The 144,179-nt window shown below is 42.9% G+C and overlaps 1 protein-coding gene across 4 annotated transcripts; it reads right to left on the bottom strand.

Moving 5' to 3' along the window:
• Positions 1-59,314: 59,314 nt before the first annotated feature.
• Positions 59,315-142,346, bottom strand: TMEM200A (transmembrane protein 200A). 4 transcript variants are annotated; one of them, XM_073337292.1, is made up of 3 exons: positions 142,068-142,346; positions 141,116-141,533; positions 59,315-62,490 (listed from the first exon to the last, which is right to left on the bottom strand). In XM_073337292.1, exon 3 carries the CDS (start codon positions 62,472-62,474, stop codon positions 60,999-61,001), a length of 1,476 nt encoding a protein of 491 aa, XP_073193393.1. In that variant the 5' UTR covers positions 62,475-62,490; positions 141,116-141,533; positions 142,068-142,346; the 3' UTR covers positions 59,315-60,998. The 4 variants fall into 4 exon arrangements, with proteins under 4 accessions (XP_073193393.1, XP_073193395.1, XP_073193396.1 ...); XM_073337294.1 differs by having other exon boundaries at positions 59,315-62,485; XM_073337295.1 differs by lacking the exon at positions 141,116-141,533.
• Between the last annotated feature and the right edge of the window lie 1,833 nt (positions 142,347-144,179).

The following is a 144,179-nucleotide window of genomic DNA, read 5'->3' as shown; positions in this document are numbered from 1 at the left end:
AGGGCTGGTTGAAAGTCACAGTATGGTGCTTTGAAAGGAAAGGAAATTGCTCTTATTTTTGTTAGTATGTATTCTGAAGCTTATATGATCCAAATAATTTTCTGTGAAGTCTGTAAACTGTGAAATGCTTTAAATTGCAATTGGCATTTTCAACTCTAGCTCTGTTAAAAGGTGACTATTTGTGCTCAAACTTGCACTGATTGCATATGGGGTGGGAAAGGAGGGGGGAGCCTACATTTTGCTATTTAATAGCTTGATTAAAATGTTCTATGTTTCAACATTAAGCACCCAATCCTGCAGACATCTAGCACTCAGTTATTATTGTGATAAGCACAGCATAAGAACCCTTATAGACTAGCATAGGAATGCTTATACTTTACTACCATGAGTAGTCTTATTGAAATCAATTAAACTATTCATAACAGCAAAGCTAAGCATGTGCCTAAGTGTTTGTCAGATCAAGTCTGTAGTTTGATTGTTAAACCAGTAATGAAATAGGATATGAATGCGTTTGCAACACTTGGCTACTTCTGGTGTGTCAGATGGTATCACTTTTTCAGCATACTGGCCAAAATCAGAAATAGGCTCAAAAATTGTGTTTGACTCCCTGAGTCAAAAGCCTATTTATATCAAATCATACAGTACTGCTTTGCACTTGTGAGGAACACATCCAAGGATTCCTAAAGAATGATATAAAGATTAATGAAATAAGCGTCAAAACATTAACAGGAGGTACTACAAAAAAGTAACATTGTCCACATTTTATCAAAGAGGGGAGAGAGAAGGTAAGTTCAAAATTGTCTAAAGGGTACATTAATTTGGACAGTGAACTTGAAATGCTCAAGGCCTGATTTTCAGGGGGATGACACCTATAGCTCCCATTGATTTCAATCAGATTGTTTGTGATTTGTCGCTGGAAATTTGAGGCAGAATTGAGAATAGACTTCTTGAACAGAATCTCTTGACTTCTAGTATTTTGTGTAGAAGCCTATAAATGATTTATTATATTTAAAATGACTAAGAAAAAGTAATACTTCACAATTACAAGTTAATAAACAATGTACCTAATTCTGTTAGACTCTGCTGCATGCTTTGAGTTCTCACTGAAGCACTTGAATTAACTAAAAATGTTCAAATACAGCCTCAGATTTAGAGCAAAGTATCGGCTAATTATGCTAGTGTTAAATCAGAGTAATTCCACTGAAGTGAATGGAATGACACTGGTATAAAACTGGAATATGTGAGAAGAGAATCTGCACCTAATTATCTGCAAAGCTGCCCTCCCATATCGGCATGTATGTTCCACTGCCGGCTGTGCAGAACAACCGCTGTGTTAGTGAAAGGGATGAATACAGCAGGAATCTGGTACCCAACATAACAATGTTCAGAGAATAACCAATATGTTTGGATTATATGCTCTTTTATTGGGAAAGGATATGATACAGCTCTTAGTTTCCAGCACAATCAATCATTTTATTGCTTGATGAATCCCTTGGGAATTAGGTGTAAGAATCAAATCAAAAAGTTAGGCCCAGATACTCAAAGTTCTTTAGGCACCTACATCTATTGCTATCAGTGGGAGTCAGGCACCTAAATACTTTTAATTATCTGGACCTTAGTAAAATTTTGGCAGAAGAATAAACCACTCTCACTTCTTCCTCAGAGAATCCTGCATTTGAATTGAGCTGAATTAGAAAATTAATGTGCAGAAAAAAGGTACAAAGTAAGGACCTCGTCTTACACCCCTTACTCAGGTAAGTATTAATTTATTCATAGGTAAGTTTTCCAGTGTAAGATTTTAGCCTATTAGAATGATAAAACTATCCTAAAGCTGTTGTTCACAGTCCTTATTTGAGAAAATAAGAACTGAATGTAACTGATATAGCTATTTTGGTATTAAGAGGATCAAGGCCCATTTTGGGAAATATTTCATATCTCTAACATGGAGTTGCCACTTTGAAACTTATATATGGTAGAATACGTGAAAAAATTCACACCAATGACAAATTCAATGAAAATCAAATTTTATGCTAGTTTCATGAAAATAATAAAATTATTACTTCTCTAGCACCTTCTATCCAAGTGCTTTAGAAATAGTGATTAACTGGTGCCACATAAGTATTATTTATCAGAGGGGTAGCTGTGTTGGTCTGTATCCACAAAAACAATGAGGAGTCCAGTGGCACCTTTAAAGACTAACGAATAAATCTGTTAGTCTTTAAGGTGCCACCGGACTCCTCGTTGTTTTTATAAGTAGTATTATCCACTTTTTACTAAGCCAATGACATAATGAAAGTCAAGAACAGAATCCACACCTTTCTTTTTCTAGTCCTGTGCTAGTTCCTAGACAATGCAAGTTTCTTTCTGACAGCATCCACGACAAATGGGATTTTTGTCTCTGTTCTGATTTTCCACAACATGGCTTTTGTGAAGATGGTAAAATTTCACCTTGGGCAAAAACTTGGAAACTTTTGGATTTGTTCCCATCCAGAATGTTTCCATTATTTTGTCATACAAACAGTGTTTCTCACAGAAGGCAAAAATTCGTTTTTCACCAGTTCATGTGTTCTCCAAAGCAGTGCTACTCAAATTTGTGGTCCGTGGACGAGTGCCAGTCCGCAAGTCATCGGCTGCCGGTCTGCGCACACACTGGAAAAAAAAATTGCCGGTCCCCCACATCAGATAGGCTTTAGAGCAGTGCTTCTCAAGCTGAAATATTTCAGTGGTTGTTTTGCATGGCTCTTCATACAGTGGATGAGTAATTCATGCTTTTATAGTATTTTTCTTTCAGGAAATTACCTACCATTCCTATAAAGTATCCACTTTATCCGTGTTTTTATAGCTCAAATGCCATGGCCATATATGTTGTTTTTTCTTCTGCTAGCAAGAAATAGAATAAAAGCAGATAGTAGGCATTTCCCTCTGGGACCCAACACCTAATGAATAAGAGAAAATACTTGTGAGATACAGATTCCTTTTTCTTCACTAAGATGTTAAATGACATTATATTGGATCATGATTAAATCAGCAAAGGATGATATCTTTGGAACACCCATTGTACGTCATACTGGTATTAATCATCTCCAAGGTGATCTCAGTTACTATGGAAACTATGATGTTTGTTTGTGTTCCTAGCACTGGCTGGTCTCCGAAGTTTGGCAGTCTCCACATAGTGATACAGCTGATTAGAAATGGTAAGTCTCTGTCATGAATTTTTCATTGCTGCTGTCAGGGTGAATCCATCCTTGACAAGAATAATTACTAATTAATAAATACTATTCTGTGTTGAGATGGGAAAGGTTCTCTGTGCTAAACCTGCCTTTTTATAGCCAGGCTCCTCAAACTCCTTCAGGGTTTGTTTTTTTTTAAGCGAAAAACACCATCTTTAACTAAACTTACTTTGTGAAGATATATAAACCCTTTGCAACCCATTTTTCTAGTGACTTTTAGAACTCTTTCTGTAATACGAAAGGATATTCTTCTGGAACGGAAGCTTAACTCGACTCTTTCCCCTCATATTTCATTCATTGCTGTTCTCCAGCTTCCCAAGAAAACTGTATGAATAAAAGACTGTGCTATGGTGGGACTTAAGGCCCTGACTGCATCACAAATAAAACCAACTCAGGGCATCCGTTATGACACAGCTGTCCAATAACCCAGCTACCGCATGGTTAAAATGTGTAGAGTGGATGGGACCTGGCCACATCTTCAGGCATCCATGGGTTTAAATCTTGAACCGTCTGTGTCTGTACTTACGTCCCATGATTCAGTTATATTTGTATCATAGATGAGTCCTGTCAGTGCTCTCAATGGGCTCATTCGCTTTGTGTTGTCAGTCAAGCCCCATTTACAATGAAAGTGTCTGTGGCGCTTTAAAACGAATGAAATCCAATTCTGACTAGTGACAGGTTTTATCCACATATTTCTGAGGGGCGAGGGGAAGCATCTATCACTTACCATAACCAATAGAAACACTATGTAATTTGCTTTAATGAAAAAAAGCAAAGCAGCACACAATAGGTGAAGTTTTACTATTAAATAATATTCTACAAAAACTGAATGAGCTATTGAGAACAAATCTTTTTCAGAGTTGGCAAGTGGCTAGAGTGCACTTCATTTTCCTGTTTAAAAGGCATTTCTTTGGTTTGTGCAGATAGCTCCTTCAGTTTCCTTTTTGGCAGGAGAGAGAAGGACAAAGCTGATACGGCGTGGCAGGTCAGTTCAGTATGGATCAGCATCTAAAATCTGGATATTTATCTGAAGCTTATATAAGCCTTGCATCCACCTTTTATTATTTTGTAGGATTTATACTATGTGAGGCCCCCATCATAATCAGGGCTTGCCTGTCCTAGGTGTCATACAAATTCATATAAAGGCATGTATAAAACCTCGGCCCAGAAGAGGTTGCAATCATCTCACATCCCTTCACTGCTCCTAAAAGACCCTTCTCTGTCGATTCTTCCCCTTCCTTTTCTATAGAAGGCCTGTCCCATCCATCACTCCCACCTCCACCCCTTAGCCCACGCTCGTGTATCATGACTGGAGCCCAGATTTTGCAAGGAAGTCAACAGTTCTCCTCATGGGCTCTGGTGTCTACCCACGTTGAACTCTTTGCAAAATAGGGCCCTGGTGATCAGATATCATAAGGGAATTGGAAACCATATGAGAATGAGGGAAGGAAGAATAGGAGGAGGCTGCAAAACATATGGGAAAGGAGAGTGAAAGAACAAGCTAGAAGATAATAATTGGACTAAAGGAGAAGTAGAATTTTTTTGTCTGGACTCTGTTGTTAAAGGATCATTTTAACTAAAATAAATATTCAGCTCCTCTGCAGCCCTAACTAATTCAGATAAGTTTGCTCCTCCATTGTAAACAGTGCTCACTTACGAAATGGTACCTGAACAAAAATGTAAGGAAAAAACCTTTGTAATAAAAAGGAGCTAAACTGACTAAAGTAAAAGCAGGTAAATATTTAATTAGAGAGAACTGGAGGATGTTTTGAAAGCACCCATATTAACATTGAAATAAAAACACATACAGCAGTGCCAGAAACATGGTGGTGATTAGCAAATGCAGGTGACTTATACAGTTTGACAGTTTGACCGTGTGCTTGATTAGTTGTTTGAAAAGTGTGAATTGGGAGTGCTTTATTCCAGGTGAGCCTTGGGTGGGCCTGACTGTTACAAAAAGCCAGTCAGCTGCAAACCAGAGGCTAACAGAGGGAGTTTGTCTGGGAGTTTGCCCGGGGAGAGCCCACTGAGGCTTACATTTTGCCGGCTTCTCTGAGTAGTTACTACAACTCTTGAGGAAGCTCGTAGAAGGAAAGTAATATGGATGGGGAGCGTTCAGCTGTTGTGACCTGCACTGGACGTGCCATGTTTGTCTTTCTTCCACAGGGCAGAAGCAATTTTGTCTGTACAAAGTGCAAGCTGGTCTCCATATTGGAAGAGAAGGTTCAAGGTCTGGAGAAACAAGTATCAACCCTGTGTTACATAAGAGAAACTGAAGATTTCCTGGACAGACGTCAGGATATGCTTCTATGGGCACAATGTTCTGAAGATTCAGAGCAGGCTGCACAGTGGGGACAGGAGGACGGTGAAGAAATTTGGCAGCATGTGACCTCCAGAAGAAGAAAGGGGACCGCCCATGTACCAGCAGTGCAGATACAGGTAAGCAACCATTTTCATGTTCTCGCCACTAATGCCGAGAGTGGACTAGATAATACATCTTAGGGAAGGGAACAGAAGGAGATTCTGCTGATTGGAAGGCATGAGATGCACTGTCCTAGGGATGGGGGGTCCACGACCACCGCTCCCAAGAGGAGGAGGTGGGTGGTGGTGGTCAGGGACTCTCTTGTCAGGGGGACTGAGTCATCTATCTGCCGCCCCGACCAGGAAAACAGAGAAGTCTGCTGCTTGCCAGGAGCTAGGATTCACGATGTGACGGAGAGACTGCCGAGACTCATCAAGCCCTCGGATCGCTACCCCTTCCTGCTTCTCCACGTGGGCACCAATGATACTGCCAAGAATGACCTTGAGTGGATCACTGCGGACTATGTGGCTCTGGGAAGAAGGATAAAGGAGTTTGAGGCGCTAGTGGTGTTCTCATCCGTCCTCCCCGTGGAAGGAAAAGGCCTGGGTAGAGACCATCGAATCATGGAAGTCAACGAATGGCTACGCAGGTGGTGTCGGAGAGAAGGCGTTGGGTTCTTTGACCATGGGATGGTGTTCCAAGAAGGAGGAGTGCTAGGCAGAGACAGGCTCCACCTAACAAAGAGAGGGAAGAGCATCTTCGCAAGCAGGCTGGCTAACCTAGTGAGGAGGGCTTTAAGCTAGGTTCACCGGGGGAAGGAGACTAAAGCCCTGAGGTAAGTGGGGATGTGGGATACCGGGAGGAAGCACGAGCAGGAGAGCACGAGAGGGGAGGGCTCCTGCCTCATACTAAGAAAGCAGGACAAACAGCAGGTTATCTCAAGTGCCTATACACAAATGCAAGAAGCCTGGGAAACAAGCAGGGAGAACTGGAAGTCCTGGCACAGTCAAGGAACTATGATGTGATTGGAATAACAGAGACTTGGTGGGGTAACTCACATGACTGGAGTACTGTCATGGATGGATATAAACTGTTCAGGAAGCACAGGCAGGAAAGAAAAGGTGGGGAAGTTGCATTGTATGTAAGAGAGCAGTATGACTGCTCAGAGCTCTGGTATGAAACTGCAGAAAAACCTGAGTGTCTCTGGATTACATTTAGAAGCGTGAGCAACAAGGGTGATGTCATGGTGGGAGTCTGCTATAGACCACCGGATCAGGGGGATGAGGTGGACGAGGCTTTCTTCCGGCAACTAACGGAAGTTACTAGATCACAGGCTCTGGTTCTTATGGGAGACTTCACAAACAAGGTCACCTCCTCCCCATACTATGAAGAAAGAAGTGGTTCGGGACTGTTTAAAAAAGCTGGACCAGCCCAAGTCCATGGGGCCAGATGCGCTGCAGAGCCATTGGCATTATCTTTGAAAACTCTTGGCGATCGTGGGAGGTCCCAGACTACTGGAAAAAGGCTAATGTAGTGCCCATCTTTAAAAAAGGGAAGAAGGAGGATCCGGGAAACTACAGGCCAGTCAGCCTCACCTCAGTCCCTGGAAAAATCATGGAGCAGGTCCTCAAGGAATCAATTCTGAAGCACTTAGAGGAGAGGAAAGTGATCAGGAATAGTCAGCATGGATTCACCAAGGGCAAGTCATGCCTGACTAATCTAATTGCTGTCTATGACGAGATAACGGGCTCTGTGGATGAGGGGAAAGCAGTGGATGTGTTGTTCCTTGACTTTAGCAAAGCTTTTGGCATGGTCTCCCACACTATTCTTGCCAGCAAGTGAAAGAAGTATGGGCTGGATGAATGGACTATAAGGTGGATAGAAAGCTGGCTAGATTGTTGGGCTCAACGGGTAGTGATCAATGGATCCATGTCTAGTTGGCAGCCAGTATCAAGTGGAGTGCCCCAAGGGTTGGTCCTGCGGCTGGTTTTGTTCAATATCTTCATAAATGATCTGGAGGATGGTGTGGACTGCACCCTTCAGCAAGTTTGCAGATGACACTAAATTGGGAGGAGAGGTAGATACGCTGGAGGGTAGGGATAGGATACAGAGGGACCTAGACAAATTAGAGGATTGGGTCAAAAGAAATCTGATGAGGGTCAACAAGGAAGGACGGAAGAATCCCATGCACTGCTGCAGACTAGGGACCAAGTGCTAGGGAGCAGTTCTGCAGAAAAGGACCAAGGAGTTACAGTGGACGAGAAGCTGGATATGAGTCAACAGCGTGCCCTTGTTGCCAAGAAGGCTAATGGCATTTTGGGCTGTATAAGTAGGAGTATTGCCAGCAGATTGAGGGATGTGATCATTCCCCTCTATTCAGCATTGGTGAGGCCTCATCTGTAGTACTGTGTCCAGTTTTGGGCCTCACATACAAGAAGGATGTGGAAAAATTGGAAAGAGTCCAGCAGGGGGCAACCAAAATTATTAGGGGGCTGGAGCACGTGACTTATGAGGAGAAGCTGAGGGGACTGGAATTATTTAGTCTGCAGAAGAGAAGAATGAGAGGGGGATTTGATAGCTGCTTTCGACTACCTGAAAGGGGGTTCCAAAGAGGAATGATCTAGACCGTTCTTAGTGGTACCCGATGACAGAACAAGGAGTAATGGTCTCAAGTTGCAGTGGGAGAGGTTTAGGTTGGATATTAGGAAAAACTTTCCCACTAGGAGGGTGGTGAAGCACTGGAATGGGTTACCTAGGGAGGTGATGGAATCTCCTTCCTTAGGGGTTTGAAGGTCAGGCTTGACAAAGCCCTGGCTGGGATGATTTAGTTGGGGATTGGCCCTGCTTTGAGCAGGGGGTTGGACTAGATGACCTCCTGAGGTCCCTTCCAACCCTGATGTTCTATGATTCTATGATCTCCTACCAAAAAGAGATGAAGTTCTGGAATTTCTAAATACAGCAAAATATAGTAGTCCTTCAGATTTATTAGCAGATGAAGATGATCTCAGTCATCAGCCTAAAACAACACTTGGATCATAGAGGATATGTCTACACTGCAGTAAAAAAAAAATCTGTGACAGTGAGTCTCAGCATCTGGGTCAGCTGATTTGGGCTCCCAGGGCTTGGGCGGTGGTGCTAAAATTAGCCGTGTAGATGTTCGGACTCGGGCTGGAGCCCAGGGTCTGAGAACCTGCGAGGGGGGAGCATTTTACAGAGCAGGCTCCAGCCAGCCTGACAGCAGCTATACTGCTATTTTGAGCCCCACAGCCCAGCCTGACAAGCCTTAGTCAGCTGATCCGGGCTTTGGGACGTTGCCATGGGTCTTTTATGTAGACATACCTGTAGAGGCCTTTTCAAATTCAACATCATGCCACCTGGCTTATGCCACTGAAATAATTCAGTCTTGCTGGGACCTGGGACCTTTGCATCTGAAAACATGAGCCCCTGCTGCTAAACAACCAGGTCCATGAGTTCACAGGCAGTAGTGAACTAAGCCCTTTATGTGGGGTCTAGCTAGTACAGGCACAAAGGACAATGAGCCACGCTATGAGCATGAGTTACACCATGCTGCACAAGCCTACCTGCAGAATTTCTTCTTCAGTAGCTCAGGTTTTTTAGCATATAGTTACCACAAACAAAGAAATCTGAAACCACCAAATTCATATCTGTCTCATGAACTCAGATCTAAAATCCCAGGATCACTGCAAGCTGGAACACTAGATATGGTCGTCACAGCTTTTCCCTAGAAATAAAGTAGGTGAGGGGTTTATTTTTCTGTTTAAATGCTATGTAAAGGATTGTTTAAGAGCAAAGAAACATAAGGGGGAAATACAGCTTTAGTCACATTTTTCTTAAATGTTTTTATATTGTTGCATGAAACTTTATTAATAGTATTGTTTGCAGATCAGACATCTAGGATCAAAGTAAGGTTGTGCAACACTAATACAATTAAAATAGTATTTACAAAGTCCATGACAAAGGCTCCTAGGTGCTATGGTAATACAAATAATAAACAATAATAATAAAGAACTTGTGCCTGTAAATCAAGTTTCCAGTGTGTGTGTGTGTGTGACTCACAGCTAATTACTTTTGCTTTCATTTACTTATGACCAGATCTTGCAGGGGAAGTCCTCTTGATACAAAGGCTATAAAACTGAAGTAACAGTAGCTGTGGAAGTACATACTGATCCCTATTGGATGGCAGGGGTATTGATCCAGATCATGTGACTGGGGCCAGGAAATAAAAGCCAGTTTCTTACTGGCACTCCATTTGCATCAGATACGTATTATGGGCTTTGCTGTTTGTTTCTATGTAATAGTCACAGCAAAGACCGTTGCAGACAAAAGGTAGTCTTTCATAATTACAATCTTCCCCTTTTTTTCTTTCACGTTAAAATAGACTTTGTATCCAAACAGGCCTGATTTAATCTTCATTCCATGGTTGTGTGGATTAGTATCATTCCAAAAAGCAAGAGCAGTATGGGCAGCGCACAAGCCAACATTCCTAGTCTATTCTTAACTAATTAAATATTCATCCACTTTATATTCTTGTATACTGTATGTGAATCAAATATATATAATTTAAATTAAGCCTTTCAACATGCTTAATTTAGAAGCAAAAGGCATCTTCATATTCAGTCAAATGAACTTTTCAGTACCAGTTCAGTCCATCTCTAACTGTATGCATCAAAGATATGCCAAAGGTTTACATCAGTATTGCAATGTGGTTTATAGTTGCTTTAAATTTAGATACAGTATGTGAGTCACACATGTATATTTTATCAAGTCAGAATTAATTAATCCTTAGTCACACTGAGTATGCCATAAATCAAAGCAACAGTTAAAAGAAAATACTCATTATCAAGATGTTATACGAAAATGCCACACAAGAAGAATTAGGAATTTGGGTTACTTGCTCAGACTGCCGTTTTATATATGTGTTCAGGAAAATACTCAGAGATTCAGAACTCATTTAAGAGGATATCCTTCCTCATCAAAAATGAGAGAGAGTATTACATGAATAATGATGAGATGGAAATTAGCATTTGTTTCTTAAAGGAGTACTAACTCTCTGTCTATTTTAGGGATGGTTACCGAAGAAAGAAGGCTCTCCTATTCAAGTATTTAACAAAATCAAGGTGGTCTGCTTCTTTAGTGCCAGATTCTGGCACCCTTACTCTTGTGGAGTAATAGCTAACTACTATAAGATACTACTTTATGTATGGTTGGCAGAAACAGGTCTCTAATTTATTTCAGTTTTATTTAGTACTTGTGAAAGATGCCGGATGATAGATCAATTTTCAGTGCAGTCATAGCTTCCAGACACTGTCTTGTCAATCTGCTTCAACCATGAGAGAACAACCCTAAAGATAAGAGTGCAGTTCAGATTCTATACTCATTCACTTTTAATTCTTTATGTTGGGAATTTTGCAGAGATACTGAACTGGTCTGCCAATTCATTTCACATAGGCTCTAGTGACAAAGTCATACTGGACAGCCACCAGAGAGTGGTCCTGTTGGGTTCCAGGAAGTGGGCGGGCCACCAGAGCGTGGCGGAAGACAAGTATTTTAGCCTCAGAATGCTAAAGGCCCTTTTTCTATGAGCTGAAAAAGTTACATCATGTCACCTAGGGACACCTGAGTCCAATTAAGGGATGCCAGTGGCCTTTAAAAACGCCTCTTCTGATTGGAGAGGTGAAAGACAAACTGCAGAAGGGTTAATGGCAGCAGGGAGAAGAGGCTTCTCCTGGGTGAAAGCCTGCTCTCTTCCCTATAGAGGAAACAACCGAGCTAATGGATAGTTTGGGGAAAGCCTGGCACCCAGCAGCCAGCATAATAAGATAACACCCAGAGAGGGGGCAGGGAAAGGTATTCCCTTGTTGCGTTAAAAGTTTCTTTTTTTATTTTTTTTTATTTGGCTGAAGAGTACTGCTTGGGCCTCCCCCAAGACCCTCCTTGTAAATATTGGAAAATAAAACCCAAGCGATGAATAAAAATGCTCTGGAGTGCGACCAATTTCCCCCATCCTCCCAACCCATCGCCACAGGGGAAAACACTGAGTCAAGCGAGGCAAAGAAGTGCCTTGCCACATACCATCTAGGATTCTGTAGCTATTGGATGGTAGTAACTAGGGCTGGTTGATTGCTGCCAAACCACTATTTACAACCATTCATTTGAAATTTAATTGGGTTTTTTTTTTTGACTGCAGATATTTGTGAAAATAGGGTTTTGATCTTATAAATGTTTGGAAATGTTTATTCTTCATAGAAATATCAGTGTCTCCATGTAGAGAAGGATATTTGTGGATTAACAAGAGTATTTATTATTTGCTTTTATTGTTCTCCTGCTTAGAAAGTTTCAGCCCTCTAATCTGGGGGGGAAACACCACCATTATTAGATTAGGGTTGGGATTTTTAAAGGAGCCTGATGAGTTAGGTTCCCAGATTCTCCTGATGTTCAGTTAACTTCCTTGGGCTCTTTTGAAAATCTCAGTTTAGGTGAACAATCACACGCCACAAATGATGAATAATAACTAGTGAATAATAAAAGTGAACAGTTTGCAGACATTCCATAGGCTGAAAATTGTTCAATCAAACTATTTGGTAAATACTTAAAAATATCAAATGCATGAGTGGAAAGTAGGATGAATTCACAAACATTCAATGAACAGGAAGAAAAGACCTAATTTCACACTGGATATTATTCAGAATTAATTTGACCAACTTTAGTAATAACATGGGCACAATTGATCCATTCACACCATTACGTGACAGGTGAAGGTCTCTGTATTCCATTGCTAGTCCCCTGACACTGCACGTTTGTATGATGTTTGTTTTACTTTTTCACTGGTCCTCCTTTTTTTGTATAATGGTCCTTTCCGAATCTTTCAGTTGTGTTTTGTACTCACATGAATGTTGTGTATGACTCACTGGCAGTCCTGAAAAATACTGGTAAATATGTACATGTCGAGGCGATCACAGCTGGAGGAGGTTAAGGTTAATACTAGGTTAGCCATAGTCAGTTGTTGAGATTGTAAGCAGAAGAAAGGTGATTTTCTGCATTACGAAGGCAGGAGATCTGCTCTGGACTGTACTTGTGGAACAGAGCTTTGGTTTCTGATACAGGCAGTCTGCCCCACAACAAGAAATGGGTTTTAAGGCTGAAGTTGGAAAACTTAGTGGACGTGAAGTGGAATATTGTTTGAAACATACCAGGCAGCCTAGGGATAGCAACTGTTTGTACGTGTGTTTCATCTATTTTTAATAGCTAGAAGAGCTGTCACTGGGACAAAAACAACATGAGATTTGCTATCCTTGTAGTGTTTCCATCATCCAGGAGCTGAAGTAACATATATGCTGATCTTTTCATATGTCTCTGTGTTGAAGAAAAAGAAGAAATGAAAATTTAACCCCAAGTAAATAGTAGTATTTGGAAGAGAAAATTGAAATATTAAATCCCAGATATCCATCTGCCATTTTATATTCTTTTTCTGGGCAAACAGACATCATTCAGTTATGTGGGCAGTTCCTGAAAATATATTGGAATACACTTCAGCCTTATAAAGGCAAAGAATAAAAGGAAAGACAGCTCCCTACTTTACCTGGTGTGGGATGCTCACACTAGAATGTGTCTAATGAGGGTCTGACTTTTGATGTGGTTCACTTGACAGACAGTTCTTGCAGGCAGTTTGTGGTAATATGGAGCTAAGGGAGTAGTTATTTCAAACTGTACAATACATCTATGAATGGATAGATTAAAGATTTAGCTAGCCTTAGGCACAGCATGAAATTACATCCTCCTCCTCTTCCTCCACCTTTTCGAGAGAAATAGACATGGTCTGTTTGTGAGACCTGCTTTGGAGCATTTATTTTTAAAGGATGCAAAATGTTACATTTTGGACATATCAACGTTGATTATCACCATTTACCTTAACTCTTGGTCTTACTGTACTTATTGAAGATCCACAGCCCAATAGTTGTCATATATAACATTTGCAATACCTTAAATCTGTATATTTCTGCTGTAATATTATAAATGACTGTATCTTGGAGGTTTCAGAGTATACCATAATATCAATGGAGAGCTCTGCTTTCAGAGGCCTGGTCTATGAGTTTGTTGGATTTAGCAGCGTTAAATCCAAATTAACCTGCACCCATCCACACAACAAAGCCATTTTTTTGACATAAAGGGCTCTTAAAACTGATTTCTGTACTCCTCCCCAACAAGAGGATTAGCACTGAAATCAACATCGCCTTTTCGAATTAGGGTTAGTGGGGATACAATTCGAAGGTATTGGCCTCCGGGAACTATCCCACAGTGCACCATTGTGACCACTCTGGACAGCACTCTGAACTAGGATGCACTGGCCAGGTGTACAGGAAAAGCCCCGGGAACTTTTGAATCTCATTTCCTGTTTGGCCAGGCGAGCTCATCAGCACAGGTGACCATACAGTCCCAGAATCAAAAAAGAGCTCCAGCATGGACCGAACAGGAGGTACTGGATCTGATCACTGTATTAGGAGAGGAATCCATGCTATCAGAACTACATTCCAAAAGATGAAATGCCAAAACATTTCAAAAAATCTCAGAGGCCATGAGGGACAGAGGCTACATCAGGGAGGCAACACAGTGCCGCATGAAACTTCAGGAGCTCAGACAAGCGTACCAGAAAACCAAAGAATCAAACGGATGCTCCAGGACAGAGGCCCAGACATGCCGCTTCTATGCTGAGCTGCATGCAAATCTAGGGGGGGGGCCGCCACCACTACCCCACCCCTGTCTGTGGACTCCAATGATGGGGTACTCTCCACCATGGCTGAGGATTTTGCATTTGGGGAAGATGAGGAGGAGGACGAGTTTGGGGAGAGCACACAGCACACCATTCTCCCCAACAGCCAGGATCTTCTTATCACCCTGACTGAAATACCCTCCCAACCCAGCGAAACCAGAGAAGGGACCTCTGGTGAGTGTACTTTTTAAAATATAATACATGTTATAAAAGCAAGCATTTTTTAATGATTAAATAGCCCTGAGGACTTGGGTTGCATTCGTGGCCAGTACTGCTACTGGAAAAGTCTGTTAATGTGTCTGGGGATGGAACAGAAATCCTCCAGGGACATCTCCATGAAGCTCTCCTTGAGGTACTCTAAAAGCCTTTGCAGACCGTTTCTGGGGAGAGCAGCCTTATTCCGTCCTCCATGGTAGGACACTTTACCATGTCATGATAGTAGCAAGTAATCTGGTATCGTTGCATGACAAAGCCTGGCAGCGTATGGTCCTGATGTTTGCTGGCATTCAAGCAACATCCGTTCTTTATCTCTCTGTGTTATCCTTAGGAGAGTGATATCATTCATGGTAACCTGGTTGAAATAGGGGAATTTGATTAAGGGGACATTCAGAGGTGCCCGTTCCTGCTGGGCTGTTTGCCTGTGGCTGAAAAGAAATCCTCCTTGCAGTTAGCCACAACGTGCGGGGGGGCCATTGGCACTGAGCTGTTCGTGTTTGGCTAGCAGGGATCTTCCCTGATACCAGCCAGGAGGTGGGGGGTGGGGAAAAGCTATCATCCCAGAGAATTGGATGGAGGAGGGGGTTAGTTTGGTTTCTGCTGCTGCACGTTAACAGGAAAACTGCAGCACTAAATGGCCAACTCAGTGGGCTTTGTTTGGTATGGGAAAGAAGGGGGCTGCTGTTATGAAGGTTGCAGAAGCCGAAAGACTATGGCTTACCATGGCCACCTGCAAGTCGAATTCTGTTGCCCGGTCCTGCATGTGTGATCTCTAACACCAAAGCCACAGGCACTCAATATAAGATGCAAAATGCGACCTTGTACCAAAATCACATGTGCTATGTAAAATGTATCTTTTTAAATGCTTTCACTCCCTTTTTTTCCTCCAGCAGCTGCAAATGTTTCAAGCCTCCCTCCTCCATCCCAAAGGCTATCTCAGATAAGGTGGCAAAAAAAAAGTATGCGCGATTAAATGTTCTCTGAGCTCATGCAGTCGTCCAGCACTGACAGAGCTCAGCAGAATGTGCGGAGGGACACAATAGCAGAGTACAGGAAAGTGGCCGATGAACATGAGGAGAGGTGGCAGCAGAAAGATCAGAGGAGGCTTGAGGCAACACTGGGGCTAATGCGGGATCAAACGGACATGCTCCAGCGTCTGGTGGAGGTTCATGAATGGCAGCAGGATCACAGACTGCCACTGCAGCCCCTGTTTAACCACCCTCCCTCCTCCCCAAGTTCCATCGCTTCCTCACCCAGATGCCCAAGAATGCAGGGTGGGAGGCTCCGGGCACCCAGCCACTCCACCCCAGTGGACAGCCCAAGCAACAAAAGGCTGGCATTCAACAAGTTTTAAAGTGGCCTTTTCCTTCCCTCCTACCCTCTTCCCACACCCAACCCGGGCTACCTTGTGAGTTATCTCCCTATTTTTATAATCAATTAATAAAGAATACATGTTTTTTAAATAATAGTGACTTTATTTCCTTTGCAAGCAAGCTGTGATCGAAGGGAGGAGGGTGAGTGGCTTACAGGGAATTTAGAGGCAACCAAGGGGGCAGGTTTTCATCAAGGAGAAACAAACAGAAGTGTCACACAGTACCCTGGCCAGTCATGAAACGGGTTTTCAAAGCTTCTCTGGTGCGCACTGCTTCCTGCTGTGCTCTTCTAACTGCCCTGGTGTCTGGCTGCGTGTATTCAGTGGCCAGGCGACTTGCAGCAACCTCCCACCCCACCATAAATGTCTCCCCCTTACTCTCACAGAGATTGTGGAGCACACAGCAAGCAGCAATAATAATGGGAATATTGGTTTCACTGAGGTCTGAGCGAGTCATTAAACTGTGCCAGCGACCCTTTAAACGTCCAAATGCGCACTCTACCACCATTCTGCACTTGCTCAGCCTATAGCTGAACAGCTCCTGACTACTGTCCAGGGTGCCTGTGTACTGTTTCATGAGCCAGGGCATTAAGGGATAGGCTGGGTCCCCAAGGATAACTGTAGGCATTTCAACATCCCCAACAGTTATTTTCTGGTCTGGGAAGTAAATCTCTTCCTGCAGCTGTTTAAACAGACCAGAGTTCCTGAAGACGCGAGCATCATGAACCTTTCCAGGCCATCCAATGTTGATGTTGGTGACACGTCCCTTGTGATCCACCAGTGCTTGCAGCACCATTGAAAAGTGCCCTTTGCGGTTTATGTACTGGCTGCCCTGGTGGTCCGGTCCCAAGATAGGGATATGGGTTCTGTCTATAGCCCCACCACAGTTAGGGAATCCCATTGCAGCAAAGCCATCTAGTATGACCTGAACATTTCCCAGAGTCACTTCCTTTGATAGCAGCAGCTCAATGATTGCATTGGCTACTTACATCACAGCAAACCCCACAGAAGATTTGCCCACTCCAAACTGATTACCGACTGACCAGTAACTGTCTGGCGTTGCAAGCTTCCACAGGGCTATTGCCACTCACTTGTGAACTGTGAGGGCTGCTCTCATCTTGGTATTCTTGCGCTTCATGGCAGGGGAAAGCAAGTCACAAAGATCCATGAAAGTGCCCTTATGCATACGAAAGTTTCGGAGCCATTGGGAATCATCCCAGACCTGCAACACTATGTGGTCCCACCACTCTGTGCTTGTTTCCCGGGCCCAGAATCAGCATTCCACGGCATGAGCCTGCCCCATTAACACCGTAATCGCCAAATTACAGGGGAACGCGGTTTTAGAGAAAAGTGTGTTCATGTCCTCATCACTGCGCTGCTGTCGCCTCCTTGTCTGGTTTTTCAGGTGCTGGTTCTGCATACACTGCACGATAATGCGCGAGTGTTTACAATGGTCATAACTGCTGTGGTGAGCTGAATGGGGTCCATGCTTGCTGTGCTATGGCATCTGCTCCTGCTCGCGCAATCCAGGGAAAAGGGCGTGAAACGATTGTTTGCCGTTGCTCTGGCGAAGGGAGGGGCGACTGACAACATGGCTTACAGAGTTGTCTTACAGAGAATTAAAATCAACAAAGGGGGTGGCTTTGTGAGAAACAGAATGGCCCAGAGTATAGCAACAGTATTATGTGGCTATATAGTATGCCCCCACGCTCATACATTAGATCAACCAGTGTGATACCAGTGCTAACATATTGTGTTATCTCTGCTGGGGGGACAGACTTCAGAAATGCTTCCACAATGCTGTCCTCCATTAATGCCTGCAGTGCTTTATGTGGAGATGGGAGATTGAGCTCTGCTTTGGACTAGCTGCTTTAAAAATACTGGCTGTGGGCAATTCATGTTAATTAGCTTTCAGAGGTGTCAGTGGGATCTGTTGATTCAAGGAGAAATGACAAACCCCATGGACATGCATGTCAAGGCAAGTGACCCAAAGAGCTGAATTCATACTGACATACTCTTTGCTACCCTTACGGCTGGGTGGTGAAGGGATACCCAGTATTTGTGAAGACTTGGGACCTGATTCTCATTTGCTCAAAGGTCCCTTTACACTGCAATTTATTCCTACTGTATGGCTCCTTTAAACAGACAGAGCAGGGTAAAGGGGCCTCAGTGTAAAGCCCTACACTACCAATTAACTGGAAGGAATATAATGTGTGATGATAATGACATCACAATAATTCAATGAATCATCCAGAGAACTTAAATAATGGCTTGCTTTTTCTTTTGATTGGCTTTCCTATTACTAGATGATCTAGACTCTGTTTTCTGTCCAGACCTTCTCACTAGTAATTAGAGGGTGGAAATAGCTGTCAAAAGTGAATATTTTTTCTACAGTCCTCAAACAGAAATAGGTAATGGGTAATTAGGGCTGGCATTTCTAATTACAACTCCAATTATATAAAACCTTTTTGCCCCAAACAGCACGAAACAATTCCTACTGCTTAATAGAAGTAAAGTTCTTATCAATCAACATTCTAGTGTAATATTCATTCATTTATGTAAAGGTCAAACACTACATATTACCCACTACCAGCTATTACCCACATGTAGCTTAAGTGGCAAAATCCATCCAGCATTATATGCTCCTGCCAGCTTTTTTTAAATCACTGCCTCAGCATGATGTATGCTTTTTGAATAAGACTGTTATGTGCAATAAACTAATATCAGAAGCAACAGGTTCTGGTGTGTTTTACACTGCCTGTATTAGTCACCCATGCAGCCCTCCATGTTCCATATCGTTTTATTATTATTTCCGTATCTTAAGCTTGGAAAACCATTTCTAGCTAATAATCCTCCCAGTCAAATATCATGGACTCTTACCCACTCCGACATGAAGTCATTCAAATGGAACATAAAGGAGAGGACCAAAACCAATCACCAAAATAGAGTGGAGTCCCCAGGACATGTAAAATGGAGTAATTGTTACTGCTCCTACAGATTTTTCCCATCTCCTCTTGATGCACTAGAAATTTGCCACATTGCACTTTACCTCCCATGCTGACTAGCCAGCTGAAGAAACCTGCAGCCCCATGTGACAGCCTGACCCAATATATGGCAAACAGCATCACAACAGGCTCAATCAAAAGTTTGATCAGGAGAAAAAGAATCTTTAAGAATGCATATGAGACGGCAAAAGGAGTAGCCAAACTTCCCCTGCCAGCATGATTTTCCATCTGCAGAAAACACAAAATAGCTAGCAAAAAGAAACCTCTCTTTAAAATACCACAGATGCTCAGATTGTGTCAGGTCCAGTGGAGATGAGCAAGGAGTCTTTCACTCCTATACACAGTGCAGCTGGGAAACATAAAGTATTGCATAAAGCTAGCACTTGCTTTTGGTGTGAGCATCCCCAAAAGATATGAGATGAGACCATCCTCTTGTCTCACTGTTTGTACCAACCAGTGGATCTGGACAAGACTGGAGGCGAGGACATGTTTACATCCTGCAAAAAAGATGGTAGAGCTCCCCCTATGGTGTTCACTCCCCGGGAGAGTAAGGCAGCATTCTGGTTAAGTGAGCCAGAAAGCCCCTTGGGGCTCCCACTGCAACAAGGCATTTCCACGCTACTGCAGAGCTTTGCCTCTAAGGAAAGATCTTCACTCACATTCTGCTTGGTAGAGTGCAGCTGCTCCTTAACAGCTTCCACAGCAATCAGGTTTCACTGCTGGGTGGTGGACAATGGATGCTGTCCTTACCCTCCAGTTTCTGACTGAGCTTCACTGAGAATTTAACCACCCAATTCACATGGCATACATCAACATCAAAGTGGGTTTTGATTCAGTTGTCAGGTCAGCACTCTGGCTCACACTGAGTGGAGTTGGTGTCCCAGATGTTCAGGTTCCTGAAGCTACGGTCTTCCAGACAGCGCCGGTTCTGTTAAGTCCAGTATTGCCAATGCCAAGGATGCCAAAATTATCAGTCAGGTCCTAAAAATCATGAGTGTCTTAAAAAAATCATGAAAAGAAAAGGAGTACTTGTGGCACCTCAGAGACTAACAAATCCCTGCCCTCCCCCAGCCTTATCTTCTGTTTTCTGAGTCTTTAGGTTATGTTCAGGCAGTGGTGCTGGAACAGTTTTTATAGCGGGGTGCTTAAGGCAGAAACCATGTATTTGGGTTGTTATTACTACCTCAAGCCAGAGGGTGCAGCAGCACCCCTAGTTCCAGCACCCCTATGTGTGCAGGTCATGTTTTCAAGCTTTTCTGTGCAACCATGAGGGCTAAGAACTTACTCTCCTCCCTCCTCCCAATGACTGGAGCTGGGCCTTTAACAAAAACACCAAATATTGCGACACTTGCCATAAAGTCATGAGAGTTGGCAACACTGTAATGGTGGGTATTTATTCTGCTCCTCCTACCATTCCAGACTCAGCTGCCCCCTCCAGTGTCGCTCAGCATGCTGTAGTCCAAGTCTCTTCCCAGATGAACAATGCAATTCACATCTCTAATGTAGCCTATTCTATTTTATTTTAAGTGAATTTAGTAATGTTGTATTACACCACTGTGGATTCAGCTTTTGTGACTACAGTTTCAAGATCAAGAGAGTGAAAGTCACCTCGGCTACCTGCTTCAGAGTTAGGGCATTGCTACACTTGCAGGTGTAGAGCGCTTTGAGTTAAACCCGCCTTCGGAGAGCTCAGCAGGGAAAGCACTGCAGTCTATCCACACTGACAGGAACAAGCAGACTGACGTGGCCACATTTGTGGCACTTGCAGTGGCATTGAGAGCGGTGCATTATGGGCAGCTATACCACAGAGCACCTCTTCCCATTCTGGAGCTGTGGCTTGTGGGAAGGGGGTGGGGGGTGCAGGATATTCTGTGTCCTGTCCCAATGCCCTGTGATGCATCGGTTTGCATCCCAGCAATCCCTGTGCTTCCGTCCCCACATTTGGCGCCATCTTTCAACGTTTTTTTGTACTGCTCACTCTGTCTTCCCTTTCAATCTGTGGGAATGGACCCCGAACTGCTGAGGAGTATGCTGACGAGTCTCGCCAGCACATCACGTTTTGCAGTCACATTATTCCTTATGATCCAAAGTGACAGAACTCAATGATATTGACTCGAGTAATGCATATGACACGAATTTGCTTGTGGCATTCACGGACATGCTCACCACCATGGAACGCCACTTTTGGGCTCGGGAAACACGCACTGAGTGGTGAGATCACATCATCATGCAAGTCTGGGATGACGAGCAGTGGCTGCAGAACTTTCTGATGAGAAAAGCCACTTTCACGGGACTGTGTAAGGAGCTCGCCCCCCCACCCTGAGGCACAAGGACATCAGATTGAAAGCTGCCCTGACGTTGGAGAAGTGGGTGGCTTTTGCAATCTGGAAGCTGGCAACTCCAGACAGCTACCGATTGGTCGCTAACCAGCGTAGAGTGGGAAAGTCAACTGTTGGAATCGTGTTGATGCAAGTTTTCAGGGCCATTAATCGCATCCTGCTCAGAAGAACTGTGACTCTAGGTAACGTGCGTGACATTGTGGCTGGCTTTGTACAAATGGGTTTCCCTAACTGCGGAGGAGTGATAGATGGCACACACATTCCAATTCTGGCACCAGCCCACCTAGTCTCTGAGTACATTAATCGGAAGGGATATTTCTCTATGGTTCTCCAGGTGCTTGTGGATCACCGTGGGCGTTTCAATGACATTATCGCAGGCTGGCCCGGAAAGGTGCATGACACACGCATCTTTTGGAACACTGACCTGTTCAGGAAGCTGCAAGCCAGGACTTTTTTCCCAGACCAGAAGATCACTGTAGGGGAACTCGATATGCCCACTGTGATCCTTGGAGAATATCCGCTTACTCTTTAATGCCGTGGCTCATGAAACCCTACACAGGGAGCCTTGACAGCAGCAAGGAGCAGTTCAACAACAGGCTGAGTCAGTGCAGAATGACTGTGGAGTGGGCTTTTGGCCGTTTAAAGGGCCGTTGGTGCTCTCTGTATGGGAAGCTGGACCTGGCCCATGACAGCATCCCTGCGATTATATCCACGTGCTGTACCCTCCATAACATTTGTGAAGGGAAGGGTGAACGATTCAGTCAGGCATGGAACTCAGCGGTTCAACACCTGGAGACTGAATTTGAACAGCCAGAGAACAGGACTATTAGAGGGGCCCAGCACGGTGCTGCAAGGATTAGGGATGCCTTGAGGGAGCAATTTGAGGCTGAAAGCCAACAGTAATGTCTGGTGTCCTCACGGGAGTGAAGTGCAGTGGTTCCAATGTTAGTAGGAATCTGTGTTTGCTACGCTGACTTGCAGTGTCTGTTTCTTTCCTGGGCTAAGGTATCTTTTACTTTATGCAATAATAAAGAATGTTTTCAAAGCCAAAAAATCCATTTATTGAAAAGAAACACAACTACCTGGGAAACAGAAGGGGCAAGGGGGTGGGGTGGGGAATGGTACAATCACAGATTTGCGTATGTCCTGTTATCATACTCAGCCTTCCTGTCTGGAGTGCTGTGCAATGGGTGCTGCAGTTTAGGATGGTTATACTGCATGGTGATGGGGGGTGAGTGCAGTGGGTAAGGGTTGTAGTTTTCAGGTCTGGGTGGTGAAGCTACAGGTATTGGAGGCAGCTGGTGGTAGTAAGAACCCGGATGTTGGGGAAAGTGGGTTGGAGGTGACACGGGGGCACAAGGGAAAGAGTTTTGGGACAAGGGCTGGGGCGCGGGGGGGCGGGCGGTAGTGCTCTGCCTGCATGGCTATGAGCGCCTGAATCGAGTCTGCGTGGCGATCCATTATGCTTATCAGCCGATCCGTGCTTTGCTGCTAGAGCACCGCGCTTTTGTGCCAGTGCTCCTCATTCTGCTGGCAGATCCTCCTTTCGCTGTCCCGCCACTCCTGCACTTTTCGATTTTCATTACTTGACTGCTGCATTACTTCATGCAACATGTCTTCCTTGCTTCTGCGTGGCCTCTTTCTGATTCTTTGGAGTCTTTTGGCCGGTGATAACACGGACAGCTGAGATCTCAAGGTTGCATCTGTGAAGGCAAAATGTAACACTTAACAGAGGCAGCATTATTCACACCAGACAGAGCAATGGTTCCCCTGTACTTAAGGGCAAGCACAGTCTACACAATAGCATAATTTCCCCGTCACAAAGTGAGTGCACATAACCCATGGGAGCCCCAAAATGGTGAGTAAGCACAGGGTGAAGCGTGACTGATTGTTTCACGGCTGTACTGTTCTCTGGGTTTCTGTGCCTTGGGAAGAGCCAACAGCAGCAGGAGGCCCCTATACTGAACACTGTCCCCACATTTTCCACAGGAGTTCGTCCTGGAAGATATCTCGCTGCTGAGGGTGACCTGGGAAGCAAGGGAGGGTCTTCTACTGCAATGCGGTTTCTGCCCTGGCCCATATGCATCTTGCCTTTCTGCAGCAATGGTCCCCCTGCCCCTCACGCACAGTGGCATGGACAAGTTAGCCTGCATGGGATAAGGACCACAGTGGCTCTCCCAAGAAACCTGCGCAAGCGCATTGCCCAAGTTCTGAATGAGACCTTTGAAGAGATCACTGAGGCCGATTACCGCGATGTGAGAGAGCACATCAATGCCCTATTCTGCATCTAGGCATGCGTGCAGCCCTAACCCCCCTCGCCCCAAGAGCCCGCACCAAATAGCTTCCTTCCCAAAATAAAAGCCGCTTACCGGGAACCTCCTCTGGTGTTTGTCTTTCCCCAAGCACTGGCCGCCGTGACTGGCTACCTTCCTCCTGGCTTGAAAACAGCTCCTGGCTGCATGCATCTAAGAATTCCGGGGTGTCTTCCTCCACCTCAGCACCCTCGCTCCCGCTTTGCTCCTCCTCCTGCCTTATTGCACTGGGCTCTGAAGTGTCCATGGTGGTCCTCGGAATGGAGGTGGGGTTGCCCCCAAGTATCGCATCCAGCTCTTTGTAGAAATGGCAGGTTGCAGGGGCAGCACCGGAGCGGCTGTTTGCCTCACGGGCTTTGAGGTCGGCATTCCGCAGCTCCTTCACTTTAACCCTGCACTGTAGTGCGTCCCAATGATGGCCCCTTTCCATCATGTCCCTTGGCATCTTCCCAAAGGTATCGTAATTCCTACGGCTGGAGCACAGCTGGGACAGGACAGTTTCCTCCCCTCAAACGCTGATGAGATCCAGCAACTTGCCATTGCTCCATACTGGGGATTGCCTGGTGCATGGAGGCATGGTCACCTGGAAAGATTCGCTGAGAGCACTCCATGCCTGGTTGAGCAAACAGGAAGGGGATTTTCAAAATTCCCAGAGAATTTAAAGGGCGGGTCTGACGGTTGGTCACCTGAAAGCAGGGCAGTAGAGTTCAAAGTGATGACCAGAGTGGCTAGGACAGGCATTGTGGGGCACTTCTGGAGGCCGATTGGAGCACACTAACAGACCAGGGCATCCACACTGGCGCCGCAGCACTCCAGTGAGGGCGCACAAAACGTTATTCCACTCACCGAGGTGGAGTACCAGGAGTGCTCTAGCCGCTGAGTCAGAGTGCTCGAAGTGCCTTGCCAGTGTGGACGGGTAGTGAGCTAGTGCACCGGGGGCTCCTTTAATGTACTCTAACTCGCAAGTGTAGCCAAGCCCTTCGAGTTTCTAGGAACACATAAAGACCAAGGATAGTGACCACATATACATTCGCATGTACAAGGTCTAGTTTGGTTTACAAGATTTATTAAAGGTTTAATTAGGATTATGATTACCCAAGCATATAGAAGTCCTATAAAGACTTATGCACAAGTTACAAATGTAGTCATACTCACATCCTTAACGATATTCTTCGGGTTTGATGGATGTTTTGCAAATTGATCATCAGTAGAGAGATGGTTCCTGCTGGAGTTTTCCCATAGGAAACTCATTTTACCCAGTCTGGGAACCCTCTTTTATCTTGTGATTCTGACTACACCTTACACTCTGCGCATGTGTATGTGTTAGAAAAATGTGACTATCAGGTATCTTATAGTCAAAATTACTCTTGCGGTTAATATTTTGCAATACCACCCATTGGTACATCTTTTCCCATAATCTTGTAGCATTGGGTCATTCTTTGGTCGGGACTTATGTCAAGTCTTTCTTAAGCCAATGGCCTAGTATGGCTACACTGACATCTTACAGGCCTCAGCCTGTGGGCCTTTCATTTTAGCCCTTCTTAGACTCTTACGAGTGGGGGATCTTATTGCGTCTGACTACTGATCAGTCTTATAATCCTACAATTTACATCTATTTAGCATATATGACATAGCATGTCAGTTAATCATAACATTACACAACACAGAATAAATAGTGATAAAATGAAGTAATTGGCTACACTAAGGTGCTGGATGCCTGGGGTCTGAATCTTCCCTGTACCTCTATTCAGGGAGCCAATACACACTCCTCACTGGAAAACCAGTGCCCTGAAAGCCTGTCTGATTTCTCAGCAACCTACTCTTGTTAGCCGGCTGGCCAGCTCCTGCCCTGCCCCCCACCCCAGCTAAGCCCTTTTCTAGCCCTGCAGTCTCCAAGCTCTGTGCAGGAAACATCACTGCTGTTTGTCTCTGTCACTGTGGGGGAGGGTTCATCTCCCCTGCCATTCAGCAGCAGGCTTTCCCTCCATTTTCTGCTCAGCCCAGGGACCCCAGCTATTCCTAAGGAAAGTAGAACCCTTGTTTTCTCAGGCCTTTAGATGGGTTCATCTCTCCCCTGCCCTGCACCTTTCTGGCAGTTTTCCCTTCAGTTTTTTTTAGCATTGCTCTCTCCCTCTCACACAGCAGGTAGATCTCTGCAGCACTCTCCAGGGCCAGCCTGCCTGCAACAGGGCTCCTCTCAGCTCTGTCCTTAGTTCCCCCCTCTTATTGCATCACCAGGATCACATTGAGACATTTATAGGACAGTGCACATTAGAATGTGCAGAGGTATGGAGAAAAAACAACAAAGAGAGGATAGGTCCTGCTGGAGTTGTGGTTCTCCGATTTCTTTAAACTGTTTTTGTAAGCAGCCTACCATTCATGAGGGGAAAGAAAGGCAAGGAGCTGCTGGGCTGGTTCCTTCAATTGCTGGTTTCTTAAGGATCTGAAACCAAACTCAGTCTCCAGCCTCTTCTGATTTCAAAGTAATGGAGTAATCACAAAAATGTATGATTTTGAATGGTCTCACTTTAAGATTTTTGTAACTTTTCATTTTCTTGCTATTTTTTCCAGGTGAAGAGAAAGCAACATCCCACCACGGTCACAAGCTGCAATGCTGCGAAACCGGAGAGTGACTCTAACACAGTGCTCTCCCCATCCCCTTAGGTTGGCTTTTTAGGAGTTGTGGACACACTCCAGGCATTCCGATAAATTTTCCTTGTTTTGTTCCGTCTGATCTTTGTTGTGGTTCTCAATTATTATTGAACAATTAAAGTTCGGGCAGGATGGGGCAGTGGCTACGCGCGTCCAATATGCTCCCCTGTATCATGGGAGCTGTGAGGAGATGTCTTTGAGGCCATGCTCTGGTACTGAACAATAGTTTTTTATTTTTTCAAACACCATGAAGGTAGACTGAGCCAGTCAGGTCACTGAAGAGGAATCCAAGTGAATCAGTTTTCCTTTCACATGCAATTTTTAAACCAAACAAAAAGAAAACTATTGAAAAATAAATAATGAGTCTTTGTTTTTAATTCACAGGCTAACAATGCCCTGTTTTTTGCGCACATGTGACTAATTCCTGTGACAGCTCAGAAATAGACTTTTTAACAGGTTGGTTTAGTTTGGTTTGTGGTTACTTTGGTATTTACACAGTATTCACAGTAACACAATTCTGTGATCCAAAAGTATACACTACGTAGTTCAGCTTTTTCCAGGTAATTATCTTGGCAGCGATGCTGCTTCTGTTGTTTATTCTGCTAAAGATAAAAATAGTCCTATATTTGGCACTTTAGTGTTTTAATAAACTGTGAAAAAATGGAAAGGGGTTTAGATATACAAGGGTTTATTTCATTTCCCATAGGTGTGCAGAGTAGCGTCAGCTGTGTGCCTCATTTATGGAGACTCTAGCAGTAGCGGTGGAATGAGGTGAAAGGCAGTGAAATCAGCTATTCTCTGTAATTAAAAGATGAGGAGGATCCTGAGAAAAACAAGCCAGCTAGGTGGGAGAAAGCAAAAAGATAACAACTGGTTCTGTTCATATGGTGAGGAGGATGGGATGGGGGTGTGGGGAATGTAAGAATGAGGATTGAGAGACATGGAAGAAGATGATAGGGAAATTGATAGGAAGAGGGTAAGAAAATAATTGTGGAAGTCCCATTGCCCAAATAAGTTCAAGAGGGAGTGTAGAATGCACAATACCATAGGGGACAATTTTTCCTTACCTGGAGGGTGCCCCTTCCAGTGTTTTCATTGTAATGGCACTGTCTCTGTTATCATTATCATGACTCAACTTGTTGCGGTTCAATGACAAGACAGGACAAAGCTTTAAGCAAGCAAGCAAGCTGGTCTGCAGACGGGCTTCTGCCTGTCAGCTTTTCCACCCTCTCTTTTATTTCTCTCCCCCCTGTGCATTACATACTCCGACCGCAAAAGGCATCAACAAAGGAAACAATATGACTTTGATTAATATTCTTATTTACCAGCCTCTATCTACTACAGTCCTTGTTCTCAGGCCTTGAGCCCAGTCCAAGGAAGCTTCCCACGGTTCATGTCCTCTGGGCGACTTCCCATGATCCATGTCCTTGGACAGAGCAGTGTGTGCACTGCTCCTACACAACACCCAGGGTGTGCCCTGAATGTTTTGAGGTGCATGAACTCTACATGAACCCTTCATCCCCTCCTTTTTTGTTTATTTGTGCTCGGCCATCTTATGGCAGCCATCAATTTGCTTTTGCAAGTGATTTAACTCCCGGACAGACAAGGACATAACTCGGGGAGCCTGCCAGGGTAGGTCTCTACAAAGCCTTAACAAAGAGGGAATACATTGTACACAGCAGCAGCAAAAAATAAGCCCAACAATCACAAATACAGCATAACCGAAGAATTGTCGCAGCCATCCTAGAGAGGGCAGCCAACCTGTAAGCCAATTCCAAAAGCCCTCAGACCCCAGATCTTGGCGTATGTGTGCCATAAGATTGGCCAATTTGGCCAGTCTAGTTTCTATGGAATGACTATTATCAGTTAAATTAAAACAACACATATGCTGAAACGTGGAACAGCCTAAATGATGTTTCAAGAGCAGAAAATCAATGGCTGCTCTGGTATCCAAAATTGCATCCCTTAATTCGTGTTGCTCTGTGTTAAGTAGGGCAATTGCCTGGGATGTAGTATTAATTGCCTTTGCCGCAAAACACGCCAGGGCATTTAAAGTTTTTGCTGTATAAGTGGCAAGCCCGGGGACCCCAACAATAGAGGCCTCTAAGGCGGTATACTCAGAGCGGCTGAGAAGATTGACATCTGCGACACAATCTTCTGAAAGGGGTGTACTTCTTTTACTGCGCTTTTGGCCGGCAAAAGGCAAAATGAGTGTCATTCTACTGAGGCAACAAAGGGTGCCATCGCTTAAATTTGCGGGAATATAACTAAAGGAACGTGAGCCACAGGTAAAAAAACACCCTGATGGTAGGATGATATGGCCATAATTGTACGAAATATTCACGGCGTGGGAACAATTTAAAAAAGGTTGAGAAATTTGCCGACAGCTTAAGGGCACCTTTGTACTAGTGCAATTGACCACACGCGCACGGGTGACATTGTTGGCCCCGGCCGGATACGGCGTGTGGAGGGATACGGCCGTTTGAGGCAAAGAATAGTTGGCTGGGCCCCAATTAGCCATGCCAGAGTACTGGGAAGAGAGATTCGCGTAAGCAGCGAGCATCGTCTCATTCCCTATTTCCTCAGGATGATGACATACTGGAATAAGGCATGTACCTAACAGTTCTCCGGCTGCTACAGAATCAGATAAACAAAAGTGGGTAACATTTGCTATTGAAGCCAATCTTTCCCATAGGTTATATGTCATTTGGGCCCGTAACGGAGGAAGCGCTCCCGAGCCAACCCCTACAGGAAATAGCAGGCACAAAAGGCATACAATTAATACAGAATTAGCAGTAATTTGGGCAAGAATTGCCACAAACAGAGTCTCAGGAGTCTCTGGCTGTTGGTTTGCTGCCAGTCTTCGTTGAGCCGTGGCGACCAATGCTTTTACTGCTCCCCATGTCATGGGCTGGCTTGGGACGCTACACCTCCTCCGTTTCCGTCCCGCCGTTGTCGACCTGGGAGGCACCGCATTCTCCTCCAAGGTCAGCTGAAACTCCAGTATGGGGTTCGATAGCCCCTGGTGCCACGCCATGCTGTTTCAGTGCTGGTCGCACACACCGGGCCGGAACCCACAATGGTCTTGCAGGGAGAGACACAGCAGCATATCCCCGCCCCCAAGTAATTAAAGGTACTGGGCCCAACCATTGCGGATCGGGCAGCTGACACTAATAGACACGTGGTCTTTCCAGTACCTCGGATTTGTGAAAATCCCGATCCGCGGGGGTCTGCTGATCTGCGTTCAGCGTTAAATTATTTAAAGTAAACAAAAGGATATGCAATTGTTGCTGAATGTCTCCTAAGGTTCGGAGACGCAGCTCCCCTTGTTTTAATTGTTTGTCAAGCAAGGTTTTTAGCGTGTGATTTGCATGTTCAACAATGGCTTGGCCCATGGAATTATAAGGGATCCCGTGTTTGAGACGGACGTCCCATTGGGCACAAAAGGAGGAAAGGGCTGTGGAGCAATAGGCTGGGGCATTATCTGTTTTTATCTGGCTCGGGCGACCCATAACAGCAAAACAGGCTAGCAAGTGCTGAATAACTTTGGGAGTGGCAAGGAGAACCAACCGCAGGGGACGAACTTCAGTGAGTCTATCCACAAACTGCTGACTCAACGCTGCATTGATCTGTTGAATGCAGGCAATGTGTTCCTCAGTGATGGCAATAACTGCGCCCGGTGCCCGAGCTCCACGTAGGAGCTCGAACAACGGCTGCTGCATCGATGTGGGGAGACGAAAGTAGGGTCGAATCCAATTTAAATGACCCAGAATCTGTTGTAATTTAACAAGGGTTAGGGGTTGGGGTAGGACCACTTCCGGGCAAACAGGGGCAGCATAGGTTTGTAAAACCTTATGCCCGAGGTACTGGTAGGGATAAGAGCGTTGGATTTTTTCGGGTGCCACTAACAGGCCATTTTGGCCGAGAATCTGGGACAAATATTCAAGCTGTTGTGCCGTGACCTGGGGACCGCTAAGCAAAATGTCATCCATATAATGGTAGACCTTTAGTGTGGGGTATCGGGCATGAAAAGGGGCGAGGGCCCGATCCACAAAAAGTTGACACAAGGTTGGACTATTTTGCATTCCCTGGGGCAAGTCTTTCCACTGATACCTTTGAGAGGGTCGCTGATTATTATATTCCGGCACTGTAAACGCGAATTTTTCGCGATCTTGTGGGCAAAGGGGGATGGTGAAGAAACAATCTTTCAAATCTAACACACAAAGCTGATCGGTTTGAGGTATTAAATTCGGGTTTGGCAACCCAAACTGCAAGGGGCCCATGGGTTGGATGCGTTTATTTATTTCCTTTAAATCATGTAACAGCCGCCATGCACCAGATTTTTTCTTAATAACGAACACCGGGGTGTTCCAAGGACTAGTGGAGCTCTCCAAGCGCTGTGCATGCAAATGTTGGTGCACAAGCGAATGAAGCGCTTTCAGCTGTTCTAGAGGGAGGGGCCACTGGTCAATCCACACGGGCTCTAAGGATTGCCACACCAATAGTAATGTGGAGGGCAAGGTGGGTGAGGGAGGGTTTTGGGCCATTATATATTAATATCGAGGGTGGTGCTTTGCAAGTAAGTCACGGCCCCAAATATTGAGGTGGACAGGGAGCACAAAAGGGCGGATCATAGCAAGGGCACGGCCTCCTGGTTTAGAGGCCATGACCCAAGACAAACTTTGGCGCCCGGGTTTGCTACCCCTGATCCCCCACAACTCTTTAGAAAGAACTGTTGGCCAACTACCCGGCCACTCCGGATCACGAATCACCGTAACGTCAGCTCCAGTGTCCACCAGCCCTGTAAAAGAAACATTATTTAAGAGAAGTGTTAACTGAGGTTTCGAGGGGCGGACCGACATTGCTAGAGCAACAAACAGAGAGGACGTGTTGTGAGACGGCAACTGAGACAGCGTTGATCCAAAGCTGCCTCCGCCCCTGGCTCGATCCTCTGCGGCTGGCACCTGATAGGGGACTAAAATCAATTGAGCAATTGACCGTCCACGCGGGAGCGACTGCGGAAGATGGGTCCACACCTGAACCTTAATAACGCCGGTGTAGTCAGCGTCAATGACCCCTGGGATGACAAAAAAACCCTGTTTCCCAGCGTGTGAGCGAGGGAGAACCAGACCAACAAATCCGGCAGGGAGAGGTCCCATCACCTATGTAGGTATGGCGCAAACCTCCCCCAGCAACCGAAAATCAGCATCCTTCTGCATAATCAAATCAAGCCCTGCACTTCTGGCAGTTGCCGCCCTCATGGAGTCTATGGATTTTAAGGCAGAGGGACAGTCATCTGAGTGGGAAACACCCCCGTTTGGCCCTGGGTTCGGGGGGGACCCGTCGTGCGGTTTCCTGACCCGCTACGACACTGATTAGCCCAGTGATAGCCCTTCCGACACTTGGGGCATTTCTTTGAGGGGCGAGCGGGCGCCGTCGAGGAGCAGCACTCCCGCTGAAAGTAACCCTCCTTACCACAGCGGTAACAACGCTTCCCCTCCTTCCCGCTTTTTCGCAGGGCGGCGGCTAGAACTCCAGCTTTATGTGCTTGGGTTCCGATGTTTTGGCACGCCTGCAGCATGTCTGACAGCTCTAGAATTCCAGAGGCTTGTGCCGCCTGGAGAGCACGTCGGCAATCCTCGTTCGCATTTTCAACCGCCATTTTTAACAGGATCTCCTGAGCTGCTGCCTCCTGCAATCTGTTGGTAAAATCCATAAAGGACCCTGATGCACCCTAACGGATACTGGCAAAACTTTTAGTAAGCTTGCCTGAATCCGGGACCTTCCGGAAAGCATGCTGGGCGCAGGTGGAAATAATGGGGAAGACGGCCTGCATCTGAACGGTAGCAAACTGGCCTTCCCCTGCCAAGTGCTCATAAATGACACCTTGCTCTCTATATACCTGGGCTTGGTGTTCCGCTATCTGCCGATACTCACTAAGCCAAATAACATACTGACTGGGTGTCAGCATCATGCGCAACAGCGCTTTCCAGTCTTCAGGGACCAGGGTGTACCCAGTACCTAGCCCTTCAATGAGACCACGTACATACGTACTAGTCAGGCCGAACTCGCGAATCGCTTTCTTTACCTCTCGGATCACCGAGTAAGGCAAACTGACCCAGTTTGCAAGCTGGTTGCCCTGGCCATCATCCTGCCAGGTCACCGGACAAACTGAGACCAGATCAGCCAGCTCCTCTGCTGTAATATCTGAGCGAGTCTTCGCTGTGTGAACCATTTGTTGCACCAGCGAAAGCCTCTGAACAGACACGGACGACCCCCCGGGGGGCCCCGGAGCATGGGGCCCCACGAGGGGATGGCGATCACACACCGGTTCCGGTGGGGAAGACAGGGGAGGCGGTGGTAACTGGGGTGCTGGGGGCGAAGCAGGGGGAGGGATGGCTGCAGGAGCGGACGGGGGTGGCGAGATCGGCAACCCCTCTATTGGCGCGGGAGAGGATCTTTCTGAGGCGACACGCTGTACTGCATCGCGGCAGAGGTGCCAGGCATGTAAAGCCTGCACGGGCGCCCGAGGCTCTTTGTGCAGTGTCTGGCCCAACCGCTCCCAGTCCGCTAGCTTAAGGGTTCCGGCTTCAGGGTACCACAGGCATTGGGCACTCACCTCCTGTAGCAGGAGAGTGAGTTCTCGAGTGGGGCAGTCATGCTGAGCCTTACGCAGCAAATACTGTAGCTCACTGCGGTGTTGCACTTGCAAAGCAGAGAGGGAGCTTCCCATATTTACCACAATGAAAAATACTCACCGGGATCCGCAAAGCGGATGAGTGACGCGTCTGAAACCCTTGCCGGGTGAGGTGAGTGCTGAGGGCCCCACGTTTGGGCGCCAGTTGTTGCGGTTCAATGACAAGACAGGACAAAGCTTTAAGCAAGCAAGCAGGCTGGTCTGCCGATGAGCTTCTGCCTGTCAGCTTTTCCACCCTCTCTTTTATTTCTCTCCCCCCTGCGCATTACATACTCCGACCGCAAAAGGCATCAACAAAGGAAATAATATGACTTTGATTAATATTCTTATTTATCAGCCTCTATCTACTACAGTCCTTGTTCTCAGGCCTTGAGCCCAGTCCAAGGAAGCTTCCCACGGTTTATGTCCTCTGGGCGACTTCCCATGATCCATGTCCTTTGACGGAGCAGTGTGTGCCCTGAATGTTTCCAGGTGCATGAACTCTACATGAACCCTTCACTCAACTTACTTCTCAGTGAGTCTTTTCCTCTTTGGAATGAATGACTTGCAGTATTCACTGCTTCCATTGAAACTGGGCACATTTTGCGGGGACGTCTAAATGGACAGGTTTGGGAGAGAGAACCAATTCTAAAAGAGCAGTAGTAGGTGCAAGGAGTTGGCTAAGGGGAGAATAAAATGGACAGCTGGGCAGGGTTGTTTCCTCACCTGCCTGTCTGCTAAAATCTGACTACCTTGAACTCCCACTGATATAAGTTTGGCATTACACTAGTTAAATTACTACTATTTCTACATATGCATATACTGTGGATGTTCATATACTTTTCAACATCTTATTTATGTTGCTTGGAGCAAGCAAATGTTGTTTTCCTTTTAGATAATATTACAGCAGTTATATGTCCTTTGTCAGCATTACTTTGTAGGAGAGAAAACAGATGGTTCATACTGAAAAAGGCAAATAGAGGAGACTGTATTCTATCATTTAAGATAATGCCTCCAGGCTTGAGTTACACAGGGATCTCAAAGGACCTGTGGTAAATTGAGGCATATCCTTCTATCCAAAAATAAATGCAGTAATAGAAACAAGTTTAAAGAGAAATTGGGCAGGATGGTACAAGGGACTGATTTTTATTGTTCTTTATATTTCAGTAGTACACAGAGGACCCCAATCAGAGCAAGAGCCACGTTATATAAAGCCTAGAAGATCCTTACCCTTTTTCAATGTTCAGATGTAATTTTGACTACCATTATCTAAAAGTTGTTACCATTTCAAAACAATTCAGTAGTCTATGTGAAATAAGATTGTTGCAGTCTCATTGCTAATGGCCAGGGCTCTTCATCGCCAAACTGACTTCTGGCATTAATTTGGTACCCTTTTTTGTTAATGTCAGGGAGGCATAGGAATGACTGAGCATGGAGAACCAGCTCCCTTTATAGCTGTAGGAGGTTTTCCCTCTAAAACGGGGTTGAGGCATATTTATGGGATGGTTGAGGGGAGCCTGCACTTCTGTGGAGTCAAGCTGTCATTCTAACACCTTTGACCAGCACTTAAGTTACCTAAAGATAAATACAGTTCAGTCTACTATGTAGCAAAATGTTGGCCAAGGTGAATTTCTTCAACAGCTTTCTGATCTATAAATAGCAAAAGTAAGATAATCCTCATTTCAAACTTGTCCATATAATTTATTGTTTCTTTAATGGGACATGCATTCAGTTCCTTCAGCTGTGATTTTTGTGTGTCTTTCCCCCTCTCTGTCCAAAGTATTCAGCATGTATTCGGGATTGTGATTTTTTGACAAGACATTGAAGAGTCCTTCAAAGTCTATTCCATTCAATTTCTACATGTTCTTTGACGGGACTTAATCAGAACAAAAATAATATTAAAAATATAGGCGTTTATTGGTTGTCTCCTTCATGACATCATTGTTCCTGCATCCTTGAAAAGAATAAGGAAGGTGCTGGACCTGGTTTAAGAAAAAGGGCGGTAAGGGGAGAAAGTTGAAAGTTCTAACTTTGCCCTGTGTGCCTGTGGGGTTTGCTTATTTATTTAATTTTGAAATTCAATTGAAATTTTTCATTAGAAAACTTCTGCTCTGCTCTAGTAGATACCAGTTTTCACATAGGGAGAAATTAATCAGTGGTACAGCAGGTTATGGCACCTAGCCCTATCTCACCATATAAGCCATGTTGGCTGGCTGAGTCCTTGTAAAGGGATGGCCCTGCAACCCCTGTGTGTTCAGGCAGTGGTCTTTGGCACAGAAAATCACTTCATGGGTGGAGTAAGAAGAAGTCATGGATCTGTATGTATGCAGATCCTTTGGCTCCAGTGTGGAGGGGCTGGGCAATTTAAAGAGTATAAGAGGTTGTGGGATTCCTGGCTATGACTCGGGAATGTGAATTAACCCTCATTACAGCACTTCATCAGATCCTGAATACTTGGGCTTTGTGAATTTACTTCTAGTAGTCACGCTGGAGGAAATTTGCAATGAAAACTTCACATACATCTAAATATCTAAATTTAAGAGTAGTTGCAATTTGCTTAGCTCAGTGAAACACACAGGAACGTGTTTTCCCAAATTCAGCTTTTCAGCAACAGTAAAGGCTCCTATACTTTGATGTCATAGAACCTATGAAACATTTCTTATTGGCTTATTTGCAATGAGGGTGATAACTTTTTCTCTGTGTGATGTTTTTTTAATCTTTAGATCTCATTGGAAAGTGTAGAGTATGTGTAGCACTCAAATGATTATTTTTGTACGGTCATTCCAATCCTTATGTTGCTAACTACTGCTTTATTTTAAGTGTAATATAAGCTCACTTAACTGTACATTGAACTACCACAGTGCAAAATGTCTGCAGCTATATAAGACTTTCTTTTCATATTCTCCTCCTCTTAGCAGATGGCCAAAGGCTAATATTAGCATATCTTTTGAGGCATATGTGTGGTTTTGTTTTTGCTTCATTTTTTAAATGATCATATGACTTTCTAATGCTAAAGGAGGGAGAAAAAAGTGTGTCTGGTAACACAGAAAGCATCCCATTTGCTGATTATGTTAATGAGAGAATTTGCTTTTCTGGGAAATGGAAAATCCTTCAAGAAAATTGCATTAGCAGGTAAGAGCTGATTTGCCTCGCTGTGAAAGGAAAAAAAGACTGTTGATTAGCAGATGTCTTGCATATATAAGGGGGAGCGGGGGAATATAGCACAAGAATGCAGATAACTTGATTCTAAGTTAAAGGTTATCTGCTTTTTACAGTAAGTGAATTACTATTTAGTTATTTAAATGACCAAGTTAGTTATCTGGTTTGTGTGTGAGTCATTAAGATTGAGGGTGATTCTAAATCTTATTAAATTAGTTTCTAATAATACATATACTAATTTTTAGAAAGCTTCAAGTTCACAACAGATGCCAAATTACAAATTAACAAATTTTTTTTTTTCTAATTTAATTCATCCACTCTATTGTAGCTTCATTTCAGTCTATACAACAGAGAGGTGAAATCCTTATGTTGTTTTATTCACCAATGACACTTTCACAGAATCACTGAACCATAGGAATGGAAGGGACCATAAGATGTCATCTAGTCCAGCCCCTTGTGCTAAGGCAGGACCGGGTGTCATCACCTGACACGTGTTCTTTATAAAAAAAAAAAATGGTGGGGATTCTGCAACCTCCCTTGGAAGTCTATTCCGGTGCTTAACTACCCTTATATCTAGAAAACATTTCCTAATATCTAACCTAAATCTCCCTTGCTGCAGATTACTTCTTGTCCTACCTTCAGAGGACATGGAGAACAATTGATCACCATCCTCTTTAGAACAGCCAGTAACATAGTTGAAGACTATTATCAGGTCCACCTTCCTGTCCTCTTTTCTCAAGGCTAAACATGCCCAGGTGTTTTGTTTTTTTTAAACCTTTCCTCATAGGTCAGGTTTTCTACTCCTTTTATTATTTTTGCAGTGCTCCTCTGGACTCTCTCCAATTTGTCCACATATTTCTTACAGTGTGGCACCCAGAACTGAACACTGAGGCCTCATCAGAGCTGAGTAGAGTGGGACAATTTCCTCCTGGGTCTTACATAGTACACTCCTGTTAATACTCCCCAGAATATCATTAGCCTTTTTCACTACTGCATCATGTTATTTATTGATTTTATATACTGTTGGTATTGTTTTCCCTGTACAGTTATTTCTGTTTTGCTCTCCTGCTGGCCTGTGTGTAGCTGCTCTTACATTATCTTGATGAGATTCTGAGGGGCAGAAGAGAAGCTTGAACCATAGGAATGGAAGGGACCATAAGATGTCATCTAGTCCAGCCCCTTGTGCTAAGGCAGGACCGGGTGTCATCACCTGACACGTGTTCTTTATAAAAAAAAAAAATGGTGGGGATTCTGCAACCTCCCTTGGAAGTCTATTCCGGTGCTTAACTACCCTTATATCTAGAAAACATTTCCTAATATCTAACCTAAATCTCCCTTGCTGCAGATTACTTCTTGTCCTACCTTCAGAGGACATGGAGAACAATTGATCACCATCCTCTTTAGAACAGCCAGTAACATAGTTGAAGACTATTATCAGGTCCACCTTCCTGTCCTCTTTTCTCAAGGCTAAACATGCCCAGGTGTTTTGTTTTTTTTAAACCTTTCCTCATAGGTCAGGTTTTCTACTCCTTTTATTATTTTTGCAGTGCTCCTCTGGACTCTCTCCAATTTGTCCACATATTTCTTACAGTGTGGCACCCAGAACTGAACACTGAGGCCTCATCAGAGCTGAGTAGAGTGGGACAATTTCCTCCTGGGTCTTACATAGTACACTCCTGTTAATACTCCCCAGAATATCATTAGCCTTTTTCACTACTGCATCATGTTATTTATTGATTTTATATACTGTTGGTATTGTTTTCCCTGTACAGTTATTTCTGTTTTGCTCTCCTGCTGGCCTGTGTGTAGCTGCTCTTACATTATCTTGATGAGATTCTGAGGGGCAGAAGAGAAGCTTGAACACAGGAGCCAGCATTCAGGCTACTCTTTATCCTTTCTCTGAATTCATACCATCAAAATGCTCAGAAATAGTTTCTTTTTCATGCCTTCACCTCTGATGCCTTGATCCAGTACTTCCATGCAGAGATGGATTCTCAGAGCCTCAACAACTGGCATCACAAGATAGGCACCGGTTTCTTCAGCTTCTGTTAGACTTTAACGCCTCAAAAGATTTGAGAATTCATGTCACAGTCTCTGCTAGCCTTCACTGTATTTGAGTCAGCACACAAGTTTTACTTCTTGAGGCCAAAAGTGAGTGTCATCTGTTCTCTGGTTTCTCAGCATAAAATATGGAGTTATCATGTTGCTACATTATGGGACAGATATTTGCTAATGGAGGCCAATTTTTGCTGATAGTCTAACTCAGAAACAGCAGTGGAAAAAATGCTTAAAATTGACAGGCAACTTCTGGCCTTTTTGCACAGATTGAAAGAGAGATTGATCTCAATCTCAGAGTCTAGTGAAGTATCTCCCCTTTATATTTAATAATGTTCTCCAGCAAAGATAAAATTAGAACACATCTTTTTTTTTTTTTAAATTTGAGTGAATGATTTAATGCTGAAGGAAATGTGGGTAGTTCCACTCCCTGAGTAAAGGGTGTCTGCTCAAATAAATTGGTTAGTCTCTAAGGTGCCTCAAGTACTCCTTTTCTTTTTGAGAATACAGACTAACACGGCTGCTACTCTGAAACCTGTGAGAATGGAGTAGTAGTTAGAGTAATCCCCACCCCCCCATAATGTCATGTAAATTAGTTTCCATCCTCCAGGAACAAACTGAGGAAAATTGCCTTACAAAACACAATTCTTCAATGCTAGCATAACACCCCACCACCACCCACACACACACCATCCAGGAGCATCAGAAAGGGAGCTGCAGGGGTATCCTCCCTGGAAAAAACACGCATGACAGAAGATGGGTTTCCCCAAACTTGCTCCAGGGCATAGCTGCATGGGTGGTGGGCTAGGCTTCTCATGCCACGCAATCCTTTGTTGGGCTGCTATTGACCAGGCATATCAGAGCTGTGGGTCTTGGCCTTAATCGATTGAAGTAGCTATTCTGTTTTACTTTGCTGCCTTCCCAGATGGCTCCTGACACTAGTTCTACCTCCAAAGTGAATCAGTTAGCCTGGGGAGGGATTCAGGTGCTGTACCTTAGCCCCCTGTAATGGCTTTTTCAGGGTCCTTATAATATTAGGAAGTTTGATGGTCCATTAGCATTTTATAAGGCTAACCAAAAATAAACAAAAAGGGAAACCATGAGAAGTGAAAAACATGCATATTATCTGCAAGGTGCCAACTCACATGGTTTAGAGATACATGGATTTTGGGCATCCAGCAGTTTGCATTCTTATTCCAACAAACCTACCATATCTGCAAAATTGGACTGGAAATCCTAGGAGAACAAATTCTCTCTCAAGACTTCAGGTATTTTCAGTATGGGTCCTAATGCTGACTGGATCATAGAAATTCAAGGACAGATGAAAAGGGGAAAAAATAATTTTTCAAAATCTCAAACACTAAGCTCAACTTTGATTTTCAAAATGGGTAAGGGTAAGTCTTAACTGGCTTGCTCACCTTTCGTTTTTACTAACGTGACATATAAAGATTTTTAAGAGAGGATTATAGAGGGAAATACAGCTACACAGTGGCAATTCCCAGTGGGAAGCATCACTTTTCTTGATTGTTTACAAAAGCTCTGAAGTCACCAGAAAGCAATTGCATTGTTGGCTTTATTTTGATTAAATATATTTATTGCTGACATTGCAAGCCACTGCACAACATACAGGCAGAAGAGGAAAACCCTAACTGGAACTCTCTTGGCAGTATGCTTTATTGTAGGTCAAGACCGTAGTCTCTCACAGGCAAATGACATAAACTTTCTGTGACTGGCTAAATCCACCCCCACACCACCAACCCTGTCTTTATGTAATAAGTCTAAAACCAAATACAAACATTCTGTATCTCCTACCTATTGTAAAGTCTTCTGTCCACATAAGTTTTCCAGCTGGGCCTGTCTTGTGCTTTGAATGAGTCAAGTCCTTGCTTGTATGTGGATGTGAATTATCAGGTATTTGGAGGAGTTCATGTCCTCCAAATTTCATTTATTGGTTGTGTGCTGACTGTCATGGTTACAGGACTAGCTATATCTTTGTCCTCTCTCTGGTCCCTCAGAATGTGCCCCCCCCCCCACAAGTGTTAGGCCTCACCTTCTCCTGGCTGGAATCTCATGATCTTCCTGTGCTTACACTGTCCTGCCTAAAACCCAGTCTATCATCTGAGCTTTTCCAGCAGGACCAACTGAGTTCAGCACTGAAATTTTCCCTTTGGGAGTTTCTGACCTGTGGATAACACAGGTGACCAGACAGCTGTCTCAAAACAAAGAATGGTTAATCTTAGTAGCAGGAATAAAGCATAACATAAGAGAAAAAGGAATTTAACACACTAAAGGTCTATATATGCATGACGATCTTACCTATATTCCAAGGCAGGCCTATCTTACCCCAGATCCCCAACCTCTAGTGTCTGGTTGTCAGTCTAATCTCTGCCTCAGTCTCCCTCCCTGTCCTTCAGGAACTCCATTTTTAAAACCAGTTGAAGGTCTTTATTCTGTCTTGTCTTTTCAGTTCGGTTAAACCACTTCCAGGAGCTCAGCAAGGCATCAGAGGTGCATTTCAAAGTAGATGGCTGTGCATTGTCTCTTATCCCTTGAATTGTTTGAGAGGAGATGAGACTATCAGGATCCAACCTCCCCCACCCCTCCCACAACCACCACCCTGCCTTCCTGGAAGCATATCCTGACAAACTTGCTGGTGAATTAACTCAGTTTATACCTACAACACAATATCCAGTAGTCACAAGTTATTATAGATGAACCCCATGTCCTTCACATTGACTGTACCAAGTTGGGACAAGATGAGGGGAATAGAACCCCTCATATCCCTGCAGGGGCACAAAATAGTGGTTCTCCAAGCACTTGGCCACCAACGGTACCAAGGCCATCATACCCTGAAGAGCTCTCGCAGGCTTGAGGAGCTCCTCATTAATTGGAAGGGCTACCCTCCCAGGAACAGAGGGCTGGAGAACATCCATGAATTTATGGGTATTCTCCTGGAGAAACTCCACTTGAATACCAAGGGACAAGACAACCCAGCATAAAAGGTCCTGGTATGCCTTGAAGGATGAACCAGGCAGCATCACATCATCTGGGGACAAGGACGAAACTGTTGGCTGAGCCAGAGATGGGTCCTGCTTCTGAGGTAGCGACTCTAAACAGGGAAACACCAGAGGCTCCACAGGAAGGGGAACGCTGGGTGTCTGGACTTGCAGCCAATCTGCAGCCACCAATGCTACATGAGCAGAAGACCTCCATTTTGACTTGGACAATGAGTGAGACCTCTGGAAATGAGAAGCTTCCTATTGAGCCCAAGGGGGCCATTGGCATGGGTAAACACATTTGTGGCCAGTAGGGGCCGGGCAAGGAGCCTCCATCCCAGCCTACGGGTGCATGCCAACCCTCGTAGCCATGCTGGTCAACTGGTGGCCTTCAGACCTCCTCTTGCAAAGTGAGGTGTGAGGATGAGGAGCCCAACTCTGAAACAGACAAGTCCCAGGACCTCGGGGACATGAGGGGAGAAACACTATTGGGAGCCATCCAGTGATCCAACTCATCTGTGGCCCAGAACAAGGTCAGAACCAGTGCTCCCAATGTCGTTGGCACCACCTGTGCCAAAAATGTCATTGCCACAGGCAAGGTTGGTTCTGGTACAAACAGTGGCATTGGAGCACCTGAGTGTATCGAAGTTGAGGGTGGTGACAATCTCTACAGCACCATCTGTGGCATTGATTGCATTGGTGCTGAGGAAGGGCCTGGAACCAAAGAACCTTGTACCATCTCTGGGGCTGAGCCAATACCAACCAGTAGGAGAGGTGCTTTATGGTACATTGCTGAAGGACCCAAGAGTTCAGTGGCATGCTCCAACTGGAGGCGCCATTGTGGACACCAGTCTCATGAAGTCCTGGACCAGTGGCAAAGCCAGGACCAAAAGGTCTTCCACAGCCAGGTAAGTTGATGTCACAGACATTGTCGGTAAGGGCATCATTCCCCTCAGTACTGGACTCAACATATGCTGGAATTGGAATTGACAATATGGAGTGTCTGTCCTCCCTACCCTGTACTGAAGGAGGGTCAGAAGTACCCATGCCATCCTGCACACTAGAGACAGTCCCATGCCAGGTCACGCTCTTCTTAGGGGAGACAGAAGAGCTGCCCCAGGACCTGGAGCACTCATAATTTGTCTTACCAGTCTTCTTTGGCACTGAGAACAGGAGGACTCCCATGCCTCTTTGGAGAGGCGCCTGCCCACAGTGGGAGGCAGCAGCACTTTGGGAGCCGGAGGGCGATCCGTGGCCTTCGGAAACCCTGTTCAAGCAAGGGCTGCTGAAAGCAGAGGTCCCGTGCCACCTGCGTCCTCTCCTTGAATGGTCTTCAGATCAAACAGTGCTCTTTACGATGGGCCTCACCAAGGCAGAGCAAGCACCTCATGTGGGGATCGCTGTTGAGAATCACCCCTCCTCACGAATCCCAGGGAGAGCACTACCACTACCGGTATAGTATACGCCCACAACTTTTGCACTAACACTAACTAAGCTAACTAGTAACTGTGTACAATGAATTAATCTAAGAGGATAAATTGTGAGGTTGTGAAAACAACCACCCTGCAGAGCTCTGACACCAGCGGAGAGAAGCAACTGAGGGGGGTCAGCGCGACACTGCCTCATATAGCCGGGGAGGGGCACGACCACCACCCTTCTATGAGTACTACCAGGCAAAAGTCTCTGGCTTCAGCGTACGCACACACCTACTTGGAATACATTTCCCCTAGTCCTGTTTCTATTCCACTAATAGCTGCTGTTTAACATCCTCCTGAGGTACTAAAGTTAGACATTGTTAAATCATCAGGTCCAGCTAACCTGCATCCAAGTGTGTCAAAAGCGATGGCTGTGAAGCTCTCCGCACTGTTAATGTGGAGTTTTCACTAAGTATTGGCGCACTGGGAAAACTTAAGAATGAAGGAAAGCTAAAGTTGTGCCAGTTTTTAAAAGGGTAAACCAGATGACCCAGCTAATTATAGGCCTGGCAGCCTGACATTGATCCCAGGCAAGAAAGTGGAGCAGATGGAACCAGACTCAATTAACAAAGAACTAAAATAGGGTAATGTAATTTAATGCAAATCAATGGAAAATATAGCTGTGACGGGTTGAACCTCTTGGGAAGCCATCTGACGTGCTGAGATACCACTGAGTCTACCTGTTCTGACAGCTTGGGTGCCCTTTAACCTGTCTTGCTAAGCCAGGGTCTTAAAACCTCCTCTAACACACAGACACACACAGTCAGCTGCAGATCAGCTCTGGGAAGACTCAGCTTAAGGGACTTGCTCCAGCACTCAGATGTCCACCTCCTTTGGAGTGCAGACCCAAAGGTATATTATGAAATCTGCCCCCTCAGTGTGGAGAGAGGAGTGCACACTTCTTACCCCCCAAGTTAGAAATTACAGAAACTGGGTTTAATAACAAACAAAACAAATTTTATTAACTATAAAAAGCAAATTTTAAGTGGTAAAAGGGATAACAGAACAAAGCAGATTACTACGCAAATGAAATCAAACATACAAACTAAGCTAGTTTCACTAAAGAAATTGGTTACAAACAATATTTCTCACCCTAGATATTGTTGCAGGCAGGTTGCAAAGTTTCTGTGGTTCAGAGTTCCAGTTATATTCCTTTTCAGACTAGACCCCTGTCTCAGTCTGGACTCCCCCCTTGCCTTCCTTTTTGCAGTCTTTCTTCTTGGGTAGATAGGCCATGGAGAGGAAGAGTCCTGTTTGCCTTCCTCCCCCCCCCCCTTAAATAGGATTTACATAACGTGGGAATCCTTTGTTTCCCAAACTTGACACCTCTTTCCTTCCAGTGGAAAGTTACAAGAAGTCCCAGGTAATGTTTAGTATCAGGTTACAAGACCTGACTCTGTAGGATCATAAGAGTCCATGAGTCAGTGGCAGTATGGAGATTCCACAGGAAGGCCAAGCTTTTCACAGTCTATTGTCCTCGCTGATGGGCCATCCGCCCTGTCTGGCTTTTTCATTGTTGTACCTATAGTGTTACCAGTGGGTGTCACCCAAAGTAGCATAGTTGAAATACAGATACATAGTCAGGTTTCAGAGTAGCAGCCCTGTTAGTCTGTATTCGCAAAAAGAACAGGAGTACTAGTGGCACCTTAGAGACTAACAAATTTATTTCACCATAAGCTTTCGTGAGCTACAGCTCACTTCATCGGATGCAAGTGAGCTGTAGCTCACAAAAGCTTATGCTCAAATAAATTTGTTAGTCTCTAAGGTGCCACAAGTACTCCTTTTCTTTTTGTGAGATACATAGTCAATATTCCTAACTTCAGATACAGAAATGATACAGGCATACAAATTGGATAAACACATTCAGTAAATCATAACATTTCCAATGATATCTCACACAAGCCATTTGCATGAAGTATATCTCAGTTATGTCATTCATATCATAAGCATATTTTCATAAAGAATATGGAATGACATGTCATAATAACCTGTCAAACTAAATTGAAGTCTAAAATCTTTTTTTATGAGATTACAAGTTTGGTTACTAAAAATAATAGTTTTGATGTAATATACTTAGACTTCTGTAAGGCATTTGACTTGATGCTGCATGACATTTTGATTAAAAAACTAAAACAAGATAAAATTAACATGGCACACATTAAGTAGATTAAAAACTGGTTAACTGATAGGTCTCCAATTGTAACTGTAAATGGGCAATTGTCATCGAATGGGCATGTTTCCAGATGCATCCCCAGGTGTTGGCCCTATGCTATTTAACGTTTTTATCAGTGACCTGGAAGAAAACATAAAATCATCACTGATAAAGTTTGGAGATAAGACAAAATTTGGAGCAGTGATAAATAGTGAAGAGGACAGGTCACTAATTCAGAGCGCTCTGGATCACTTGGTAAACTGGACACAAGCAAATGACTATATGTTTTAATATGGCTAAATATAAATGTATACCTCTACAAACATAGACCATACTTACAGGATAGGGGGCTCTATCATGGGAAGCAGTGACTTCGAAAAAGGTTAGGGGATTGTGTGGATAATCATCCGAATATGAGCGCCCATGTGACTGTGGCCAAAAATGCTAATGTGATCACAGGATGCATAAACAAGGAAATCTCAACTAGGAGTAGTTATTTTACCTCAATATTTGGCACAGGAGTAACCTCTGCTGGAATACTGTGTCCAGTTCTGGTGCCACAGTTCAAGAAGAATGTTGATAAATTGGAGAGGGTTCAGAGAAGAAGAATTAGAGGATTAGCAAACATACCTTTTAGTGATGGAGTCAAAAAGGTTAATCAAGCTTAACAAAGTGAAGATTAATTAGTATAAGTATCTACATGGGGAACAAATATTTAATAATGGGCTCCTCAATCTAGCAGAGAAAGGTATAACACAATCCAGTGGCTGGAAATTGAAGCTACGCAAATTTGTACTGGAAATAAGGTGTACATTTTTGACTGCTAGAGTATTAACCATTGGCACAATTTACCAAGGGTGGTGGATGATCTCCATCATTTTTAAATAACTTCAGGTTACAAGGCCTATTGACTTCAAACTGCAAACTCTGATGGATAGTGTCCCAGTTCCCAAGGTAACTGCATCTCTGGCATCTTCGTGACCTTCTTGAGAGCACTCTGCTTAGTTGTCTAGCATCTAGCTGTTACCCTTCTTGGGGCAGAGTCCCACAACTCTCGCTGTCTAGATCTTGGCCTCAGACGCCTCCAATCTACTGTAATTATCTCAGCAAGTCTGACTTTAGTTCAGCTCAGAAGCAATGTCAGGATTAACCAGTGACCAACCAACTTTCATAATGTAAAGTGCTATTTATTCAGAGCAAAAGCATCACAGAGAAAACATAATAAAAATAAAAAGCTTTTCTGCATCTTTAGCTTAGTAGTCAATCACCCATCTCCTGTCAAACTTCTTATTAGAAAAAAAAATATGTAAAATCTGAAATGCTATCATTTAGGAAACTAATTAAAGAAACAAGTACAAAACATCCATTTTAGCAATTTGACTATAAAAGAAGAAGAAAGTAAAGAACTAACAACATGTAAATAAAATACCTTAGTTTAAATTTTAAAAAATCAATTTAACTTAGAGAAAATCATTATTTAAATAAAAAACATTATTAATGTAAACAATTATTTTTATGTAAAGCTATACATGAAAGTGATGAAATGCAGTGATGAGACATTGTACATTAATTCCATACAGCAACTGTCATAAGCCCCATTAGATGAAGCGAAATATGAATACCAGCTGCTTAGAACACAGTGAATGAATGCCACTGAATCTACAAGAGACCAAAAGTGAATTTCTGAATTTCAGCACGGAGATAAAATTCAGAATCAACTTGGTATGAAACCCATTCTTAATCTGATTGTGAAACATCCTTCCTCAAGTTAATTTTTAAGGTTGTCGTGTTTTTTCTGAGGAACACAAAAGTTCGTTCAAAAGTCACTGGGCCAGAAATATCTCAGATTTGTTCCTTAGGTGGACATCCAAGATAATCTTTGCTGAGAACAGGGAAGAGACCACCATTTCTGTGTTAAATTACAAAAGGTACAGATTAACAAATTGTAGTTTAATGGGATTCTACCATACCTTTTAAAATTTCTGAACACTTGATGTACTTTACTCAACCTAGACCTACAATAGGTTTAGAGAATAATTCCTTTTTCATTCTTTTAAAAGTTGTAAGTCTAAAACCTTTTCCAGTCCACAAAAAGAACAAATGAAGCACACTGGTAAACCAGAGATCATATAATCTACTCATACTACTTCAAAGTGCTTCCTGTCTATTAAAATGACAATGAGCTCTCTACACGAAAAAGTGTTTAATTATGTCCTACTCTGTGAGATTCAGAATCTGAATGCTGTTTATATTCTTTTACTCATATATTTTAATGTGACATATGGAGAGCCTTGAAAGTCATGTGAACGTAATAAGAGTAATAAAAAGAAACTATTAAAAGGTATCCCTAAAAGTTAGAATAGAACATGTCAAAAATTAAATTATTTCTGAAAAATGTAAGGACATGCATATTGGAAGGAATCATTTGAAGTACTCCTACACTGTAGTAGGTTGTAAACTAATTGTAACCACTCAAAAAGTGACCTGTGTGTCACAGAGGGCAGTTCACTGAAAAACTTTTCTATGCACAGGAGCAAACAAAAGGATGTTTTTGTGCCTTAAGAAAGGGATATAGATTAATACTGGAAATAGTATATTGCTACAGAAATCAACAGGATACTCTCACCTTGAATATAATGTTTATAATATAATATAATCACTTTGTCTTCAGAGGCATAGTGTAGAAATTGAAAAGGTCTTGAGTAGGGCAAGGAAAATGATTAGAGGCACAGACAGACTTTCATATGCAGGAAGATTTAAAAGATAAGAAAGAACTGATCAGAAAGGAGATGAATAAGAGGGGACTTGACAGAGACTTATAAAATAAATGACTGTTATAATGAATGTGAATCAGGTGCTCCTGCTATCTCTCTCTTAAAACCAAAATGATGGGAGGTTCCAGTGAAAATGAGAGAGAGCCAATTTAAAACTGTTAAAAGGAAACACATTTGTACAACTCATAATTAACCTGCAGAATTCTGCAAAAAACAACATCAGTGAGGTGGAGAGCTTAGTAACGAAAAAATAGATATTTTCATGAATACAGTCATCTGCAATTACATTAGTTGGGACAAAAGTTGATAAAGGATAGCAACCTTTATGCCTGAGCATATAAGTCTGTCACTAACTACTTATCTTATGAAAAAAAACCACCTTCCTTATAGGCACTTTATGGTGGTTTTACACTGTCCTATAAAACATCTGCTATGAATTAGTGTCAAATGCAAGATATTAGACTAGATGGACAGTTGATCTGTTCCAGTTTCAACAAAACATAATGGTTCAAATATAAAAATATTTGCAGTCTAGTTTCCATTCCCTCCCGACTAAGGCACCTAATCCCGCAAACACCTTACTCTTACAAGTAATCCCATTAAAATCGGGGATTCTGTGTGTGAATATGAATTACTTATGAGAGGCTATTTTGCAGTTTCAAGTCCAAAAATTCAAATTACAGCCACTCCCAGTAGGTGCACATGTTTAACACTAATGAAAGATTTGAAATGGGTGAACTGAAAGTTAAATGTGATTTTAGATAAATTAGCTGGAATTAGTTTGAATTCTCTGTAACAAAGAATATGAGCTTATTCTACAAAAGATAAGGAGTCTATTGACCAGAATGTTCCTAAACCACACATCCATTTGCACTTTTCCCACCAAACAAGAGTCATGTTAAAAAAGACCCTTTTCTGTTCTGAACAGTGTAACGTTTTGTGGGAAACTGGAAAAGAGAAACAAATAGAGCGGAGAGGATGGACGTAGAAGGCTCCTGGAAAAAGACAGAGAGAGACTCCTAGAAGCAGGAGAAACAGAGAGACAAACTGAAAGGAAATAGAATGTGAGGTTGAAAATAACAGGAGTAAGTCTGGCAACTCTACTAGCCAGAGTGTAACTACAAAGTTTATTCAGGGAGAAAGCTAGGCTGGAACTTAAAAGTACTTCTCAGACTTTGTTCACCAGAGCTTGAGAGCTGATAACGTAGTACTGTAGTGAGAGGCAGTATTACCCCTAGGTCACAGAAAGGCCCTCTGCGCCTTAAAAGCCACTGTAGCCTGCAGGAGAAAAGGTTAACACTTTTAAGTGTTAATATATTGCTTAAGTAATATATTAAGAAATTTTTGCCTAGCTTGAGCCAGTTATTTTCGTAAGTGACAATAAATGCTGTTAACTGAATGTAATGTGCATAAGCTGAATTTTGATTTTGTAGTGTAGTATATAAGCTACAAAGTTACACTGTGTTTATGATTTCTTCCTTTTAATAGGTGGCAATAATAGCAGAATTTAGTTTAGTACATGGGTGGAGTCCTGCATCCTCTGTCCTGAGCTATATCAAATATGAATTAGTTTGGGCTTTTTCTGTAGAAAAAGTCAGCTTTCTGATAAAACTTTTCAGAAGTTTAAGACTTTCTTTACCTTGTGTTTCCAGTGACTAGTACAACTATTTGTGAGTAAATTCTACAGTATCAGTCTCTAAATTCAAATTTCCAAGTACCAGCTGTTCTACAATTTAGAAAGGACCACTACTCTTCCATAAAATGGTGCTCAAAAGCCAGATTTTTAGGCTAAGACATAATTTAACTAATCAAGAAAGATCATGTCATCCATTTTTAAATAGTCTTTTCAGTCTTTATAAATACAATTATACAATTAAAAGGGGTACAGGTGGCAGATTTTCCTAGATCTAGCCCAGGTATGAACATAGTTCATATTACACACAAAAACTATGTTAAAATAATTTTATGCAGTGGTGTTGTAGACACGTTGTTCCCAGAATATTAGAGAGAGAGAGAGAGGTGGGTAAGGTTATATCTTTTATTGGACCAACTTCTGTTGGTGAGAAAGACAAGCTTTTGGGATTACACAGAGCTCTTCTTCAGGTCTGAGGAAAAGCTAGGATGTTAAAATAATGTAATGTAAGTTTGCAAAATCAAGAACACAAAATTAGGAAATGCCAGATTTACAATTCCCATGCAACCTTAATTCTGCCCCCGGGTATATCCATCATGTGCACTGAATGGGGTCATTGGGAAAAAACAGTGATGTGATCATATAATTAAATATTGTATCATAATGCATACACACCAGGAGGCTGAATTAAGGTTCACATTCCTAACTTTTGAGTGCTTGACTTTGCAACCTAAACAAAATTCTTGTAATATAGTGTAACATTCTGTACACCTTTTTTTCTTCCTCAAAGAAAAAAGTCGGGGAGGGGTTTTCATTAAATGGGTCATTGTGACCATGTTCTAAGTCTGGTTATTTATAGAATGGACGCATCCTGGCCCAACTCTGTTGCAGCCTCCCACACAAACACTACAGCCCGCTGGTCCTGTCGCTCCATGATGTCCTGCCAATATGTTCCTGAGGAATGCAGGTGAGAGAAGAGAAATTATGATTTTTAACAGTTGGTCTCAGCAAAATCTGAAGAGAATTTCATAGGACATAGCCAGAGCGATTCCCCCTACAAAATATCAAAGGCCTGCTGCAACTAAGAGAGATGTGAGAGCTTCTCAAAGAAAAGGTCCCAAGCATTCTTATAATGGAAAGTATTATGCAACCTAAAATAGGGGTGTTGTGGGCAAGTATAGTCTGTCACACCACCTCCCTGGGGTGGTAGCGTTATGGCCCTGTGGCCAAGTCCAAGAGACTGCTCCTCCTCTCAGGGTGGGATACCATAATGGTTAGAGTCGGGGAGCTGTCCTTAGGTTCAGGACTGTCTGGCCATGCCACCAGAGTAAATGGGACCACCCTTCAAAAGAGGGCGGTACAACCTAATGGCCAGAGTTAATGGGGCTATACTTCTGTGCAGGGCGGCGTGGCCTAGTGGCCAGAGTCAATGGGGCTGCCCCTCTGTGCGGGGCAGCGGGGCCTGGAGGTCAGAGTCTGTAGGACAGTCCCTCTGTGCGGGGTGGTGTGGCCTAGTGGGACCACCCCTCTTTGCAGGTCAGCATGGCCTAGCGGTTAGGCAGGGGGTTGGTCACCACCCAAGGGTAGGTTGGTGTCCGGGGTAGAGGGACCCAGACGCTCCCTACTCCATCAGGTCCCAGCCCAGGCCCTAACAGTAGTGAGTGTATCCACCATGAATCAGCAGGGATCCCTCCAAAACACAGGGACTCTGTTCCTGGTTCCACAACCGGATCAATGTCTGGTTCCCCTAAACTACTTCTTACCCTGTCTTCCTGTTCCAAAGTCCACAGGTCCTCTGATCCTCCAGGGTAGTCAACAGGCGAAGTTCCCAATGACTCCTTCCCCTTCTGGGCAGCCAGGTATTCGCCTGGGTCTCACCATGCCTGGTGTCATAAATATAAAGGGAAGGATAAACCCCTTTGAAATCCCTCCTGGCCAGGGGAAAGCTCCTCTCACCTGTAAAGGGTTAAGAAGCTAAAGGTAACCTCGCTGGCACCTGACCAAAATGACCAATGAGGAGACAAGATACTTTCAAAAGCTGGGAGGAGGGAGAGAAACAAAGGGTCTGTGTCTGTCTGTATGCTGTTTTCTGCCAGGGATAGACCAGGAATGGAGCCTTAGAACTTTTAGTAAGTAATCTAGCTAGGTATGTGTTAGATTATGATTTCTTTAAATGGCTGAGAAAAGAATTGTGCTGAATAGAATAACTATTTCTGTCTGTGTATCTTTTTTGTAACTTAAGGTTTTGCCTAGAGGGGTTCTCTATGTTTTTGAATCTAATTACCCTGTAAGATATCTACCATCCTGATTTTACAGGGGGGATTTCTTTATTTCTATTTACTTCTATTTTTTATTAAAAGTCTTCTTGTAAGAAAACTGAATGCTTTTTCATTGTTCTCAGATCCAAGGGTTTGGGTCTGTGGTCACCTATGCAAATTGGTGAGGCTTTTTATCCAACATTTCCCAGGAAAGGGGGGGTGCAAGTGTTGGGAGGATTGTTCATTGTTCTTAAGATCCAAGGGTCTGGGTCTGTAGTCACCTAGGCAAATTGGTGAGGCTTTTTACCAAACCTTGTCCAGGAAGTGGGGTGCAAGGTTTTGGGAAGTATTTTGGGGGGAAGGATGCGTCCAAACAGCTCTTCCCCAGTAACCGGTATTAGTTTGGTGGTGGTAGCGGCCAGTCCAAGGACAACGGGTGTAATATTTTGTACCTTGGGGAAGTTTTGACCTAAGCTGGTAAAGATAAGCTTAGGAGGTTTTTTCATGCAGGTCCCCACATCTGTACCCTAGAGTTCAGAGTGGGGGAGGAACCTTGACATGGTGGCATAGTGGTGGGATTAACCTGAAATCATTTTGAGATCCACTTGAGATTTTTTGAACTAGAAATACAGATTTTAAAAAGAAATTTTTTTTTTCCTTTGGAAAGAAAGTCCAGAAAGCTTTGAAACTGAAAGCAGATTGTTTTTTCTCTGCTTTGTGGCCAAGCAGAGACAAAAGGGGATTATCTTGTGAATTGCAGGTTTTCTTTGCCTGGAGGCAGGGTACTTAACTCCTGCAGGGAAATTCACAGTCTTCCAACCCAGAGGTTTTTTTTTCTTTTCTTCCTAAAAGTAAATAGGGGGTGTGTGTTCTACCCATTTGCTTTTTCTTTGGGCTGGGTAAGCAGGTTTCCAAGTAGTTGGAGGTTTTTTGCTTTAATTTGGGCCCAGAGCAGAGACAAGGGAATTGTCTTTTTCTGTAGGCTGACAGTCACTATCAGAGAATAGGTATTCTATTCCAGCACAGCAAAATTTTACAGCCACGTTTTGTTTGTTTATTTCTAAACCTCGGGTGTAAAGTTAGTTAAAAACAGAGAGGTTAGAATGACCAAATCCTCAGCTCGACTACAGCTGGAATTAGCCAAATTTCAGGCTGAGGAAAAACAAAGGGAACATGAAAGACAGATAGAACTCATGCGGCTGGAGAAGGAGGTACAGGAGGCTGCCCACAAGAGGGAAATGGAGGCAAGGAAGCATGTGGAGGAGGAGAAGGAAAAAGAGAGGAAGCATGTGGAGGAGGTGGAGAGGATAAAGGCCCAGCAGAATATACCAACAAACCCTTGCAATCCTTCTCCAGGTACCACTTCCCATCCCAGAAAGTTCCCCACCTACAAGGCAGGTGATGATACTGAGGCCTTCTTAGAAAACTTCGAAAGGGCCTGCCTTGGGTACAACATCTCTACTGACCAATACATGGTAGAGCTGAGGCCGCAGCTCAGTGGACCCTTAGCTGAGGTGGCAGCTGAAATGCCTAAAGAACACATGAACAAGTATGAACTGTTTAAATCCAAGGCGAGAGTCAGAATGGGGATAACACCCGAGCAGTCTCGTCGGAGGTTCAGAGCCCTAAGGTGGAAACCAGACATGTCATTTACCCGACATGCCTACCACATTGTGAAACATTGGGATGCCTGGATATCAGCAGCAAGTGTTGAATCTCCAGTAAATTTGCCCTTCCTAATGCAAATGGAACAATTCTTAGAGGGTGTTCCTGAGGAAATAGAAAGATACATCCTAGATGGGAAACCCAAAACTGTAATTGAGGCAGGAGAGATTGGAGCCAGATGGGTGGAGGTGGCAGAGAAGAAGAAAACTGGTCGCAGTTGGAGCGGAGACCAGAAGGGACCACCCCAGACCACACCCTATTCCTGGGGGCCGCCCAAAGCCCCACCTACCTCCCAAAGAACCCTCCAGACCCCTTATCGTCCCACCACCCCGTTCTCCAGCAACCCACCTCGCCCCAGTGACCCGTCAGCTGGACGATGTTTTAAATGTAACGAGCTGGGGCATGTAAAGGCCAACTGCCCAAGAACCCCAACAGATTACAGTTCATTGCACCGGAATCACACCAGAGGTCCACAGGCCCAGATACCTCCCAGATACCCTTGGAGCGGAGGGAAACTGTGAGTGTGGGCGGGAAGAAGGTCACCGCGTGGAGGGACACCGGAGCACAAGTGTCAGCTATCCATGCTTCCTTAGTGGACCCCAATTTAATCAACCGAGAGATCCAAGTGACGATTCGACCCTTCAAGTCCAACTCTTTCAATTTGCCTACAGCCAAGTTGCCTGTCCAGTACAAGGGCTGGTCAGGAATGTGGACTTTTGCAGTCTATGATGATTATCCCATCCCCATGCTGTTGGGGGAAGACTTGGCCAATCATGTGAAGCAGGCCAAGAGGGTGGGAATGGTCACCCGCAGCCAGGCTAAACAAGCCGTGAGGCCTAGCTCTGTTCCGGAAACTTCTATCAGGACCCAGTCAGAGGTGATGGACCCGGACCCCAGGCCAATGTCTGCAACAGCAGTAGTGGATCCAGTCCCAGAGACCCAGACGGAACCAGTCCCAGAACCGGAACCAGCCAAACCACCAACACCAGACCCCGTGCCAGCACTGAATCCAGTACTTGCAACCTCAACACCAGAGGGCCCCACTGAACCTGAACTGGCAGCAGCCGATAACCCTACACAAGAGGCTCAGCCGGAGCCTGAATCCCAACATAGTGCACCAGCGGAGAGCGGTTCACAGTCAACAGAAACAGCTCCATCCTCTATATCGCTTCCAGAGGGACCAAGCCTATGTCCCCAATCCAATGAGGAACTGATGTCTCCAGCATCAAGGGAACAGTTCCAGACCGAACAGGAAGCAGATGAAAGCCTCCAGAGAGCTTGGACGGCGGCACGGAGCAACCCACCGCCTCTCAGCTCTTCTAATCGATCCAGGTTTGTTGTAGAAAGAGGACTTTTATACAAGGAAACTCTTTCTGGTGGACACCAGGAAGACTGGCATCCTCAGAGACAGTTGGTAGTTCCAACTAAATACCGGGCCAAGCTCTTGAGCTTAGCCCATGATCACCCTAGTGGCCATGCTGGGGTGAACAGGACCAAAGACCGTTTGGGGGGGTCATTCCACTGGGAGGGAATGGGCAAGGATGTTTCTACCTATGTCCAGTCTTGTGAGGTGTGCCAAAGAGTGGGAAAACCCCAAGACCAGGTCAAAGCCCCTCTACAACCACTCCCCATCATTGAAGTCCCATTTCAGCGAGTAGCTGTGGATATTCTGGGTCCTTTTCCGAAAAAGACACCCAGAGGAAAGCAGTACATACTGACTTTCATGGATTTTGCCACCCAATGGCCGGAAGCAGTAGCTCTAAGCAACACCAGGGCTAAAAGTGTGTGCCAGGCACTAGCAGACATTTTTGCCAGGGTAGGTTGGCCCTCCGACATCCTCACAGATGCAGGGACTAATTTCCTGGCAGGAACTATGAAAAACCTTTGGGAAGCTCATGGGGTAAATCACTTGGTTGCCACTCCTTACCATCATCAAACAAATGGCATGGTGGAGAAGTTTAATGGAACTTTGGGGGCCATGATACATAAATTCGTAAATGAGCACTCCAATGATTGGGACCTAGTGTTGCAGCAGTTGCTCTTTGCCTACAGAGCTGTACCACATCCCAGTTTAGGGTTTTCCCCATTTGAACTTGTATATGGCCATGAGGTTAAGGGGCCATTGCAGTTGGTGAAGCAGCAATGGGAGGGATTTACACCTTCTCCAGGAACTAATATTCTGGACTTTGTAACCAACCTACAAAACACCCTCCGAACCTCTTTAGCCCTTGCTAAAGAAAACTTACAGGATGCTCAAAAAGAGCAAAAAGCCTGGTATGATAAACATGCCAGAGAGCGTTCCTTCAAAGTAGGGGACCAGGTCATGGTCTTAAAGGCGCTCCAGGCCCATAAAATGGAAGCATCGTGGGAAGGGCCATTCACGGTCCAGGAGCGCCTGGGAGCTGTTAATTATCTCATAGCATTCCCCACCTCCAACTGGAAGCCTAAGGTGTACCATATTAATTCTCTAAAGCCCTTTTATTCCAGAGAATTAAAGGTTTGTCAGTTTACAGCCCAGGGAGGAGACGACGCTGAGTGGCCCAAAGGTGTCTACTACGAAGGGAAATGTGGTGGTGGTGTGGAAGAGGTAAACCTCTCCATGACCCTTGGGCATATGCAGCGACAGCAGATCCAGGAGCTGTGCACTAGCTACGCGCCAACGTTCTCAGCCACCCCAGGACTGACTGAACGGGCATACCACTCCATTGACACAGGTAATGCTCACCCAATTAGGGTCCAACCTTACCGGGTGTCTCCTCAAGCTAAAACTGCTATAGAACGGGAGATCCAGGATATGTTACAGATGGGTGTAATCCGCCCCTCTGAAAGTGCATGGGCATCTCCAGTGGTTCTAGTTCCCAAACCAGATGGGGAAATACGTTTTTGCGTGGACTACCGTAAGCTAAATGCTGTAACTCGCCCAGACAACTATCCAATGCCACGCACAGATGAACTATTAGAGAAACTGGGACGGGCCCAGTTCATCTCTACCTTGGACTTAACCAAGGGGTACTGGCAGGTACCGCTAGATGAATCTGCCAAGGAAAGGTCAGCCTTCACCACACATCACGGGCTGTATGAATTTAATGTACTCCCTTTCGGGCTGCGAAATGCACCCGCCACTTTCCAAAGACTTGTAGATGGTCTCCTAGCGGGATTAGGAGAATATACAGTCGCCTACCTTGACGATGTGGCCATATTTTCGGATTCCTGGGCAGACCACCTGGAACATCTACAAAAAGTCCTTGAGCGCATAAGGGAGGCAGGACTAACTGTTAAGGCTAAGAAGTGTCAAATAGGCCTAAACAGAGTGACTTACCTTGGACACCAGGTGGGTCAAGGAACTATCAGCCCCCTACAGGTCAAAGTGGATGCTATCCAAAAGTGGCCTGTCCCAAGGTCAAAGAAACAGGTTCAATCCTTCTTAGGCTTGGCCGGTTATTACAGACGATTTGTACCGCACTACAGCCAAATCGCTGCCCCACTGACAGGCCTAACCAAAAAGAAACAGCCAAATGCTGTTCAGTGGACCGAAAAGTGTCAGAAGGCCTTTAACAAGCTTAAAGCGACACTCATGTCTGACCCTGTACTAAGGGCCCCAGACTTTGACAAACCGTTCCTAGTAACCACAGATGCGTCCGAGCGTGGTGTGGGAGCAGTTTTAATGCAGAAAGGACCTGATCAAGAATTCCACCCTGTAGTGTTTCTCAGCAAAAAACTGTCTGAGAGGGAAAGCAACTGGTCAGTCACTGAAAAAGAATGTTACGCCATTGTCTACGCTCTGGAAAAGCTACGCCCATATGTTTGGGGACGGCATTTCCACCTGCAAACCGACCATGCTGCACTGAAGTGGCTTCACACCATCAAGGAAACTAACAAAAAACTTCTTCGGTGGAGTTTAGCTCTCCAAGATTTTGATTTCGACATCCAACACATCTCAGGAGCTTCTAACAAAGTGGCTGATGCACTCTCCCGTGAAAGTTTCCCAGAATCAACTGGTTAAAATCGTCCTTGAGATGTGGAAAATATTGTTAGTCTTTATGTACTTGGTAGTATATTTAGAGATGCATGTGTCTTATTAACTCTGTTTTTCCTAGAGCTCCAGGAAGAAATCCCAGCCAGTGTTTCACCCTAGCTGAGATTTGGGGGGCGTGTCATAAATATAAAGGGAAGGGTAAACCCCTTTGAAATCCCTCCTGGCCAGGGGAAAGCTCCTCTCACCTGTAAAGGGTTAAGAAGCTAAAGGTAACCTCGCTGGCACTGACCAAAATGACCAATGAGGAGACAAGATACTTTCAAAAGCTGGGAGGAGGGAGAGAAACAAAGGGTCTGTGTCTGTCTGTATGCTGTTTTCTGCCAGGGATAGACCAGGAATGGAGCCTTAGAACTTTTAGTAAGTAATCTAGCTAGGTATGTGTTAGATTATGATTTCTTTAAATGGCTGAGAAAAGAATTGTGCTGAATAGAATAACTATTTCTGTCTGTGTATCTTTTTTGTAACTTAAGGTTTTGCCTAGAGGGGTTCTCTATGTTTTTGAATCTAATTACCCTGTAAGATATCTACCATCCTGATTTTACAGGGGGGATTTCTTTATTTCTATTTACTTCTATTTTTTATTAAAAGTCTTCTTGTAAGAAAACTGAATGCTTTTTCATTGTTCTCAGATCCAAGGGTTTGGGTCTGTGGTCACCTATGCAAATTGGTGAGGCTTTTTATCCAACATTTCCCAGGAAAGGGGGGGTGCAAGTATTGGGAGGATTGTTCATTGTTCTTAAGATCCAAGGGTCTGGGTCTGTAGTCACCTAGGCAAATTGGTGAGGCTTTTTACCAAACCTTGTCCAGGAAGTGGGGTGCAAGGTTTTGGGAAGTATTTTGGGGGGAAGGACGCGTCCAAACAGCTCTTCCCCAGTAACCGGTATTAGTTTGGTGGTGGTAGCGGCCAGTCCAAGGACAACGGGTGTAATATTTTGTACCTTGGGGAAGTTTTGACCTAAGCTGGTAAAGATAAGCTTAGGAGGTTTTTTCATGCAGGTCCCCACATCTGTACCCTAGAGTTCAGAGTGGGGGAGGAACCTTGACACCTGGCCTCTGCGGTCTGGGGCTCCGATAGCTCCTGGGCAGGAGCTTGCAACACACGCTCTCTCCCTTCCCCGGTCAAGGAAAACTGTGCTTAGCTTCTCCATTTTATGGTGTGGTTCCAGTTGGAGTATGCCCAGCAGGAGTGAGGGGGCATGACTTCCTCAGCACTCAGTATAGGGTTAACCCCTTCCTGCCCAGTAGGGGACAGGTATACCCCATCACAAGGCGTCAATATCAACTCTCCCTATAATACTCTCATTTCTGTTGGGCCAGATTGTGATACATGCACTTGTATTGAATAATTCCTTATTCCTCTAGCAGTATTACTGAGTCCAATGGCACTGTTGAGAAGAAAGGTACCTGCTGAACTTCAATTTTGGGCACCCAGGGCATGATTCTAAGCCAATGAACACAACTGAAAGACTCCCATTGACTTCAGTGGGTTTTTGGATCAGTTCCCCATAGAATGTAATAGATTTCTCTGCAAAGATAGTAAAGTACCTTACTTGCCATTGAGCCTGATAATTTCATTCTCTGAATGTATAATGTGGAATTCAACATTACTTACCTATTAGTTATTATATTTATCTCCTTTGTAAAGCACTTTAAGATCCATGAATGAAAAGCACTATGTAAGAGGAAGGTGCTGGTATTAATAAATAATAAATAAATTAATAATAATAATAATAATATTGAATGGCAATAGCAAAGTAATCAGCACCTTACTTGCATATATAGTGAGGATCAGCCTCTTTTTTCCCCCTTCCAGGTGACACCAACATTGCTTTATGGATTGATCAGTGGGGTACTCTGAGTAGATTAGCTGTCACTCTGGCCAAGACTCGACACAACAGAAAACCTTCAGAATATGGAAAGTACTGGAATAGGACCCTAAATCTAGGCTTCTCTAATGATAAGTTGATGGCTGAACTACAGTGTCCCAAATGCTATCCTGATATGTGCACATGTGGATGTCAGGCAAAAAGAAATCAAGGGGAGGGACAGGCAAATATCCAGTAATGGACCAATATGTTTGACAAATGTAATGTATGATATTCCTAGATATGGAGAAAGCCTATGTATGGGGGGGGGGGGGGAAACCAGTCTTACCATAGACATAGATATACATTTTATTTTATTTCAAAAAATAGCAAATGTATTAAGAACACGAACCAGAAAGTTATTAAAAGCTTCATAGCAAAATATTTAGCCAACTCTGTTACAATATATAGGCTTGAGGTTCTAACAAGTAACACTATGCAAAAATTCACTGAGCAAGTAATGCTCTTGACACATAAACATTGCATTGTTGAAATATGGAGCTGGAAATTAAAAAAAGAAATATTTCTGTCTTTCATCTTTCATGATCAACTGAAGTACAACAACATTCTAACTTTTGATTCTTTTTTGGGGAAAGCCTTTAAAAAAAACCACAATTCCTGAGTATTTAGATGAAGTGAAAGTATCAAACATCTGTTAAAGATGACCAGTTAAGGCCCCAATACTGCTTGGTGAATGGTAGAAGGAGTTCTCAAGTGTGGCTGTCATGGCAGGATCAAGGCCTAAATGGCTTAATGGAAAAATGAAAACTTTCTAGTAGAAAGAAAAGGAGTACTTGTGGCACCTTACATATTAACAAATTTATTTGAGCATAAGCTTTCATGGGCTACAGCCCACTTCATCGGATGCATGTAGAGTCATTCGTATTAACTTTCTTAGCCTACAACTGCAACTGTGAAGCGTGCTTTGCTGAGAGAACGCTTTTTGTCTTAAATGTCAATCGTTTGCAAAAGCTTTCTATGCAATTTATCACAGCTAAACCTCCCCTGAGCCATCAAGCTATAATTATGCAAAATATACAAGTTTAAATTTAGCCAATTGGGCTTTCACGTTAACCTTAGTGTAAATATTGAATTGTACAGTTTGTTGTTTCAATTTTTTCAAACATAGCAATCCTGTTATTTAAATTTTGGCTACTGTAAACACTATATATAATATATTTAATTATTCTCTTTAGATTTGTCACAATATCATACTGTACATCATAATTCTAAAATCCTGTTATTCATCATGTTCAGATCTTTTTAATTAAGTTTGTACATTTTATTTGTAAAGCTGTTGCCAATTAATGCACTTTGGATAACTAATCCCAGAAAAATTTGCAAATTTCCAAGCCATGGTTATTCTACATATGGTTTTCTTGAATTGCAGTACTAAATTATAGTGGATACAGAAAGTTATCACAAAGCATAGTTAACTAGAATTCACAACACTGGTATTCAACTTGACCATTTACAGTGAGTTCACAAAAATGGTTTTTAATCTGCCCAGTTTTCTTCTACCCTCCCACCCCAACATGTAAACACAATGACATTCTAGGATTGCAGTTACCAAGATGTATCATCTGTAAAAGACAATGTGTGTCTGGATTTGGCAATTCCTGTAGATACTGCTACTCACTTTTCATCCTAGACTGGAAGCATCATTGTTAGAATGTTGCAATCACTAAAAGAACGGACTAGAAGCTTATGGGAGCTCCAATTCTGATGCAGGTTTTTTGACTTAGTGATGAAAAGTCATGTGCTTATATAGAAACAAAAGAGTAACAGATTGGAGAATATGGGATCTGTGGCACGAACATATATTTGAGTGGTGATAATATACAGTATTACAGTTGTATGTTACTAACACATGAAACTCTTGGCATTACAGAGATGATGATCTCTGTTCACACAAGCCAATCTGAATGTGCCATAAGCATTCGGTAAAAACAGGCTTGTGCCAGTTTCACTGAAAAAGAAACTTGTCAAAATATTTTTAAAAATACTGTAGGACGTTTTGTAAATTGTAATTTAAATATTAAAATCTTGTTTCAGAAGTTCCCCGCTTTAGGTTGTTACTCAAAAACTCCTCATGTTCAAAACTCAAATTATTATGAGATCTTGAAATCATAAGCAGCTTTTCCTTATTAGTAAAGTCCTTTTTAACTGTGGCTTGGGGTACAAGTAACCTATCCATTGGGTCCTCTTTGTTTTCTAGTTTCATGTATCCTTTACTGTTGCTTCGATCCAATCTGGGCCAGCTGGGGTGTTTTCTTTGTTCAGCTTGGACAGTGAGTGTTGACGGACCCCTCTCTAAATCCAAGGATTTTGAATGTGCAGACAGAAGATGCAAAGATGCGTTGGACCCAAATTGTTTTCTGGCAGCACCAGGTGATAAAAGTTTTCCAGCGCTTGGTCCAAGAGTTATAGAAGATTTGAACTGACTGGATGGAGGTTCTACAAATGAATTATTTCGGGGTAGCATTGCACTGGCAGGTTTGTAGGGTTCATTGGTATCAGTTAATGAAATGGCTAGAGAGTCCATTGACAAATTTCTAGACCGGCTTCTAGTGATCTCAGAATCCTCAGTGATATTGTCTATACTAGGTTCATCAATAACACAATTATTTAGTTTAATTACAGGCAGTGTGAAAGCACTAATGGAGGATGATACAATTGACTTTGTTTCACACTTTATAGAGCTACTATTTTTGTCATTCATTGCCTTGCTAGTGTGAGGGTAGAGTCCAAAGACAGAGCCAGAATGCTCAGCCAGCAAAGGTGGTAGAAGGTTAGAAGTGTTCTTGTCTTCATTTATGGCAACCTCATCTTCTTCAGCCGAACTGTCCATTCGAAAGTTACTCCTGAAGCCAGAGAAAGGTGCAATTGTGTTTGCAGCCAACCGCGATGCACATGAGTTCCCACTATGCTTGAATTCACTTTCCCCCAATAAAGCAGTGTAAGCGCCATTCAACTGCTTTTGTTCCTTGATTCTCAGACTGTGCATGTCTATTACAGTGGAATATATGTCTCTCATATGTATGATTTTTGTTTCCTTGTCACGATTTTCATGTAGGATGGCATTTGCACAAATAAAAATAAAAATTCCAATGCCCATAGTAAAGGGGCCCAACATTTTCATCTTATCTGAGTGTAAATGTTGTTCAAAGAAACGAAATATAACTCCACCTTGGTTTGTTATGATCTGGGTTTCATTTAAGGCTAGACTAGCTTCAGGACCTAAAAATTGTTCCTTTTGGGGCCAGTATCCAAGGATAGCCATTGCAATTCCCATGAATGAGATAAGCACTCCCAAAACAAGAAAGAATCCTGATGGGGAGTAAAGTCGGATTTTGCCCCTAACAATTACTACATCAGCCCTGGGCCGGCGTCTGACTGGCTTTTTCTCTTCAGAAGTTGGTGATGTGGCAAGATTTAGGTGATGCTGAGATCTGGCAGAGTCTTGCCTCTTTAAGGCTGCCAGCCCTGTTATTACTCCACCAGTTGCTATCATAGTTCTGTATTCTGCGCTAGAAAAGAAAACAGAAATACTAATATAAGTAATTTCAATATAATATACATATGTTTGTTAATCAGACATTTACTTTTTATTAAAATAAATATTACTTTAAAAAGCCATTACATTTTAACAGCTCTTCATAAATGGCAACTTTCAGATGTACATGGCATTTGAGAAAACAAACTGGTTTTTGAGCACAGTAAAGCTAGGTAATATGTCTGGCATAATTGATAGAGATATAGTGGAAAACTAATAAGATGGCACACGGTGAGTTGTCAGGAGTATATAAAATGAAATTACTGAAAATGCTTAATATATGGCATCGTTCAGAACTGGTCTCTAACAACGCAATCGACATTATCTCAGTTAGACAATCTTGAAGTTTTAGCTAAAAAAGCTTTTAAAAGCTGTGAAACAATTACCGTTAGTGTGAATATTAATTGTACTGAATATCATCTTTAGGACAATGAGTATCACAGATTTTAGTGTATTTTTAAAAATACATTCCATTATTATTACTACTACAATTATTAAGTTTATTAATACTAGACTTTTAATTCCTAATAACAGGGTCATTCTTGCCTTTACCTAATAATGCTTCCCTTTTCCACATGGCAATCCTAAGTTTTTTCTTTGTTTTTCATGGAGCACAAGGCCCCATGGATTTTTGTTTACATCCTTCTTTCTGAACCAGCATCATCTAGTTGTCCGAAGTAAGTTTTTCCCCTTGGGTTCACCTGTCTGCCTGGGTGTCTATAAATGATGTGAAACTTCAACAAATACTGTTTTAAAAAACTATCATGAGGAATGTGCACAGCTGTAGAAATAGTTCTTGTCAGATCATTACATTTGAGAGTGGCCAAGGAAGTACCCATCCAACAAAATACAGGGAAATAAAACTTTATTTTGTACAGAATCTTTCAGAATGCTTTCTAGGGTTAAATAATACACGAAAGAATGTTAACAAATAAGAGCGAGGGCATGAGTAATTGAAAGATACGAGCCAGGGAGTACAGAAATGGTGCTCAGGTGAAATGGCGACCTGATAGGCTGAGGTACACAGGAAGATAGTTTTAAATGGCTGTAGAGGAGAAGACTCTTGCTCCAAGAGTGATGAGATTTTGTGAATAGACAAAGAGAAAGCTGAGTGACAGAGGGGAATAAAGAAAAACAAAATCTGTGATTTATAGAACCATAGACCCATGGAGTTAGAAGGGACCACAAGGATCATCTGGTCCAACCCCCCACCACCAAGACGCAGGATTTGTTTGTGTTTAACCATCCAAGACAGAAGGCTATCCAGCCTCCTTTTGAAAATCTCTAGTGAAGGAGTTTCCCCTAAGCAGTCTGTTCCATTGTCCTTCTGTTCTTAGTTAGGAAGTTTTTCCTGAGATTTAATCTAAATTATGGTTGTTTTTAAATATAAGAGGGCAGGTTCTGCCCTTGAACTCATGCACACAACACCCTTTGGCTTGCTTAACGTGTCATATGTGCACATCTGAGGACACAATTGGTCCAACATGGTAACAGTCAACATTACCATGACATGAATGGTGAGCGAGAAGGACTGTTTGAGAATGGGGCAAGGTGGGAGCACTTCTCCAGAAGAAATGTGTCCAGTGTTCATTATTAATTGTTCAGACATTGTTTAGTGAGTGGAGAGACAGAGACATCCTAAGTGGCCTAACTGCTTCATTGTTATTAAGGAATAGATAGCTTCCATGAAAAGTCTCAGAGTTTTGCCTGAGTAAAGACTGCCAGCTTGGGTACACACAGTACTTTATGAATTTTGGAGAGCAAAAATCACAATTATTCAGAAAACTTTTGACATCTGAAACTTCAGTAGGAATTAGGTACCTAATTCTCTTAGAATTCTTTGAAAATTCCTGGCCCTGTAATTAAACTGGAGCTGCATTTCAATGCTATTTTGGTAACTTCAGTGTGTTACTGCCATGTGGTCTCTTGCTTCAGAAAAGATACATTCTAAAAATATGTCACTTTAAAAACTCCAGAATGGAGACTAAAAATAACTGAGTGTTTAAGGTTCAGATTTTTTTTTTTTTAAGATAAATGAAAACAAAATTTGCCCATACACATATGTGCTTACGAGGTTTGTGCCAAAACACAATCAAACATCAAGATGACTCTTCTCAATTTTTGTAAAATATTGTTTTGGACTCCAGACAAAAATAAACAGGGCCTGGTCTGTGGAAAATGTTTTCTTTTGTTAGGGTTCAATTTAAACGTAATTAGTTTTTCTGTAAAGTAAATGAAGAGAGAAGCATGCCATAACAGTACTAATACAGTATTGACAGATTTGCTAACATACTGGGGTTAGTTCTATTATCCTTCTCCAGGTCCCAGACATTTAGGATGGGATTTTTTTAAAATACATAAACTCAGGAGCACAAGTTCCCCATTTCCTTTAGGAGCACAGTCATTTAGGTGCTTCTGAAAATCCCACACTTAAATGTCCAAGTTTTATAGAAAATGCTTCCCATTTGCAGACTTCACAAAGGTTGCAGAAGAAAAGCATCTATTATTCATTATTAATTGTTCAGCAATAGCTTAGCTGATGGAGAGAAAGAGAGACATTCTAAATACCTGATTCCTTATATTCTTTAAGGACAGATTACTCTCTCCCCCTCTGGGAAAACATGTAGTAGGAGGGGGCTGCAGGACTGGAAAAGTCTTTTTGCCTGAGTAACAGTTGAAAACAAAGACAACATTCCCTTGTCTTTCCTGTATCTTTCCTGACCTCACCCTCATTGTAGAATTACTTCTAAATTCATGGCCACAAAAATCTCTCTCCCTCCCTCCTCCCCACCTCTGCCACCAGGTTTATAAAGCAAATAAGGTACAGGGCTGGCAAAGATTTAAGCTTCACCTTGGTGCTAACAGAAATGGCTAGATTCTGATCTCACTTATCTGGAGTAACTGCACAGAAATCAATGTAATCACTATGGACTTAGATTGGCAGGAGATCAAAACCTGGCTTTATAAGAAAGGATAGCAATTAAACCTTACAGAGCAATGCTCCAGTACATTGCTTGTTTATGGCACAATGTTTTATCTACTTATTAGGATGGAATACATTTCATTAGGAAGCTTTTTACAAACTATATTATATTCATGTTAAAGAGGAACTGCAGATACACTCAAAAAGAAAAGGAGGACTTGTCGCACCTTAGAGACTAACCAATTTATTTGAGCATAAGCTTTCGTGAACTACAGCTCACTTCATCGGATGCACTGGAGTTCTCTCTATATTCAGTTTGACTGAAAAGACAAATCTCTGAATACACACATCTGAACAAGCAAATCTTAAGATTTTGACTCAGAGCTGAAATGGAGTATGTTAAAAGTTTCAATTCAATCTTGTATTTTGGTGGCATTCTGAGTGACATTACAGCCCTGCTAATAAAATGGATCAGATAATGATGCAATGGATAAGAAGGAGAAAGAGAGGGGAAGATTTTTATTAATTATTATTAATCATTTGTATTACCACAGCACCTAGGAGCCCCAGGCCTAGCCCAGGGACCCATTGTGCTAGGTGCTATAGAAACACAGAGCAAAAAGATGGCCCCTGTCTCAAGGAGCTTACAATCGAACTATCAGACAAGAGACTGCAGGTGGATTAAGACAGAGAGGAGTAAAAGAAAACAATGAGACAATATTGTTTAGCATGATAGGCAGTGGTTGCAGCTCTCTTTTTGCCTAATTCATTCTATAAAACATAACATCTTCAGCCTGCTGATGCAAAAGCATCACAGTCACCATATAGCTTTTAAAGAACAAAGATTTCTTTTTAAGCTTCTGACCTTCCAACTTGCAGTTGTACTAGTTTTCATGCAACAAAAATGTCAGCTCCAAAGACAGTTTAGTGATTCCGTCAGGAAGGAGAGAATTCCCCAGATTCCCTCCCTATTGAGGCCACTTTGCAGTGTGCTACTGCTGCAGGAAGGAACTCAAATGTGAAATGGCAAAACCACTAACTTTACTCTGTAACCCTATCATTTAAATCAGCTTCTGTACCAGCTGACTGGAGGATAGCTAATGTGACGCCAATTTTTAAAAAGGGCTCCAGAGGTGATCCTGGCAATTACAGGCCTGTAAGCCTGACTTCAGGAATGGGCAAACTGGTTGAAACTACAAGAAAGAAAAATATTGTCAGACACATAGATGAACATAATTTGTTGAGGAAGAGTCAACATGGTTTTAGTAAAGGGAAATCATGCCTCACCAATCTACTAGAGGTCTTTGAGGGGATCAATAAGCATGTGCAGGGCCGGCTCTAGGTTTTTTGCCACCCCAAGCAAAAAAAATTTTGGCTGCCCCCCCTCCCCCCTTTTTTTTTGGCTTTTACATGTTTGCACTTTGCAACGTTTGGGGTTTTTTGTCTTAACAAGACATAGCATAGTCTTAGCATAGCAAGACGTGGGGCCGTGGGCAGGGCTGCTACAGCCATTTCAGACTGGGATTGGCACCGCGGGAGTGGAGGTGATTGTGCCCTGGCTGGAGGGACCGGGCAGCCCACCCCCCCACCGCTTGCTCCTGCCGGCACGGGGCTGCGACGCCCAGCTCCAAGTCCTCAGTCGTGCTCGTGGGGAGGAGACAGGATGGGCTCCAGGCACCAGCAAAGCAAGCATGTGCTTGGGATGGCCGGAATGCTGCGCCTAGAAATGTGTCGCCCTAAGCACGTGCTTACTTTGCTGGTGCTTAGAGCCGGTCCTGAGCATGTGGACCAAGGGGATCCAGTGGATATAGTGTACTTAGATTTTCAGAAAGCCTTTGACAAGGTCCCTCACCAAAGGCTCTTATGCAAAGTAAGCTGCCATGGGATAAGAGAGAAGGTGCTCTCATGGATTGGTAACTGGTTAAAAGATAGGAAACAAAAAGTAGGTATAAATGGTCAGTTTTCAGAATGGAGAGAGGTAAATAGTGGTGTCCCCCAGGGGTCTGTTCTGAGACCAGTCCTATTCAACATATTCATAAATGATCTGGAAAAAGGGGTAAACAGTGAGGTGGCAAAATTTGCAGATGATACAAAATTACTAAAGATATTTAAGACCCAGGCAGACTGTGAAGAGCTACAAATGGATGTCTCAAAACTGGGTGACTGGGCAACATGGCAGATGAAATTTAATGTTGATAAATACAAAATAATGCACATTGGAAAGCATACTCCCAACTATACATATAAAATGATGGGGTCCAAATTAGCTGTTACTACTCAAGAAAGAGATCTTGGAGTCATTGTGGATAGTTCTCTGTAAACATCCACTCAATGTGCAGCCGCAGTCAAAAAAGCTAACAGAATGCTGTGAATCATTAAGAAAGGGATAGATAATAGGACAGAAAGTATCATGTTGCCTCTATATAAATCCATGGTACACCCACATCTTGAATACTGTGTACAGATGTGGTGGCCCCATCCCCAAAAATATATATTAGAATTAGAAAAGGTTCAGAAAAGGACAATAAAAATGATTAGGGGTATGGAACGGCTTCCGTACGAGAAGAGATTAATAAGACTGGGACTTTTCATCTTCCAAAAGAGATGGCTAAGGGGAGATATGATTAAGGGCTATAAAATCATGACTGGTGTAGAGAAAGTAGATAAGGAAGTGTCGTTTACTACTTCTCATAACACAAGAACTAGGGGTCACCAAATGAAATTAGTAGGCAGCAGGTTTAAAAGGAAGTATTTCTTCACACAACACATAGTCAACCTGTGGAACTCCTTGCCGGAGGATGTTGTGAAGGCCAAGACCATAACAGGGTTCAAAAAAGAACTAGATAAATTCACGGAGGCTAGGTCCATCAATGGCTATTAGCCAGGGTGGGCAGGAATGGTGTCCATAGCCTCTGTTTGCCAGAGTCTGGGAATGAGCGACAGGGGATGAATCACTTGATGATTATCTGTTCTGTTCATTCCCTCTGGGGCACCTGGCACTGGCCACTGTTGGAAGACAGGATACTGGGCTAGATTGACCTTTGGTCTGACCCAGTAGGGCCATTCTTATGTATTCCTAAAAATTAGCTTAGTCAACCTCAGGGGGATCACTGCAATTTGGTAGAAATTTACAAGAGCACAGAGCTGGTGTATTAGCTCCTGCACCATACTCTGTCCGCTGACAGTGAAGGAAGCATGGCCAGAGTCTGTATCAGCCCCTCAGAGCCTGTAACAACGTATGCCGGGCCCTTTAAGGTAGGCTTATGGCTCAGCACAATTCTGTTTCTCTGGCAAGGCTTTATGGAGATGTTGCCCAAAAAGGTCTAATGGGAGTTATGGTGCATTTCACAGACAGGAAGAAAGGAAGACCTGGTGAGTAGCAGCTGCTGATGGGTCTCTCCAGTGAGGAGGTGACTGGAGCCTGGGTAGGGCCTGAAGAGAGCAGCCTGCGATGGACAGTGGAAAGAAGCATGAGAAGGGCTCAGCATGAGACCTAGAGGCATGCAGGGCAGTAAGGACCCTAGGGAGAATAAGTTGTCCATTTGGGGAAAGACTGCTGGCAAGGCCTAGACCCAGAGCAGTGAGCCCTGCACCGAAAGATGAAGGATTGAACATGTCTAGATAATACTTAGCCCTGCCAAGAGTGCATGGTACTGAACTAGATGACCTCTCAAGGTCCCTTCCAGTTCTACGATTCTATGAGCTAGGAAGCAGGTAAAGGAACTAGCTCAGGGTAAAAGCAGTAGTATGGATTTGGACCCTGGATTTGTACCTGCTTCTTGTTTAGCATTTCCAGGCTGGGGTTTCCAGAGAGGCTGGGAGGAATTCTCCCCTTTCACTTCCCTGCATCGAGTATGGGGGCAAAGTTGCTCAAACACAGGGCTGTGGCTCAGAAAGGAACCAGAGAGAGACAGAGAGAGAAGGAACAGCTGGAGAAGCCAGTTTGTTGTGGACTGCCATTGGATGTTTGTTTACCCCAGAAGGGGTGGAGTTCTTCTAACTTAATCAGATGGCTAAAACTACCCGCAGGCTAATGGGGAAACTGGGGTAGTAATTGCACCCAATGGTGGATAGGTAAGCCCCAGCTATATGGCTATGGGCAGGCAGTGTAATTTAGTGCAGGGAGACCAAGATCACAAGAGTCCACACGCCAGTCCCTTCTGATTTGTACTGTGTGCTCGTCAGCCATAGCTGAGGAGCTGGGCAAATTAACAGTCACGTAGGTCATTAATTTCCATGATGCCAGCAAAGCATGAAGGGTTTGATTCCTGCATCAGTTGCTTAACAACTAATTAATTATAGGCTAAGCTTTCATTGAGGCACTGCCAATATTTTAACAAGAGGCTCTGTCATAGAGTGAATGGCCCCTTTCGGAGGAATTGGGGTTGAGTGCGCCAGTGACTGATAAACCCAGTGGGCTTCCTGAAGGTTAAGAGAAACACACTAAAACAAGTCCAAAATGCTTTCAGTGGGCATAACTGAGCCAGAGTACTTTGTGACACAACACAAAGTAAAGTACCAAGCAGAATCTGCAGTTGGAGATGGTGATTCCCAAAACCCAAGGAGAGCCTGGGAAGGGCTGAAAAGCTGTGCCCAGCATAGAAACTTGAAGACAGGACCTCAGGGGAAGGGGCTGTGCTGAGTGAGAGACTGGGGCAGGAGCAACTTTATTTTGAGTTTATTATATGCTAATAAACCAGTCGCCAAGGTGGTCTTGTTTATTAACAACTTCCCAAACAATGTATAGCAAGCCCTTCCCTTCCATTAGTCACAAAACACCTGTTCTGAGATGAATTCCAGGTATAAAACCCACCTGCCTCTCCATCTTTGTTTTATACAACACATTTCTATTCTAAGTTGCTGTACTATACCAGCTGAGTTCATGTCTTGTTGACAGGCTAGCTTCTAAAGGTGCAACAGCCTCAATGCACTACGTTTAGTCACAGTGCTAGCTTGATAATAAAAAGTTGAGAACAGTAATCCTTCTAGAACTGTGCATAATGAACTTTCCTTCCTTAAGGAGAGACTCTCTCTCTTTTCTATATGCTGCTATGTGAGGATACAGTCTGTGTCACATAACAGAGACAAGAAACAAATCCAAGGAGCTAAAGGAAGAGTGAGAATAAAAATGGCAAGAAATCTATGGCATATGAGAAAAGGCTGCTTTACAAGGGGCCATATTAATAAAGCAGTAGTATTGTTTAAAAAGGAAAGAAGAATAAAAATGGCATGTGCGTACAGGAAAATAAACCCAATGGGGTTAGAATTTCTTGTGCTTGCTTATAATTGATTGAATTTCCAGTTTATTTGAGATCTGGCTGTGTAACTTCTTCTATTTACTTTGGTTTAGCTTAAGTAAGGTACTACCCATTATGAGTAAAGTGGCAGAATCTGTCTCTAAGCCATTTCAGCATTTTATTTTATGTAAAATCATTGTTTCAATCAAAATCAGTATTTTGATCAGAAGCAGGTATTAGCTATTTGTCCAAATATCTATATTGAATATACCAGTTCATTCATAGTTATCAGTCCTAATATCTAGGAATAAGAAAAGAATCCATGACAAACTGCACCTCTAGATGAAACAGGTATAGTATTTTTCATCTTTTATGTCATAAGCTATATCTGCTTGTGATACAATTGAAAGGAAATCTTTGTGCTGAAAACTTTAGGAGCTCATTTTAATTTCAACTGCGTAGGTGAAGGATGTGGGTTTGTACATATTTATACGCATTTGTCTTTGTTCTGCTTTTATCTTCTAGAGATTGAGAAATATGGGTAAGGAGCTTCTTCTAGAATTAGAAAAAGGATACTGGAAGATAATTCTGTAGCTAAGCATCTCTAAATCTAAAATCCCAAATATACAAAACTAATGGGAATTTAGATTGAATCTTACATGATGCAGATGAGAGTGGAGATTAGACATCAACCATAAATCATGAAATAAATATTTCAAAGGACTCTGACACTTCTGAAGTGTAGCATGTGGGGGTGCAGAATAGAAGGCTTACTCTCTGTGGTATAAAGCAAAGAAGAGGTTTGTGTGACTTGGCATATGAGATTGGATATGAAGTCAGAGCATGGTTAAACATTCTGGAGCTCGGTGTGCCGAAAGATGGATGAATGCAGTTTCCCCCCTAAATCTAAACAAAGAACAATGCCCAAAACACTCAGAAATAATTTAGTTTGTAAATACTGGGCTTATTTACTTGATCCCTTAATCGTTGACCCATTCATTTCTGTACACTGAGCCAACGTTAAACAAATAAGGTGGTGTATTTAAGCCACAAACATTTGTGGAGCCTCTAAACTAGCATTTACAGACATACTAGCTAACTCCAGTTAACCGGCAATCTTTCAACTTGAGTTTAAATGAGCAAAAACTCTAGTCTAGACACACTCAGTGCAGACAATGTCATGATGTAAAACACAACATGTCCTTGTCTACACTGAATGCTAAATTAATTGTGTTAATTAACATGTTTAACAAAATGTAATTTCCCACTGTATACGTACTCAGTGAGTGGCAGACAGAACAACAGGCACAAAATTCCCTGTTGAAGAGATCCAAAGGGAGGGTTAAGGAATGTATGCTGACAGATGTGAAATCAAAGTCTGCATAAACTGTGTGATGCTTTAGAAGAGTTTTCCTTCTGATCTAAAAACATTTCATTTATATAAAATATGACCCTTCAGAGTTGCAGGAGTTAAATAGAGCCTATCTAACATTCTCCTTAGCAGCTCTGCAACCTAGAGCGCCTAAATGACTTAGGAGCCTAAGTCACATTTCCAAAGGCACCTAGGGTGGGATCCATCTAGGGACTGAAGGGTTGCCATGCTGAATGTGTCGGCACCTAACTTTTTGGTACCTAGAAAATCACTGGAACACATTGCAATCCACAAAGCCTGAGTTAAGTTCCTAGGTTCCCTATATAATGGGATCCACAAAACCCAGTACGCTAGGCAGGGAGCTCCCTAAGCTAGCCAGAGACATGCTGGCCACAGGGGTATGTGCTAAGTCCCGCCCTTCTCACAGAGATAGGTGCCTAAATCCAGGCTGCAAGGAAACACCTATCCTTGCTAGCAATCCACGAATGGGAACCAGCCACCTGGAGTCAGACAGCTGAGGCTCTTCTTGTAGGTATAAGTTATGTGCTTGCCTGCCTCACGTCATATAAAGAGTGAGGGTGTGCTGCCCACTTCATAACTAACTTTTAGCCCAGGGGTTAGAGCATGTGCCTGAGCTGTAGGAGACCCAGGTTCAATTCCCCCCTCTCTTGCAGACAGGGAGAAAGGATTTGAATGAGGTATCCCACCTTTCAGGGGTCTCCATCTCACTCTCTCTCTGGCCCAATGATTAGAGAGAGTGAGAATGACACTGTAGTCCAGTGGCTAGGGCACCCACCAGGGTCTGGTTCAGGCCCCCCTGCTCCAAGCATTTGCTAATTATTTACCCACAGAAGAACAGCTGCAACAAGAGAGGCTGAGGGAGCTACGCTTCAGACTATCCCATAGCACAGAGGTTAGAGCACTCTCCTGAAAGGATCTGCACAGGGATCCCCCCATCTGGTAAAGAGGGGGGAATTGAATCCGAGTCGCCCACACCAGAGGTAAGTGCTCTAATCACTGGGCTAAAAGTTATAAAGTAGGCACGACCACTGGATTTTTAATGAGACCTGATCCAGTAAGCAGCCCCTGAACACACCTACCAGATTGAGTCCTGCACATGACTTAAGCGGCTAAACATCTAGCTTGCCCCAGTTTGTGAATTGCTCTGGAGCTTCAGTGGGAGAAAGGTGTCCAGCTGTCTACAGGCCTGTGCACTGCTGCCGCCCACGAGGCAGAAACTTAGCTACCAAGGGAACTTTTACACTGAAAAGTTTGGCATTGCATGAGTTTAGACACCTACAGAGTTTGACGGGAGTTTTGTGGATCCCATCCCTCATGCCTAACCTACTTAGGCACCTAGTAGGATTTTCACAAGTGCCTTCCTGCCTCTTTAAGGGCCAGATTTTCAAAGGAATTTTGATGCCCAAATCATAGGACATATCTACACAACCCTGCAGTACGGACTACAGGGCTGTGAACTGCAGTGCGCAGGAACGTGTAACTCTCCCATGTAGACACTGCTGGCACAATCTAAAAGGTACTTTTGTTTGCATAGTCCTCTCTCAAAGAGGAGCATGTTAACATGAACTAGGTACCTTTTACAAAAAGAAAAGGAGTACTTGTGGCACCTTAGAGTGCTCTAACCCCTGGGCTTATGCTCAAATAAATTTGTTAGTCTCTAAGGTGCCACGAGTCCTCCTTTTCTTTTTGCGAATACAGACGAACTGAGCTGCTACTCTGAAATAGGTACCTTTTAGTTCATGCCACCAGCGTCCACTATTACACTCTGCAATTCACAATCTGTAGTCCAAACTGCAAAGCCATGTAGACAAGCCCTAAGTGTCTTTTAGTGAGACTTAGGCACTTCTGAAACTTTTACCAGTAGCCAATACCTAGATTAAAATGCCATCCCCTTACAGTGTTATAGAACCATGTCGTCCCATCAAAGCTAACAGTGAAGAGTGTTAGAACACTGAAACCCCTACCTGTGTCAGGCAAGTGTGCTAGACTGTAGTTATACTTGTAGTGGGATGGGCCCTTTGACTAATCAGCCATCATAAATACCTGTTAGCATTTAAGACCTCATCAACATTACAAAAGTAACTATATTTAAATATGGTTGTGGCTGAACCATGTTATACTGTAATCTGGTTTATTAAAATTGCCTGTTGTAACCATGTTAGAGAATGATGTTCTAGACTAGATACCTGCCAGGGTTAAAAAGCCATGGCTCTAGAAGATGGTTATAACATGATTATTTTTGTCCACATTGGCAAGACTAAATCATGTAACAGCATACCAGATTTGGGTTACAACCATTTTAACAAAAGTTTAATCATAAGTTTGTTTGTTTGCAGTGTTAACAAGGCATTGATAAAGGTCTAAAAATTTCCTTGAACTACATCACCCCTAGTATTAGGTTGTTTCTAATATTATACAATTCCTAAAGCTAATATTGTGTTTTTTGAGAGGCAGACTACTAATGAAGGACAAATCAGTATTAATAAAGAATGGAAAACGCATTATTTGAAAAAATATTCCGTTTGCTAAATGACATTGCCACGAACAGTTGAATTATGTTTGTGATACCTTGAAGTTATGAAGAAACCATTATAAAATGTATGGTAAAGCTATATAGTGCTTTCAATTTAAATTAGTATTAAATTAGTGTGAACTAGCTAAACATCCACATGAGGGCATCATTAGAGCTTCTAATCATTCACACTTATACTCAATTTGTTGACAGCTAGCCCGAAGTTATGAAAACTAAGATACCAAAAGAAATTTAGCAGTGTTGTTGTAGCCATGTTGGTCCCAAAATATCAGAGACACAAGATGGGTAAGATAGTATCTTTTTCTTGCACCAACTTCTGCTAGTGAAAGAAAGAGACATGCTTTCAAGCTACACAGAGCTCCTCTTGAGGTCTGGGAAAAGTACTCCGAGGGTATGTCTACTCTGCAATGTAAGCCCAGGGTTCGAACTGAGGCTCAAGCCTAACCCCCCTCCGTCTACACACAAATCGTGCTAATCCAGGGTTGCACAGGGTACGTCTACACTACAATTAGACACCAGCCGCAGGTGTCTAATGGCAGTTTAGACCTACCCACGAGGATGGAGAGTTCAAGCCTGAGTCAAGCTGGGATCCAGGGTTCAATCCCTATTGCTTTGCAGTATAGACACAGCCCCAATGGACTCATGCTCTGGAGGTACCTCTACACAGCAATTAAACACATACAGTTAGCCCGGGTCAGCTGACTTGGACTCACGGGGGTCAGGCTGCTGGGCTAAAACTGCTATTTAGACATTCGAGCTCAGGCTGGAACCTGATCTGGGATCCCATGAGGGGGCTTCAGCCTGAGCCCGAACATCTACACAGCAATTTTTAGCCCCTTAGCCTGAGCCCTGCAAGCCTGAGTCAGCTGACCCAGGCCAGCTGCTGCCATGCCATGGGTCTTTTATTCCAGTGTAGATGTACCGTGGGAGTTTGCCAAAAGTATTCCACAGTCCCATGGGCCAATTTTCTTTATCTTCTGGACAGTCCAGTTTGGTGGATAGTCAAGTTTCCCCACACTGCACCATGGACAAAGAGCTGGAGTATCCACATTTAAGGAGGATAATAGGAAGTCTGGGCTATGGGTGGTTGGATTCAGGCTCACGTAATGCAGTGTAGCCTCTGGAGCTCCAGGAGTTCAACAATTCCTAACCTGGAGTTACAAATGAGCATTCATGCTCAAGCTCTAGGTTAACAAATCCATGGTCTACTAACTTGGGTTCAATTAACCCTGGGCTTACACTGTAGCATAGACATACCCAGAATGTCACAGCTAAATACAAGATGGAACAGATTGTTTAACATAAAGTAGTGAACATGTTTTGTAAGAAACCATTCAAGGTGAAGTGGCCTGTTAACATCTCTGCAGTCATTACCTCCACCCCCAACACACTTTTGAAGATCCCTGGGTTCTACACATGCCTATTCCAACTTGTGGTGTACCTCATCCCGTGCACTAAATGGCCCAATAGCAACTACATGGGTGAAATCAGATAGCCGCTATGCTCTCGAATGAACTCACACAGATAAATGATAAAAGACAAAAATACCATATCACACATGGGAGACACTTTTCACAAAATAATCACTCTGTATCTGACCTCTCAGTCCTCACTGTCATAAGAAACCTGCACAACACCTTCAAAAGATGAGCCTTGGTGCTTAAATGCATAACTTTGCTAGACACTAAAAATCATACTCCTAATAGAGATGCTGGATTTATGTCTTACTACAACAATCTGTAACCAACTAACCTCCCTTTTTGTCCTATGACTGCAGTGGTGTTAATGGACCAATTCACCTTGAATGGTCTTTTAAAATATGTGTTCACTACTTATCCTAAATAATCTGTTCCAACTTGTATTTAGCTGGGACAGTCTCAGTACCTTTCCCAGACCTGAAGAAAAGCTGTGTAAGCTCAAAAGCTTGTCTCTCTCATCAACAGAAGTTGGTCTAATAAAAGATGTTACCTCACCCACCTTGTCTCTCAGAATCAGTTTAAGTCATACAAAAACAGTGAATTAATATTTCATATATACAAAATCATGAGGGGGCACTTATGGGAATGTCAATATCTCAATATAAAGAAATATTTAAGAAGCCTAAATTTGGCACTCACAAATGAGTTCTTCTCACAAACGCTTTTGAAATGGGACCTTACCCAGTACCATTAGTGTTAAAATGACATAGAATGACCATACTTTGGTTACAATACTCAAAACTGCAGATGGCAAGAATCTGCAGGGACCAAAACAACATATCAGTAATGAGACATTAGGAGAAAGTCATGCTGAAACATAGAGGTGTACATTATCAGAATGGTACATAGGGATTTGGGCAGCAAAATTCCCTTAAGCAAATATATAATTGCTTAGCTATTTTTTTCTACATTAGATAACCCTATCAGCATCCACGATGTTAGGGCACAGGATTTAGGGCTGATCCTTTGACTTTGTCACCCCTCTGCTTGAACTGATGAAAACCAGCAGCAACAACATGAAGCTAGAAAGTGGAAGCTGTGGTAAGAAAAGAGGAGTGCAGCCATCCAGTGCCTTTGTGCCTTCTTCCATGTGAGGGAAGTTCCTATTCCCATCAACTCAGGCATCTAAAAACCCTAGCTAGAATAAGGGCCAATGAGATACTAAGGAAGAACAGTTTCCTGTGCCAGCATACTGTATTTCTAGTTTGCCCACCCAGTGGTCCAATTCCTGTTCACACAGAGACCTGCTTCTGCTCAGATAGCCCTCCCTCCACCATTCTGCCTTCCCTACCTCAGATACCTGTTTCCCTTCCTCGACCCAAACCAGTCAGCCTTTGCTCCTGTTATACCAATAAAATAAAAACCAGCAGGATCTTATTAAAGGGGAAAAGGCAAAATGCCACATTTATTGTGAATACAGAAAGAATCATAGTAAGCCGTTAGTTATAGCTATAACATTCCATTCAATCCCATATTTATTCACACATTCATTCATACACACACACACACAGGTTCTGCAAGGTTGTTATCATAGTTACCATCTTTAGAGTTGCTCATGCCAAGCCACTGTGGCTTGGACATGAGGTGGCCACAGGTGGCCTGGACATGAGGCGGGAACAGGGCCTTGTCAGATGCACATCTGATGCTCCTGGAAGTTGGTTTACAGAATCAGACCCCAAAGTTCTCACTTACCAGAGTCCATTTTTATAGAAATTTCTTCCTATGTCAGTCTATGGGAATTGCTTCATCATGCTGTTGCTGAATCAATCAGCAGATGGCACATTTCTGACGGCTCCGTGCTGCCAGATGTTATCTTGTTCTTTGGTTCTCCCATTCTTGAGGCTGTTGGGTGGATTCCAGTCTGCCCTCCGGGGATCCTCTGGTTATTTCCACTTGACGCCTTCTTCAGCCGATGGACACTGAATTCTTAGGCTGGCACCTCCCTGATCATTCAGTTATTATCCACACCAAGCATCCATCCACATACATCCTCTATCTCTATTTTAATCACAATTGTTAACAAAGCGAGATGAATACAACAAAAGAGCGGGGAGTCTCTGGGTGCTGTTTCTGTTGTTACAGAGTATTGCTTTGAGTCTCTCTCTGTGTGAGTGGTTGTTGTTACAAAGAATTGCTTTGAGAACAGACTCTGTCTTAGAATGTACTAACACAATTAGCAGCTTGCAAGTTTCACGCATAGAGGGAGAGAAACAATACCTAAAACCAAGAGACCTCTTAATTAGTAATACCCCGGAATTTAAACTATGGGGAATCAAACTCATTTGTGATTTTAATACAGAACTTCTTTAATATGATCCAACACTCCCACCTCCTATCCCTTACCTACTTTGCCACAGAGCACCCAGGATTCCCTTGCACTCCCTGAGACCTAACTCATTGTCCACTATGCACTCAGAACTAGATTTCAAATACCTATTTCTAACTCCAGCTTTGTCCCAGAGTGTAGCCACTCTGAAACAAGGCAAAGTTGTTGTTGCTTGGTTGTGAAACTATAAATCAGTATACTTCTGCTCAGCTATTTGTGGAAAATGTATCACACCACATTCAAAATCAGTACCAGTCACTACCACTACAGAAAGGATTCCTGATAAAGAGTTTGTAGAACTGTAGGCTACCAGGACTGAGAAAAAAAGAGAATGTCCCTAACATATGAAGAACAATAAATAGAATACTGGCTAAAGAATTGAGGTACCAGTTATAGACCTAATAATGGATGTGTTTCAGGTCCTGTATTTAGCTGAAAACGGAAGCTCTTCATTCACAGAGTCTGGTTTTATGCCTCTCATAAATTAGATGCATTATGTGGTTTGTGGACAGGACCTCAACCTCGCTCAGACAGATGTTGGAATTGAGCAGCAGTACATAAAATCTGACATAGCAAGTGACCCATACCTAAATGAAAGCTTTATTAATGCACATCATAGGTTAAAATTTATTCACAGTTACACATGCAAAGTTCTTTTTGAAGCTATTAGGGGACCCACTTCTACCTGTAGGTAGAATCTGGCCCTATGTTGTTAATAAGCTACCTTATCTTGGTCCTGAATCTGACTGCTCTCAGTTACAGATGTACATCAATTAATTTCATCAATGGGAGATGCCCCTTATTTACACCAATTTGGTGTAAAGATCAGAATCAGATACCTAAAATATAAATAACGTATTTGTGTTTAAATTAGAAATGAAAAAGAATGCAAACTTAAACTATTCAGGAAATCATATTAAAAGCTGGTGATTTGGATTGTGATACTTTTATAAGCAACCCAGAGATTATTTCAATAAGAAGTTAAAAGGCCACATGAAAGAGAATCTAGAGTTATGTTTTTCCAATTACTGTAAAATTTATAGTATGTTTCTTGCTTTAGGGTCTCTTCAGACCATCACAGAGGATTGCTCATATTAGTCAGTTTTCTATCTCTAAATCATTAACCCAATTTCTTGATACATTGCTCAAGAGAAAAGAAGGTCAATAAATCTGCCTCTGCAGACTACAAAGCACCAGCAGATAAGTGTGGGTTTTTTCTTTTCTAAAAAAACGCTTCTGGATTGTCAGCTGTGTGGGAATGCTGAGTGAAGAAGTTGGGAAGGTGGGAGAAATGTATGGGGGGGAAGATAGCTGTAATAGATTGAAGCAGTAGGTATCTACCAACATTCATATGACCACAGAGGGTACATCTACACTGCAATAAAACAACTGCAGCTGGCCCGTGTCAGCTGACTCGGGCTCAGGCTGTGGGGCTATAAAATTGAAATGTAGACTTTAATGCTCAGGCTGGGATCTCAGAGCCCAGGCTCCAGCCCGAATACCTTTGCTGCAATTTTATAGGCCTGCAGCCTGAGTCCCATGAGCCCAAGTCAGCTGACATGGGCCAGCAGCAGGTGTTTTATTGCAGTGTAGATATGTACAGAGCTACTTATCTTTCGGTTTACAGTATGTGGGGGGATGGTCATGCTATATATACACTACCAATTATGTTTTTTTTTTAAAATAGCATCCTAGGGATGCTTTTCTAAAAGTAGACAATTCAGACAGCTAATGTGACAAGTGAAAACAAAATGAATACTCAAGTATATTTAAGGGTATTCATTAGTATCTAAAATTTTGTATGGCACCTTTCACAAATATCTATTTTATTTGCATTGCTGTAGTGTTTAGAGGCTAATCAGTCAGTGATCAGAGTCCCATTGTGGCAAGCATTGTTCAAACATACAATGAAGGGACAGTTGCTACTCCAAAGAGCTTACAATTTAAGTATAAGACAAGAGACAGCAGATGGATACAACAAACAGATGGCAGAGCACAAGGTAACAGTGAGACCATTATTAGTAGTGTAATAAGTAGCAGTCACAGGATACCAGTTGCCTAAACATTATCAAGTGTTTTTTAGGCATCCTATCATAGGTGTGTCTTAAAAAGAGATGTAAAGAAAGCTCATTCACCTCCTCTACAGTGGCCTTGTGGATTTTGACATTGTAGAAGCAGTGGCATGGGAAAAATTGTAAAGGTGCTTATTGGAAAATTTGACAAATGTGCTGTCATAAATATAAAGGGAAGGGTAACCACCTTTCTGTCCACAGTGCTATAAAATCCCTCCTGGCCAGAGGCAAATCCCTTTCACCTGTAAAGGGTTAAGAAGCGAAGATAACCTCTCTGGCACCTGACCAAAATGACCAACAAGGAGACAAGATACTTTCAAAGCTGGAGGGGGAGGGGGGAACAAAGGGTCTGTCTGTCGGTGTGATGCTTTTGCCAGGAACAGATCAGGAATGCATCTCAGAACTCCTGTAAAAAGTTAGTAAGGAATCTAGCTAGAAATGCGTTAGATTTCCTTTTGTTTAATGGCTGGTAAAATAGCTGTGCTGAATGGAATGTATATTCCTGTTTTTGTGTCTTTTTGTAACTTAAGGTTTTGCCTAGAGGGATTCTCTATGTTTTGAATCTGATTATCCTGTAAGGTATTTACCATCCTGATTTTACAGAGGTGATTCTTTTACTTTTTCTTTAATTAAAGTCTTCTTTTAAGAACCTGATTGCTTTTTCATTGTTCTTAAGATCCCAGGGTTTGGGTCCATGTTCACCTGTACAAATTGGTGAGGATTTTTACCAAGCCTTCCCCAGGAAAGAGGGTGTAGGGCTTGGGGGGATATTTTGTGGGGGGGGAGGGGAAGACTTCTCCAAATGGGCTCTTTCCTTGTTCTTTGTTTAACACGCTTGGTGGTGGCAGCATAGGGTTCAAGGACAAGGCAAAATTTGTACCTTGAGGAAGTTTTTAACCTAAGCTGGTAAGAATAAGCTTAGGGGGTCTTTCATGCAAGTCCCCACATCTGTACCCTAGAGTTTAGAGTGGGGAAGGAACCTTGAAATGTGCTATCAAGGATGGCACTGCAGATATGATTGGCAGGTTGATAATATGTATGTGAGAGGCCATGAAGGGCCATAAAAGAGAAAACAAGTTAGTCTGTGCTTGTTCAAGGCAATCAATGTACTGCAGCAAAAACAACCACCAATGTCACAGTTCAGCAGGCTAACTAAGTAAGTAACTGGATGAAAAACTGTTTAGTTTTAAAATATGCACAGGAATTAGCAGCTCAAATACCAGGAGGGCAAAAGTTCCATCCAAAATGAACAAAAGCCTGACACTGAGATAACGGATGACAGAGATGCAAGCAATAAGGACCACACAGAGTGAACATAGAGGGCAGAAGGCAGAGATGAACCAGATCAGGGAACTACGTGCAAAGGCCTGGAATGTTAGAGACAGAATGTTACCCTGAATTCATAACTTAACCAGTGCAGATGACTAAATAAGAGAGTAACATGGAGGAGAGAAAAGAGGCAATGAAAAAAAAAAATCAAATGAACCACATGATTCTGTATCTACAGCAAATGAGAAATCAATGAGACAGAAAGACCACTGAGAATTGAGTTACAGGTGAATCAAAGCAGGCACCATTTTAACTGTGAGAACTATATAACACAGTCAGGACTGCTTACTTGACCCGGGAGCTGGTCAAACCCTGGTGGTTCATTTTGAGGATTCAATTCTATATAACTAAAGCCTACCAGAAATATCCCTCCTCCTTTTCTACCCCTTTACTCCTTCCAGTCACAGGCACCCTTTACTTCACAATTTTGTCTTTGGTTGGTAGTGAGTGGTTCACCCTCTTCTGCATGCTGCCTAACAGTACCCCTCACTGGTGTGCTTGATGCATGCCTCCCACCTTTGTCATGTGGATCACTAGGTAGGGCCATTCTCCTGAAACATCATGGTCTTCAAGGAGGCCAAGAAGCTGACCTTAGCAACCACATAGGGCCTGCTACAGAGCTCATAGAAGTCAATGGAAAGGCTGCATATTGACTCCATAGATGCTGGATTAGGGTCATAGGCAAAAAGTGAGAGAAATAAGCTGTACAGGCAGGCGACCTCCATAAGTCTCTGGTATCTAGGTAGGGTAACACCTGGAAGAAGAGGTTAGGCTGTGTGGCTAGCATCAATCTATGTATACCGGACTCTTGTGGTCCTGGGCTGATGACTGAGGGCTTTGCTGTAAACCAGATGTATCCTAATTGAGAGGCTGGGTTCTGCTTCCTATACAAGTGCCCTTTAAATAGCCATGAATTTCAGAAATGTTTAACAAATGGAATCTGCAAGTCTTTACAGCTGAGTTGGTGTGTGGGTAAAAGCGCAGGTCAGAATCAGTGATACTCCCAAGAGTTGTGCTTTGGGGCTGGGGTTAAAACAAGAAGATTAACCGCAAAATAGAAAGACCCAACTATGGAAAACAGTAGTGGGGCCAGGGAAAAAAAAAAAGATTTCTTCCTTTGTCCTAGTCATTAAAAAATAGATCCCCAAGCTGCCATTAGGGACAGCTCATTTCTTTGTTGATCCTTTTTCTCTTTTCATCCTGACGTTCTGCCTTTTTAGAGGACTTGTTGCCAATTCTAGGTGGGAAGCATAGATACTCCTAATAGTGTGGAGCTACTTAAAACTGTGCTTGGAAACATTCACAGGGAAAGTCTGGCTACACTATATATTTAATTGTTTTGGTATGGTGGGTTGGTCTCTGCAAGGGTTGGGGAGCGGGGTGGGTAGGGCGCTGCTAGAATGCAACAGCACTTGCATGCCACCCTGTCAACCCAGCTTAGAGGGAACACTGCAGGTACCTAGCAACAGGTCGGCACCAATGCCGCACCCGCTGGCCTCTCAGCAAGAGTGCTGTCACTGCATGTTGCCATGACAGCAAAAGTACAAGAACCAGTACATCACGGCTGGGCAGCCTTACCGCAGAAGCACAGATTTAGAACTCCCAATATCTGTTGTACATCTATTTTTGCAGAAGTATAAATCCATAAATATGGCAAGAACCAAGCTAACAGCACAAGTGTCCAGTTCTACAGTGTGTTTCTGAGTGTGCTCCTAAAACACTGGAACTTAGACAGGTCTCCACAGCTGCAGAAACAAGACAATGTATTGGATGATTTAGCCTGCCATGGAGCCACTGGGACAAATTCACGGGTGACTAACAATCTGGAAGGAATTACAACCTCTTCCACCATGACCACCTCCAATGTGAAGGTCTCACCAACTGAGACTCCCATACACACAATCTACACAAGGATTTTTTCACAAAAAAGTTCCCACTCTTGCTAGAACCATTTCAGCTCCACCAGGTCAGTAACAGTGGGAACCCTAGTGTAAATTACAGAAAACCTACCTGGTAAGCCTGGACCATGATATCCCCTAAACTCCCTTCCAGTACTCCTAGAGAATGCAAACCACCCAGAAGCCCACAGCCCTGACAACCCTCTGAACTAGCCAGCAGAGCTGGCCAGAAGCAGAGATTTGAGCATGCTGTCTCATCCTAGTTCCCCGGCTCATAATCCAGTCCCAAAGCTCCACTCCAGGTGGTGCAGCTTCATACTGCTCCCCAACATTACTCCACTATTGCGGTCACTGCTTCTTAGTACACACTACGTCTGTGCTTGACTAAAGTCATCTGATCCCAATTGTGTCACATAATATAGAATGTTTTGTGCTGTGAAACATATTGCTATAAAACATGCAAGCAGTGCAATTCAACCAAGTTAACCTGGCTGTTGGAATCTTAATTTTTGCATTTTCTGACACTCGGGAATTAGCTGTGCAACTGAGCATTGCATCAAGATTGATTTTTGTGTTTAATGACATATTTTGGCTTGGTGAGATGTTCTGATGAACTCGCTTTAATTGTGCTTGCCCTGGCCTTATGCTAGTATGTACTTCATTGCTTAATCCATGCCTGCTCCAATTTTCTCCACTGCAGGCTACAGCACTTTCCCCACTGCTTTAGTACTTATACCCTCCCCCCATTTAAATGGATTCCTCACTGTCTTACTGTAAACCCCAAAGCAACCCCCTTTTCTTTACTGAATCAATTATTTGAAAAATCTATTACTTTAAAAAAGAGCGTAGGCAATAAAAAGAACATGGAGAGAGGGCAGACAGAACAGAGTAGATGTAGAAGGGAAGACAATTATAGTTTTATTTGTGCATGCAAGGTGAGCTGGGGAAGGGAGGTGCTTTTCAGCATGGCTTGGTTCATCTATATCGTTATACCACCTCCTCTCTTAGCCAGCACACATGGTATGGGGAAACTGCAGTTTTTAAGGAACTTTATTTCTCTGACGTAGTAACTACGTTACATCATAGGAATGCCAATTTTGAGGACTAATGTTAGCTGGGGATTAATGACAAGCATTTCTTTACTTTGTTGAAACTGATGGTCAGCAAGGGATATTGCTTCCAGTAGAGAACTCCTGACTCACATGTCCTATGGGTAAAATATTAAAGACCCCAATATACCACATGGTTTTAGACAGTGCTACAGTAAAGTGATGATCCTGGATATCAGTAATATAAATATATTTAAATTGGTTAGATTCAACCCTGGGTTTATGCTGGCAGGAATACTATTCATCTTTAGAACACATAACAATTTACCAAGGGGACTATCCCCATTCTGTAGATGGAGTAACTGCTACACACACACACACACACACACACACAAATAGGGTAAAATTTTAGAAAGTGTCTAAATCCCATTTTCAAAAGTGACTTAGGCTCCTAGGTCTCTTGGACCTTTTGGAAAATATTATCCTTAGGTTCTGAACCAGCAAACATTTATGCACGTGCTTAACTTTAAGCATGTGAATAGACACATTGACAATTAGATCTCCCCTCACTCCTTTCTTTTTCCTATCTAATAATATGGCTATGGCTCCTTCTCATTGACATGCAATAACCTCCCCAGCTCCCTACTTACGCATAAGCCACTAATAGGCTTTGGCTCTTACCCGTCCTCCCTGCTAACCTTTTCCCTCTTCACTCCTCTGCTGTCCACATCCACCAACTTCTTAAGGAATCTCTTTTTAGGCTCAGGGTTTGTGGCAGCCTCTCTGCTGGTGAATCCAGATCTGGCAGGGTGTGGATTGTGTAGCCACATTTTGTGCTGTCTATTAGAATTTGTAAATGGAAAAACAAAGGAAAACCATTTAAAAAAAAAAAAGAAAGAAAAAAAAGAAAAGAACATGCCATGCTGTCAGTAGTCCTAATCTGTTTATATGGTGACTCTTTTTTCTATTTTAGGATATAATCTTTGGCATTTTTCACTCTTTATTTCAGCATTCCAATCTGTTTGGGATATTTGTCTCTATAAACCGCAAACAGAAACAGAAAATGTTTTTTTTTTTTGACTCCCACTACTAAAAAAAACATAACTCACGAGTAACGCTGCGAGTCTTTCACAGAGGTCCAGGAAGTCCTGGATTCTGTGACTTTCTGGGACCTTCGTGACTTCTGCAGCTGCACTGGCTGCTGCTGGGGTGGCCTCGAAGCCAGCTGCACTGGCTGCTGCTCAGGCAGCCCTGGGCAGCTGGCCCTGGGGCCACCCGAGCAGCAGCCAGTGCAGCTGGTTTTGGGGGCTGCTGGAGCAGCATTTGTCCTGCCCCAGAGCACCAGTCCCGAAGCAGCAGTCCTAGGGGCAGCTCCAGAGCCCGTCAGAGCAGCAGGCGGCCAGGGACAGTGAGCCCCTAACGTCAGAGCAGGGGCCAGCTGTCAATCCCGCAGGGGACCCCAGAGCAAATGTGCCCTTGGGCCCCAGGAGCAGCTAAGATTTAGTCAGAGATATATTTAGTAATAGTCATGGACAGGTCACGGCCATGAACTGTTGTTTATTGCCTGTGATCCGTCCATGACTTTTACTAAAAATACCCATGACTAAATCTTAGCCTTACTCATGAGAGATTCTTTTAAAGTCTAATTGGATTAATATGGCAATAATATTTTTAAAGTAAAAATTCTCAGAGAAAGGTTAGCAAAATTGCTACTAAAGATTTATCTGCCTGTTGCTGAGGGAGCCTTTCTGATTACAAAATGCCTTTAATCTCTCTCTCTTAAAACAGGTTTCTATGCAGTTCAGAATCCACTTTAAATCCCAAGAACTCTCTTCCTACTAAATTTTGTAGTAAGAGGAAGAATGTATCATAAATCCCATTGCAAAAGAAAGATATCGATCTGTCTGTCTGTCTAACAGCATACTGACATATTGTGCAATAGCAAGAATTCCTTCTAAACTCTCTGCTGGCTGAATATTAACCAGATTTAGCATCAATATTCTTATGCTGCTTAGTAGTGAGAATGCTTGTATGTGTATCATGTAAAACCATATAATAAGTCCAAAGGGATGATAAGTTACTCAGTGATGGTTAACAAAACTTTCCATCAGATCTCAACGATTGACATATTAAATAGATAACTGAGTACAGGTCAAGTTTAAATTCTGCCTGTTTAGATGCTTAATAAATGAATTGATAAATAAATGCAATAAACAAATTACACAAGCCATTGTTTATTTTCCTCTCTGCAAACTGTCTTGTTGAAACAGTCCAGCTGCCATAAAGTCTGCTTTCTGCTATGAAGAAAGCAATGGTTCATAGTTTGGAATTTAATATTCAACTGAAAGTCTCAGCAAATAGTCTTTTCCACATGGAGCTGAAATGACGCTCATGTTCTGGACCACGTGTTGTCTGGGTCACTTTAAATTTTTAAAATAAACCTTTTTCTATAAATGTAAGGTTTTGCCTCAATCAGGATAAGTGTTTTTTCAAACTAATCTCCTTGAGAATATCTATCTTTAGCACCATACTTAAAGGTGAACTGCATAGCCAAACAAAAGAGGTTTGTGTCCTGTATAAAGGTGGCAAAAAAAATATTAAGCTTTTACATTAGAAATTGAACTGCAGCTTTTCCAGCCCTGTCTGAAGGAGGAAGGAGTTGTTGAGATACTCCAATGTTACTCTGTGAGGAGGTCATCTGCGAGATACCTGTGGCATAAAACAGCCCAGAGTCAGCATCTTCTCCCTCCTCAAATAAGAAATCTGAAGTTCAGGTTTCAGCCTCAAACTATGATCTAATTGTTCAGATCCTCCAAAGACTGACAGAGCTCTTCAGCACAGGATTTGATCCTGCCAGATGCTGAGCACTCCAGCCCATTCTAACAATGCACTTAACTGGCATGCTGAAATTTGAGCATATGAATAGTCCATTGACCTCAGTAACACTACTCATGTGCTTAAAGTGAAACATCTACTTTGTAAATCCAAGTGTTTTGCTGGACTGACCCAGCATACACCTTGCAAAACTGAGCCCATAAACAGGGAAACCAAGGCCTGATCTTGCTAATGTAAATGATAGGCACAGAGACAGACAAACAGACAAAGAAACAAATGAGGCTAACTTCATGCATAAGAAAGTAAGAGTGTAAGACACACAGTTCCTTATTCTTTGTTGTTCACTTTTAATGTAGGAATTCTATTTTCTTTCTAGCTCTTTATATAGAGGATCACAACATATTCAGAGATAAGGTCTGTTTTTTTTTTTAAAAAAAATCATACATTAAATTGGTGTTACACAAAATGCTGAAAAATGCACACATGCACTGGGGGCCGGAGGAAGGAACCTGAGACACAATTCATCTAATATCAGTCTCAGTAACTGAAGGTGTTGATTTTAGCAAATATTTCAAACAGTGTTATTTTTAAATTGATGTCTATTAAAAGAAACATTTTTTGAGAATGTAAAACACAAAATCTGAAATCAGTTATAGATGTGCATGCTGACAAATGCCTATATCCTGCAAATTGCAGGATTGCAGTCTTATACATTACCAATACATTTACATCAGAAAATAAAATAGTTAAAAATTATTCCATTCCCCCTTCTCTTGCTTTCCCAAATCGTGAATTTATGCTCCCATATTATAAACATCTTAAGCAAGAGCAGAATTGGGCCCTTAACTTTTCAGGGTGCTATCAACAGTTGCAAGAAAATGTAAGATATTTATTTCAAGATTTGATAAGTATGTGAAGGGCTAAAGGCCCAGTACTGCAAACTGGTGGATGTTTCTATGGGGCAAATAGTGCTCCTTTGGATCAAAATTGTATCCTCAATGAACTTCTACTCCTTTTTACTCACATGAGCCATCCCACTGAAGTTAGAGAATAAGGATCATTGCTTGTTAAGTTCTGACAAATGCTCCATACTGTAAAAGACTCATATAAAGATAGTCCCTGTTCCAAGAAGCTCATGTAAGTGTTACAGGCTCAGATTCACTCTTTCAAAACAGTTTGTGGGTTTTAAGCTTTCTACATACATGGGATCTTGGCTGTTTTTAAAAGGCTTTGCAGTTCACTTTTAACACGTAGGTAATTTCATCCACAGGATGAATATTCATCCATGATGCTAAATGCTATATTTCTTAAGCACTGAAACTCCAGCAGGCAAGGAATGCTGGAAAAGGCCATATTTCTCAAACCTTCTTTCTTTTCCTCTTGTTTCTGGGTTGTCTGGTTTTGATGCTTGTTTGTTTTTCCGTGCTGCCCTATTTGTTTCTCACTTTCATCTCAATTGATTTTTCTTAAGCTCTTTAAGGCCAACATCTTTGACAGGGGGGGAAATCTCATGAAAAATAAATCTGCTAGATTTTTGTGTGTCTGAAACAACACTCTATACAAACTCCAGATCAAGTTTTAAACGAGACAGAGAATATGCAGATGCCTTCAGAAAACAATGAAAGGCATGAAGGAAAGTCCTTTCTGCCCCTAGAAGGAGCGATCCCATAGTCACAGAACATATGCAATTGCTTATTCTATGGCATGTAAACACTGGCTGTCAGTACCATAACTGCAATATCATGGAAGCACAGTATAAAGGCCCTACTATATAACAACTGAACAGTATTTGTGGACCTGGCTACAAAACACTTGTCCCCTCACCCAGTAACAACAGAATAGTGTGAACGGTACCTTAACCATGTTCCCAAACTGTATTCGTAGGAACACAGGAATTGCCTTGCTGGACTCAAACAGTGGTTTTAGCTACGGCAATATTGGATGAAATCTTGACCCTATGGAAGTCGACGGCAAAACTTCCATTGACTTGAATGGGACAGGATTTCACTCACTGAGTTAGAAGAGTATTTGTTTCAGAGTAGCAGCCATGATAGTCTGTATCCGCAAAAAGAACAGGAGTACTTGTGGCACCTTAGAGACTAACAAATTTATTAGAGCATAAGCTTTCGTGGAACTTCATTGGTTTTAAACTGCACCTCTCCATACACACACAAAATCCATAGCACTGAAGCAGGCAACAAGACTTATGAAAGAAAAACCTCAGTGTGCAAGAGTAAACTGTTTATAATTTAACACGGTCGGATTTTCTAAATCATTATGTAACTATTCTCCAGAGGGTTATCCAATGGGATGTGCAGCTCTAGAGTTCATCCATTTTTTAAGATATCCATAAGCAACAACAAAATTCTTATCCCCAATACAATTGAAGTGAAACTATGAAAGGAAAAAATATGAAAAATCAGTCTTTAAAAATCAATATAATTAAATCCAAAAATAGTAAAATGTCAATCATAAGATTATGATTATTGCATGGCATAACTACAGGACAGAGTTAAGGATATGTGGGTGTTGTCACAGGGTAGCTAGCATCTTAAATGAAATGGGGCCCAGCTCTCCTGTTCCAGTCTGGGTGCTCCCTAATTTGGTATAATGAGGACGGTGGAGCTGCCCCCAGAGTTATAAATGAGAAACAGCAAGGGAGGACACAGAATCCAGAGAGAGAAGCTGAGGTGGATTGAGAGCTTTGGGGGGTGGCGGGGGGAAGAGAATCACAGCCGGGGCAAGGGAGGTAACGCTTCTGACAGAGAGAACAGTGAGAGTTCCCTAGTAACCACTGGAGCCAGATCGGACTGCTGACACCAAAATGCAGCTGCAGGTGCATGGATCACCTACAAACTTCCCCAGGCCAGAAAGCCATGGCAGGAGAGGATCCAAAGGCTGAGGGCAGCAGAGGGAGATGGCTGCTGGCTATCTGAGCTCAAGGACTGAAGTCTGGGGAACAATGAAAGGGTGAGCCCACTGATGTATCCAGGTGAGAATTAGAACCAGACCTGAGATCAAAAACAGGGAAGCACCCCAGCTAGAGGGGCTGGTGTGAAGCATGGTGAGAGTTGCCAGAGCTGTACCTTAGAGGTCAGGTGTGCTGACAGGCAATGGAGCTGTACCACAGAGCCTCAGCATGGTGAGAGATGCTGGAGCTTTACCTGGTATGTTGATGACCTGCTGGAACTTGAAAGATTGAATGTACTTCTTTGGACTGTGCTGAGGAATTCTGTATTATAGTTGTGGGACTTTTGTTATAATTTACATGCACAGGGCTGTTTTTTTGTAATATATTAACCAAGTAAAGGCTATTTATACTTGGAAATCTTGTATGGAGTTACTGGGGACTTTGAAAGAGCGAAACAACCACCTTGTCACAAGTGCCTTAACTGTGCATTTCTTACCTTAAAATGTTTGGATTTCTTGTAAGTGTAACCATAACTATATATTTCCTGGCTTTATAATGCTTTATTTTGGGATAATTACAACATCCGTGTAATGTATCTGGCTCTAAGTTACACTCAAACTTAATTCCATTTTAATGTCGATTTTTGTCAGGTATTATACAAAAGAGATGACAAATGAGAAACTATACGACATGCTGACAACACCTCTCTTTCCATATAATTGTCAATAACAAGGAGGAGTGCAATGTTTTGCATTTAAGTGCTATTCTTTAATCCAAATATTACATGTATAGAATGACTCGTTATAAGTCACACCATTTAAAGAGGGGGGAAAACCCCCCCTAAAGATGAAAGACACTTAAATGATTAAAAGCAATCATTAACTGTTTAATGGAAATTGAATTGGAATTTCACAGATCCTATAAATTTCATAGTATGTAAACCATTTCACATCTCAAATGCATATATCATGAACGGTCTCACAGATGCAGCCAAGAACACCCCTTGAGGTTTTTCAAATTCTTGCCTTTGCTGTCAAACATCCTTATAAACTTGCCAACAGCTAGAAAGATGCTGCTCAAAAACACAACAGATGTATTAGAAGAACAGAGCATTTTTATGTCATCATGGAACTGAAAAGAATTTTTCTTTACTGCAATTTTAAGCACAGTGCTCCCTCACCGTAAAGCTACATTTTGTTTGCCAAGATTTCTGAATATTTCTGCCTGCTGGTTCTGACAGAAAATGGAGTTTTAAACCATTAGCTACAGTTAAATAGTTTTAAATAAGGAAGCTCTATTAAAGAGAAGACTCACAAAGAGTGACCGCTTTATAAATACAATTTTTTTGCTATTTTTTCATATCAACTATGAGCTCATTATCCTAGATAGAGGCCTCAATTAGGAAAGCATCCCTATTCAGGGTAATATTTAAGCACATGCTTGGCAGGCAGCCCTGTTGCACCTTCCTGCAGCCTACCTGAGAGATCACATATCCAATGGGACTGAGGAAATGGGCCTAAGGAGAGAGGCCCAGGTAGCCCCCATTTCCTCCAGCTTCTCTTGAAACTGCCAACCTTCCAGCCTGTCCCCACAACACGCATCCACCCAGCTATCTGCAGAAGCCCCCAGACTTCTTCTACTATATCCTAGCCCCAGCTGCCAGGTTTAGTGCAGCTCCATGCCCTACTCCTACCCCTTATTTCAGAAGGATGTGTTGTACTTAAGCTTTAGGTTGGCAATTGATTTACATATTTGCCAATTATAGACTATAAGGGAGCTGCACAAAACTTGACAACTACTGTATGTTAAAGTTAAGCATATATTTTAGTACTTTCCAGAATCAGGACCATAATCAGTAAAGTCCTGATCCTGCAGCAATTGAAGCCAGTGGCAAAACTACCATTGACTTCATTGGAGCACTCTGATCCAGATCCAACACAGAACTTAAGAACATGTTTACGCATATTCACACTTTACACATGTCAGTAATCCCATTGCACCTTGCAGGACTGAGGATTTGTCTACATAAACATTCCGTGTGTGGCAAACTGGGGTGTAAATCTAGCCTGCCACGCCTTCCTTAAGTGTCCACATGGACCCTCTTGACACACACACACTGTTACTTACTGCACTTTGATCTACTCCCGTTTCAAAGTAAGGTAGATCAAGCGGAGTAGCAACTGTTAATGTGTATTTGCAAGGTCTACATGGACAGTTAGTACATGGAAGGCTAGTGCAGCGTAGATTTACACGCCAGCTTGCCACAAACTAAATGTTCATGCAGACAAACCCTGAGTCTCTAACCCTACATCAGGTTCTGCTAGAGTAAACCCAGATGCAGGATCAGGGCACAAATGGTACCAATCTTTCACAAAAATCAAGACATTCTCTTTTGAAATCAATGATGTAGTCAATTTAAAAAAAACAACATTTTTACTTAAACATTTTTATCTACTATTATTACAATTATTTAAGATTCCTATAACTGAGCAATATTAGACAAAATAAATATTTTACTTCTTTCTTCATTTCGTTGACTTTGTGTACTTGACAATACTTTTATATGATCAGCTTTGCTATTCCCTGTGTGATCAGGTAGGCATAGTTGTTTGTATGAGCTTTTCATACAGCAACAGGGGAGAATAAAGCTTGTTTTTGCGGGGGGGGGGGGGGCGGGGGAGAAAAAATTATTGTAAAAGTGAAAAAGTTGGCAGGGGGACTTGGAGGCAAAGGATCTGAAACTTACCGTATTTCACTAGACTTCTCATAAATGTTGTTCCCTTAAATACTAAATCTTAGACTAATTTTGTTTATATTAGAAGCATTTGGGAACTATTTGTACCGGTTCTAACATCCGGTCATAAAATTTGCAATGGACACATAAAATGTATTCCTCTTCCAGGAAGAGTTTAAGATGATTGCATGATGCAACACTAGTCTATTGTGCTGCCAACCAAAAGACAAAGGTCAAATTCAAGTTTCCAAAAACAGAAAAGGCTAGGTCAAGGGTAGAGACACCCCCACACCTTGCTATTTATCTGCTAGATAGACTAGAGGGAGCCAAAAGAACTGGTTTTAAAAAGATTATGCCTTTTAAAAAAATCAATTTTCTGAGAGACAAATTCCAGCAATAAAGAATTATTCTTTATAATTACTTTGATTTTATTCACAGCTGCCTAGAGACATAGTTTCTGCCCATATGCCATGTGAAACATTAAGTCCTCATCTACCAGAAGAGCCAAATTCTCCTAGATCTTCATCGGACTTCCAATGAAGTCAACAGCAAACCTCACATTGACTTCAAATGGGCAGAGCTGGGACTTTGGTTTATAGCTTAACAACGTCTGTGTCTCTGTTTAACTCATTTCTTGACTGAGGCATGGTCTAATCCTTGTTTATAGAAATACATGCATATTCTAATGAGTGTGTGTATTAAGTATTCAAAATTGAACAGTGAGGCTAACTGTATGTACAAAAAGGTCATCGTCCTCTGCTGCATTCAAGCAGTGCTGAAGCCTGCCCTAATATGTGCTGCCTGCTCACAGCCCCCTAAGGAGCCAAGGAGCAGTCAAAGATTGTTGAGATGGTCCAATCAGGCCCGTTTTTGTCAGCCACAGTCCCTATCCCTTAAGCAGGAGGGAGTGGTGTGCTGGCTCTGCACCAATTGTGGATCCCGTATACAGATGGAATCTTCCTGGGCCCAGTTTAACTGACTTAGAGATAGCCAGAGCTGCCGCATTGTAGGGAAGGACCTGCCCAAAGAGCTAGAATATTTTATTTTCAGGGCTGAAAAATGTCGAGTGTGTGGTTTTGTTCTTATGACATTACTTTAGGCAGCAAATTGTCACACTATGAAATGTCATGGGAAATCAGTAATGTTATCTCCCTATATTAGAGTGCTGCAGAATTGCAGAAGACCAGCACGGTTATATGATATTTATACAGACCAGGCTAATCTCCAGTTTTCGGCCGTACCCTCAGACTTTCTTCTCAACTTCTCTAACCCTCTGTCCCTTCTTCTGCATTTCTCCTAAACTGGCTAACAGAATTATTATTATTTGAAGTTTTTGCCTCTTCCCCACTGCTGAATGTTACCATCCCAGCTTCTGCTTGATGGGAAGGGGAATCAGGTCAGTAGCTCAGATAACTCAGAAGGCAGTAGACACTTTACAATACAGATAGAAAGGCAGAGGTGCATGTCCCAATAGCTTAGCTATGATGCAATAAATGGGGGGTAGCAAAACAGGATGAAGTGAGAAAAGACGAGGGTTACAGCCAGGGTGGATTTGGAAGTATGGGCTGGATGAATGCACTATAAGGTGGGCAGAAAGCTGGCTAGATTGTCGGGCTCAACGGGTAGTGATCAATGGCTCCATGTCTAGTTGGCAGCCGGTATCAAGTGGAGTGCCCCAAGGGTCGGTCCTGGGGCCGGTTTTGTTCAATATCTTCATAAATGATCTGGAGGATGGTGTGAATTGCACTCTCAGCAAATTTGCGGATGATACTAAACTGGGAGGAGTGGTAGATACGCTGGAGGGGAGGGATAGGATACAGAAGGACCTAGACAAATTGAAGGATTGGGCCAAAAGAAATCTGATGAGGTTCAATAAGGATAAGTGCAGGGTCCTGCACTTAGGATGGAAGAATCCAATGCACCGCTACAGACTAGGGACCGAATGGCTAGGCAGCAGTTCTGCGGAAAAGGACCTAGGGGTGACAGTGGACGAGAAGCTGGATATGAGTCAGCAGTGTGCCCTTGTTGCCAAGAAGGCCAATGGCATTTTGGGATGTATAAGTAGGGGCATAGCGAGCAGATCGAGGGACGTGATCGTTCCCCTCTATTCGACATTGGTGAGGCCTCATCTGGAGTACTGTGTCCAGTTTTGGGCCCCACACTACAAGAAGGATGTGGATAAATTGGAGAGAGTCCAGCGAAGGGCAACAAAAATGATTAGGGGTCTGGAACACATGAGTTATGAGGAGAGGCTGAGGGAGATGGGATTGTTTAGCCTGCAGAAGAGAAGAATGAGGGGGGATTTGATAGCTGCTTTCAACTACCTGAAAGGGGGTTCCAAAGAGGATGGCTCTAGACTGTTCTCAATGGTAGCAGATGACAGAACGAGGAGTAATGGTCTCAAGTTGCAGTGGGGGAGGTTTCGATTGGATATTAGGAAAAACTTTTTCACTAAGAGGGTGGTGAAACACTGGAATGTGTTACCTAGGGAGGTGGTAGAATCTCCTTCCTTAGAGGTTTTTAAGGTCAGGCTTGACAAAGCCCTGGCTGGGATGATTTAACTGGGAATTGGTCCTGCTTTGAGCAGGGGGTTGGACTAGATGACCTTCTGGGGTCCCTTCCAACCCTGATATTCTATGATTCTATGATTTAAATCACTAGACAGGAAGACTCAATTTAGCCATGGATTTCTACATAAAAGTGCATTCTTGTTGGTTGTTATAACCTTAATACACATTCTTCACAACTCAGAGGTAGGTTTCATTTTTAGAAGGTATAAAGTATACATTTTTAAACTGATTTATTTAGAAATCTTTTCAGATTAGTTTGACAGCTATATCAGAAAATGAATTATTGTTTAGTTATTTCATTTACCAAAAGTAATAGAAGCAGATATTTATGAAGTCATTGGGAGGTGAACTATCTCCAATTCAACAGGTTAATCATTAATATTTGGAGGATTTTCTTGCAATGCTGTATTAGGAGGAGAACATCACCAGACAGACATTTAAATTGTTTTATTTCACTAAAATAACAACGGTATGTATTTTGGATTTTTTTCTTCAACAGCAAACATATTTTAACAAAACAAGCATTTGAATTTAATTAAACATTCACGCTTTTTAAAATCAGGTTTGTTTTTGTTAAAATTGTTTTTAACTAAAATAGTTAAATGAAATATTTTTTTAAAAAAGTTAAATCAACTATGTCAGCCAGGTCAACATGAGAAACTTAAAATATTGGCTTCTACAGCTAACTCAGTCATCTTCACCTTCATTTTCCTGTTTGTTCATAATCAGGAAAAGAAAAACAAGCTTTCCTGATTTTTCAGGTCCAAAACGATTTCTCAATTTGGAATGAATTAGTCCAAAAGGAAGAAAATATTTTTCTACACCAGGAGAAGAAGCTACTGCTGTTAAAAGTGAAATTATCACTTCAACACTGAATCCCAGTGCTTAAGTGACTTCCACCAGTTCACTGGTGTGACTTTCTTTAAAACATCATCATCAAACATATATTTCTTGAATGGTTCTTATTCCCAAACTGGGTCTCTTTTACGGCCTGCTGCCATTATAGGTTTTCCCTTCAAGTGACAATGGTATGGTAGATCTCAGATCAATGAAGGCTACACTCAGAAAGACCTCAAGACTTCTGGAATATGCTGCTCAAAGAGTTTCACTTTTGTTTCTACTGCCTGTCCCTCCTTTTCACATTTATCTCCAGATTTTTTCTCCTTGTCCAGATCTAGTCCGCCACCAACAATCTTCTATTCACTGAACTTTTTGAAACTTTGCACTTTTAGAGAGAGGTAAGAGATTGACTGTGTACACAAATTTGCAGAGGGACAACAGGGTTGAGGTCTGTTATTTCTCACCTCTATATATTATGTATTTATTTGTTTGTTTTATTTAAAAATAGTTTTGCTGTTCACAAGCATGCTATCTCTGGAGACACAAATCCACAGTTTGAGAACTGCAAAACTAAGCATCTCTGATGGTATCTTCTAGACTGAGCGCTGAGTCCCATTGGGTAGATAGAAAGATTAACCAAAATAATCTATGTAGAAGCCCCTGGAGCCCCATAAAACTGGGTCCCTAATCCATGAACTATTGGAACTCATTTACAAAACTTTTCTTAAAAATTACATGAATATATTGTCTCATACTATAGAATTAGAATTTATAATCCCTATTCCATGATGAGATATCTTTGAGCTATAATGTATCTTAATTAAAACCATCTTTAGATGGACTTTTTTGAAGGAAAAAAACCTGATTTAAACAAAATTTAAAAAAAAACTCAGATTTCTTTAAAAAAAAAATTTTTTTAAATCATGGATTTTTATCCACCCTGGTTACAGCAACAGCCTTACATAGCTTGTTGGTGATAACCTTAGTGGGAAGGGAAAAGTGATGCAGGGAAAAAGGAATGGGGAAAAGAAAGACATAATGGACTTTGGAGTAAGACAAGACTACAGTGAGGCAAGGCTAGATAGGAACAGAGATAAAAGGAAAGAACTTTGCACATGTAGAGAAAAAATTGGGAATCTCAAGAACACATCTGTTTTTGAAGTAACTCTGGTTAGCTAACCTGTGTTAACTAACTTGGGTTAAAAAGCAAGGAAGATATGACAACGTAGCTTTTAACTCAGGTTAGCAGCTTGAGTTAAAGCCCATAGGGGAGCCTGGAGTTGAATTCAAGCTACTAACCCAAGTTAAAAACTGCGCTGTCTTGTCTTCAGTGCTTTTAACCCAAGTCAGCTAACTGGAGGTAAGAACACACCTTTTATTTGCAGTGTAGACATATCCTCAGAGTATGCTCTTCAGGACAAGGACCATCTTTTTGGTTTGTGTTTGTACAGTGCTTCACGCAATGGCATTCAAGTCTGCGACTGGGGCCCATACGTGCTACAGTAATACAAATAATAGGAACAATAAAAGGAAGACAGAAGGGAGAGATGCTGCAACATCTACGCTGCAATTAAACAGCTCCTTAGGCCTGCCATCTGTCCCCTGGAGGCTTCAATCAGGAGCAGTTCAGAGGCCCTAAGGGTATGTCTATGCTGCAATTAGACACCTGCCATTGGCCTGTGCCAGTTGACTCGCGCTAAGGAGCTGTTTAATTGTAGCGTAGATGTTTGGGCTGGGACTGGGACCAGGGCTATAGGACCCTGCAGGGGTCTAATTGCAGTGTAGATATACCCAATGTCTCCTAGTACATCCTGTCATACACGGGGAGCACATCTGCTACTACGCTTCCTAAAGGGATTCCACACACACTCTTGTACTGACAGGAGCCTTGCTGGCTGGCCCACAGGAGTTTGGGGTGATGGCTGTGTCGGTTCCCCACCATTTGGGGTGACTAGCACCCCAGGCAGTCCTAATAGGAAGGAGCTCCTACACCCATAAAAGTGTGGGAATTATAACTGTGGCCAAAACATGTGCAGGAGAAAAAGGGGTCACAGGTTCATGTTTTCCTTCCTTGCTCACCAGTGCAGGCTCCAGCAACAGTCTATCCCTAAACATTTTCTAATCTTCAGGAATGTACAGTAAATCAAAATTCCAACTTATTGGTAGTCTCCCTCACCCCCCCCCCCGTCATTTTCCACAGCTTAGAGGCATCGATCAAGCCCTGACTATTATATAAGTAGCACCAAAGGTGTGCTTAGTACTTTACAGATCTAGGCCCTGATTCCAGAAAACTGGTTAAGCATGTCCTTCAGTTCCACCTGAGTCATGGAATTCATTGAAGTACATAGAGTAAAACATGCATTTAACTTTAAACACATGCTTAAATGCTCTTCTGTTTAAAAATATTTTTCCACACATTGCAAACACAAGAGATTAAAGGCCTGAATTGAAAATATTTTTCCATGCATTGCAGAAACCTTATCTTTATCACGATCCATACTCAGAGCTGCATACTCCAGCCCTAAACTAGGTCTTCCATACACAACAGCTACAGAGACATGATGGAAATATTTTTAATTGTCTCTGCAATAAGAAGGATTTATTGAATGTTTATGGAATAGTTCATGCTTTTTATTTATATAGCTTTTCTTCCACACAAAGGTTAGTGTTTGTGACATATAAATCAGATCCATCTCTGTTGGTGATTAAGGCATCATAACTGATTTATTATTCTCACTAACTTCTAAAAATTCAAGATAAGCTATCAAATGAAAAATGGAAAACCACTTAGACAAAAGTGTTACAAATCTCTAAATGCTGTTTATCAACATCTGAAGGTTAATTCAAATCTAGAACATCTGCAACCCACTTGGCATAAAATCCACTGCTTCATTACAGGCCATATATGTCTGAACATCTGCTGAGAGTGGGGAAAAAAAAAAAAACTAATCAAATAAGAAACTATATATACTGTTTTCAAACCCTCCCTATAATAACGATTTTAATAACAGCTAAGATGTTAATAGGGAGCTGAGGTTTGCATTTGTTGTTTAAAACAAAAAAACAAAAAAAAACCCAAAACAGTCGTAAGTGAGAGAAGGTGACATACCACCTACGTCACCTCTTTATCAAATAGCTGCAATTATTCTTTATCAGCAATACTTTGCCATTTAGGGCTAAATTCTGATATCCTTATTCACACTGAATATGACCTTACTCCATAAGAAGGTCTATTGTTATCAAAGAGCTATTTAATGTAAGAGTATCAGACAGGTTTTTAGGACACAATTCTGCCACCTTACAAATGGTGAGTAATACCTTGCTCATGTGATTTCTCCACCCATGGATTTCAATGGAATTGCTCACCTTGAGTAAGGTACTGTTTATTGTGAGTAAGGGAGACAATATGGTGGTAATTATTTTGCAGATGTGGATAAAAATGTTGATTGATTCATAGCTAAAAATATGGTATATGCATTCTAATGCACACCTAGGAATTATGATGACTTTATTATTTATATAGTGCCATAAGTGTACATGTTGCTACATTATGGCATAAAATATTCACAGAAGACCTGATCCTGAACATCTCTACTCACAGGAGTAGCCTTTCTTCTTCGTGCTGAAGTCCACAGATTTGTTTCAATGGGTACTTCAGCCTGCTTACATCATGGGGCAGAACCAGACCTAGCAGTCACTGGCAATAGGGAAATGCCTCATCTTCTGAAGTTCCCTCCAGTTTTTTTATGCCTCCCCAACAGCAAGTAGGCTCAACCAGACCTCCCTGCTGCAGAGCTTTTCTAAGGGAAATTCCATAGCTAGTACCAGGTGTGCACACACTCTCTCCCCCTCCATAGGGGATTCTTCCTCCTTAGGGGAGGAAGGCCAACAGTCCAAATCAGAGTTAGAAACTCAAATACTAAAACATATTTTTAAAAACCCACCAGGCAAGAGTTTACTGATCCTTGTGAAATTATGCTTAGGAAGCGTGCAGGTGCTCTAGGCCACGTCTACACTACCACTTACATCGGCAAAGCTTATGTCACTGGGGGGGGTGACAAAACACACCTCTTAGTGACATAAGTTTCACTGGCATAAGTGATAGTGTGCACAGCGGTATGTCAGCGGGAGAGCTTCTCCTGCCGACATAGCTATCTCCACTCGTTGGGGGTGGTTTAATTATATCAACGGGAGCGCTCTCTCCCGTTGGCATAGAGTGGCACACAGGAGATCTTACAGCAGTGAAGCTGCAACAGTTCAGCTATGCGGCTGTCAGGTCTCTAGTGTAGACATAGCCCTAGACAATCTATAAGTATCTATCCTATCTCATACACCCTGGAAAGGAGTAATAGAGAGAGGGATTTCCCGCCACACCTAAAAGACTGAGAAAGTATCAGGTGATTGTCCCTAGCCACCACTGCATGTCACCACGGCCTAATGTCCAGGTTATTGTTCCCAGCTTCTGTTTCAGGTTGCCATGCCTCACTACCACCTCCATTTCTCCCGCAGAGGGGGTATTTGTGGGCAGCAGTCTGGCTCTGGAAGAGCCAGCAAGCAATAAGAAGCCTCTTGGCCCACTATATATTTCTTTCTATGCCACCATCCCCTCAGCTGCCATTATATAAAGCCAGAACATTCTTCAGTGTGTACCTGGTCAAAATGCAACTTTGTATTACTTCTGAAGATAAATGTGGCCGTTTTGCCTGGTGGGCAGAGACTCTGTTTCTAACCAGGGGCATTTTTACCTGAAAGAGTGGCCTCCTCACTATACAGGCCCTTCATAGGCAACCACAGGGGACAAGCAGAGCAGGGTCCTAACTGAAATATCTAAACCAGTTCCTAAAGGAGGCTTGTCTTCAAAGCATTCCCATTTTACCATTCCCAAACAATGCTTTTGTTCTGTAGATGGATGGCAGCCTTTTTCTTTTTCAAATTTTGACTATTACCATTTGATCTATTCCCAGGGTATCTCTGGGTAGCAAAAATACTGGCTTTAGGGAAGAAGGAAATTCAATTATCTCTTCATAGACAGTTTTTCTGATCAGGGTTTCTAGATGGACTTTGTTCTATAAGAGTTTTGAACCACAGAGATAGAGCTGATCACAGTGGGTAGCTAAAGAGAAAAGCAGTTAGAAACTTTAAATGTCACAGTAGCTTTACTAAAACTAATACAGGGTGGAGGAGGATGTTGGAATGCATTTATTAAATAGAAATAAAATATTTATTATTATATTAATTACACTTTCAATAAAATAAATGAATATAAAAGCTTTATTAAACAATCACCATCAAGTGAATTATAAATACCCAGAATATTACACAGTTTTACAATCACATGAAATAGACTCTGTATAATCAAATGGCAGGTCCTGTTTGGTCCTTAAACGAGTGAGCAGCATGTGTGAAGAGCCTTCCCCCATTTGCATCGCCTGCAGACAGGCCAAGTTGAATACTGCAGCCATGGCATTTTGGGGAGCATCAGGGCAGCTACATTCTTACTCCAATGGTGCTGCTCTCCATGCACCACTACTTGCTGATTTTGTGAGGGGAGTAAGCCACATCCACTAAAAGTACTACAATAATAGGCATGCTACATATAGTTCACCCTGGAACTCAGACAGAATGCTTCTCAATACTCATCTCAGGGTGGAATAGCACACAGTACCCTTTTCTATGGCTGTGCCTAACTGGCACAATCTAGCCCTGTGTAAATAGATGCTGCACTTAGTTGAACATACATAGGTTTCGAAGGATTATATTCTTATTGGTAAACATTGATTTCACCGTGCAAACACAAAGTAATGAAAAAATGTTTCCATCCATTAATAAAAATTTAGAGATAAAAAAAAATGCTGCTTGAGACCTTGACCTTAGTAGATTTAAGGATATTTACTTAATATATTTTGACTTGTGATATTGACAATTTGTGTTTTAAGGGTTATAAAGCTTTAACTTTTTGAATCTCAGCATCTGTCATTAAATAATTGTCTCACCCCTTTTAACTTCTTTTCAGCTTTGAATTTAAATTGATAAAAATCTATTTAAAAAATGCTTAAAAATGAACAGATATTGATCAAAAATATAAAAAAATAAAAATTGAATTTTGCCAATTCTAAATATCTGATATAAGTATTGTTATACCAAGGTCTTAACCAAAGGACTACTGCAGTCCATATATTATTTGGTACTGTATCTACATTAATTTTGGAATTTTAGAAATAGTATTTAAGTCAGTGCCTTTTGACTGCAGAGACTGGTTACTCACCAGCAGAATAAATAAATAAAGGAACTAGAATAAACATATTTCAAAATATTGAAAAGTGAACAGACACACATTGGAAGAAAACAACATAAAATGTTTATTTCTAAACCATTATGAAAATTCTGAGAGACAGCAGAGCTGGGCTACTTTTTGTCCTGTCTCATAAGAGCTGCAGCTTTTCTGCCTTCAGCATTTTAAGACAAAATTGCTATTCTGCCGGAGAGAGAGATGTGCTCCATTTTGGGAGTTTTTGAACAACTTCAATAAGCTGGAGTGAACAAACATAAATGAAATCTCCCATAGTTCACTGAAGAAAACTTAGACAGCGTGTTCCTTCCCTTTCCATACAGATTATAATGAACTGCATGGTTATGAAAAATCAGTCATTTTTTGGCAACATTTATACTCTTCCCTCCTGATATTTTTCAAAAATACTTTTCCAGAGATTCTTCCTCCTTTGTGTATTATTATCCTGCACTGCTGGTTATATAAGAATAGTAATATCTTTGACTGTGGGGAAGAGAGAATCTGGAACATACTAGGTCGAGGTTGAAGTTAGCTTAGAATATTTTGCTTTAAAATATCCTTATTTGTCATTTTCAAGTCTTAAGATGTATAGTTCTGTTTAACTATGTCAGGTTTCAGAGTAGCAGCCTATGTTCGCAAAAAGAAAAAGGAGTACTTGTGGCACCTTAGAGACTAACAAATTAATCTGAGCATAAGCTTTCGTGAGCTACAGCTCACTTCATCGGATGCATCCTATGTGTTATACATGTGTTTAACTATGTGTTATACATGAGAGTGAGCACATGGTGGTTAGACCTGACAGAATTCAATTTTTATTTTTTAATAATTTTTATGGATGTTATCTGTTTATCTTTATGCATATTTTTAGATCATAAATTTAAACTTTCACAGTTGCGGAAAATTATGGGAGTTAGACACAGATTCAAGAAGTTAAATTATTAAAACACAGTTTGTCAACATCACATCAAAATATACACAGTAAATATCCTTAAAATCAACAAATCATACCTGTTTTTACTATTCATTCGCTAGTCCATTTGTAACCAGCCTAATTCAGAAGTCAATCACTGGATTCTGACTACGTTCTCAGGCAGCATTTTTCTTACTTTGCCTACCTGTAAATTTTGGTTATTATCTATGTAAATATTTTTTTCCTGGTGTGGAGTGTCTATACAGTAAAATTGATGTTTACCAATAACAATATAATCCTTCCAGCCGAGTGGTGTAAAGATTTTATAACCATGAATTTGGGATGGTCTCATCTCATATCACACCCCACAAAAACTGGGTGAAGAGTATAATACAGCCACATACTATATTGTATTTTCTGCTTGGCTCTCCTGGGAATCCTAAGAGCCAATGCAACCAATAAGAAGCCCTGGTAGCGTGGCTGCAATGGAGCTGTATTGCCAGGGAAATATAGCAGGGCCCATCCCCTCTAAATCCCACAGAGATTCATTACATTTGGCAGTGGGTCGAGGGAAGGGTGGATTTAAAAAAAAAAAATCAATGATTTAAAAATAATTTTAAATAAAATCAGATTTTTTTTTATTTAAATCAGATATTTTTGATTAAATGCTTTTTGAGGAAAAAACACCTATCCAAAGATATGTATCTTAATTAAAACTTATAGCTCAAAGATATCTCATCATGGAATAGGGATTATAAATTCTAATTCTACAGTATGAGACAATATATTCATTTAATGTTTAAGAAAAAAGTTTTGTAAATGAGTTCCAATAGTTCGTGGATTAGAGACCCAATCTTATGGGGTTCCAGGGCTTCTGCATAGATTATTTAGGTTAATCTTTCTATCTACTCAGTGGGACTCGGTATCTTCTAGACTGAGCACTATCAGTGATGCTTAGTTTTACAGTTCTCAAACTGTGGATTTGTGTCTCCAGAGATCAAACATTTTTGCTGTTAACAAGCATGTTAAAATAAATAAATAAATATATCGAGGTGAGAAATAAAAGACCTCAGCCCTATTGTGCCTCTGCAAATTTGTGTACACCGAGTCAATTCCTTACCTCTCTCTAAAAGTGCACAGTTTCAAAATGAATTGAAGATTGTTGGGGGCAGAATAGATCTGGACAAGGAGAAGTCTGGAGATAAATGTGAGAAGGGAGGGACAGGCAGTAGAAACAAAAGCGAAACTGTTTGAGCTCCATATTCCAGAAGTCTTGAGGTCTTTCTGAGCATAACCTTCATTGATTTGAGATCTACCATACCATTCTTCACTCGAAAGGAAAACCTATAATGGCAGCAGGCCGTAAAAAGATACCCAGTTTGGGAATATTTTAATGAAGTTCCTCTGCCTGTGGGTAAGACAGGCACGTGTGCAAAATACAAACAGTGCAACAAAGAAATGCAAGGCCTGGTTGCCCAAATGAAACAACATCATGAGAAGTGCTCCTTCACAGGAGGAAGCTGTGTTGAAGATGATGAAAGGAACATGTCTGAACATGCAGGAACTTCAGGTTGGTAAACTTTTTTATTTCATGCTTCTTTCTTAAGGACTGCCTGTCTTCCTTCCGGACTACTCTTGAATTCTCATGTTTGAGCAAAAAATATAGCTGTTACTCTATGGTACTATAGTTTTAGATACAGTTGTGATAAAAAATAAATAGTTGAAATAGGCAGATCTTCCTTTTACAATTTCACCTTTAAAGTAGTACTGAGTGTCAGTAAATGCAATGAGTAATACTAAATGAGTAGTATGGTAATAATAATTAAATAACTGCATTGACTTATTTTGTTTAGTAGAATCCATCCTCAACATACGGGATTCCGACGACTATCCACCTTCAAGATCACCATCATTTTCTATAGTTTCAGAGTTATCTGCCAATGACAGTGTTTCAGTCACATCATATATATCACATAGCCACAGTATATCACCTGTAGCAAAAAGAAAAAAAAAAAACTCCATGATCCAGAAACAGCCATAGATAAGTTTGTGATAAAAACCAGCAGATTACAAAAAGAGGTAAGCGATAAAAACATTGTGTGGTTTGTTTATGCAACAAACTCTCCTTTCTGTATGACTGAGAACCTACACTTCATTAACATGGTTCAGTCATTAAGAACAGGATACAGTCCACCCAACAGCACAGATGTCGCAGGCAAATTGCTGGATAAAGTGTATGAAAGAGAAATTGAGCAGTATGCAAAAGGTCTAGAGGGTGAACTTGTTAACCTGAGTCTTGATGGGTGGAGCAACGTCCAAAATGATCTTATTGTATGTGCCTGTGTGACAACAGAAGAAGGGAATTACTTTCTTACAGAACCAATGGATACATCAGGAAATGCACACACAGCAGAATGCTTACAAGAAGTAGCAGTAAAAGCTATAACAAACTGTGAAAAAAAATGCAAATGTCTAGGATGCAGCGTGGTCACAGACAATGCTGCAAATGTATCCAAGATGAGAAGAAATTTAGAAGAGAGTCCCGAGCTAATAACATACGGTTGCAGTGCTCATTTGATGCACCTCCTAGCCAAAGACTTCAGTGTTCCAGAAATAAAGGCTAATGTTGTTGAAATTGCAAAATATTTCCGTAACAACCACTTTGCAGCAGCTGCTCTGAAAAAAGGGGGAGGAATCAAGCTAACTCTCCCACAAGGCGTGTGATGGAACTCAGCAGTGGACTGTTCTGAGCACTGTACCAAGAACTGGCCTAATCGGATGACAGTTTGTGAACAAAATCGTGAAAAAATAGATGGCACTGTCAGCACCAAGGTTCTCAACATAGGGCTTAAGAGAAATGTTGAACACATGCTGAGTACCCTGAAGCCTATTTCTGTAGCTTTGAACAAAATACAGGGAAATAGCTGTTTTATTGCTGACTGTTGAAATTTGGAAGGAACTGAGTGAGATCTTAAAAAGAGAAATATGCATGACAGAGTTAAATTACAAGCATTAAAAAAAGGAATGGGACAAGCACTATCTCCAGCTCATTTTCTTGCAAATATTCTCAATACTCGGTACCAGGGTCAAACCTTAACTGCTGAAGAAGAGGAGTTGGCTATGACATGGTCGTCCAGCAATCATCCCTCCATAATGCCAACTATAATAAACTTCAGAGCTAAGGGTGAACCATTCAAGAAATATATGTTTGAGGATGATGTTTTAAACAAAGTCACACCAGTGAACTGGTGGAAGTCACTTAAGATCTTGGATTCAGAGACTGTTGAAGTGATAATCTAACTTTTACAGCAGTAGCTTCTTCTGCTGGTGTAGAAAGAATATTTTCTTCCTTTGGACTAATTCATTCCAAAATCTGAGAACTCCTTTGGGACCTGAAAAAGCAGGAAAGCTTGTTTTTCTTTTTCTGATTATGAACAAACAGGAAAATGAAGGTAAAGACAACTGAGATAGTTGACACCAATAGTTTAAGTTTCTCATGTTGACCTGGCTGACGTAGTCGATTTAATTTTTTTTTGTTTTAAAAAAAAAATATTTCATTTAACTATTTTAGTTAACAATTTTAACAAAAACAAACCTGATTTTAGAAAACTTGAATGTTTAACTAAATTAAAAAATCCATATGCTTGTTTTGTTAAAATATTATATTTGCTGTTGAAGAAAAAATTCCAAAATACATAATGTTGTTTCAGTTAAATAAAACAATTAAAATGTCTCTCTGATGATGTTCTCCTCCTAATACAGCATGGCAAGAAAATCCTCCAAATATTAACGATTAACCTGTTGAACTGGAGATAGTTCACCTCCCAATGACTTCTGCTTTAATTACCTTTGGTAAATGAAATAACCAAACAATAATTCATTTTCTGATATAGCTGTCAAACTAATCTGAAAAGTTTTCTAAATAAACACTGTTTAAAAATGTATAGTTTGTAACTTCTAAAAATGAAACCTACATCTATCTCTGAGTTGTGAAAAATATGTATTAAGGTTATCACAACCAACAAGAATACACTTCTATGTAGAAATCCATGATTAAAATCGAGTCTTCCTGACAAGTGATTTAAATCAAATCCATCCTGCAGAAGAATTCTTCCATTGACATAGCACTGTCTACACCAGGGGTCAGGTCGATATAACTGCATCTCTTGGGGGGTGGAGGGGGGTTTCATATCTCTGACAGATGTAATTATGCCAATGTAAGTTTCTAGGGCAGACCAGCCCTCTGACTCCTGCTCTCCCTGGATAGTAGAAGAGAAGGTACAGTTGCAATCCCTACTAGATTCCCTTTGTCAAAGGAGCGTTAATAATTGGCCACCTACTTTAAAATATTCAGTAGTCCAACCAGTGCTAAAGAAACCATTGCTCTGCTCTGTCTAACCTCCCTTTGCTAAGCAAAAAGCTAACAAATATCTTGTACCACATGTCAGATGCCCATACTCTAAGTCATAGAATCATAGAATATCAGAGTTGGAAGGGACCTCAGGAGGTCATCTAGTCCAACCCCCTGCTCAAAGCAGGACCAGTCCCCAGTGTTTGCCCCTGTCATAAATATAAAGGGAAGGGTAAATCCCTTTAAAATCCCTCCTGGCCAGAGGAAAACTCCTCTCACCTGTAAAGGGTTAAGAAGCTAAAGGTAACCTCGCTGGCACCTGACCAAAATGACCAATGAGGAGACAAGATACTTTCAAAAGCTGGGAGGAGGGAGAGAAACAAAGGGTCTGTCTGTCTGTCTATATGCTGCTTTTGCTGGGGATAGACCAGGAATGGAGTCTTAGAACTTTTAGTAAGTAATCTAGCTAGGTATGTGTTAGATTATGATTTCTTTAAATGGCTGAGAAAAGAATTGTGCTGAATAGAATGACTATTTCTATCTGTGTGTCTTTTTTGTAACTTAAGGTTTTGCCTAGAGGGATTCTCTATGTTTTTAATGTAATTACCCTGTAAGGTACCTACCATCCTGATTTTACAGGGGTGATTCCTTTACTCCTATTTACTTCTATTTCTATTAAAAGTCTTCTTATAAGAAAACTGAATGCTTTTTCATTGTTCTCAGATCCAAGGGTTTGGGTCTGTGGTCACCTATGCAAATTGGTGAGGATTTTTACCAAACCTTTCCCAGGAAGTGGAGTGCAAGGGTTGGGAGGATTTTGGGGGGAAAGACATGTCCAAACTACGTTTCCCAGTAAACCCAGTTAGAGTTTGGTGGTGGCAGTGGATATTCCAAGGATAAAATTAATATGTACCTTGGGGAAGTTTTAACCTAAGCTGGTAAAAGTAAGCTTAGGAGGTTTTCATGCAGGTCTCCACATCTGTACCCTAGAGTTCAGAGTGGGGGAGGAACCTTGACATGGTGGCAGAGTGGTGGGATTAACCTGAAATCATTTTGAGATCCAGTTGAGATTTTTTGAACTAGAAATACAGATTTTAAAAAGGAAATTTTTTTTTTCCTTTGGAAAGGAAGTCCAGAAAGTAGCTGAAACTGAAAGCAGCTTGTTTTTTCTCTGCTTTGTGGCCAAGCAGAGACAAAAGGGGATTATCTTTGTGAATTGCAGGTTTTCTTTGCCTGGAGGCAGGGTACTTAACTCCTGCAGGGAAATTTACAGTCTTCCAACCCAGAGGTTTTTTTTCCCTAAAAGTAAACGGGGGGGGGGGTGTTTGCCTGGAGACAAAAGTGGCAGGGGTTGTTTTTTTAGGATTTTGATTTTTTACAAGGAGCACAAGTTTGAAAAGGAATTTTTTTTTCCCTTTAGGCTGCTGGTAAGCAGGTTTCCAAGTAGTTGGAGGTTTTTTGCTTTGATTTGCGGCCAGAGCAGAGACAAAAGGGAATTGTCTTTTTCTGTAGGCTGACAATCACTATCAGAGAATAGGCATTCTATTCCAGCACAGCAAAATTTTACAGCCAAGTTTTGTTTATTTCTAAAACTCGGGTGTAAAGTTAGTTAAAAACAGAGAGGTTAGAATGACAAAATCCACGGCTTGACAAAATCTGGAATTAGCCAGATTTCAGGCTGAGGAAAAACAAAGTGAACATGAAAGACAGATAGAACTCATGCGGCTGAAGGAGGAGGAGAAGGAAAAAGAAAGGGAGGTAGCGAAAGAGGCAGAACACCACCAAGTGGCTGCTCACAGGAGAGCTATGGAGGCAAGGGCCAAAGAAATGGAGGCAAGGGCCAAAGAACTGGAGGAGAAGGAAAAAGAGAGGAAGCATGTGGAGGAGATGGAGAAGATAAAGGCTCAGCAGAATATACCAACAAACCCTAGCAATCCTTCTCCAGGTACCACTCCCCATCCCAGAAAGTTCCCCACTTACAAGGCAGGCGATGATACTGAGGCCTTCCTAGAAAACTTCGAAAGGGCCTGCCTTGGGTACAACATCTCTACTGACCAATACATGGTAGAGCTGAGGCCGCAGCTCAGTGGACCCTTAGCTGAGGTGGCAGCTGAAATGCCTAAAGAACACATGAACAAGTATGAACTGTTTAAATCCAAGGCGAGAGTCAGAATGGGGATAACACCCGAGCAGTCTCGTCGGAGGTTCAGAGCCCTAAGGTGGAAACCAGACGTGTCATTTACCCGACATGCCTACCACATTGTGAAACATTGGGATGCCTGGATATCAGCAGCAAGTGTTGAATCTCCAGTAAATTTGCCCTTCCTAATGCAAATGGAACAATTCTTAGAGGGTGTTCCTGAGGAAATAGAAAGATACATCCTAGATGGGAAACCCAAAACTGTAATCGAGGCAGGAGAGATTGGAGCCAGATGGGTGGAGGCGCCCGAGAAGAAGAAAACTGGTCGCAGTGGGAGCGGAGACCAGAAGAGACAACCCCAGACCACACCCTATCACCGGGGGCCACCCAAAGCCCCACATACCTCCCAAAGAACCCTCCAGACCCCTTATCCCACCACCCCGTTCTCCAGCAACCCACCTCGCCCCAGTGACCCGTCAGCTGGACAATGTTTTAAATGTAACGAGCTGGGGCATGTAAAGGCCAACTGCCCCAAGAACCCCAACAGATTACAGTTCATTGCACCGGGATCACACCAGAGGTCCGCAGGCCCAGATACCTCCCAGATACCCTTGGAGCGGAGGGAAACTGTGAGTGTGGGCGGGAAGAAGGTCACCGCGTGGAGGGACACCGGAGCACAAGTGTCAGCTATCCATGCTTTCTTAGTGGACCCCAATTTAATCGACCCAGAGATCCAAGTGACGATTCAACCCTTCAAGTCCAACTCATTCAATTTGCCTACAGCCAAGTTGCCTGTCCAGTACCAGGGCTGGTCAGGAACGTGGACTTTTGCAGTCTATGATGATTATCCCATCCCCATGCTGTTGGGGGAAGACTTGGCCAATCATGTGAAGCAGGCCAAGAAGGAGGGAATGGTCACCCGTAGCCAGGCCAAACAAGCCGTGAGGCCTAGCTCTATTCCGGAAACTTCTATCAGGACCCAGTCAGAGGTGATGGACCCAGACCCCAGGCCAATGTCTGCAACAGCAGTAGTGGATCCAGTCCCAGAGACCCAGATGGAACCAATCCCAGAACCGGAACCAGCCGAACAACCAACACCAGACCCATTGCCAGCACTGAATCCAGTACTTGCAACCTCAACACCAGAGGGCCCCACCGAACCTGAACCGGCAGCAGCCGATAACCCTACACAAGAGGCTCAGCCGGAGCCTGAATCCCAACATAGTGCACCAGCGGAAAGCGGTTCACAGTCAACGGAAACAGCCCCATCCCCTACATCGCTCCCAGAGGGACCAAGCATAGGCCCACAATCCAATGAGGAACTGATGTCTCCAGCATCAAGGGAACAGTTCCAGACCGAACAGGAAGCAGACAAAAGGTTTGACAGCCCCAGATCCCTAAATGGCCCCCTCAAGGACTGAACTCACAATCTCAGTCAGGCTTCAAGCCCAGCTATGTGATAGCAACAGACACCACATATTGCTTTAAGAGAAAGGTAGCCATACTTGTTCTGTTGGACCACTCTGCAGTATTGATAACTTTTACTCCTGTCCCACGTGCAAGAGGCTGCAGGGCTGAACAGAAATGCCATTATTTTGATTTTTAAATATTTTGGAAGCACTAAAATAGTACAAGGAGGAGTCCTTGTGGCATCTTAGAGACTAACAAATGTATTTGGGCATAAGATTTCGTGGGCTAAAACCCACTTCATCAGATGCATGGAGTGGAAAATACAGTAGGGAGGTATATATACACAGCATATGAAAAGATGGGAGTTGCCTTACCAAGTGGGGGGTCAGTGCTAACGAGCCAATTCAATTAAGGTGGAAGTGGGCTATTCTCAACAGTTGACAAGAAGGGGTGGAAATCCCTTTTGTAGTGCCTGCAACAAACCCCGGTGCCAACTCTGTCCGCATATCTATGCAAGGGACACCATCATAGGACATAGCCACACCATCAGGGGCTTGTTCACCCTGTACATATGCTGTGTATTTATACCTCCCTACTGTATTTTCCACTCCATGCATCTGATGAATGCCCACAAAAGCTTTTTATTTTTGCCCACAAAAGCTTATGCCCAAATAAATTTGTTAGTCTCTAAGGACTCCTTGTTGTTTTTGCTGATACAGACTAACACAGCTACCACTCTGAAACCTAAGATAATACAATAATAGGGGTCATAGTCCCCTATTATAAAATGAATATAAAATCTCAGTCTGATGCATGAAAAATGTGACCAACAGCTGGAATGCAACACTCTACATAGGAAACGTCTATAGCCATTATGTCTTGCTTATCGCACCTTGTAGGCTGTGAACTGTTTCCAAGCTCTATGTTAATACTATTTTTGGCATAGATCTTCAAAAGATTTTAAATTTTAAATGAACGTTGTACTTGAAAGTACAATATATCTGCAGAACTGCATTCCCAACTTAATTTAGACAAGCCTTAGCACCTATTTGGTGGAATTCATTGTATTCCATTTACTTCATTGAGCATGGGCAATCTTCATTCTATTCAGAGAAATGCATATTGGAGAACAGCTTTCTATCTTCAGCAGCAACCTCTCCATCTTCTGTTTATCAATACAGCTGGAGATACTTGCTCAAAATAAACATTTAGGCCATCATGGTCATCTAAATAATTAGCTTATTTTAAAATGTATAATGTAATCGCCTGGATGGAAGTTAAATTCCTCTAGAGAAAAAGCACATTTATAGCTGGAAACATATGACTGATCAGTAAAAAAAAATTCATAATTTTTAAGGCCAGAAGGGACCATTGTAGTCTGATCTAGTGCATAACACAGGCCATAGAATTTCATCAATAATTCCTGCATTGAGACAATAACTTCTGGTTGAGTAGAGCACATCTTTTAGGAAGACATGAAATCCTGAATTAAAAACGTCAAGTGAAGGAGACCCCACAAAACCCCTTGGTAATTTGTTTTAATGGCTAATTACCTTCACTGTTTAAAATGTGTGCCTTATTTCCAGTTTAAATTTTATTCTAGCTTCAGCTTCCAGCCACTGGATCTTCCTATGATTTTGTCTACTAGATTAAAGTGCCTTCTGCTATCAGATTATATTCAGGTTCCAACATTCTCAGAACTCCTTTTGATCAAAGAGCATAATAGTAATTTGCATTTGTCTGGCACCTTCCAGCCAAAGATCTCAAATAACTTTATAAAAATTAATGAATGTGAAGCATCACATGGGGTAAGTAAATATTATCCCTTTTTTTTTTTGCTCCTAGGGAAACTAAGGCATAGAGAGACTTCCAAAATCACACAAGAATTCTGTGGCAGAGCCGGAAATACAACCCAGGCTCTCAATCCTGTGCTTTTACTTCAAGATTGCTTATGCTTTGAAGACAGAATTCTGAAGTACTGTAGTACACGGCTTAAGCATTAGAATCTGCATTACAAACACCTCAAAAATGTATTGCACATTTACTATTAATATTTTAAATAGTCCAGAACAAGAACAAGACAGCCTGCACACTGTCTCAAACGACTGACCATTGTTAACACACTTCCTACAATATGACACTAAGTCTAATGAATCACAAAAATTAATGGTCCTAGCCAGTGATGAGCTGCCAAAATCTTAACAACGGGTTCCCTCCTCACCCCACGAGGGGGTCGCTGCCCACCCCTGCCCCCCGGGCTCCTGCCCCATCCACCCCCATGCGTTCCTTGATGCCCCCTCCCCAGGACCCCTGCCCCATCTACCCCCCTCCACTGACTGCTCTCAGAACCGGGCAGAAGGGTGCCCACCCCACCCCTAAGAGCCAGAGGCACCTGCTGGGGGGCGAGGTGGGGAGTCCTGGAGGTGCTTACCTGGGGCAGCTCCCAGGAAGCATCCGGCAGGTCCCTCTGGCTCCTAGGGGTGGGGGAGCGTAGCTGGGGGGGCAGCAGGGGGAGCAGCTGCTCCCCCACTGATCACATAAAAAGTGGCGCCTTAGGCGCCGACTCCCTGGGTGCTCTGGGGCTGGAGCACCCACGGGGAAAATTTGGTGGGTGCAGAGCACCCACTGGCAGCTCCCCTCCCTGCCCCGTGCCCGGCCCCAGCTCACCTCACCTCCCCCTCCACTGAACGTGCTGCCCCGCTCTGCTTCTCTGCCCCCTCCCCCAGCTTCCTGCAAATCAGCTGTTCGGCAGGAAGCCTGGGAGGGCTGAGAAGCAGGCGGCAGCTTTGCACTCAGGCCGAGGGTGTCGGAGGTGAGCTGGGGCGTGGAGTGGTTCCCCTGCACCCCACCCCCACCCCCACCCCGGTTACCTGCTGCAGCACAAGAGGCCCTCCTCGCGCCCCCTGGCCCCAGCTCACCTCCACCTCCCTGGGTCTGAGTGGGACGCTGCGGCCTGCTTCTCAGCCTGCCCCAGCTTCCCGCGCGAACAGCTGATTCGCGGGAAGCCTGGTGGGGGCGGAGAAGCAGAGTGGGGCGGCGCGTTCAGGGGAGGAGGCGGAGACGGAGCAGAGGTGAGCTGGGGCTGGGAGCTGCCGGTGGGTGCTCTGCACCCACCAAATTTTCCCCTTGGGTGCTCCAGGGCTGGAGCACCCATGGAGTCGGCGCCTAAGGCGCCACTTTTGGCTGGTTAAATTCAGAAGCCCTTTTAGAACCAGTTGTTCCGCACGGAACAACCGGTTCTAAAAGGGCTTCTAAATTTAACAACCGGTTCTAGTGAACCGGTGCGAACTGGCTCCAGCTCACCACTGGCCCTAGGCAGCTCAAATTCATCTTTGCAACTATTAGAACTCCCACCTATGGAGAAGTTGTTAGTGACCTCAGAATGCCAGTGCAGTGCTCACTGGAATAAAGTCAAGGAGAGGTTGCATACTCAGTAATGTCTTTTGACATCCTAACATAGGAGGAAATTCTTTTCCGAAACATTAAAATGTTTTTTTAAGTCAAGGAAGAAATTTAATAGCTCAATTTTGAAGAAAGCCTAGCAGCTAGGCAGGCCTGATTGGGCTCAGGAGCAGAAAATGTCATGCCTACATACTCCCAGATTAGCCTTTGACTTCAGAGGGGCCAGGATTTCATGCACAGTATTTAAAGGAATGCCGTGGTGTGTAGATGTTGCTTGTAATTATTAGAACTGGGAACACTGGCTGTTAGGAGTCTGAAAGGACAGGAAACAGGAAGAGGGAAGAAATTGAGGAGGCGGAGAGAGAGCTACTGAGGGTGCAGCAGCAGCTTGGTAAAGAGGTTTCCACTTTAAAAATAAAGTCCTGTTGAAGTTTGTTAGTACCTTGCCTGGTTGCTACAACATTTTGGCGACGAGGATGGATCTTCTGCCTCTGAACCCACCTGCACCCTTTCTGCAAAGCCCAGGTGAGCCTCCAATTGCTTTTACTGCCTGGATCCATACGTTTGAGTCTTATCTGCTTGCAATCACTGCTACAGAGATTTCTGAAGTAAGAAAATGTGCTCTGCTAATCCACGGCCTTGGAGCAGAAGGGCAGCGTATATTTTACACTTTTCCCCTTGCAGATGATAAATATGAGACTGCACTCACGGCATTAAAGAACATTTTTGTGCCAAAAGTGAATCTAGTAGCTAATCGCTACAGATTTCGCCAGTGTGAGCAGAAACCAGAGGAGACTATAATGCAGTATATTGCTTCCCTGAGGAGTCTGATTGTAACTTGTGACTTTGGCAATATGGCAGATGAGATGATTAGAGACCAGCTCATTGAGAAAACAACCATGCTTCGTGTAAGAAAACACTTACTTCTAGAACCACAACTTACACTAGAAAGAGCAATAACCATTGCTACTCAGATTGAGTCAGCTACAGCTGAAGCCAAAATAATGAGCATGGATACAGGAGGCACAGTCCAGGCTGTGACTCCTTTGCAGAAAAGTTCACTATCGCTGCAGACAAACAATTACAAGAGGAAAACTAATAGAAAACCACCGAATCAGCAAATTCAAAATACAGTAAAAGCATGCTTTTGCTGTGGATCCCCACAACACCTTGCAAGTTACACAGGATGTCCGGCATAAGTAGCACATTGCAATCATTGCAAAAAGATTGGGCATTTTGCTAAAGTATGTTGCAGCAGCCAATTCAATTAACAGGTGCATGCAGTTACAATACCAGATGTTAGTGTGCTGAGCATGGACAAAAGCACTACTGTGCATATTCCAGGTTTTCGTATTCTAACGAGGGAACCACACTCATACACCTGGCACACGATACTCATCAAGGAATTGTCAGAACCAAACAACGACTACGGGATCTGTATTGGTGGCCAGGGATGGACTTTCAAACTGAAGCACTCATAAAATCCTGTATCACTTGTTAAATGCATGATAAGACATCAGTGATATGTATCCCTCCATTACACCCTGTTCCTCTTCCTGAATCTGCAGGGGAAAAGTGGCGATTGACATTGTAGGACCCTTTGATACTGCTCCAAATGACTGCCGTTACGCCATCACTTTAATAGACTATTTCAGTAAATAGCCTGAGGTAGCATTTACATCGCAAATCTCTTCTGCTCCAGTAATTAAGTTCCTCTCTTCAGTTTTTAGCAAGGAAGGTAACCCCAAAGAACTGGTTTCAGATAATGGTAGTCAATTTACTTCCCTGGAGTTTGAAACTTTTCTAGCAGAGAGGAACATTTTACACAGAAGGTCATCCCTATATTACCCTCAAGCCAATGGGGAAATCGAACGGTTTAACAGAAGTTTGAAAGAGAGTTTGCAAATGGCTAAACTGGAAGGGCGACTGTGGATAACCTTCACTACTGATTTCTTGCAAGCATACCTGGCTACACGACATGCCACAATGCAAAGATCACCCGCAGAGTTACTGCATGGGAAACAGATGAATACTAAACTGAACATTGCTGGATTGTTAAAGGCACGACCTGAGGCCCCAACCGAGGATGATGTGAGAAAAACAGTTGAACAGAACCAAGCAAAGTATAAGGCTTTCACAAACAAGCAGCGGGGTGCTAAGGAACCAAAGTTAGAGTGTGGTTCCTTCGTTAGAATCCGAAAACCTGGAATTTTATGCAAAGGGGACCATAAAGTCACAGCTGCTCTTAAAAACAGAGAGAAAAGGAACCTCACACCTATCGACTTTCTGATGGGCGGGTATGGAATGCTTCTTATCTTGCACCTGCCTATGCACCAAGAGGAGATTATGCCAACACCCAGTCAGCATTGGATGACTTCACCGTAGTATCAACTCAACAAGACATTGCACTGGAACCAGGGCTTGAGAGATGGCCTGTCAGACCCAGACGACCATCTGTCTGGAATAGAGACTAATGTTATGTAGTATCTACTGTGTTTTCAGTGTAATATTTCTGCCAACGATATAATGTCTTGTTTCATATTTGTTCCTGTGGTTAGAACAACAATGTTTATTTTAATTGGAAGAGTTTCTTAAGAGAGGAGGGAATGTGGTGTGTAGATGCTGCTTGTAATTATTAGAACTGGGAGCACTGGCTGTTGGGAGTCTGAAAGGACAGGAAACAGGAAGGGGGGAGGGGAGTTGAGGAGGCAGAGTGAGAGCTACCAAGGGTGCAGCAGCATCTTGGTAAAGAGGTTTCCACTTTAAAAATAAAGTCCTGTTGAAGTTTGTTAGTACCTTGCCTGGTTGCTACAACAAACAGTCAGCAAACCAGAAGTCAAAAATAATTATTTGAGTAACTGAAGATTGCGCCAAGAAAGAGTAAACTCCCATATCTTATACCTTCTCATTCTGAGTCCAAAGAGCATGATCCTCCACTCTCTTAAACCAGTTTCGTGATGTTCAGAGTAACTGCTTTGAAATTAATGCAGTTGCATCAGTGTAAAACTGATATAATGCAAATAGAAAATCAGAGTCCTTATGTCTCTCCTGAACCACTGGGGGTTACATAAACTTAGGAGTTACTCTGGAAGGCTCCAATTCACAAACTAAATGAGTCACACAGTGACAGAGCATTGAGTTGCTGGTTTCTCACCTGGCTAACAGCAGAAGCGCTTGGCTAGTCTGGGTGGCACCAGCACCACTCCCACCCCCTTCAGCTACATCTAAGACCACTCACATCACGGTGAAAAGGAGGCTATATCCACATTGTGGTGTGTAGTTACACTTGGTAGTGAAAGGCTCTGGCATGGGGAGGCAATGGGGTAAGTCTCACCAACAGGGAGCTGCCAGAGCCTTTCTCCACTGCTGGAGTCTATACTCGCAGAGAGGAAACAGAGGGACACTACTACACTGCTAAAAATAGCAGTGTAAACAGGAAGTGCTGCTTGGGCATGTAGAGATCCATGTAGGATATATGCCCCAGTGTTTGGCTGTTTCTTTATTCTACTCATCTCAGCAGTGCCTCACCATCTACACTGCTATTCATATCCATATTAGGGAGTCATGTAGTGTATGTGCTCGACACACTGCTGAAAGGCGTGTACAGTGTAGACGTACCTTTAGGGAATACAGACTTTGATGCAGGAGCAGTGAAACAAAGAGGTGAGAAGAAATGAAGGCAAAGGAGTGGGAGGAAAGGATGAAGTACAGAAACAGGACTTCTTTGGGGCATCTAGAGAGAAGGGGATGTTATGGGGTCACAGAACGTCAGTGGGGTTAGAATTTTCTGGTGGTAGAAGAAAGGATACCTCAGAAGAGAAGATAGAGAACTTGACACCAAAAGTTCTATAAATGGACTGGGCCCACCATTTGATACCAAACAAACTAGAGATGGGGTAGTAGGCCATGTACACAAACTTCTTCCCCACAAGGGAATGGGGGGGTTGGGGAAGAAGAGGGGAGAAACAAGGAACTGTTTGAGGGAAGTAATAGTTTCTTGAGTGCTAGGCCTTAAGAAGACCTTAACAGATTCAGATAAACATTCAGACCCTTGAATAGAAGGCTGGATACGTGGCTATGATATCTTTTATCATAACTTGTGAATGTTTGTCCTAAGAAGCAGGGAGAATGGATTCCCACCCTGTTCTCCATTTATTTTACTGTATGTGCAGAGTGGGTAAGAGTTGTTGCAATATAAAAATGTGGCATCTGTTTTAATAAAAACAAAACCTAGCCTGAGAATGAGCAATAAAAAAAATGTTTGGCAAATAAAATATACTCCACTGAAATTTAGAACAGTAAACAAAATATAAAATGATAAATACAAGCCATCCATCCCTTTTAATTTGATCAATCTGCTAAAGTCATGATGACATTACACCCTGTCATCTCTCATTTTCTTGGGTGACAAACGGCAGGATGGAGTTTTTGGCTGGTTTTCAGCTCTCTGCAGTGACTCAAGGTATGTGTTTTTACAGTTTTACCTCCATGATTGATAGTTGTCTTGAAGATCCACATAAATCAAGTAATGCTTAACAACGTTCATCCTTTGACTTCTGTACACAGACATAAGTTTGTTTAATCTGCCCTGATGGCTTTGTGCTCTAGAGATGTGAAAATGGTACATTTCTTTTTTTAATTTAATTTAATTTTTGCTGCTTTGGGCAGTTTTCTGCTGCCACAATTATGATTTTCTATGGAAATCCAACTGGATCCCAACACATTTGGAAGAGTGCAAAGCAGGTTATATAGACATTATATATCATACTCACCACATGGATTCTCTTGTCTGAGAAGCTGGTCACCTACCAAGGCTGGATTAAGGTTTTGTCTACACTATAAAGTTTAGCTGGCAAAAGCTGCCTTTTATAAAGCTACTTTTGGCAACAAAACTCTGATGTCTTGCAAACAAAATAAAATCACCTCAACGAGAGGCATAAAACTTTTTGAGGCAAAGTTAAAGCAATAAAGCATCAGTGTAGACACTGCTGTTTGTTTTGTCGACAGAACTGGCTTCCGCCAGTATTCCATCATGCCTGCCCTGACCACTCTGCTCACTGTTTTGATCTCTGCTGCCCTGCAGGCATGCGCTCCTCCCCTTTCAAAGCTAGGGAAGTAGCTAACAGCTGAGCGAGCTGGTCAGTTTGGGGAACAAAGAGCAAATCATTAATGTGGAATGCTCCTGTTCTGCCCTGCACTAGGAACACAGGGGCTGCTGCAGGAAGCAGGAGAGGGAGGATGGCGGGGCAGGGAGGGGAGAACTGCTGTCCTGCTTTGACAACTTCTGCAGGGAGAGCTCAGAGCTGCTCAGAATGCGGCTCCCAGCAGCTGAGGAGGATGTGGGAGAACTTGGAGGGAATCACAGAACCATAGGCAGGCAGAGTGGGCTGCTTCGGGAGAGACTGCTGTGCCGAGCAGATGGGAGCTGACGTGGGGGGGGTCCCCTCCTCTGCCTCAGGATATGTGAGTCAGCCTGCTGTCTCCCCTACCCCAGACACACCACTCTCCTCTCCCTCACCCCCACACTGCAGTTGAAAAAGCTGTTGACAATTACTAGGATGTCCCTGGAACAATGGAATTGAGAAACCTACATCATGTGATGCTGTATCTGCCCCATAAGGTGTTGCAAACCCTTCCCAAAGCACCCTCTGGCCAGTTGCACAGTGGGATAGCTACCATAGTGCACTGCTCTCTGTGTTGATGCAAGAGCTGTTAGTGTGGATACACTCTGCCGACACAAGGAGCTAGTGGGGACATGCAACAGCAGGTTTAATTAAAGCAGCGTAACTTTTGCCAACAAAACTGTGTAGTGTAGACAAGGCCTAGGGTACGATGGACATCGCCTTAGAGCCCCAGCTACCAAAGCCATGTGATAACATCAGAATCTAAGCTTTTGTTGAAAAACAAATTATGTTTATTAACCTCAAGGTTGCAAAGAAAAGCTTAAAAACATGAACCCAGTGTAACCAATGCAGAGATGGTTACATGAAAATGTAGACAGCAACCACAATGGAAAATACCTGGCTGCACATACCACTAGAGCAGGCCAGAGCCAGTTCGGGGGGGGGGGGGGGGGGGGGCACTGCTGCTGCTCTGTGAGGGCTCTGCTGCCATGGCCGAGTAGTAGTAGAGGGTCATCATTGCCACTTCACCCTCTACTGGGTATTGCCTAAAACTGGCCCTGTCACCCACTCATGGCCCACTTCCTCAACAAGTGCAACAGATTACGGCAGCATGGGGGTCTTGTAGTTGTGCAGTTTAGCATTTTACTGGCTGCTGCTACAGTACTGATCTATTCTTCCTGTCCACGTTTTCTCTTCCTGATTTGATCATAGTCATAGCTCTATAGTCATCATGAGTGAACTGTGTTTCCCACACATACACCTCTACAGGTAAGCCAATAAAAGCGATAATGAATTGAGCGCCACCACTTTTGTCAGTTTGGCATTAAGCAAAAGGGCCATTGGATGTCTGGGAAAGAGTTTAGTCCAGACAGGTGGGACACGGATCACACCACAGCGACTGAATCAAAAGAGCAGACAGAGTTTGAAATGAGAACAGCAGCAGCAGAATGAGCAAGAGCAAAATCTCCAAGCAGGATCCCACTGTTATGTTATCCCACGGTTATGTAAGCATCATTGAATCTGATCTATGCTCTTTACACAGGAGATCACAGGACTGAGCATGAGCAACAATCAAAGTTTAAGGAAATAATAGACAATTTACAACCTCATCCCTCTTCTCAACAAAATACAACTGTGCTCCAAGACAGCATCCTTCTAACTAACTCCAGAGGAAATGACTCATGAGAAATATCCTCCTATGAACATTTTCAGCAGCATCAACAACTTCTGCAAGGGCCATTCATGCTCCAGCCTGTGGTCTGAACAAGTCCCTTCCTCTGTCTGATTGCTTAGCTCTCCGACATAAATTTAGTTATTGGACCTATATTTTTCGGTGGATGCTGTTTGAGACCTACAGAGAGAACTGCCAGGTTAGGACGTGGCCATTTCAGAAAAAACTAAGGACAGAATGCTGCAGTGTGTTTTCCTCAGCCCCACAGTTAAATGGGAGCATATCAAATCTGTCCTCCATAATCTACCCTGGATTCCCATGAATATGAAGGACGGAGGCCTTGAACTTGACTCATCTTCAAAGCGCTCAATGGCCTGGACCCAGCATATCCAAAAGATCATTTAAAGATCAGGAATGAAGAATGTGGTTAAGAATCCCATTCTTCAGAAACAATGGAACTTTCTACTATAATTCTGCAAGAGACAAAGCTTTCTCAAGGAGCAGTCTGAGACTATGGAATGAACTCCCACATGAAATAAGGACCATCACAAAACTTACCCATCTTCTGCTCCAGGTGCACACTTCTTTCACCTTGCCTTCTCTAACAAACACACAGCAACATGTAAATTTAAAAAACACCCACAACAACATTAAAAACCCAAAACACTTCATTATACACACAATCTCCCCTCCCCCCTGAGAGGATGAGAGAAGGAACAAACCACACATCATAATATTAATCACGTCATTTAATGCACTACTGGAATGCACTCAGATACAACGGTGATGAAGGCAGCATAAGAACATATAGAACAGAATAGAAAGCTATATTATAGGCCCTAGGACACGCCATTCACATCCAGGTGTGGTCACTTAATAATGCCTCTGGAGAAATTCTTTTGCATTTAATAATCCACAATCACCAAGTAGTGCAGGAAAAACAATGATCTAATTTAAAGGTTAAAATCCACAGTACCAACAGCTGGAATAACCCCCTTGCCCCCACCCCACTGTGATGGAGCACCCCCTTTTATTCACACCCTAAATGCTATTGTAATAACCTTTGTACAAAGTATACCTTGTAAGGTATCATCTGAAAATTCATAATTTGCTGGTCAATACTGTCCTGATAAAATATGTATGGCAGCATTGCAGGTGAACTTCTAAAATTTCCCTGTATGATGTTACGAGTGCATGTTCAAAACTCGTTGTAGCACCAAACTGGTCAAGCAGGCCTGTCATGAATAAAGGAGTGTACATATGCCTTAATTTGCATATAAGCAGTAAACAGAGTCACCAAGTAAGAAGGGAAACAAAGGAATCTCAAACAGCTGGGAAAACAAAAAAGCAAGGAACATCCTTCCACCCAGACTCTGTCTTCTAGTTCCCAACTGGAAACATTTTTCAAGAGGGAGACTTCTGAAAAGAAGGGGCAAATATCCCAATCTACCCCTCTCTCTCTCCCCCTTCCCCTAGCATTCTCTAAACCTGATAAGACAAAAGGAAACACAGTCATTTGACTTTGGGGGAAGGGTCCTGACCTGAGAGTTTGATCAGTAATCTTGTTGGAAGCATGTGGTGAGAAGTTTTGCTTGAATCTTATATAGTTTGTTAAGTTAGGCACCAGTAAGCGTTTTATCTTTATTTTTCTTGTAACCATTTCTGACTTTTATGCTTCATTACTTGTACTCACTTAAAATCTCTCTTTGTAGTTAATAAACTTGTTTCACTGTTTTATCCAGTGTGTTTGAATTGAAGTGTCTGGGTGATTCTATTTAAGATAACAAACTCGTATATTATTTCCTAATAGGAATAACAAACTTAATATATTTGAACTGTCCAAGAGAGGGCTGGACAGTACAAGGCATACGTGTCTGGGGAAAATCCGGGACGGGGAGTGTGTTGGGCTCACCCTGCAGTATAAGCAAGGCTGGTGAGAGCCAGGGTGTAACTGGCAGGCTGCAGTTACACACAGACACGCAGGGTGTGACTTGCATGCTCAAAGACTGTTTGTGAGTGACAAAGCATTGTAAGGCACCCTAGATTGCAGGGCAGGGGTGAAACAGCCCCGCACTGGTCTGAATTGTACCCTGGTATGTCACACCCAATTATTACAACCTATATCCATGCTACCTTTTCAACAGTAATGTCAGTAACACCCAAAATAATAGACTAAAAAAGTATGTTCTGTGGAACATAATATAGCTCTGTGATAGACCCAGGTGAGTTGGGTACAGCAGAGTAGCAGAAGGCAGATATACTGGCGACTGGATTAACAGTTTTCTGTTCCCTGAAAGACCAGAGCAGGGGCTGCTCCAGGCTAATAAGAACACCTGACTCCAATTAACCTGCAAAAAGTCAGGTGAGGCCATTAAGCTAATGTGACCACCTGACTCTAATTAAGGCCCCTCTGAAAATATAAAAGGGCTCACTCCGGTCAGGCAGAGAGGAGCCAGGGGAGAGGAAGTGTGCCTAAAGGGCTGGTTAATGAAGAGACCCTCAAGTCATTAGTAAGGGAGCCCTAAGGTAAGGGTGAAGAAGGGAGAAGCAGGAGAGCTGTGGGGAAGTGGCCCAGGGAAATGTAGCAACTCTGGCAGTAAAAGGTTGGCTGCCAACAGCTGCTACCATTAGGGTCCCTGGGCTGGAACCCGGAGTAGAGGGCAAGCCCGGGTTCCCCCCAACCTGCCACTACAGAAACACCTCTTGGGAGGGGAAAACAGGCCCCTGTCAGGACAGGAGGCTAAACTGTTTTGGCGTGAGGCCGTAGGACAAATGGAGACTGTGGGAATTCTCTCACCAACCTCCATTGCTGGCTTATGATGAAAAGGGCTCAGTAGACTGTATCTTTGGCCCTAGAGATAGAAGGGCTACATGGAGGGTTGCAGTGAGCCTCTGAAGCTAGCATAAACCACCTGAAAGTACGGGACCCATGGGGACAAGATGAGAGCTCTGCCACACTCACAACTAACTAACTTTGCAAATGCTCATGACTATCTTTCATTTGACAAGTATTTGCAGGATCAGGGCCTCAGGAAGCAAGTTATATTTTTCTAATAAAAATATGGTCTGAAACTACTGAACTGTCTTCAACAAGGCACTTAGGGCCTCACTCATATTCCACATTGTACACAATTCACTGGGGCCAAATCTTAGGAGAATAAAGCAGACACAGTAGTAGGATGGAAATAAACAATATGGTTTGAAAAGTAAGTAGGAATCTATGGCCAATTCTGTGTCTCCCCCTGCACAAAGCCTAAACAAACAAACTGGCATCCTTCTCTATGATACACTCTCTCCACTTTCCCCTCCAATAGTCATTCCCTCCCATCCCCAAATATATTCACCCACCTTCACTTCCCTGTCCCTTAATGCAGTGGCTCTCAATCTTTCCAGACTACTGCATTCCTTTCAGGAGTCTGATTTGACTTGCATACCCCCCATTTCACTTCACTTAAAAGCTACTTGCTTACAAAAATCAGACATAAAAATACAAAAGAAAGTCAAAGCACAGCATTACTGAAATATTGCTTACTTTCTCATTTTAAGCATAATTATAATATAAAATTATTTGTATGTATATATAAATAAATAAATTGTACTTACATTTCAGTGTATAGTATATATAAACAAGACGTTGTCTTTGAGATATTTTAGTTTGTACTGACTTCACTAGTGCTTTTTATGTAGCCTGTTTTAAAACCAGGCAAATATCTAGATGAGTTGATGTACCCCCTTGAACTCCTCTGTGTACCCCCAAGGGTACGCGTATCCCTGGTTGAGAACCACTGCCTTAATGCATACCCCAATGTTTGTTCCTTCTACTATCCCAACCCTCCCCACCCCCACCCCCCCACACACAACTACTCACCCCACTACACTTACCCACCTCAGACACTCCTATCCTCCACTCATACTTTTACAATTCCCTTCATCTTCCCAAACCCATTTTTTCCCATCTGGAGTCACCCCAAAACTTTCACTGTCCAAACATATCTCCAACCACAGGTCAGAGTTCCTCTGCTTCCCTCTCCTCCTCCAGGGCCTCCTGGAGCCACTGGGATGCTTTGCTAAAAATCATGGTCTGAATAAAGACGCTAGATTTATGGCTTATTAAAACAATCAGTAACCCACTAACCCCTCCCCTTTTTTTGTCCTAAGTCTGCAGAGGTTTTGATGGGCTACTTCACTTTAAATGATCTCTCAAAATGTGTTAACTAGGGCTGTCAAGCGATTAAAAAAAAATCAAGATTAATAACGCTATTAATCGAACTGTTAAACAATAATAGAATACAATTTACATATTTTTGGATGTTTTCTACATTTTAAAATATATTGATTTCAATTACAACACAACAGTGTACAGTACTCTATATTTATTTTTATTACAAATATTTGTGCTATAAAAAACAAAAGAAATAGTATTTTTCAGTTCCCCTCATACAAGTACTGTAATACAATCTCTTTATCATGAAAGTTGAACTTACAAATGTAGAATTATGTACAAAATATGACTGCATTCAAAAATAAAACTAAGTCCACTCAGTCCTACTTCTTGACAAACAAGTTTGTTTATATTTGCAGAAGACAATGCTATCCTCTTCTTGTTTACAATGTTACCTGAAAATGAGAACAGGTGTCCACGTGGCACTGTTGTAGCTGGCGCTGCAAAATATTTATGTGCCGGATGCATTAAAGATTCATATGTTCCTTCATACTTCAACCACCATTCTAAAAGACATGCATCCATGCTAATGAGGGGTTCTGCTCGATAACAATCCAAAGCAGTGCAAATCAACATGTGTTCATTTTCATCATCTGAGTCAGATGCCACCAGCAGAAGGCCGATTTTCTTTTTTGGTCATTCCAGTTCTATAGTTTCCACATCAGAGTGTTGGTCTTTTAAGATTTCTGAAAGCATGCTTCACACCTTTCAGATTTTGGAAGGCATTTCAGATTCTTACCTTGGGTCGAGTGCTGTAGCTATCTTTAGAAATCTCACATTGGTACCTTCTTTACGTTTTGTCAAATCTGCAGTGAAAGCGTTTTTAAAATGAACATGTGCTGGGTCATCATCCAAGACTGCTATAACATGAAATATATGGCAGAATGCGGGTAAAACAAAGTGGGAGACATACAATTCTCCCCCAAGGAGTTCAGTCACAAATTTAATTAATGCATTTTTTTTTAACAAGCGTCCTCAGCATGGAAGCATGGTGTAATGGTGACCAAATCATGAAGAGACATACCAATGTTTAGCATATCTGGCATGTAAAGATGTTGCAATGCCAGCTATAACATGCCTGTTCTCACTTTCTCACTCTGTAAATAATAAGAGGACAGCATTAACTCCTGTAAATGTAAACAAACTTGTTTATCTTAGTGTTTGACTGAACAGGAGGAAGGCCTGAGTGGACTTATAGGCTCTAAAGTTTTACATTGTTTTGTTTTTCAGTGGAGTTACGTAACAAACAAACAAAAATCTACATTTGTAAGTTGCATTTTCATGATAAAAAGATTGCATTATGGTATTGGATGATGTGAACTGAAAAATACTATTTATTTTCTTTATCATTTTTACAGTGCAAATATTTGTAATAACAATAAAAAGTGAACACTGTATACTTCATATTCTGTGTTGTAATTGAAATCAAAATATTTGAAAGTGTATAAAAACATCCAAAATATTTAATACATTTCAATTGGTATTCTATTGTTTAACAGTGCAATTAAAACTGCAATTAATCGTGATTAATTTTTTTGAGTTAATCATGTGAGTTAACTGCAGTTAATCGACAGTCCTAGTGTTGACTGTTTGTCTTTAAGTACCTTTCCCAGACCTGAAGAAAAGCTCTGTGTGGATCGAAAACTTGTCTCTTTCACCAACAGAAGTTGGTCCAATATAAGATATTACCTCACCCACCTTGTGTCTCTAATACCCTGGGTCCAACACAGCTACAACAATACTATAAACTTTCATTATTAAATTTTACCAACACCAAGCCTGAAAACAAAATTAACTATTTTGAAATGAAGCTTAGTAAAAGAGTAAAATTTTCAAAGTATGCAAGTGACCTAGTAGCACAAGTCACACTTCAAATAGGACAAGATCTAATGCTGTAAATATGTCCACCATGACAAAAACTTCTGTGATTTAAAAGAAAACAATACTGGTTTAAACTCAATCATTTGGGTTAAAAGGAGTTCTTTTTTTTCCCCCCACAATCTAAATTCTTCGATAGCCATTGTTTTAGAGGAATGGAAAAGAATGAAAATAGCATACATGTTTGCACAATTACTTCTAAGCCACTTTACATAGAAATGAAACGAGACCAGGTTTTATAGACACTATTAAGGGAAATAAATTAGAAGAGCTGTCTATACCTGGCTTTCTCAAATTCTTGAGCCAGTCTCATTTGCTTTCCTTCCCTAGACATATCTGGATGGGGCTTGAAACCTGGGTCTTTTCATGCACTGTCTTGACAATAACAATGCAAATTACTGCTTGAGATTCTGTTAGATTTCCTGTGCGCTTTTTTCCAGCTCTTACTAAAGACTCTTTCATGCATCCCTCAGGGCTGCAGGAACTGAGGAGGTATTCCCCTATAATGACTCCTTCTGTCCAGCCGCAGTTAGGGTTGCCAACTTTGTAATACTTAAAAACTAAACATTACATCAGGAGTGCCTGAACCTCCCCTAGCCCTTCCCCCTGAAGCCCCATCCCCAGTTTGCTCCTCTTCTCCCCTCCTGCACTGCTCGCTGCTCTCCCCTTCTTTCCACCCCCACACCAGCCCGCCTGGGAAGGGACTCACCCACAGAGCCCAACGCAGGTAGCTGCAGCTGCCCAACCGCAGGTAGGAGGCAGCCCTGCCTGAGTAGGGGCTGGCACGGGTGATGAGCCAGCACCTCCCTACCTCCCCCTCCTGCAGTAACCGGACTTTTGGCATCTTTCTGGCAGACTTTTGGCAGAGACGGGCTCCACCTTACGAAGAGAGGGAAGAGCATCTTTGCAAGCAGGCTGGCTAACCTAGTGAGGACGGCTTTAAACTAGGTTCACCAGGGGAAGGAGACCAAAGCCCTGAGGTAAGTGGGAAAGCGGGATACCGGGAGGAAGCACAGGCAGGAATGTCTGTGAGGGGAGGGCTCCTGCCTCATACTGGGAATGAGGGGCGATCAGCAGGTTATCTCAAGTGCTTATATACGAATGCACAAAGCCTTGGAAACAAGCAGGGAGAACTGGAGGTCCTGGTGATGTCAAGGAATTATGACGTGATTGGAATAACAGACTTGGTGGGATAACTCACATGACTGGAGTACTGTCATGAATGGTTATAAACTGTTCAGGAAGGACAGGCAGGGCAGAAAAGGTGGGGGAGTAGCACTGTATGTAAGGCAGCAGCATGACTGCTCAGAGCTCCGGTACGAAACTGCAGAAAAACCTGAGTGTCTCTGGATTAAGTTTAGAAGTGTGAGTAACAAGAGTGATATAGTGGTGGGAGTCTGCTATAGACTACTGGACCAGGGGGATGAGGTGGATGAGGCTTTCTTCCGGCAGCTCGCAGAAGCTACTAGATCGCACGCCCTGGTTCTCATGGGTGACTTTAATTTTCCTGATATCTGCTGGGAGAGCAATACGGCAGTGCATAGACAATCCAGGAAGTTTTTGGAAAGCGTAGGGGACAATTTCTTGGTGCAAGTGCTAGAGGAGCCAACTAGGGGGGGAGCTTTTCTTGACCTGCTGCTCACAAACCGGGAAGAATTAGTAGGGAAAGCAAAAGTGGATGGGAATCTGGGAGGCAGTGACCATGAGTTGGTTGAGTTCAGGATCCTGACGCAGGGAAGAAAGGTAAGCAGCAGGATACGGACCCTGGACTTCAGGAAAGCACACTTTGACTCCCTCAGGGAACGGATGGGTAGGATCCCCTGGGAGACTAACATGAAGGGGAAAGGAGTCCGGGAGAGCTGGCTGTATTTCAAGGAATCCCTGTTGAGGTTACAGGGACAAACCATCCCGATGTGTCGAAAGAATAGTAAATATGGCAGGCGACCAGCTTGGCTTAATGGTGAAATCCTAGCGGATCTTAAACATAAAAAAGAAGCTTACAAGAAGTGGAAGATTGGACAAATGACCAGGGAAGAGTATAAAAATATTGCTCGGGCATGTAGGAATGAAATAAGGAGGGCCAAATCGCACCTGGAGCTGCAGCTAGTGAGAGATGTTAAGAGTAACCAGAAGGATTTCTTCAGGTATGTTGGCAACAAGAAGAAAGCCAAGGAAAGTGTGGGCCCCTTAATGAATGAGGGAGGCAACCTAGTGACAGAGGATGTGGAAAAAGCTAATGTACTCAATGCTTTTTTTGCCTCTGTCTTCACTAACAAGGTCAGCTCCCAGACTGCTGCGCTGGGCATCACAACATGGGGAATAGATGGCCAGCCCTCTGTGGAGAAAGAGGTGGTTAGGGACTATTTAGAAAAACTGGACATGCACAAGTCCATGGGGCCGGACAAGTTGCATCCGAGAGTGCTAAAGGAACTGGCGGCTGTGATTGCAGAGCCATTGGCCACTATCTTTGAAAACTCATGGCGAACGGGGGAAGTCCCAGATGACTGGAAAAAGGCTAATGTAGTGCCAATCTTTAAAAAAGGGAAGAAGGAGGATCCTGGGAACTACAGGCCTACTACAGGGACTACAGGGACTCACCTCAGTCCCTGGAAAAATCATGGAGCAGGTCCTCAAAGAATCAATCCTGAAGCACTTACATGAGAGGAAAGTGATCAGGAACAGTCAGCATGGATTCACCAAGGGAAGGTCATGCCTGACTAATCTAATCGCCTTTTGTGATGAGATTACTGGTTCTGTGGATGAAGGGAAAGCAGTAGATGTATTGTTTCTTGACTTTAGCAAAGTTTTTGACACGGTCTCCCACAGTATTCTTGTCAGCAAGTTAAAGAAGTATGGGCTGGATGAATGCACTATAAGGTGGGCAGAAAGTTGGCTAGATTGTCGGGCTCAACAGGTAGTGATCAATGGCTCCATGTCTAGTTGGCAGCCGGTGTCAAGTGGAGTGCCCCAGGGGTCGGTCCTGGGGCCAGTTTTGTTCAATATCTTCATAAATGATCTGGAGGATGGTGTGGATTGCACTCTCAGCAAATTTGCGGATGATACTAAACTGGGAGGAGTGGTAGATACGCTGGAGGGCAGGGATAGGATTCAGAGGGACCTAGACAAATTGGAGGATTGGGCCAAAAGAAATCTGATGAGGTTCAATAAGGATAAGTGCAGGGTCCTGCACTTAGGACGGAAGAACCCAATGCACAGCTACAGACTAGGGACCGAATGGCTAGGCAGCAGCTCTGCGGAAAAGGACCTAAGGGTGACAGTGGACGAGAAGCTGGATATGAGTCAGCAGTGTGCTCTTGTTGCCAAGAAGGCCAATGGCATTTTGGGATGTATAAGTAGGGGCATAGCGAGCAGATCGAGGGACGTGATCGTCCCCCTCTATTCGACATTGGTGAGGCCTCATCTGGAGTACTGTGTCCAGTTTTGGGCCCCACACTACAAGAAGGATGTGGATAAATTGGAAAGAGTCCAGCGAAGGGCAACAAAAATGATTAGGGGTCTGGAACACATGACTTATGAGGGGAGGCTGAGGGAACTGGGATTGTTTAGTCTGCAGAAGAGAAGAATGAGGGGGGATTTGATAGCTGCTTTCAACTACCTGAGAGGTGGTTCCAGAGAGGATGGTTCTAGTTCTCTCAGTGGTAGAAGAGGACAGGACAAGGAGTAATGGTCTCAAGTTGCAGTGGGGGAGGTTTAGGTTGGATATTAGGAAAAACTTTTTCACTAGGAGGGTGGTGAAACACTGGAATGCGTTGCCTAGGGAGGTGGTGGAATCTCCTTCCTTAGAAGTTTTTAAGATCAGGCTTGACAAAGCCCTGGCAGGGATGATTTAATTGGGGATTGGTCCTGCTTTGAGCAGGGGGTTGGACTAGATGACCTCCTGAGGTCCCTTCCAACCCTGATATTCTATGATTCTATGATCTGGTAGTAGATCTGACCGGACTTTCCAGTCGAAAACCAGGCACCTAGCCACCCCAGTTGGGGTGGGGGCAGCACAGTGTTGCTAGTGCTAAAGTCAAAAAACCTGTTTCTTCTCCATTCCCTATACTCCCCCTAGTGGTGCCCAGAGTGGAGCGTCTGTGGAAAGAGGAGGTAGAATCATCCAGCTGCCTCAGGGCCTTGCTGGCAGAAAGAAAAAAGGGAACAGCTTGAGGACTGGGAGGATGGAACATGGCGGGGGGGAAGACAAGTTGGGGAGATGGGCGGCTCCCTGGAGTCCTGGTTATCCCTTGAATATGTATCCCGTCATGTCAAGGTTCCTTCCCCGCTCTGAGCTCTAGGGTACAGATGTGGGGACCTGCAAGAAAGAATCCCTAAGCTTATTCTTTCCAGCTTAGGTTAAAAACTTCCCCAAGGTACAAACTTTGCCTTGTCCTTGAACCGTATGTTGCCGCCACCAAGCGTTGAAACAAAGAACAGGGAAAGAGCCCACTTGGGGACATCTTCCCCCAAAATATCCCCCCAAGCCCTACACCCCCTTTCCTGGGGAGGGCTTGATAAGCATCCTTACCAATTTGTACAGGTGTACGCAGACCCAAACCCTTGGATTTTCAGAACAATGAAAAAATAAATCAGGTTCTTAAAAAGAATTTTAATTAAAGAAAAGGTAAAAGAATCACCTCTGTAAACTCAGGATGGTAAATACCTTACAGGGTAATCAGATTCAAAACAGAAAATCCCTCTAGGCAAAACATTAAGTTACAAAAAGACACAAAAACAGGAATATATATTCCATCCAGCACAGCTTATTTTACCAGCCATTAAACAAAAGGAAATCTAATGCATTTCTAGCTAGATTACTTACTAACTTAACAGGAGTTGTGAGGCTGCATTCCTGATCTGTTCCCGGCAAAAGCATCACACAGACAGACGAACCCTTTGTTCCCCCCACTCCAGATTTGAAAGTGTCTTATCCTCTCATTGGTCATTTTGGGCCAGGTGCCAGCGAGGTTACCTTAGCTTCTTAACCCTTTACAGGTGAAAGGGTTTTGCCTCTGGCCAGGAGGGATTTTATAGCACTGTATGCAGAAAGGTGGTTACCCTTTCTCTAATATTTATGGCACCTTATTATTTCCAATAAGTCCGTTTCCTCTTAAACCTCAGGTCTCTAATTACATTCCCCCTCGAGTCCCTGTTCTCCTGGGATTAGTGGCGACTTGTGGGTCCCTCTACACAGTATCAGTGTGAGTAAAGCTTTCCACACCTGGGTTGAGTTAGGTGCACAGAAACAAGCTCATCCATATTACTGAAACATGTCAAGGTGAAAGCTATTGCTATTGTAAATGTGCTTTAGTAGTCTGGCATTACATTAATTGCAGTGATATATAAATATTGATTTACCCAAACTGATGGAAAGGTGGGGCCTGAGCTTACTTGTTTTGATAGAAGTTGGACTTTATTGTAAAATGTTTAAGAGTCACTGGTCTGTACTGCAGTTTTTAAGGCTTTGAGTCCTAACAAATCATGGATGAATTTTAAATATGGGAATAAATTTGAATAATTGGAAATTCATCTCACTCATGACAATATTCAACTATTGGTCATATTGCTCATGTGTTTTAGCATGTAAAACCTTTGGGCAAGATGAACCATTTAGAGTAGGAGTGGTAAAGATCCAGAATGCAGGTCAAGTGGATAAGTTTAAAAGCATGCTACTGAAAGAATGACCAAACATCTTTTTTATATTTTTAGTTTAATATTTAGTAAATTTTAAGTGACAACATTAATTGGATATAAACTTGTTCTCCAATAACAGTCTACTGCTTACAAATAAGCAGAGATATTCATGTGGAAACATTCAGGCTCATAAGGGGGAGAGGGGGATGGGTTTAAAAAAAAAATCACATCCTGGCAATAGTGATATCACACCAAACATAAAAGTTAAGTTTTTTAAAAGGCCTCCTAATTAATCTGGTTTTGTAATGATTTAAACGAATAAAAACTTGGGTTATAAATAGTTATAAATTCCTGGAATTCTCTGAATTCCCTCCTGTTGTGGAAGGAATCCTTACAGTTGTCATTGTAAAAGTTCTAAAAGCCCTATTCTGGTTTCATATTTTATTTATGAGCGTATATACAACAAACCCTACCGTGGGTCTTCAGTGGTGTTTTAACCTGGAACCTTCAGGACCAAAGTACATACCTTTGCCACCTGAGCTAAAACAGTAAGTCCATTAACTGATGGCACTATGAGGTTGTTTTCCTCTATATACCTCAGCCACTAGGTGTAGAGGCAACACATACTTTACAAGCATGCTAACACAAACCCTAATGCAGTATACACAAATTTTTAAAACTCAACCTCAGATTGCCTCTTTCTATGGAGGATGCCAAGATGGCAATCCTGAGGTGCTCCGTCCCCCTTCCCTTATGAAACAGCAGGTAAGAAGCAGCAAATTCATAAAAGTAGAATTTTCTGTTCTTTCTTGATTGTTTTTTCACTGAGCGGTTGTGATGGAAAGTAGCTTCAGTTATTTTCTGTATTTTTATGAATAGGTTATTGTAAAGGAGCATAGAAACGGCTGCCAGGCACAGCAGGGGTTAAAGAAAACCTGTGGGTTCAGCTAGCCCTACCCCATTATACCTGCAGCCAATGCCAGGCCTGGAAGGGGGAGAAAAGCAGGGAGCCCCCCCTCAGCCAGGAGCTGACCGGCAAAGAGGAAGGAGCTCTCTCTGTGCCAGCCAGCCAATGCAGCCACTGGAATCAAGTAAGTCTTCCCCTGTCAGGGGGAATCTACCGCCAAGCCCCAACTGTGGGGAAATTGGACTAGCAGGGCCATGCCTCAAACTAAAGGACTTACAATAGGGAGCAGCTCAAACAGGTCTTAAACCCTGCCCCCGCCCCCCCCACACACACACACAGCTGGGAGCAAGATCCATCTCCCCTGTCTAGGGGTGTGAGTGGCCCAGGACTCTGAGCCAGGACCTGAGGGAAAGGAGGGCAGGTCCCTCCCCGCCCCAACCAACGATCTAGGAGCTAGGCTGCCCGGCTACTGAAGGCCCTATCACAGTTATATAAAAAAATATTTTATTTGGTCAATATGCATACGTGAAACCCTAGGGATGAAATCCTGATCCCTTTGAGGTCAATAGGAGCTTTGGCACTAACATTAGCGAGGCCAGAATTTCACCATGGAACTCCAAAAACAATTTAGAAAAATACTTTCATTAATTTTTCACTTCTTTTAACTGGGGGAAATGGTCACACTTTCAGCAAACTGAATGAGTGAGTAAGATTCCAACAAGGGGTATTAATAATAAAAAAATATATATGGAAATGTACAATAGGAGCCTGAAATGCCACTCATGGCAAAGGCCTCATGAGGTTTGTAAAGATACTCCACACACACAAAAAAATGTATTTTGTTGCTTTACTTTCTACAACTCCATTCTTTGAGCTTATGTTAGGCCCTCTACTACATCAGGGAATCCTGTTGCAGTGTACTTTCTCCCCAGGGCTCCAGCTCTGGGAAAGTGGGATTTATCTTGACTAGTCCTCTACTGCAGCAAACACCTAATTCTGCTCCTTTCTAGCACCCTCTTCTGCCAGTGGGAGCATGGATACAGAGAAACAATATCCACCTCCTTCCCCAAGGCAGAGTAGTGACGAGCAGAAAAGGACTCAGGAAAAAAAATTTCTCTATACAGAATTATATTGTTACAGAATTATCTCTATAGAACTGCATGATTTTCAACCAACCATCGTATTCCTCCCAACACTACTGCTGTGTAAAGACACAACACTGTAAATCAGAATCACTGCTCTGTGCTCATGATTCCTTCTCATTGGCCGTTGTACCTACTTTCAATGCAGAATTGCAGGCTGCCGGTAGTTCTTTAATACTTTTTTACAAGACTGTCATCTCCTGTTGCCAGATGTATACCAAAGTTAAATCAAGGCCTTTATGAAAAGTAAGCATTTAGGAAAAACCAAGAGGTTTAGATTCAAAGGAGGAGACCCTGATCTTGTGACAATATTCAGTTATAACAACTTGATTTCATTTATAGTAAATGAATGATATAAAATGCTTTGGAGACTACTTCTGCTATCATGTTCACGTGAGTGGTCTCCACCAAGATTGACTGAGAATAAGAGCAACGTGTGTATACGTACTGAATTTAGTCATGTGTGGAAATGAATACTGCTGCAATAGAATGACAGTTACTTGCAGTACCATTAGTGTGAATTTCACCCAAGGCATGGGGGACTAGCAGAAAGTACTCCACACCACTTATGCTCCATATAAAGAAAGAGGAAGGATACACAACAGCCTGCACAACTGGTGAGAGGAGCTGCTGCTGCTATAGCACACAATAGCTATTACCAGCAGGAGAGTGGGGTGGGAGGAGGTATTTTTTCATGCTTTGTGTGTATATAAGATCTTCTAAACTTTCCACAGTATGCATCCGATGAAGTGAGCTGTAGCTCACAAAAGCTTATGCTCAAATAAATTGGTTAGTCTCTAAGGTGCCACAAGTATTCCTTTTCTTTTTGCGAATACAGACTAACATGGCTGTTACTCTGAAACATAGCACACAATAAGTCTCTACAGGATCCTCACTCATTGATCCCAGGTAAAAGAGGATTTAACCATCCAACCTAGTCTGCACTCCACTTGCATTCTTTCTCCTCTTTCTCCTCCTGCAGGTGCATAGTGCGTCCACCAGTTTCTACCATTTATTTTGGTCTTGTGCTGGTCTGTTCAGGCTTCTAAGTGTCATGTTGATAGATCTGGTTTCTGTCTCTATTATTCTGCATAATGTTTCTCTAGGTCACCCTCTTTCTCTCTTTCCAGGTAGTGTCCATCTTATCAATTGCCCCGGAAGTTGTACTGGTGGAATCCTTAAAGTTTATCCTAAATATGTCCATTGTCACGTTTTTTTATATCATGTTTGATATTTTACATTGGTTTGCTCTAGAATTTCCAGTGTAGCAAGAAACTTTCTGATGGATGGACTCTGAAGATCATCTGCAGGCATTTATTTTAGAATGAATAAATATTCTTATCAATTTCTGTAGTAATTTCCATGTCTCTCTTCCATAAAGGAAAACAAACACAATCCTCATATTAAAAATTCATATTTTTGAGTCTGTCAATCATACTACTTTTCCAGATCTTTTCAGGTTTATGAAAGTAGTTTATGCTGGAGGATAAGCAACAAATATCAAAAGCAGCAGTGTCACCTATCTAGAGAGTAAGACGTGCAGCGATGATAAAATGATTTACTACTTCTAGTGTTTCTTCATTTCTTCTAATGGTTACTTTTGGAACATTGATACCATATATTGTCTTCCCCTTGTGGATGAATAAGCCAACTTGTATCACTGTTATCTGCCAAAAGCTAGATCTTTTCTTCAATTAAGCAACGTGTTGAACTAAACAGGACAACATCATCCTCAAAACGGAGGTCAACCAACTATGCATTATCGTTTGCCCCAAAAATTCCTTATTTGTGTCCTCATTTGTTATTTTCCTCATGACATACTCAGTCACCAGTACAAACAGTAGTGACGACATAGTATACCCTTGCCTTCCTCCAACTGTCACTGCAAACCATTGGCTGATGTCACCATCTCTGGCTGCACATCCAGTATTAACATATGGTCTTTGATAATTCTTAATTATTTTTGCGGGTATTCCACAGTATTGCATGATTTTCCAAAGACTGTCTTTGTGTATAATGTCAAAAGCCATCTGCACTCAACCCTTTTATACAGCAATATGGTCTGCACATCATCTCAGTGGTCCACTTGCAAAGAACCTGATCACTCGGGCATTATTTGGGTAGAGGGTATTTCATCCTTAATGAACAGCTGAAATTTTCTCTTAAATATTTTCTTATTTTACAAGAAGGTATGAGACATACAGAGTACTCATTAACAGAGGGAATTCAGACAGTTGCTACATTTCTGACTGTCTTAAAGAATGCGCCCATTGTATGCACTAGCCACCCAGATGATAACAGTGGTGTTTTGATTTTGATTTTGATCAATAGTGTTTTGATTTTGTTTAAAAAAAAAATTGCACGCTATTCTTTCAGAAATATGCAGATTTCTAATTCTGATGGTTTTGGATTTTAACTTTTATTAGTGATTTAGAGTCAGTTATCCAGTTAATGAGACACCGTGGCTGACAAAGTATCAGAGTTGTATAATAATAGGGATACTAGAATTTCTACCCATTCTTTTCTATCCCATAAAATACCCAGAATTCAGCTCCATGTAGACACACAAGTCCACTCACACAGATCTAATTTCAGTACCAGAGCCTTAGATTATGAACTCTTTGGGGCAAGGGCCATGCTTTATGTGTTTGTACATAAACTAGCACAACAACCCTCCAATCCTTATTAGGACCTGCCATAATATAAATATTAAATAGTGATTTTAAAATATGTAAACATTGGTTAGATGATTAATCTTTGCTTTTGTCCCCCCACTTTTTTTCTGGTTAGCTCAGTTATTTATTCTCTCTTTTCTTTGTTTGGTTAAAAACAAAAACAAAAAAGCAACCCCAAATCTTAACAGGGAAGACCAGAGATGTATGCAACCTAGGGTCCATTTCTGCTTCTACTGCAGTCAATTGCAAGACTCCTGGTGTCTTCAGTGGGGCAGGATCGAGTCCCTACTGAATAAAGTAACTGCACTGCTTACAAAATACATCAGAAGGATTAAAACAACATGTATGACACCAAAATATTACTATTAAATATCACATCAAGCTCTCATATCAGCCAAGTCCTCCAGTCCTTACTCAAGCAAAACTCCCACTGACTCCTGTCATATTACCATGTAAATCCAAGGAAATGGAAACATACCTCAGTGAAAAGAAAAGGAGTACTTGTGGCACCTTAGAGACTAACCAATTTATTTGAGCATGAGCTTTCGTGAGCTACAGCTCACTTCATCGGATGCATCCGATGAAGTGAGCTGTAGCTCACGAAAGCTCATGCTCAAATAAATTGGTTAGTCTCTAAGGTGCCACAAGTACTCCTTTTCTTTTTGCGAATACAGACTAACACGGCTGTTACTCTGAAACATACCTCAGTGAATTAGGGCTTGATTCTGCAAGGGGCTGGGAACTCTGGCCATGATCCAAAGCACATAAACAAGCACATAGGTGCATTAAAATCAATGGGACTACAAACGTATGTAAAGTAATAAGCCCCACCACAGCCAGCAGTAGGGATTGAACCTGGGACTACTTGTGTAATTACAGGTCAGTACACGGTTAAATGCTTTGCTGGATCAAGCCTGGATTGCTCAGTACCTTGCAGGACTGAACCCTGACTGTTTTAATCTGATTATAGAGCTTTCAGTGAAAGTAAAATAACCCTTAGATTCTGACAAATTTATAATGGGTAAAATCATCAGTTGTAGCTCACTTCTGTTCAAGTACAGCAATCTTACTACACTAAACTCAGTGAGTCAGTATCCCTTTAGCAATATTGCACTTTCACGCTGACTCTAACAAATGAGCAACAAGTAAAATATGTTTCTATGCCAACAACCTACAAATTACATATGATTTTATTCTCCAAATTACTAATCTATCTAAGGCATTTTACCTGCCCGTATGGATTGTTGTTTTCTGCTAAAGTCAAAAGACTAATTGTCCCATAATTATATTCAAAGTATTTTGCTACAAGTAAATGCTACTGGCAACGTACACACTAAAATGTTCCAAACTTAGAACAACATCGCAGTATTTCCAAATTATTCAACTACAGTTTCTATACAATGAAAACATAATTTACTGCTTTTAAAGTTTCTACATTTTGCGTAGAGTATTTTAGAAACAAAGAAAGGGGAAATTTGATGGGGCTTTTTTCCTTTCTAGGTATTGATACGGCTCCCATCACTTTATGAGAATGCCTTTTATTTACAGCAAAATAAGAAAACAATCACTTCTGTGTCAATCTAGACCCAAGGTAAATCACAAAAGAGGAAACCTATTATAACAGAATTTTATTGAACCATATAATCCTCATCCTTTAAAAGCATAGTAATAAAATGCAAATCTCTCTCATTTTGCAACTGGTTGTTTTGCAACTGGTGTTATACCAAAAGACAAATTAAGGGAATTATCTCCTCTTCAAACAGTAAAGACACTTATTTTGTATATTTAACTATTGAATAAAATATACTTTGCCAAGAACTTAAATGAATATACAATAATTCTGTATCAACATACTGCATAATAATGAATGAAAAAATTAACCTCTTCAATCCTAAAATATTGGCTAGATGAGTGTTTTCAATTCTGCAGAGCAACATATGGATTGACTTCTATGTAACTATTGTTACTTTATATTTCTTCCTAGGCACAATAATTATCAATTAACCCTCAAAACTGTACCTATAGTCTCCTTTAGGAACATAGTTACTAATAAGCTTCTGTCCACTGTAGTCAGTTATGTATCGATGTAAGGAAACAATACAGTCCCCTTGGTAGTTTCCATCTGTCTCTCACCAATAATCAGTACACCACCATTTCTGTCAAAGCAAACATAAAGCTAAACAAAAATCAAAGTTCTCTACAAATAAACACGAACAGGCAAACTAGCCTTGGGGAAAGCACAACCGTTTTGATTCCACTCCTCACTAGCGACTCCTGCCACTGAGTCGATCGCAGCCTGTGAAGTATTTCAGAATTGTGAGACCACAACAAAGGAGGGTGTAGCAGCTGCAAGGAGACCGGCAGCCTCCACCATGCTAAAGATCCTATTTAGGAGGCAGAGAGTTTATGGAGGGTGAGAATTGTATTTCGGTCTTCCCACCATGCCCCCCTCTCCTGCCCCAGGTTAGCGCAGTGAGTTGAAGGAAGGGGTGTCTCTCTTTCCTTCTTCCCAGCTTTGTAGAGTTTCACGGATAGGCAGAACAGGCGCTGAGTTGCTCTCCCTACCCCGTGTCTCCCCTGCCTGGAGAGCTCAGATCTGTGCCTCTCTTCCGAAGTCACGCCTGACTGACTTGGGAGGGTGCGGCGTGTACATGGCTCTCTGGACAGGGAGGGCGGGGGAGGAGAAGGTTGGTTAAGACCCCACCACCTCCCATACCTGCAGTGACTGTGCGAGGTCTCAGCCGCTCCGGCTGCTTCCCTGCTCCCAAGCGAACTCCGGGGCTGCTCGGCGCCTACGCGGGAGCATCAGCCCTCTTCAGAGAGGCGGGGGCGACTCAGCGGGTGGCTGGGCAGCCGATTGCCTGGCCCTTTCCCAGCACCATCCTGAGAGCGACCCGGGCCGAGGGAGCCATGCTGGGGGGCGCGTGTGGCGGAGAGGCCGGGGGCGGCTGCAGGACACTTATTCCTGGCCCAGGGAGGCGGCTCGCCGTCCGGGAGCTGCGCGGCCAGCCAGAGGTTGCTGCCTCCCGCTCATCCCTGGGCACCGAGGAGACGCCATGGCCCCGGGCTCCCGGACCGCAGCGCGAGCGGGGGCGCCTCGGCTGCTGCTGCTGCAGCCGGGACTCATCCGTCAGCTGGAGAGGGGGAGAGACAAGCGGGAAAGTTTTCAGCTGCCGGCTGCAGAGCGTGCGGCGCCGCCCCACCCCCGCGGGAGCTCCCGCAAACGCGGCCCACCGGCCGGCCAGCCACCCACACCGCCGCGCCCGGCGCACGGCCCGCGCCCAGCCCCTCACGCCCGCCGCTTCCAGCCCCGGGGGCGCGGCCCAGCCTGCCTGCCGCTAACTTTCACCTCCCAGCCTGCAACCCGCCTCCGCAGAAACCAGCCCCCAGCTGGCCCCCGGAGAGCCGGGGCGACAGCGGGGCGGGCCAGGGACCCCAGCGCCCTTGGGGACAGGAACAAAGCTCCTAGCTGGGAGCAGGGACCCCGCAGCCCCTAGCCCGGGATAAGGGCGAGGCCAACGCTGGGAGAGGGCGGGGACCGCACAGGACCCCTGGGCAGGGACAGGATCCCTTAGGCGGGTGGGGCACAGGGCCGCCCAGAGCTAGGCACAGGGACAGAGAGCCCCCGGGAGGGACAGGCGGGGTCCCGGCCCCAGCCCCTTTCTTACCTCCCTGCTGCAAGAGGAAAGGCGAGTCAGTAAGTTTCTCCGTTCCCCGAAGAGCCCGGGAATCCCCGCGGCTCCCCCGCACGGTGCCTGCCCTCCTCCTCTCCCGGCTGCTTTGCGAGATCTCCGGGAGCAGCGAGCGGTGTGCAGGGCGCTCGGCCCCTCGTGCCTCCTCTCCTTCCCCCGGCGGGGCGCTGCGCCCTGGGGCCGGTCTGCCAGACTGCCGAGATCCCGGCGGCTCCGAGCCCCAGCTAGCCGGGCGGGGGAGGAGGAGGAGGAGGAGGAGGAGGAGTCGCCGCAAGGAGAGACACTGATCCGGCAGGAAAGAGAGGAGGAGGGCGCAAGTGTAAGGGGCTTGTGTTGGAGGGGAGCTCTGTGCGTATGTGTCACTTGCATTCACACATTGCAGCTACGTGCTACAGTGGGAATGCCCGTGTCTTTGGGAACAGGCAGGAGCGGTGCAGGGGAGACCATCTGCGGAATTTCCCGAGGAAGAGAAAAGTGGTCCCACCCAGCCAGCTGCTAGGGAGCCGGGTGGGATTCGCTCTTGCACCCTGACTCCCAGTTGCATGTCTGTACGTGCAGGACACTGGCTCTTAAAACTAGTGGCAAATAACCTCCCGGGAAGAGATAAAACAATAACGAAGAGGAAGGAGCATGAAAGGATTCCCTTTAATAATTTATATCTAACCGCGGTTTTATGACTCTGCTTTTTGGGTTGTTGGCTGTCCGTCCCCCATGCCCCGTGTCCAGTCAGAGGCTTCACAACTCAGCCTAACTCCAGTGTGGGATCTCACCAGGTCTACCCTCTGGTTTCTTCCAGGGTTAGGAGGGCTTGTGAGAAGTGGAGTTTTAACCCTCACAACTTTCGGTTTTTGTGGGAGAGAGACTATCAACTTAAATAGTCACATTTCTGTCTGAACGTTTTTTTAATCTGCTATTGCCACAAGCAACACCGTGACTGTGAATGCAAGATGACAGAACAAATTGCTTGAGCATTTGATAGCACTTCGGTGTATGGCAGTTTAGTTAATGGGTTTCCTCTGTTATTTGGGTGAGTCACTTAAGAACAAAGGTGAGAAAAAAATTTAAAAGGGGAAAATGTAACTGCAAAACCACAAAAAGTGACAGACAGGCTAGCCGCATAGGTGCCAGGGCAGAAGCCGCAGGCTTAGAGAAGACCCTCCCTTGATACCCTGCTCCCCCTCAGAAGTGGGATATCTTCCATAATGATCACATCCTGTGGAAAGTGTGAGGACAGGAATGATTATTAGGCCCACCCTACAGTGCTGGCTCTCCCCAAGTGCTCAAGAGCCATGTGCACAGTGTACAGCAGGGTCCAGGAACAGTGATTTACCCTGTCCCTGTGGCTACTCACCATTTTGGGGGTCTTGCGGCTCATGTGTGCTTGCCTGGGGTCAGCTAGTTCGTGACAGGTGTGTGAGTACTGGCTGTGTTTTAAAGCACTGAAACAGTGTTGTCTGTGTTGCAAACAATACTGTTTCTGTAAAATGCTGCATTTAAACTTCACAGAGATGACCTTGGGAACGCAGCCTCCCTCTTTGTTGTCAGCGGCAGAACGGCTGCAGAGAATTAGAAAACGTCCAAGAAGAATTAAGGAGGACTTTATATGTGAGGTTATGATGCACTCCGCTGCTGAGAAAAAAGAATTGAAGGAGTGGCAGGACAGTAAGAAGAAGGACCGAAAGGAGAATGCGGCACACCAGAAAGAAGTCACGGAACAGCTCTTAACAGTTATGAAGCGCCAAGCAGACACGCTCCAGGCGATACTAGCTCTTCAAACCAAGCAGCTCCACGCCCGCCCTCCCCTGCAGCTTCTGTCGCAAAGCTCTTTCCCATGTGCCCCCCCTCTCACCGCCAAACACACTGCTATCAACCTCCTGGCTCCATTCTCTATCCGCAGCATTCCACTCCTCCCTCCTCACAGTCCAGCACTGTGGACTCCCACTACCCACTGCACTCAAGACCCATCCCTCTGCAGTTTGGCCCTGCTGAAGTCCAGCACCCACTGCATCGTACTCTAAAGGAGAAGGTTGGGTATGATCCCTGGACATACACAAATCTGTAGCCATCCTGGGACCCCTCCTCCTCTTG

The sequence above is a fragment of the Lepidochelys kempii genome, chromosome 3 (genome assembly GCF_965140265.1).
Source record: "Lepidochelys kempii isolate rLepKem1 chromosome 3, rLepKem1.hap2, whole genome shotgun sequence".
Taxonomy (NCBI): Eukaryota; Metazoa; Chordata; order Testudines; family Cheloniidae; genus Lepidochelys; species Lepidochelys kempii.
This window is presented reverse-complemented; position numbering and strand designations above follow the sequence as displayed.

Coding starts and splice junctions, on each gene's coding strand:
- TMEM200A (XM_073337292.1), bottom strand. CDS start 62,474: ATGATAGCAACTGGTGGAGTAATAACAGGGCTGGCAGCCTTAAAGAGG.